At 39.7% G+C, this 121,896-nt stretch overlaps 2 protein-coding genes across 4 annotated transcripts; one reads left to right on the top strand and one right to left on the bottom strand.

Annotated features, from left to right (window-relative positions):
* Window positions 1-9,472: 9,472 nt before the first annotated feature.
* LOC124143886 (methyltransferase-like protein 27) lies at window positions 9,473-25,965 on the top strand. The gene is made up of 6 exons (XM_046513040.2): window positions 9,473-9,558; window positions 15,387-15,564; window positions 20,330-20,458; window positions 22,560-22,698; window positions 23,220-23,312; window positions 24,322-25,965. The coding sequence occupies exons 1-6, from the start codon at window positions 9,488-9,490 to the stop codon at window positions 24,504-24,506; spliced, it is 795 nt and encodes a 264-aa protein (XP_046368996.2). The 5' UTR covers window positions 9,473-9,487; the 3' UTR covers window positions 24,507-25,965.
* Window positions 25,966-28,385: 2,420 nt separating this feature from the next.
* LOC124143887 (inositol hexakisphosphate and diphosphoinositol-pentakisphosphate kinase 2-like) lies at window positions 28,386-115,366 on the bottom strand. 3 transcript variants are annotated; one of them, XM_048393344.1, is made up of 34 exons: window positions 115,233-115,366; window positions 108,596-108,838; window positions 107,697-107,992; window positions 106,821-106,906; window positions 105,735-105,886; window positions 101,106-101,207; window positions 98,859-99,020; window positions 95,723-95,844; window positions 95,198-95,299; window positions 90,373-90,459; window positions 89,553-89,738; window positions 88,200-88,285; window positions 87,430-87,510; window positions 80,670-80,795; window positions 79,127-79,245; window positions 77,844-77,956; window positions 75,762-75,782; window positions 71,608-71,674; window positions 71,305-71,446; window positions 70,848-71,074; window positions 69,505-69,650; window positions 69,087-69,201; window positions 67,940-68,047; window positions 67,296-67,421; window positions 66,636-66,770; window positions 60,285-60,374; window positions 59,130-59,280; window positions 58,310-58,390; window positions 57,367-57,429; window positions 52,807-52,908; window positions 52,179-52,184; window positions 38,065-38,142; window positions 33,599-33,808; window positions 28,386-32,149 (listed from the first exon to the last, which is right to left on the bottom strand). In XM_048393344.1, the coding sequence occupies exons 2-34, from the start codon at window positions 108,746-108,748 to the stop codon at window positions 31,938-31,940; spliced, it is 4,053 nt and encodes a 1,350-aa protein (XP_048249301.1). In that variant the 5' UTR covers window positions 108,749-108,838; window positions 115,233-115,366; the 3' UTR covers window positions 28,386-31,937. The 3 variants fall into 3 exon arrangements, with proteins under 3 accessions (XP_048249301.1, XP_048249302.1, XP_048249303.1); XM_048393345.1 differs by lacking the exons at window positions 75,762-75,782; window positions 87,430-87,510; window positions 115,233-115,366 and adding an exon at window positions 110,178-110,197; XM_048393346.1 differs by lacking the exons at window positions 75,762-75,782; window positions 87,430-87,510; window positions 88,200-88,285; window positions 115,233-115,366 and adding exons at window positions 86,566-86,645; window positions 110,178-110,197.
* Between the last annotated feature and the right edge of the window lie 6,530 nt (window positions 115,367-121,896).

Below are 121,896 nucleotides of genomic sequence, written 5' to 3'. Positions count from 1 at the left end.
ACACCGGATGTAACCTACTGGCTGGCTGTATGAATAGAAGGGACACTCGATGTAACCTACTGGCTGGCTGTATGAATAGAAGGGACACCCGATGTAACCTGGTGGCTAGTTGTATGAATAGAAGGGACACCCGATGTAACCTACTGGCTGTCTGTATGAATAGAAGGGACACCCGATGTAACCTACTGGCTGGCTGTATGAATAGAAGGGACACCCGATGTAACCTACTGGCTGGCTGTATGAATAGAAGGGACACCGGATGTAACCTACTGGCTGGCTGTGTGAATAGAAGGGACACCCGATGTAACCAACTGGCTGGCTGTATGAATAGAAGGGACACCCGATGTAACCTACTCGCTGGCTGTATGAAAAGAAAGGACACTCGATGTAACCTAGTAACTGGCTGTGTGAATAGAAGGGACACTCGATATAACCTACTGGCTGGCTGTATGAATAGAAGGGACTCCCGATGTAACCTACTGGCTGGCTGTATGAATAGAAGGGACACCCGATGTAACCTACTGGCTGGCTGTATGAATAGAAAGGACACCCGTTGTAACCTACTGGCTGGCTGTATGAATAGAATGGACACCCGATGTAACCAACTGGCTGGCTGTATGAATAGAAGGGACACCCGATGTAACCTAGTAGCTGTTTGTATGAATACAAGGGACACTCAATGTAACATACTGGCTGGCTGTATGAATAGAAGGGACACCCGATGTAACCTAGTGGCTGGCTGTATGAATAGAAGGGACACCCGATGTAACCTACTGGCTGGCTGTATGAATAGAAGGGACACCCGATGTAACCTAGTGGCTAGTTGTATGAATAGAAGGGACACCCGATGTAACCTACTGGCTGGCTGTATGAATAGAAGGGACACTCGATGTAACCTACTGGTTGGCTGTATGAATAGAAGGGACACCCGATGTAACCTACTGGCTGGCTGTATGAATAGAAGGGACACCCGATGTAACCTAGTAGCTGTTTGTATGAATAGAAGGGACACTCGATGTAACCTAGTAACTGGCTGTGTGAATAGAAGGGACACTCGATGTAACCTACTGGCTGGCTGTATGAATAGAAGGGACACCCGATGTAACCTAGTAGCTGTTTGTATGAATACAAGGGACACCCGATGTAACCTAGTGGCTTGTTCTATGAATATAAGGGACACCCGATGTAACCTATTGGCTGGCTGTATGAATAGAAGGGACACTCGATGTAACCTACTGGCTGGCTGTATGAATAGAAGGGACACCCGATGTAACCTGGTGGCTAGTTGTATGAATAGAAGGGACACCCGATGTAACCTACTGGCTGTCTGTATGAATAGAAGGGACACCCGATGTAACCTACTGGCTGGCTGTATGAATAGAAGGGACACCCGATGTAACCTACTGGCTGGCTGTATGAATAGAAGGGACACCGGATGTAACCTACTGGCTGGCTGTGTGAATAGAAGGGACACCCGATGTAACCAACTGGCTGGCTGTATGAATAGAAGGGACACCCGATGTAACCTACTCGCTGGCTGTATGAAAAGAAAGGACACTCGATGTAACCTAGTAACTGGCTGTGTGAATAGAAGGGACACTCGATATAACCTACTGGCTGGCTGTATGAATAGAAGGGACTCCCGATGTAACCTACTGGCTGGCTGTATGAATAGAAGGGACACCCGATGTAACCTACTGGCTGGCTGTATGAATAGAAAGGACACCCGTTGTAACCTACTGGCTGGCTGTATGAATAGAATGGACACCCGATGTAACCAACTGGCTGGCTGTATGAATAGAAGGGACACCCGATGTAACCTAGTAGCTGTTTGTATGAATACAAGGGACACTCAATGTAACATACTGGCTGGCTGTATGAATAGAAGGGACACCCGATGTAACCTAGTGGCTGGCTGTATGAATAGAAGGGACACCCGATGTAACCTACTGGCTGGCTGTATGAATAGAAGGGACACCCGATGTAACCTAGTGGCTAGTTGTATGAATAGAAGGGACACCCGATGTAACCTACTGGCTGGCTGTATGAATAGAAGGGACACTCGATGTAACCTACTGGTTGGCTGTATGAATAGAAGGGACACCCGATGTAACCTACTGGCTGGCTGTATGAATAGAAGGGACACCCGATGTAACCTAGTAGCTGTTTGTATGAATAGAAGGGACACTCGATGTAACCTAGTAACTGGCTGTGTGAATAGAAGGGACACTCGATGTAACCTACTGGCTGGCTGTATGAATAGAAGGGACACCCGATGTAACCTAGTAGCTGTTTGTATGAATACAAGGGACACCCGATGTAACCTAGTGGCTTGTTCTATGAATATAAGGGACACCCGATGTAACCTATTGGCTGGCTGTATGAATAGAAGGGACACCCGATGTAACCTAGTAACTGGCTTTGTGAATAGAAGGGACACTCGATGTAACCTACTGGCTGTCTGTATGAATAGAAGGGACACTCGATGTAACCTACTGGCTGTCTGTATGAATAGAAGGGACACCCGATGTAACCTACTGGCTTGTTCCATGAATAGAAGGGACACCCGATGTAACCTACTGGCTGGCTGTATGAATAGAAGGGACACCCGATGTAACCTAGTGGCTTGTTCTATGAATAGAAGGGACACCCGATGTAACCTAGTGGCTGGCTGTATGAATAGAAGGGACACCCGATGTAACCTAGTGGCTAGTTGTATGAATACAAGGGACACCCGATGTAACCTAGTGGCTAGTTGTATGTATAGAAGGGACACCCAATGTAACCTACTGGCTGGCTGTATGAATAGAAGGGACACCCGATGTAACCTAGTGGCTGGCTGTATGAATAGAAGGGACACCCGATGTAACCTACTGGCTGGCTGTATGCATCGTTGTTATATATTCTCTTTCTAAATTTGACTTCGCAAACACCATTTCAGTTCAAACCATTTCGTTCTTAGACTAGAGTGTCTGCCCGAAAACGAAAGGTCGTTACCTCGATTTCCGGCCGCGTCATTGCAAAGGACGGTAAAAGATGCTATTGCCGTTACACTGCCTATCTCGCTCGGCATTTAGAGTATAAAACAAGGACTAGTGGGCTTGGAGTCACTGAACATTCATGGGTATCCATGAGACAACTGCGACATGGTACGTCAGTTGGCTATATAAGTGCAATTTTCTTGACGTCAAACATTGACCTCTTCTTATGACTGAGGAAAGGGTTTAATGACTTATATTTAAATTACTTTTAGGAAAATAATATTTCCTTTATGTTAAAATTCCATGTAAAAAGTTTCAACCTGGAACCATATTAAAACTGACTTTACAGTCCATATGAACTCACTTAAGTCTTGTATACGGGCCTGCAACCTAAAGATGTATGACCTGAAAGTATTGCTGTAGGTGGCAAAGGGTATCGCCAGCTGAAACTATATCACATGCGTTCTCACCTTCTCGTACTTCAGACTATCATCCACCCAGTTGGAATAAAACTCAGTAGCTTCAGATGGTGTTATTCCCTTTCTGAAGGAATTATCTACTTCTCTGTTTGCCTCCACATCATCTTCATCCCAGACATGGGGACCATCAGTGTGGATGGGGGTTTCACACATCGCATCAGGTGCCAGACGCAGGTGCTCTCTCTCCATTTCAACTGCTCGCATTCACTTATGGGGTTTTATAGAAAGACGAAAAACACTCGACTCAGCGTAATCCCCATTTTTCCAATTACGTGACAAGGTGTGTTTCCATGCACCAGTGCCACTGACGTTTGATATGAGCAATGTGTATCACATTTCCTTTAAGCACTGAATCCCGAAAACAATTGCGTAAATACATCGGTGCTCATCAGGTACATTCACAGTGTGAGTGAGTGAGTGAGTGAGTGAGTGAGTATGGTTTTTCGCCGCTTTTAGCAATATTCAAGCAATATCCCGGCTCGGGAGACCAAATATAGGCTTCACACGTTGTATTCATGTCGGGAATCGAACCCGGGTCTTCGATGTGACGAGCGAATCACAGTGATAGAAACGTTACATGTGGCCCCCAAGATATGACTGTTAATTGGCGTTATAATTTTTGATATACTCTTCAAAAAATGAAACGCAATGTCAGATTTGTGTGAGGTAGGAAAATACATTTATACGAGGAACCGTACAAGGTATTGAGCCAAAATGTTGTGGAGAGAATACTTGGTGATTGTAGTCATCTCAGTTGTCGGTACATAGGAAAGGTCCATCAATAACGCGTATGACCCCCTTTGAAATCGATAGCAGCCTTGCATCTCCTGCCCATGGATTAGACGAGTATGCGAATCACATCCTGGGGAGTGGTAGCCCACTCGGCCTTCAACGCGAAAAGCCAACTGCTGCACCGTTTGGGACTTCGGCGTAGCCGTCTATCCAATTAATCCCCACAGGTGCTCTATCGGGTTCAAATCTGGAGGGCCATGGGAGAACATGGACGTTGTTGTTGTGTAGACAGGCTCTTGTGATCCGTGCTGTATGAACATCAATCTACGCAATTGGGTTCCGATGTGATGCATCAACCATGTCGGCGAGCCTGACCACCAGATCCCGTTCGTCACATCTTACTATATGCATGGGTTACGATACGCAGAAGACCAGTTCCAACTCAGACCTTCACGGGAATGTTTGCAATTTAGCATTCTCGGAAGTTTTATGAATACTACCTCCACAAGTTGTACGCATGGAGTGACGTTGCCGACTTGTTAATTAAAGATTTTTAAAACATTTTACATGTACAGAGAGAGAGAGAGAGAGAGAGAGAGAGAGAGAGAGAGAGAGAGAGAGAGAGAGAGGGAGGATTCAATACGCTAGGCAAAAGTGACGGTAGGTTGATATGGCTTGAGTAACATTAACGTCAGTAAACACTCACTCGCTATAATGTATATATTTAGTTAGTAAGCAGTTACGTTCTCAAGAGATACAGTTATGGTAAACTTAAATACAATAACAGTACAGTCATGACATCGGAACAGTAGAGTATTGACTTCGGGCCACGTGCTACAGTTTACAAGGTCATGCAGCAACCTGGGGTCACATGTTATCTACAGCATGCTACTGCATCGTTTGTAAACATCGTCATGCTCAGAGACCATTGCTCCTGTCATTGTTCAAGAGGTGTTTAGCCAAATTGCATAGGTGTAGTAAATAGTTGGACTCAACACATGTTCTTGGGTTGTTTTTGTTTTTTGTTCACTTTTACGTTTTCACCATATATTTTAGTGTCTCTCAAAATACATAAGCATCTGTAAGCATCTTCCTCTCCGAAACCGCTTGACAAATCAAGCTCGAACTTTACATGCCTGTTACCACCAATGGTGTCACCTGAATTTAATGAAGAGTTTCGAGTCCGTATTTCAATATGGCCACCTAGACAGCCATATTGAAGAAAAATGACAATTATGGCCGTTATTCAGCAATTGTTTTCAGAACGTACGTAACTTCATTTGGTAGACAGGTATTTAGTAGGATTGAACACATATGTTAAATATTTGGCAATATCATCATAAAGTTGTACCTTGTTTCGACCTCTACGGTTTTAACATGTACTTGAAGTCTCAGAAACCACAGGACGAATAAAGCTGAAACGTCACATGCTTGTTGCCATCAGTGATGTCACCAGGGCCCACTTGCACAAAGCGATCTTAGCGCTAAGACTATTGTAAGCCTTTGTTAAACTATGGGAGTTACGGTCATCTTAGCGCTAAGATCGCTTTGTGCAAGTGGGCCCAATTACCTCGGCAGCCATATTGATAACCTTTCTTGTGACCATCACTCAACCATGTTAGTTGAATTTGTAATGACTGATTGGTAAGCAGTTATTCCATTGTATATAAAGTATACATTGTACCTTGTTTGGGGGCTTTTGTGTTTGGACCATGTTTTTAAATTCTTTCAAATGCATATTTGGCTTTGTAAAATATTTTCCTGAAGCAATTGCCAGACTTAGCAAGCTGATATGTCATCTTTGGATGACATAAAATCTGTAGAATTTAATAAAGTACTTAGTACCAATTTTTTATGCAGAAAATATTGGTTTGGTTTTGTTAAGCGTTAATTTTCATGTGAGCTACAGAACCGCGACACTTCTTTTTCAGTTATCCAACAGTTGCTGCTATAAAAGTACGAGTCATTTAAACATTTACAACTCATACGACAAAACAACACACACACATTATCATATTAATTCATTATTTAATTACATATTTGTGTGGACATTCAATGCGAATCTTAAATGTATTCTCAAACAAGATGGGGATATCCAAAAATAACAGATGACCACTGAAATACTAAGAGGTATCGAGTAACGGTAATGGATAAATGAGACAAAGAAAGGAGTAGGTGTAGCATGACAATCAACAGAACATAATGGAGGCGTATTATAAGAGTGGAAAAGGGATTAAAATATTACTCTTTCTTTCAACAAAGGAAATGGGACAAAGCCCATATACATGTATATCACAAACTGAGGTTAATGTACGGTGAGAAAACGATGTGCGAAACACGCTATTTCTTCAATTGCGTGTATTTATTGTGTATCTGTACTCGTCTCACTTAGTTTGTTGAAAGAATATTCTTTGTTTAAAATATTGGCTGATCTTTGTTTTATTATTATACTACCGTCGGATCACACATTTTCGGGCGTCATACGTTTTCGAACGGCCATGTTTATCGCGATTACTCGAGCTATAACGGGGGGAGACAGACATTGTAAATACTCAGATGATGACTTCTTTTTAAGAGAAAATTGTCTTTTAAAAGGGGATGAGATGTTTTACATGTAAGCGTCCGAAAACCCATAACACGGGGGTATGTTATCAGTAAGTAAGTGGGTGAGTGAATTTGGTTTTACGCCGCTTTTAGCAATATTCCAGTACTATTACAGCGGGGGATACCAGAAATAGGCTTCTTACATTCTTTAACCACTAGGCTACCCAACTGAGGGCCAAAAGAAACGTTACCAACATTAACTGATTTGCCACTTTGAAACAAAGATGCCAGCCTGTTAAAATACATTAAAGAACACATCTCACGAATACAGCCTTTATGTTCTCTGTCGTTCTTTGCACGTGCTTTGCGGATTTTTGGAGATATTGGTGTTTTTCAGCAATTTTTTAAAACATTCTTTCCCAAATTATCGTGCAATCTCCGGGTATAAATTACGCACGGATCTTTTCCCTATCATTGGTTGCGATGATTAACACCAACGAACATGCCAAGACTGACCGCTGTCCAGAGGGAGAAAGCCATAGGTATGCTGCAGATGGGAGCGACACAGAGAGAGGTTGCCATTCACATGAACTGCTCCAAGATGACCATTACCAGACTGGTCGCACGTCTCCGACAGACTGGCAGAACCGAAGACAGACCACGGAGTGGCAGACCAAAGGACACGACCCCGCATGATGACAGCTTTTTACGGGTACTTCATCTGAGGAACAGATTTCTTACTGTGACGTCATCAGCTGCCAACAGCTTAGGACATCCGGTCAGTAGACAAACAGTGACAAGACGACTACAACATTATGGTCTCCGGGCTTATTGCCCTTTCAAGGGCATGACCTTGACCCGTCAACATCGACGTGCCAGATTGACGTGGTGCAGGCAAACTCAGCGATGGCAACAAAGGGAATTGCGGCGAGTGCTGTTTAGTGACGAGAGCAGGTTCCAACTCTTAAAACCTGATGGGAGGACGCGAGTTTATCGACGACATGGTGAACGTACGGCTCCTTGTTGTGTCCAGGAGGTGGAACCTTACGAGGGCGGAACTGTGACGTTCTGGGTCGGCATTTGCGGGGAAGAGAAGACGGAACTTGTCAGCATCGAAGACAATCTGACAGCACAACGCTACATTGACAATATCTTACGGCAAGTGGTTCTTCCTTTCATCCAGCGTCAACAACGGACGGTGTTCCAAGAAGATAACGCCACACCCCATAAAGCTCGTATTACTAGAGACTTCCTCAACGCCAACAACGTGACTGTCCTGTCGTGGCCAGCGCGATCACCAGATCTGTCACCGCAAAAACATCTCTGGGACCAGCTGGGGCGTCGTCTTCGGAAACGTCAACATCCTCCCTTCACGAGACAAGCGTTGATCGTTGCCCTCCGTGAGGAATGGAATCGGATACCTGCAGTCGATGTGAGGACGCTTGTCTACTCAGTTCGACGCCGCATTCGAAGATGTATTGCCGCTCATGGAGGCCATATCCCGTATTGAACGGTCTGGGCCGTCGTCACCTTAAAGTTGTAACCAATGTTGTTGATCGAATACTGGACGAATGACCCCTTGTCAAGAAATGTCCCTCTTGGAGGTCAAGGACTTTGTTGTTGAATTAGAAAATTCGCATTTTACTGTTCTGAATGATGAATTTCTACAATACAATTGTTATTGCTGCATCAAATGTGTTGGTCATATTTTATCCTAGAAAAATACAGGTGTTTTAAATTCCATGTATTGGCTGCATGAAATAATCACATTAAAATTAGAACTTATGGGATGGGATGTCTCAGATGTTTGTTTAGCGGAGCGATACTAAAATATGAATTTAATGAGAATGGAGCATGACACTCCAGTTTCGAGAGGAGATTTGTTATTAAAAAAATATATGTCAATTGCGTCATTCACAGTTTCTGGAAAAAGGACTTGCTGCACATATTGTTTTTCATTTGACACGTGAATTCCCGAGCGTTTGACTACTAGGCCTTACTATATTAAACTTACCGTCATGTTATACATTTGATTGGGGTTTTAGACCCTTTAGACTTTTAATAACGTTATACAACAATAAACACCAAGTTGAAATGGTAGCCTATATTTCGGTCTGGTTGTAAAAACCCACCAGGATCCAATGTGAACGGAATACATATATATATATATTATAATTGTATATATTAATTGTAAAAGAATTTAACTAAAGTAACTCAACACGAGAACGGGTATCTACATGTGTGATATCAATTATTAATATATTTCAAATGATGGCATATTATACTCAGGTGCAAAATTAACGAATACCAAGATACACACAAATACATGTTATTTCGTTTGTTTTGTTTGTTTGTTTGTTTGTTTGTTTGTCTGCAATATTCCATCTATATGACGGCGTGAACACACTATGACATTTAAAATAGTCAAATGTAATAAATGTTATATTTGGGATAACACTTTCTTTGCAAAGTACAGATTCTCGTACCTTTTGGGTACACTGCCAGAGTGAGGCACCTAATCGCCAGCTGGTTTTGTGTACGCTGGCAATCACGCTGGCATCACGCACATCACGCACATCGCGCATATCACAAATGCCAAACAGTCTGTCAAACTACCTGACAAGCCTAATAAATAAGTATGCTTATAAACAGCATACTGTCCCGGTCTTGTCTTCTGAACCTCAGATGCAGTTGACACCAAGCTAGGCGTGCCTGACGGTGATGTTGAAGCAACATTGGGCTTATCGCTCGATGTCGGGGCCGGATGCTGTGCTGCCTCAGCCGATTGCATACGGTTCTGGCACTAATTGGTCTCAACCCAGGTATTTCCCTTTTTTATGATTTTATACCAATTTCAAAATCAAAAGTTTTCCACAACTTTTCAAACAGAAATTGTTTATGTTCTGCGGCTTGTTTGTTAATGTCCGCCACAGTCAGCAATAGTCCACCTCTGCCGCGTTGGCATGTAAATAATGGAATCTGGGACAGACAAACCAGTGGTTGATATGAAGAGCATTGCCCAACGCGGCCGGGTTTCGATGACATGTTATAAACCAAGTCACCGAGCCTGACACTCAGATCAATGTAATTGGACGAATGCAATGCACGCATATCACGCATGTTACAACTGCCAAATAGTCTGTCACACTGACAAGCCTCAAAAACTAGTTCTGCAAGAAATATCATATTGCCCATATATTAACGGTACAAACCTTCCCCGCCCATTCTTCAATGTCTCAATTATAATTATATATACTATATTAACGGTACAAACCTTCCTCGTCCATCCTCCAATGTCTCAATTATAATTATATATAATATATTCGGTTCAAACCTTCCTCGCCCATCCTTCAATGTCTCAATTATAATTATATATAATATATTCGGTTCAAACCTTCCTCGCCCATCCTCCAATGTCTCAATTATAATAATATATAATATATTCGGTACAAACCTTCCCCGCCCATCCTTCAATGTCTCAATTATAATGATATATAATATATTCGGTACAAACCTTCCCCGCCCATCCTTCTATGTCTCAATTAGAAATATATATAATATATTTGGTACAAACCTTCCCCGCCCATCCTTCTATGTCTCAATTAGAATTATATATAATATATTCGGTACAAACCTTCCTCGCCCATCCTCCAATTCAATGTCTCAATTATAATTATATATAATATATTCGGTACAAACCTTCCCCGCCCATCCTTCAATGTCTCAATTATAATAATATATAATATATTCGGTACAAACCTTCCCCGCCCATCCTTCAATGTCTCAATTATAATGATATATAATATATTCGGTACAAACCTTTCCCGCCCATCCTTCTATGTCTCAATTAGAAATATATATAATATATTCGGTACAAACCTTCCCCGCCCATCCTTCTATGTCTCAATTATAATTATATATAATATATTCGGTACAAACCTTCCTCGCCCATCCTCCAATGTCTCAATTATAATTATATATAATATATTCGGTACAAACCTTCCCCGCCCATCCTTCAATGTCTCAATTAGAAATATATATAATATATTCGGTACAAACCTTCCCCGCCCATCCTTCTATGTCTCAATTATAATTATATATAATATATTCGGTACAAACCTTCCCCGCCCATCCTTCAATGTCTCAATTATAATTATATATAATATATTCGGTACAAACCTTCCCCGCCCATCCTTCAATGTCTCAATTATAATTATATATAATATATTCGGTACAAACCTTCCTCGCCCATCCTTCAATGTCTCAATTTTAATTATATATAATATATTCGGTACAAACCTTCCCCGCCCATCCTTCAATGTCTCAATTATAATAATATATAATATAATCGGTACAAACCTTCCCCGCCCATCTTTAAATGTCTCAATTATAATTATATGTAATATATTTGGTACAAACCTTCCCCGCCCATCCTTCAATGTCTCAATTATCATCATATATAATATATTCGGTACGATACGATTATCAAGCGTAGTATATATCCGTTCTATCCTTTATCATACATGTAGACTGGGTAAAAGACCCATGTTTGTCCGACATGGATATTGTAAACCACGCAAGTACATGTGGGTAATCTTAATATGAACGTGGGAGTCCCAGGTGAGAATAGATACCCAGTATGTCAGGTTTGTTGTGTGGGAGATTAAGAGTAGAAATCGTATGAGCAAGCTCTGCTCATGAGGCTTCCGGTCATACGTCATAGTCATGTGCTTTAGTGTGAAATGGTTACGAGTAAATCGGTCAGGTTTGAAGGAGGAACCAGTTTGAACCGAATTAGTTGCATAAGAATTTGAGCTCAATTATCTCAACACGTGCCTGGGAATCTAAATCGGCCATCGATATAATCTAGGGGTCAGAATAATCTCCATTTGTTTTGTAAACACAGTATACTCTGGGACAGAAATAAGGAACACACAGGTATTTCCTGAAACGTTGGGACTCGGGTTACAAAAGGTCCCCAGGACTTATCATAACAGGCCACAGAGGTGAAGTGGGGAGTGAAATGGTGTGTGTGTGTGTGTGGCTGCTTGTACTAGTCCTGCCTGATGCCTACTTAATAGTGCTAGCACAATGAGATAACATGCTGCAGTTTAACATAAATACCCCACTCAGACACAGTATACTGACTCCGAGCCGACAAGTTCATGCTTTAGCCCCTTAATGCCGAGCGCCAGGCAGGGTAACAACAAGAACAATCTTTTAACGTGTTATGTTATGACGCGGTCGGGGATCGAACACTGGACCTTCGTCACAGTGGCCACTCGGCTCATTTTGATTCGGATAAACCCGTAGGGGCCATGGGGTAGTCTACTGGTTAAAGCGTTCACTAGTCACGCCAAAGACCCGGGTTCGATTCCCTACATGGGTACAATGTGTAAAGCCCATTTCTGGTGTCCCCCCCCCCCCCCCCCCCTTCGTTGTTTTAGCCCCTTAATGCCGAGCGCCAGACAGGGTAACAACAAGTACCATCTTTTAACACCCTTTGGTATGACGCGGCCGGTGATCAAACCCCGAACCTTCCACTCCCCGCGCGGACGCTCTACCACTAGACCAAGGAGGCGGTCAGAGCTCTATATAAACTCCTTCGCATTCACATACAGGTTACGTGATAAAGATCCACTTTTTGTGGTACAATTTTTTGGCATTGCATACATTGATAATATTAGCCCTAAAATAGGTCGTGTTTTAAGCTTGATACCGTTCAAATATTTTTCATCGCTTCGCCAAAATTATCTGTTTCGAGACTACGGTGGCTAATGAGCAAGGTTACACACCATAACACTTTATTCGAAATTTAATATAGTGAGTGAGTGAGTGAGTTGGGTTTAACGCCGCTTTTAACAGTATTCCAGCGTGTCAGCTTAATGTGGGAGGAAAGCCCGAAGTGATGTAGGTCTCAGACGTTTACCACTTCGGTGAAACCCACGAGCACGGGTATGGTGATGACAAACCTAGAAACGTAACCGGGGGGAACCGGGATTCGAACCCACAATCATAGGTTTCTGGTATGCCCAAGGGACGCAACTCTGCACAGCGAATCGCGGCGCCTTAGGCGAATGGGCCATCCGTGCCCCCAGATTTAATATAGATAACAAGAGCGGAAGGTCGATGGGTCAATCATTCCCCGGCTGCGTCATACCAAAAAAAGGTAAAAGATGGTACTTGTTGTTACCCTGGCGCTCGTCATTAAGGGGATAAAACAAGGACTGGTTGTATTGAAGTAAAAATAATTCGTCTGAGTGTGGTATCCATGTTAAACTGCTGATGCATGGTATATCAGTGCACTATAACACCGGTATATTATAAAGTACAGATAAATACAATAAGCGACACACACACATATGCATGCACATCGATGCTTGAGTGAAATAATCTTTGACACGCTATAAAACCACGTTTCACCTCAGCTTACCTAATATAGATAACGGTAACTATTCCGGCATAAACTGGCGGAACTGCGCCTGACGACAAGCAGGCTTACTGATTGACACTGGGCGACCCTCTCTACGGGCCCTGACTAGCGCCAGTCATAACTGGAATACTCCGGATCTATATCAGACATACGGGAGTACAGCGGAGTGTATTATCATTGTTTACTCCATAATAATCAAAGTTCGGTTGTTTTTTCAACCCAGTCACCCCAACCCGCATGTACAAATCATGCAACAGGCGACATCACGATCTGACTTAGTGATTTTCAAAGTAATTCGGTTATGAATAGAATCATCAGAAGTGCTTTATTTACAGCTCTCTGTATAAGTATATTTCTTCCCCCTTTTTGGTACCCTGGATACCGAGCCCTTTTGTTTGTTTGTTTGTTTGTTGTTTAACGCCACGCTCAACAATATTCCAGCTATATGACGGCGGTCTGGAAATGATCGAGTCTGGACCAGACAATTTAGTGATTTACTTCATAAGCATCGATCTACGCAATTGGGATACAATGACAAGCATCAACCAAGTCAGCGAGGCTGACCACCCGATCCCGTTAGTCGCCTCTTACGACAAGCATTGTCGCCTTTTACAGCAAGCATGGGTTGTTGAAGACCTATTCTACCCCGGATTTTCACGGGTCTTTTGACCAGTAATCCGGATGCCACAGTGAAGTACGCTGGATGCCATGAAATGTTAATCTGGTTAAATACATTAGGTGGAAATATATTTTTCGTTTTTTCTTGTCTTCATACAAACAGTGAGAAATCAATCAAATATTTAGCTCCAACCTTATAATGAAAATATATTTTACTTTTACCAGCTATGTACACTGGAATGACTCAAGAAAAATTAAGTGATATAATGTCAGTCAGTTTTGAAGAAGTTTGTTTCACTTGCCTGATCATAACTTGACGTATATAACCGATCTTTCTCGACCCTTCGACTGTGAAAATTGTACTAGTCACGATGACAAACAATGAGGGTATAATTGGTTAAAAAATCACGGAAAACGTCCAGTGTACACCAGCATTATTCTTGCATCAGCCAATTCTTGAGCTAATAATATAAATCCTCCAGAGTAGATTTCAAATGAAAGTGTCAATGTGTTTTCTAAAGAGGTAAACAGAGACGTGGTAAATGTGACTTGTCACCGTGCAGTTGAATGATGCAACACCACCAACAAAGGAGCGGTGTATTGCAGAACCAAATTCAGTAACGATATGCACGCCACATGACGTAATCCACTGGTGCGGATTATTGGCGATTTATACTTAGCTGACACTTTGTTCAACAATGATTATTTCATACCCATTGAATTCCCCCTTTATACCACGAAATTGTTTGGACACAAGGTGTTTTCTTAATGGTATATTGGCGGCCATCTTGGATTAATATGGCCGTCATTTTCTTAGGATTTTGCGCCTAAAATGAAACAAAATTATTTCTTTGTAAATATAGAACGGAAATAAGTAACATTATAATTGCAAAATCAACACGTTCTCATTCCCCAGTGAGATATTATATTACCACTATGTGTAAGAACCCATGTGGGGAAACGAACCCGGGTCTTCGGCGTGACGACCGAACGTTTTAACCACTAGGCTACGCCACCGCGTCACATGACTGTGTACACAATCTATACATGATATGGTCATGCAACATGACTGTGATGACGATATGAACATGATATTCGTGATACAGTTATACAATATTTCTGGTGTCCCCCGCCATGATATTGCTGGAATGTTGCTAAAGGCGGCGTTAAACCATACTCACTCACTCACTGTATGACGGCGGTCTGCGAATAATCGAGTCTTGACCAGAAAATCAAACAACAACAACAACAACAACAAAAACAACTTGTACTGACACATTGAATGCAAACTGGCGTGTTTCTGTCAGCAACATACATGTGGAAAGTTACCTCCCTTGTATGACATAAACACCCGGGATGAAATATGACGGGAAATGATGCGGATGGCAAGTGCTTTAGTCGACCTCAGAAGGAAACGCCCCCTAGACGTAAAGAAACTTACCTGTTTATGAAACGCCCAATTGATCGACGTAAACAAACGAAACTGTTTATGAAATGCCCCCTTTATTTGTGTGAACAAATTATACAGTTTTTCGTGGTCCTCAACTATGTGGATTCTGCAGTAAGGAATACCCATTATAAACAACCGTTCTCGTCCAGCACAGGCACAACGGAAATGATGTCAAACAACGCAAACATCTGTGGTCAACTGGGCAGCTGGCGGGAAGACGATGCGCTCGCCTATACACAGAATTCCCGAGCATTTCGAAAGGGAATTTCAACTTTTGAAGCTGTCGACTACTACTCCCAGTGGGCCGAATGTCACCAATATGATGAGGTAAGACGGGCATAGAGGTTCTGTAAAGTATTTTTCTTGAGATAATTAAATTGCTAACGTTTTTCATTGGTCCCTCGAAAATTATTCATATTCATAAATTATAGTATTCAAAATTAACAAATATGAGCATGTTTTTATTGTTTTGTTATTTCTATTCTTTAGTTTTTCCTTGTTTTAAGTTGTTTAATTAGAATATGTGAGAGAAATAAAGATGTTTGGATATACATTTAATTTCAGTAGATCTAAATGATATTCATAAATATAATATTTGAAAGTTTGTATCAGTTCTGAATATAATCGAGTGTAATGAATGAAACTATGAAATCATTTTATTGCCCCAAAAGTAATTACGGGAGCTCGGAATTTATTTGTTCCAGTTTCTATTGAAAATAAGTAAGTGAGTAGGGTTTTCCGCCGCTTTTAGCAATATTCCAGCAATATCACGGCAGGGGACACCAGAAATGGGCTTCACACAACGTGACCGTGTAGGGAAGCGGACCCAGGTCTTCGGCGTGACGAGCGAACGCTTTAACCCCACCGACCCTATTGAAAATAAAGCAGATGGGGGTGGGGAATACCTTGACGGATCAGGAAACCAAGAGGGTTATATCACGATACGTTGTATATACTGAACCGCAAAAGAAATGCACTATGGACGGATATATGAGAAACCTTATTTCTCCAAACACTATAAACATACTTTGAGATATATTAAAGAGATCAAACTTGGCAAAACCGATCATCAAGGTTGAAATTAAAGTGTCAAATGTTCTTAAAGTGAAACACAACAGTAGTCTCTGAGAAAATGGCATCACAAGTCAGTATCTCGTGTGTCCGCCATGTGCATTGATGGCTGCCGTGCAACGTCGATACATGGAATGGATGAGGCGGTTGATGAAGGCCATAGGCACTTGAGCCCACACTCTGAGGAACACTTGACGCAGTTCAGCTGTCGCACAATCTGACGATTCTGACGTCGGGTGGTGACCCTTGGTCTTCCACTACGTGGTCGGTCATCTGTAGTGTTGGTGGTCTGGTACCGTTGCTGGAACCTGTATATGGTCCTTACGTGGACTTGAAATGCATTGGCTACATGCCGGGCGGTTTGTCCAGCTTGCAATCGTTCAAGGGCTTGGTGTCTCTGATTTCTTATCAATCTTGGCATGTGGTAGCAATTCAATAACGGATGAATGTTATCCGATCTGGGTGGATTTTTATAGGGCAAGAAATGGGGGAACGCATGTGCATTTCAATTTGCACGGTACTCACGTGCAACGGGTTACCATGGCCGTTGACGTGATGTGTTTGGGCGATTGGTTTTTTTTGTCATCTGCTTTGCTTTCTTTATCATCAAATTTCATTTTTCCAGTCAAGGTTATGTTTAATTTTAGAAACTTTGGCAAAAATTACCCAGATGTACAAATGACAACTTTTCGTGCAATGTTACGTTGGGTGACGTTTCTTTTGCGGTTCAGTATATATTACATGTACACCGAGCGAACATCCAAGATAAACCGAGCGAATACCAAGATACACACTCATACATTTTGCTTCTTTTTTTTTCTTTGTTTGTTGTTCAACGCCGCACATAGCAATATCCCAGTTATATGACGTCGGTCTGTAAATAATCGAGTCTGGACCAGACAATCCAGTGATTAATATCATGAGCATCGATCCACGCAATTGGGACCGATGACATGCATCAACCAATTCAGCAAGTGTGACCACCCGATCCCGTTAGTCGCCTCTTATGACAAGCGTAGTCGCCTTTTACGGCAAGCATGGGTTGCTGAAGACCTATTCTACCCCGGATTTTAACGGGACACATTTTGTTTCGACTCAATACACCTGTTTATGTTTGACGAATTCAATGCATGCACATCAAGCATATTACGACTGCCAAATAGTCTGCCATTATTCCAACATTTCTAACCACGGAGTGCAGCTACGCCTAATGTCAATATGACCGTGAAGACCTGCAGTGTGATTGTGTACTACCATGTGAAATCACTTCCAAGACGTGGTGAGCTGATAAGAATAAAGTTATGCAAAACGCGTGTACTGAAAACAAAGATACGGTAATTATATGAAACGTGACTCCCTACCCTCTCAGTTCGTAAACAGACCCTGCTGGACAGATAAAAGACAAGGTTGGTAGGTTAGCAAAGGAATTCCGGATTGGAACCAGATATTTCTAGTTTAGTTCTCGATTACGCAGCATTGAAGGTGCAGTGCATTGGTGTGATTGTCTGTTATCTGAAAATGTGTCGGGCATGTCGTCACGGACAGATGATGACGGTGGCTCCGTAGGCGTTGGATGGACCATTGTTAGGTGGTATATTTGCGGTGAATGTAGAACTTATTTCTTTGTTTCTTAGAGACGCAGCAGTGCCGTAGCCAGCCGGTAGCAGTTGCCCCCCTGGATTTTTCATAGAAAACAGTTTTATTTAAATCAGGTTGGGTACAAGTGATACTTGTACAAATATCGTATCTCAATTGTGTGGATCGATGCCCACGATGTAAATCACTGGATTGGCATGTCCAGACTCGATTATTTACAGACCGCCGCCATATAGCTGACATATTGCTGTGTGCGGCGTTAAACAACAAACACGCAAGCAGGGGTTCATCATCGGAACAGTTTCATCTTTCTCTGACCGGACTATTACATCATTTCGAATAAGCGTATGATTTAACATTAGACCATTGAAAATATATTATAAGATTTTCACCCGCAATTCTCAAAATGTGAGGAGGTAGGCATTTTATTTTTAAATGTTATTTTGAGATTAGATTTATTTTTGAAACTACAGCTACAAAACCAGATATTTTAAAACTATGGCCTGAATGTTTGTTTCAGAAACGCGCGTTGCACCGATGTAATTTTGTGGCGGCAATTTCTATTTTTTTCGACAATCACACAATAATTTCTTTTTCGAATATTTTCGAGTATAGACTATTTTTTTAGATAAAATCCCAGCTGTAAATTGAGAAACAACGTATATTCCGAGGACATTCAGAAACAATCCATCCCAACATTTCAAAGAAATGGCAAACTACTCCAAAATAGTACCCTCTTTGTGCACCATGCTCTGTCAAAGTGACCGCCTCCGTGATCTAGTGGTGGATCGTCCGCCCAGAGAGCAGAAGGCCGGGGCTCGATCCTCGGACGCGTCATGCCAAAAGACGTTTAAAGATGGTACTTGTTGTTACCAACAAGCTCGGCCTTAAGGGGCTAAAACAAGGACTTGTCGGCTCGCAGTCCGTATACTGTGTCTGTGTGGGGTATTCATATTAACCTGCAGTATGGTATCTCAGTGTGCTATAGCTAGCACTATAAATCGGCACCAGTCCGGACTAGTACAAGCAGTAACACACGTGAATGCACGTCGCTATATAAGTGGGGTCACTTTCACCTGCGGTCACGGTTGGCCCATTCGTCTAAGGCGCCGTGATTCGCTGTGCGCCGTGATTCGTGAGAAACCTATGATTGTGGGTTCGAATCCGGTTCGCCCCGATTATGTTTCTAGGTTTATCAGCACCATACCCGTGCTCGTGGGTTTCACCGAAGTTGTAAACGTCAGAGACCTACATCACTTCGGGCTTTCCTCCCACATTAAGCTCACACGCCGCGATATAACTGGAATACTGTTAAAAGCGCCGTTAAACCCAACTCACTCACCTAAAGAGAAAGTACACATATACCTGTGGCCCGTCGGGTCCGTCATTTAAACATGTCATACAGGGAGAAAGTTAACTATAGCACAATATTCACTTAATTTAGGTGTATTCAGATTATCACATACTTTGGATAGTCGGGATCAGGACCGAGATTCTTATTTACATACCCTGTCCTGCTTGGTTACTTGTACCGTTATCTCAAATATATTTCAATATCTTGAATGGTAAACACGGGATCATACAGATTCGCGATAAAGATGTTTATTTTTATAATCAGTATACGATATACATGTAGTACTTAATGTCTACTTTAGATCTGCACTTAACATGATAACTTCACACGCTGTCCCGATAACGTTGCGGCCGCGTAGCGGATATGTACCGGCCTGGACTGGTCAGTTAGTTGTGGAAGCATTGCTTCCATCTTGTCTAATCTAGTCTAATCAAATCTAGCCTCTGCGACGCTGTGACGCAGGTATATGAATAATGAATTACGAATGCTTTGTATATGTAATGAATTTTAATTTTAGATGACTAAAATAATAAACAACGTTTTTGTTTCTTTGTTGTTTAACGCCTCAATCAGCAATATTCCTGCTACATGACGGCGGTTTCTAAAACAGCGTACTTGTATAAACGCAATATAGTTTCTTTCCTTCCATTAATGAGTTAAATACTAACTTGTTTACGATTACACAAACAGTTAAATCTTTTCAACTTATTTCAATCACTTCACAGATTTACTTCAGCCCACCTGGTGTAATTATAACTTTTCATTTCTCTTTTTTAGTCGCGGTGTGAGACAGAAGTTTACAAGTTTGGAGAAGTGGTTGAGTTTGTTTTCACTAATATCAGGTCGGAGGACACAGAAATCGGCACTGTATCCTTGTGAGGAGTCAAACCCGGGTCTTCAGCGCGACCAGTAAACACCTTAACCACAAGGCTACCCTATCTCCACTTTTGACATAAGAGCCCCTCGAGCATTTATTTCAGGAACATACAGAGTAGCAGACTGAAACTGATCTGACGATGGTTTTTCGAACCAAATTAAGCCAGAATTTGATGTTTTGTTTTCTACCTTCAGGACCTGCGACCTGGGCGGTACAACGGCCCCCTCATTACCGCCACCGCTGTTGCGGATTTCTTCCCCCGGGATAGGGAGGAGAAGAAGATCATGGATATTGCTGCAGGAACTGGATTTGTAGCAGAACATGTAGGTTTCTTTAAATAATACATCCTTTGCTAGTCTATAGCCAAGAAAACTCCAAAATTGGAGTTTGTGTGTGTGCTGCCCGGTCTTGTACCCTTTACAATTGTCCATATATATATTAGTTTCATTCATTTGGTAATTAGGGTATTATTAGGTCCCGTGTTACTTTCTTGCCCCCATTTCACTACGACCACGAATATCCCGAATCACCCCGAATAGGAAATGTTCATGTTCGTAGATAAATCTAAATCACTTCTTGAAGTTCTTAATTGAATCTTATTTGATTCCCAAACATTGGTACAGTTCGCGGGAGTTTTGTCAAAAACTTTCGTGGAAGGGTCCCCGAATTGCAATTTCGTGGATGTATCGTAATCCATTCGTTATTCGTTCTGATGTTCCGTAACAGTTTCGTAATCGATTCTTTTGCATTCTTGGCTATTCTTAGCGATTCGTGGCTCTCAAAATGTCTTGTTCTCAACACGAAAACATCCCGAGGCAGCCACGAATGTCCCGAGGCAACTACGAATCATGTAAGAATAACATGGGTTATTTGCCGTATCATCACGAATTTCGAAAGTTTCCGATACGGGGTGATTCGGGATATTCGTGGTCGTAGTGAAAGGGGGACATTAGTCTTCCAACCTTTGTGTATCGATCGATGACTTTCTTTACGTTTACACGAAACCTGACTACGGCAGTATGTATATCCTCTTTGCCTAGAAGCAGGAAATGACGTGGCAAGATATACGTACATGTGCATCCTGGTGTGTCAGCATGACGGTGCATTTTGCTGGAATCTCTACGCTCGTTATATCCAGCCAAGTAAACAGTGGCTTTGCAGAGTTACGTACAGGTTTACTGTTGATCGACAAATTAAAGGCATGTCAGCACAGCGTTACTCATGTATTTAATCAGTGTGCTCAAGTGTCCCAATCTCATTAAAAGCAGATTTTAGTTCTCGCTATCGCTAAAAATAGCGGTAGCGAAAACTAAGATCTGATTTTAATGAGATTGCAAGCGTGCTCAAGTGTGCTCATAGTCGCGTATGTGGTCCTGATAGGTTAGTTGTTGATAAGTGAAGACTGTATGGCTTACGTTTGCTCCTAACATATGAACTATACTAAGTGATACCACAATTTACTCTTAAATCTAAGGACCCGTGAAGATTCGGGGTAGAATAGGTCTTCAGCAACCCATGTTTGCCGTAAAAGGCGACTATGGTTGTCGTAAAAGGCGACCAACGGGATCGGGTGGTCAGGCTCGCTGACTTGGTTGATGCATGTCGTCGTATCCGAATTGCGTGGATCAATACTCATGATATTAATCACTTCACTGGATTGTCTGGTCAAGACTCGATTATTTACAGACCGCCGTCATATAGCTGGAATATCGCTGAATGCGGCGTAAAACAACAATCCAACCAACCAATCTTAAATCTAAGAATGCCCCTATATCATATTCATTACAGCGTTCATGTCAAAGGTTACGTTTTACTTGTCTAAGTATTAAGAAGACTTTTATGATCTCTAGAATTTTCCTAACGTTTTAAAATGTCCGCTTACACAGAAACGGGTGTGTCAGCTGTAAAAATTAGAAGTTAAAGTAACTGCTATGTTAACTAACAATTTCCATGCAATCTGTGATGATAAATTTAAAATCACACATTATACACGGTAATGCTATCTCACCATATAACTTCTAGAGTTAAGTAAGAGTTTCTCTCAGGATTTTGATATCCGCCTGTCTCCACCATGCAACGTCATCCCAACTTTAACTTATTTGATATTCAACAACTTGGAAACTCACGATCATGGGCCTATGTAAGATTCGAACCCTCGGCCAGCGGATACCAGCATGGTACAAGATGTTGTGTACACTCCTGATGTTACCGCCTCTTTCGTTCCAGGGGCGGTCGGGTAGCCTAGTGGTTAAAGCGTTCGCTCGTCACGCCGAAGACCCGGGTTCGATTCTCGACATGGGTACAATGTGTGAAGCCCATTTCTTGTGTCCCCCGCCGTGATATTGCTGGAATATTGCTAAAAGCGGCGTAAAACCATACTCACTCAGTCACTCACTCACTCACTCACTCACTCTTTCGTTCCAGCTGAGGGAAAAGGGGTTCCTCCATATCGACGCCCTGGAGCCGTCAACTCAGATGATCCTCAGGGCGAAGGAGAAGGGCCTGTATGAGAACTACTACAGCGATTTCCTGACCGAGGACCCGCTACCGACAATCATGGAAGGTGAGCTACAGTCTGATATTACCAACAATCACGAAAAGCGGGCTTAAGTGTCATATTGCCAACAATTATTTAAGGTGAGCCTTAACAGCCTTCAGACGTACGTGTAGTAGACTGATTTTGAGTGGTAAGCTATAGCCCAGCGGGTAGGGTGTTGGCGTGTCAAGCTCAAGTTCGATTCCCTACATTAGTCAATTTCTGACCCTACGTGCTTGTTATTCAAGGTCACATGTAGCTTCACAAAATGGCATTACTCAATGTTGTTATATCTGACGTTAAGCTTAATAATGTTTTAGAAAGAAGGCGTGGCTAAGTATATATATAGACAGAGTAAACTACGTTCATAACGAACACGCTTATAGCGAACTGACGGATATAACGAACTTATTTTTTGGTCCCTGCCATTTGCTGTATATATGCTGAAAACGAACTTCTAGTGGCTCCTTTGTGTTCGTTATAACCGTAGTTTTCTGTATATATACATGTGCCGATAACCGACACTGTATTTGTTCTTTGTGTTTCAGACACGTACGACTGTGTTGTTATATGCGGCGGAATGGGTGAAGGTCATATACCGTGTTCCGGAATTAAAGAACTGATCCGGATCACCAAACCAGGTAAGAATCGGACTACAATTACGTTTTAAAAGCGAGTGAGTTATATGCTGATTTGAACAGCATTAATGTTGAATCGTATTGACAGTATTAAAGTCCAAAATACGCAGTGAAGGTCTTTGGCGAAACCCATTAGCACGGATTTCATACTGACAAACCAAGGCTTACTAATGGGGTCTATTAACTGCCTCCGTGGTGTAGTGGATAGAACGTCAGCCCGGAGCGCGGAAGGTCGGTACTTCGATCCCCTGGCCGCATCATACTAAGAGGCGTTAAAAGATTGTACTTGTTATCCTGAATTATTATGATAAAACAAGGACTGGCTTTCACGGAGTCAATGTACAATGTCTGAGTGCATCTTCCCGAGGCAAGGGAGTTTACTGAGCCTTGGGAAGATGGTCTGAATTGTGTGTGAGTGAGTGAGTGAGTCGGGTCAGTATTCCAGTTATATCGCGGCGTGTCAGCTTAATGTGGGAGGAAAGCCCGAAGTGATGCAGGTCTCAGACGTTTACCACTTCGGTGAAACCCACGAGCACGGGCATGGGCTGACAAACCTAGAAACATAATCGGGGCGAACCGGGATTCGAACCCACAATAATAGATTTCTGGCTTGCCCAAGGGACGCAACTCTGCATAGCGAATAGACGACTGGGCCACCCGTGCCCCCCTGAATTGTGTATCAATGTTAAACTGCGGCATGTTATCTCAGGGGCCTAGCACTATAGAACCAGCACAAGTCCAAACTAGTACCATCCCAGCGTAAGAAATTGGTACTAGTCCCATAGCCCTTGCCAAGCTGCCCAATGGTTAAGGTACCATAAGGACTAGTTAAATGTGCCCCTTTTCAAGGGTTTTGCTATATGTTGTCATTAAAAGGACTAGTTGACTACAACTGGTAGTTTCTATTGCTGCAAACCACATACATGCAGGTACCGCTATGTAAGTGCAATACTCGTGAACGCGGCTTTAAACCCTATTGTAACTCAACTAACCCTATGCACTCTATTTTCAGGCGGGCTGATATGTATCGTGATGCGTGAACAATATCTGGTAGAGGTGGACGAATACAAAGATCGTCTGGAACCATTGATGGACTTTCTAGAAATGGCGGGGAAATGGGTCCAGGTAGCACGTGACACGGTCCAAGACTACTTCATCAATATCCCGGGCGTTGTGTACATGTACACCAAGATATGAACTCTGGCAACCAGTTTCTCAAATGAAACCCAGATGACGTCCACTCGCCCCTCGAGTTTAGCGTAGATTTGTGCTTGTCGCTGTGCATATGGGTTACGTCTGCTCTTGCTCCTTCTAATATATCAGAGGCTGGTCCATAGTTAATACTTGAATGAACCCATATTACTTTCGTTTCATTTGGCCAACAGAAGCAAGACTATTTGTTCCATGTAATATTAAGTTTTTAATGGAGCCCTATAACACTACCGTTGCAGTAAACAGAGACAAAGGTTCCTTTCAGACTGTTTCCACTGCATACGACAATCAGACTATATTATTATCGGATCTCCAAAGATATGTACAAGTCCTTAAATAGAATTAAAAACCAAGAGACACCCTTCAAAGTACCCAGACAACATGCCGAGTATATATGATGGTATCCATATTTGTGTTGGCGCAGTGTTGTATCATAATTCTATCCCAATAAAGTTGAACATGTGTAAATGAGCGCTGGTGTAACCCTCTCGGCCCAGTGAAGAACCTCTGTACACAACGTTTCCTCCAGAGAACTGAACCCAGGAAATGTCCTGACCCGTTGACTTGAACGGTAATATTGAATTATCATCCAAAACTAGATGAATTATCATCAACACTGTAGATATCGCTGCAATGAAATTACATCACAATGCTTTGCAGACCATTGTGACGTCACGGGTTACCATGACGTCACAAAATCAAATGGCATCACTAATGGCTCTGCTACTGAAGTTGTTAGCAGTACTTTTTACACTGAAGACACTGCTAATTACTGTCTACAAAAAAGTTGGAAGAATGATGTTGGATGATAAATAAAATCTCACCCTCGTGTCTTTTGATATAAAATGTATCAACACTCTTTGATAAAAGTGGCAAAAATCCTCGGCAAGCCTCGGAATGTTTCCACTTTTTTCAACTCGTGTTGATATATTTCATATCAAAAGACACTCGGGTGAGATTCTCTATATATCTATGCCCATTGAATTCACAACGAAAACACACAAATTGTTCACATTACTAAATCACGGAGTGATCTACAACCGATGGTGAAGGTACTAGCACAGGCTGAAACGTACGGTGGCTGATAAAGGTGGCTCTACCACTATACCCCTCCAGATCAGCCCGTTACCAACGATCCACGTCATCAGGGCACGGTGACACATTTTAATTTCCCGGTCCTCACTGGTTCTGCACAAACTTCAAGTACTCGGTCCCTTTCCGGAAATCCCCAGGATCCACCGTTCCTGTCATTACATAGCAAATTGTTGTATTTTTAACATGGTGAAGCTTGCTATTTGCTGCGAACGTTTTTCTTTCCACCACGTTTTTTCCATGTGGGCGTAGGGACTTGCTGTGTTTTAACAGCAGTCAATGAGAATCTATGACTGATCATGTTACCATCTCATGTATGTATTCATAGAGGAAGTAAACCTGGTTTAGCACATGCGGTTGTGTTGTTACTTTCATTGCTTTGACGTTTTTTTGACCAGACAAACCAGTGATTGACATCATGAGCTTCGATGCACGCAACTGGGATACGATGACATGCATCAACCAAGTCAGCGAGCCTAACCACCCGATCCCGTTAGTGGCCTTTTACAGCAAGCATGAGCTGCTGAAGACCTAGTGCATCACCAACATTTTAATTTCGTGGAGTTTTCAAATAAAGATTGAGTGAGCTTGAATAAGGCCACTTTGAACAGTGGTTCAGTTATATCAAGGCGTGTAGGGGGAACACAAAAAGCATTGCATGTTTTAGACCTGTACAACTTCGGTGAAACCCACCAACAGGAGTATGGTGCTGACAAACCTGAAACATAACCATGTCGGACCGGGACTTAAACCCATGATATGAGGGTTATAGGATTAGGCCATTCCTGCTCCCTTCAAATAAATGCTAGGCATGGTTCTAAATGAGCTTGGAGTGAACTCTTGGTCCAGATTGTATGGTTACATGCACTGAAAACTCTGTGTTTGCATATATGCGTGTGTGTGTGTGTGTGTGTCTGTGTGTATTTTGATGTTCATAATTTAACCGTTGACACTCATATTTGGCACCTGAAGGGGGGGGGGGGGGGGGGGGGTGATGTCAGCTATATCACAGCATCCAGTCTGGGCCAGGCAAATCAGTGACAGCAAATAATGAGAAATATGACCAAATCACTGAGTGGGCCATCCAACCTCATTAACCAAACAACTGGTTGATAACACAAGCACATAGTATCCACTCGATTCCAATTCTGTCGGCTCTTACAGCTCATCTGGGGAACTAGGAACCCTTTGAGAGTCCCTTTTCTTGAGATGATGGCAAAGATACTGCAGATGTAAGATCCAACACATTCGATCACTTGGGACCTGAGCTTTTATTAGTGTAATGTAAATGGCCAACATTTCCAATTATGTTATGTCACATTGGTCAAAATCAAGGATCCGGCTCTGGCAATTGTCTGGTAAAATAAGCCTGAAATAGCAATAAGGTGTACACACATTTCTTCCAGACCTACAGGTGAATCAGTTAAAAAATAACCAATATTATAACTGAAAAGAAATTTAATGCAATGATCGGAAGAAATTATTATTGTACCAGAAATAACATTCTAATATTTTGTTTTTCTTGTTGCTACTTTTTCTATATATTCATTTAAAATATCAATACCCTTAATTGCATCACTTTGTATATTACAGGAACATATTTACATAAGGAACAATTTGATGCGTCTCCATTTGAGGTTTCCCTCAGTCTTTTTACCGTATAACTGAGTGAGTGAGTGAGTATGGATTTATGCCCCTTTTAGCAATATTCCAGCAATATCACGGCGGGGGACACCAGAAATGGGCTTCACACATTGTGCCCATGTCGGTAATCTAACCTGGGTCTTCGACAAGACGAACGAACGCTTTAACTAATTGGCTACCCGACCACCCCTTTTACAGTATAAAATAATGAGTGAGTGAGTGAGCGAGTTTGGTTTTATGCCGCTTTTAGCAATATTCCAGCAATATCATGGAGGGGGACACCAGAAATGGGCTTCACACATTGTACCCATGTAGGGAATCGAACCCGGGTCTTCGGCGTGACGACCAAACATTTTAACCTTTAACCACTAGGCTACCCGACTGCCCCTATAAAATAATGCAGGGGCACTGAAGCTGACCTGGATACATAGTCTACAGTTTAGAATTCCAACAGAGACAGACACTTAAGAAAATTTGCTGTCAGGACTGATATTCAAATATTTCCTGCATAAATACTGAGGACTAAAAAATAATATAAAAATCTAAAGTATTGAACATATCGTCCCGTTTCAATATTTTCAGAATGCATGCTGCAATTGCATTGCATTTCAAATGGAAAAATTGGCTGAGCATCTAAGCAAGAGCTACAATATGGCTGAAACACAGCTGAAGCGCTGTTAATTATAACATGTCTTTTGGAACTAATGAAAGTACCATCTTACAAAACAATTTCCTATTTGCCATTACTGAACAACACTTACATAGTGTCTGTGATCCTTACTTTCAAAGATGAAACTTTCTGTAACTATTATGTTTTTATTAAAGTGGGCACTCCTTGACAATGCTTCCCCCATAAATTGTCATCAGAACCAACAAAATGGTTCCCAGCATGTGCAAAATGTGACTTAGCTTATGAGGAATGATATTCATGCAATCAGCTAAAAGAGTTTTGGAGACAGGATTTTATCATGTACAGGCCAATTTCTCAAGTACTGCTGACTGATGAGTAAAACAACATTCATCTGTTATTCATAACTTACTGAACCTGGAGCTGCTATGTAATGACCAGATATGCATCATAACACTGTTCCCCGAAGTAAGCGTTCAAATAACAACAACCATAAACTATCCACATCAAACAATTTATTCCAAACATAACAAAACTGTTTTCACAAAACAGTCTGCACATTTTCACTAACTGAACAGGGATACACAACTGTGCTCATATTATCATAATAAAGTCACCCATATATGCTGTCAAATCATGTCCTGTACATGTACCAACATGAATACTTCCAAGTGACTCTTTGCTTCATGTGTGATAACACTGTGCCATCACTAAAGGTGATAATGTAGTGACCAGAATCTCCTTATGTTGTTCCTGACTCTAGTTTACTTGTTATGCAGCCAAAGATGATTTCTTGGTTATACAGTCTGTGACTTTAGCCACTAGTCCAAGGCCTGGTCTCGTAAACGTTTCTACGATCTAGTAAGCTCTGCAATAGTAGTCAAGATAATAACACTAAAATATACTGAAAATGATACTAAGAGCCTTGTTCAGGATAGTAGACTCAAAAGTGCTTAGCACAGACTGGTTATATCTATCTTTTAAGTGGCACAGAAGCTGTAATAACAGTGAAGATAGACTTGTGGATTTGAACTTCTTTATCATTTCAATGCGAATCAATGAATCACTTATGGGTACTAGCAGTCAAACACAAACTTTGCATTAAAATATTTAAGAAGATGTAATCTGTAAATCAACAGTTCCCCGATTTCAATGTTGTATGCTTAAAAGTGGTATTGATCTGTTGAAGACAATCCTTCCAAACAGCCTGAAAACTGAAAAGCTGTTCAAAAATCAATAAAATACAAACCTGGCCAATGATACGGATATAACAAAGTAAAAAAAGATAAAAGAGCTGAACACAATATCAAAAAGGAAACAATATATTAATGTACCAAACATGGGAGGGATTATACTGGAACAAGGGAATGAAAAATAACTAAATAACACATCACTGGAAAGTATATTTTTTTTAAATATGAGAATACTGGACTTTCCATGTTTAGATTTTCATTTTCTTCCAGAATTGAGCTTGATGAATACACATGTGGTACAATTGTGGTAAACATTTCAGGCAGAACATCACAAAGAAAATATTTCACATCACCAGGTTCATAATTTTCAATAAATGAAGAACTATATATTTTGAAGGGTGTGTACGGGTGTGGAGCAGACAATTCAGTGATTGACCACATGATCATCAGTCTCAACAATTGGGTTACGATGACATGCATCAACCAAGACAGTGAGTCTGACCACCCTATCCCATTAGTCGCCTCTTACGACAAGCATGGGTTGCTGAAGATCAATAATGAAGTTGGTAAATCATAAATCAATCAGTAAACAGTTCATTATTGCAGACATGAAGATTCCAAGTCTACTCATACGGTCAAATACATCTCACAATAAACAGGTATTCTGAATAATATCTAAGATGTAAAGTCTTGTAATATATTTCTGAATAAGTAAACGTCAGCATAAATCGTTGGATTCAAACTTCTTGCACAATAGTAGTGTAAAGTCTCTCAAATTACACGATTCAACTGATTCAATTCAACGCAGACATATGGGTAAGAATTTAATACACATTTGGTGGTCTGAATCAACATTAGACAGGATGTAGCGCATCCATGAAATCATGAACAATATGCACTCTCATAACCATTATATACAAACAAACAAAAACAACCTTCATACACTTTGTACATCTTGTGCTTTTCACTCTCACAAAAATATCCTGTGCAAAAATAAGTCATATGTACACATTACCGGTACTTCTTATCATGGCAATCACAAAGAGCAATTCATTTACAATATCAGTATAAATGTAATTCTTCATGCAAACAAAGTGTCATACTGTTGGTACCGGGGTTGTTGCATAATCGCAATGCGAATGAAATGAGATCAAACAAAAGACCTCACCATAGTAATTGGTAAAGTATGTCATTCAGTGGCTGCTGTCAACACCACAACTGGTTAAAGATATGTCTGAATAAGCTTGAGACATTTACTGAGAAATGACATAATGGCTGACGATATATGGAGACATGTTTGTAAAACATGTTGTCATGCTAGGTTGATCACAAAGCTGACGACACAACACTGAGACATACCGGTAGCTCTTTGCACTGCAAATTTCATGGACTCTTTGCACAAAGTCATGGCATATATTTGTATTCTGTACACTAAAAAATGTACAATCAGGAATTGTTTGATTGCTATTGATCTAAGTTTTTAAGGGGACCTCTATATAGCATAATCCAATTTGAAAAGGTATTTGTAAAATTCGGTCCACTGACCATTGCTGACTTGCAATCCTTCAGGCAAAGAATTTCATAATAGACAAGCCCTTGACATACTTGATACAAAGTGCACTTGTATTATCAAGTAACAGATATTAGGATAACATTGTATCAGGGGTGCGAACTTGACACGAGCCAGCTTGCCTAAGTCTGCAAAATGTCTAAAGTATCCCGAGGGATAGAAGAACTGCAGGCTTTCTACTGGGTGTCAGAATATGTTATCACCACTTAGTAGCTAGTAGATGTCTTAAATTAAGTTGCGTCCCTGTGTACACAAGAAAAGAGGCTTTAAATATATTAGAGGTCACCCTGACTGCTGCCCTATTGCAGGATATCCCTCATAAGCCCCCTTGAACAATAAAACCGATTTATTCCAGAATGAATGTACACTGACTCTTATACCTTCACATAAGTATTTTCCCCTCGATTTAAACACATTCCATTTTGCATGTGCACTCTATATCACACACACAAATAATCATCACAATAATCATACATCTCATTACTACTATATACAAAGTTCATTCTACATGGATTTCATCAATATGATGAAATCCACAGTGTGGATAACAATATATACATGTGTTGGCCCTGAGTACTGTAGTAAGCATGGTGAACTATTATGCAACTTAATATAGTATGGTGAGGTTGGGGATAGAGATCACTCTGCAAACTGACACTTGTGACAGTCATCTTTCACACTAGAATCTAACCTACTACGCCATATATAGTAGTAGTGACCACAAATTGATGTTTATTTGTCTCAAGGATGATTTGATGGATGCAATGGATGTAACTGTTGATTAACTTCTTCAAGTAAGAATATTTCTCAATTGGTACAATAAATCATATAGTCATTATGACATAGATATCAAACCATGTCCTTAAATTCTGGTAAACAAAGTTTCTTCTCCAGTATAACCAGCATCTTCAAGATGTTTTCTTGGATACAAATAGTCAATAATACCCAACCATTTATTCCATAAAGAACTACAGCTATGTGGTTTTGCTATAGGGAAAACATTATCAGTGTCAGCATTGAGATCAATATTCCTTGAGGTATGTGTACTAGTAGATAAAGGGAAAGTATATTCTGCACCGATTCACCAACAATAAGTCTGTAGGCAGGTGACAGAGTTCTTGCTTCATGCAAACAGTAACACTTCTCATTTTTTCATGCGAAACAGGAAATGCTTCCTGTTTTGATGAATAACTTACGATCTTACTTGGATTCAACATGTTCCAAAGCATTGCACAGTTCTTTGTCACAAATAATGTGCTGTCATGGAGACATTATTGTCATTTCAATTTCTACATATTCTCAGGGTCATCTTTGACATCTTCTTTCTTATTTTGTGATGCGGCAGCAGCAGCCTTGGCAGCTTCGGCTTCAATTCTCAAGCTCTCTGTCTGACTGTCAATGTACATCTTCAGCTTCTGCATAATGTCAACTGGTGTTGACATTGTTGTCGGGGATGACGGACCACCGGAGGAGTTGCTGGAAGAAGGGAGACTGTGTCCCACTGAAATAACATTGGCAATTTGGGCAATGTCAGTAAGCTGTTAGTAACATAGTTAAATATAATAACAATCTAAGAATACTTTAACAGGATAAACTGATTTTGATTCCCTAAATTCAGATGGAAACATAATGTCAAATGTCAGGAACAAGCATGTAACCACACAGAGGTCCATAATAGGATTCTTGAGTAATGATACAATGCATTGATCTCAATTTATTTGGTGCACTGTCTTTGCTTGTCTAATGTGTGTACGATACTCATCTTGTGAACACATTTTAGATATCATATCAAATTTAACACCCAAGTCATGATTATATCATATCCATGATGGTTCCAGGGTAAAACTGTTCACTGATAATACTGCATATGAAATAGTTCACATCACTCATCGCACTGACCAAACATTTACACAGAGAAAACACTGCAGATGTTGGGTTTATTTTATTACTTCCACAAACATGTGAAGAAACATAGCCAGCCATGCCTCAATTTTCTAACTACTGATAAAAACTCTCACTTTTCAACAAGAAACAAAGTGATCAACTGAAATGAAATGAAGAAATGTAGATGAAGATATCTGTGGTTTTTTATAACAGTCTGGGAGGGGGTAACTTCAGGTTAATTGTCACTTTTTATTAATTATAAGATATATTATTGGAGTTAGTGTTTTATCTGGATCTCACTCGTGATGTTAACTCATGATATTACATAATTGTACAGGGTGAAATTTGCATAATGCAAATGACTTGACACCAACATACACAATTAGTCGTGATCTCAATCAAATGGTACATGTCTGGCACAGACACATTTTTTAAGAGATGTGAGTAGTTTTTTTCCATTGCTTAAGCCTCCCAGATCATGCCACTGATATGATCGCAAAATGAACTTCATTTCTGTGAAAACCTTACTAAACAACTGTGGAAATCTTGCTACATCTTTAAATATTTGGTCAAAAGTTAACTGACATAAGAAAAACTTAAACAGCAAAATCATTGTCTTTGCTCTCGGGTACCACATGCATCAATCAAACATCACACACTACACCCGTCACATCAATCATACCAACTTGCCCGAGAACAACCTGAAATTTGCCTACAACTGAGTGAGTATTGTTTCACACAACCTTTAGCAACATTTCAGCACTAGCACAGCAGGGGTACACCAAGAATGTCATTCACACATTTTACCTGATGTGGAGAATCAAATCTGGCCTTTGGCTTGATGAGCGAACGCTTTAAACACTAGGCTACCCCACCTCCCTTTTACCGTCAAGCAATGCATATTGAGCTTAAGCAGAATAAGATCCATCCTCAGTTCCTTGACAATGAAAGCCATTGAATGTTACCAAAGAAAAAGGTCTGAGAGTAAGTCTTGAGGTGCTAGTTTATTGGAGAAACCAGGCTGACTATTAGTGCCACTGGTAATATTAATGGTGCATGCACGAACCTCTAGAGACATTGAGGGGCAAGCCAGAGGCGGTGACAGCGGGGTGGGTGGATTGGGGGCCGACCATGCTGTATGGCGGTGATGCAATCGGGGTCACAAACTTGGTGTTGGTTGCGATACCCAGAAAGTCATCCATGTCCTTGAAAGTTAGGTTGTTGTGTAGAGTCTCCAGTGGCCGTAGAGATGGAACCATTCCAAATCCACCAAAAGCTACAAAGAAACAATGTGTGTTGATTATTTATAAAGAATGGATAGTTTAGGCCTCAGTACTTTGACCTAGAATTTTGAAAAATCAACTCAGTTTTGAAAAAAGTGCATACTGATAGATGCTCTGCTAAATTTGCATCTAGGTCCATGACTAGTAGTATTGAAAAAGGCCTGGTTCAGTTTTGCAAATCTCTGTTCAATAGTCAAAGTACTAGGACCATCTATGTTGTAATTGTTTCTGTAACAGAATAATAATTACCAAAGAATGAAAGGTTCTTCCCATTTCCCAATATCATTAAAATAGCCACAAAGAAATAAATGTTCAGATGTTTATAACAAACTCAAAGGTGAAATAGATTATCTTGGATATAAATTAGAGACAAGCATCTAGAGACAACTAGAGGAGACAATTGATGCAATTTTAGAACATTTAAACAAAATAATTGAGACAAAAAACAAATCAATTAAAAATGCGAACTTGAAATTAACGATGAATAGTTTCTATAGGTTAACATCTAACCATGCATGCATTATACAAGAGGACAACAGAGGATATTTGTGGATAGGGGAGGATTGAACTTTTTGTGAGGAGTGGAACATAATTATCTAGGTGTGGTATAAATACACAAAACACCGTTGAAGGGTGCAGTCCCTAATATATGGATTTATCAGGCAATTTTCAGATACAATGAATTTAAGATAACATTTGAAATTCTTAGTTTCCATAATAGAATAATTATCAAATGAAATATGACTGTAACTTATCTGAAGAAATTGTATAATGTCTATTATGTTATCTTCACAGAAACACCAAAAGCATTTTACATGTTCATACAGATCCGAAATCCAGCCATAATGGAACTCAAGCAAGAAAGCATCTCAGCTTGAAACACTGTCAAATATAATGAAACACCAACATAAGAACAGAAACAGAAACAGTTTGTATGTATAGTACATACTTTAAACATAAGCAAAGCATGTGGATGAAACTTTTTGAGTCCTTTGCTCTACCCAACCACATATACAGTCAAACACTGATGTCTCTAAATTAGACTTGCGTAAACAATTTGAATTATCCAAAGTTTGACACAACCGAAAAATGAGAGAATGATACAAAATGAAGGAATACGCATGGACTAAGCTTTCCCTATGAGACAACTTAAAGTGTGACACATCGGTGTTTGACTGTATATAATCAGATCACTCCTCGTGAAATACTAGTACCCGGGGTAACTGACTTCACCTTATTTTACACCATTAGCTTTTCCTAAATCTTCTTCGTTTACTTAAACCTTACATGGTTCTAATACATGTAATTACAAAATGAACTGCACATTAAACTATGAAACTATGATTCATCTACAACTTTGTTAATTATTAACTGGTTTAAATCATGCTTTCCTAAGACATTCTACTTCTTGATGATTATTTTTTTTAAAATCAATTTGTCCCATCCCCTAAAAAGGATTATACAAGAGAAACTATTGACAACAATAAAACCATCTTCTAAACAATATCAAATAATCATGCACATACAAAAAATACACAATACAAAACAACATAGAATACTACACATCTTTTCTCATCGTGTTATTGATGTCATGCTTCATGTAAAACTCCCCAATACAAGTCATTCTAATATAGTTATTTGATTTGATGTAATCTGCATTACTCATTGACAAATCATAAAGACACACATGTATTATTTACCATACTTGGTCATATCTTATATGGTGTATGTTCTACAACAAGGATAGCTGTCCCATGATACCAAGTAGCTGTACTAGCATATTTGGTATTTGGTAGCAGTATTATCATAGAGAGTGGCATGGCCTCATCTTTATCAATAATGATGCAAGAATTATCACCCACAGTTGGGTATCTCATATACCTCAACATGCATTATTTCATGACAAAAACATTTGTCAATGTAGCACAGCATTGACTGGGATAGATCATACATTAAATAATAATAATAACATAAGATGCTTCCTTAGACCAGATAATTTATCAAACGTGTACAAATTTCTTAACATAAAGCCTATAATATACAATGTTTGTTATTTGCTGAATTCAACATCTAGCAAAACCAAATTATGTTATCTAGATCTGATGCCAGTGATCGATGAGTTCAAATTCCTTTTGGTCTGATAAGACAATTTACACAAAGTAGAGAATGTCTTCATTTCTTAACTTTTGTATGGTGGTATCAATTTCAAGGTTGACACTAATACCTAAACAAAAACCAAAATCTTTATGTTTTTCATTAAGATCTTGATAAATCCATATATTTGGGGCCAAAAACACTTCAGAATGGGAAGGACGTAAGAAATTCATAAAAACAAATGTTAACACATGTAACACAATAAAGTAAGCAAAATGCCAGATCAAATTTTAACACCGATTTCAATGATTTATTTAACACTCGTTTATCAAACCACAGCGTTACTATGTTTTCATTTTTTTTTACTTTTTGTCATCTCCATGCTGCAATTAAACATGTCCCTCTGCAATATGATGCATGACACAACAGGACACTAACAGCCAGTATAACCAACCACCTTAACCGCATATCTACTTGGACATTGCAGTGACATACAGACCTGTAACCAATGTGCTCCTTTTGGATGCTTTATGAGGGGAAAGAAATGATAACTATGCAAAATAAACCAATATGAAGATGAACAAAGGGGAGAGGTGAGTGATAATTAAACATGTTAATAGAGAAACATGATAGTCCTACTGCAATCTTGACATCAATGGGCAGACTATACACTCTGTTCTTGCACGGTATTTCAAACTGAACTCTTTGCATCATTTTGACGTCACAAAGTTTTATCGAAATGAAGTTTGACAAATTTTGGGAAACCATTCCAAATCATTTGTCATCTTTGGAAGCTTGAAAAAAATAAAATTTCAAGGAAACATGTCTCCTCTTTTGTATATAAAGCAGTGTCGAAAGACTGGTTCAAAACTAGTGCACGGCACTGTGGCTCACCTGGACAAACTGTCAACAGCATAAAATATCAACCAAAACAGAATAACAAGGACGTGGCTGTCAGTATTGCTACTCAAATATTTTCTGCATAAAAATTGTGGACAAAAGTATCGACAAATATGAGTGAGTGAGTTGGGTTTAACGCAGCTTTCAACAGTATTTCAGTTATATCACGCCTTGTCAGCTTGATGTGGGTGGAAAACCCAAAGTGATACAGGTCTCTGATGTTTACCACTTTGGTGAAGCCCATGAGCACAGGAAAAACAAAAATGAAATAAATTCAAAATGTTTCTAAATGAGCAAAAATGAATATACAAATCACTTTTGTGAAACATTTTTGTTATACACAATGGTTAAAGTTATTTAACTGAGTTGCCATGTCAACCATATATAAAATTGGATTCGAACCCCTTTCACAAATTCAGGTGTTATCATTCATGGGAACAAGAATATGAATTTTAAGTTGCATCAGCTTCTGAAGAAATCATGTTTACAATGAAAAAAAAATGCATTTGGGGAGAACTTAAGAGCATGGTCAGTGCAAAGGTCAAATAAAGGTCAAAATATAGAAAAATGAAAAACAAAATGTGTTCAACCCCACTACCAACTACTAAGGGGCGGTCGGGTAGCCTAGTGGTTAAAGCGTTCGCTCGTCATGCAGAAGACCCGGGTTCGATTCCCAACATGGGTACAATGTGTGAAGCCCATTTCTGGTGTCTCCCGCCGTGATATTGCTGGAATATTGCTAAAAGCGGCGTAAAACCATACTCACTCACTCACTCACTCACTCACTACCAACTACACATATACCAAATTTCATGACATTTAGAAACATAAATGGTTTTCCATATTGCTGCTGTGTTGGCGATATTGAAAATCTGATTCAAACATCTTGAACAAATTGGGGTGTCAAGTTTCAGTGTCATTGGTCCTGTGGTTTCTGTGGAGAAGATGTTTACGACAGATGATGAATGAAGCATGACGGATGACGGACAGACTACGACATGAGCTCACTTGACTCTCTGACATGTGAGCTAAAAACTCAAATGGCTCAGTTGTCATGATTCTTATGTTGCACCTCACATTTACTGCTATCATGAGTCTAAAAAATGGAACTTAGTTTTTAGATTGAATAGATTAATATTTCATTATTTCAAAATTAAACAAGAGAGCAGTAGGACTGTGAAAGTCAGTAAGTTGTGAAAACTAAGGCAAGAAAAGCTAAGCCAAACTATAACAAACAGCACCATGTGAGACATACCACCATCATTGTTGAGTTGATAGGTCATGAGATCGGGCGTGCTTGCTGAGCCCAACAGTAAACTAGTACTTAATAAGCCTGTGGAAAATAGGATGTGAGTACTTTCATAGCAGACACTATAGTTAAGAAATCAGGCTAACTTCCCTGTTCATGCTTTTGAGTTGCTATTCTCTCTCTGAAAAGCAGGCTGATCTTTACTTGATCTGATCTGCATACAATTTTAATACTGTAAATCTTGAAATTAATGCGTCTCCAAATAAATGCGACTACTGGGCCCTACCCCAAAATGCGGGATGTGACTTCCCCCAGCCCCAAAATCCAACCTTACCTTAATCCAATTAAACAGCAATTAGATCTGCTTATTTAGTGCTGAGTATAAAACAATAGTGTCTTCTTAAAAACAACACTTAAAATTAATTAAGTTATTTAAATGTTTATTCTGGACGTGGAGAAGGTGTCAACAAACTTGAAAGCAGATGGCAAGAGGGTACAGATCTGAGGATAAGTGTGATGAAGCCTATCTATACGCACTGGGTCGTATTGACCTTTGATGCTGTCCTAGAGAACAAAAATACTGTGTTGCATGGTTTGCGTCTGTCTGGACTTGCTGGAGTACTCAATGATGCCTAGTTTGAAATGAGTGAGTAGAACTCTTGACCCCAGTAGTGATAACTCACTCACTCACTCCATTATGTAATTTTTAGTGTTTGAAATAATACATTGTTCTATACTAGTCACAACTTTTGCTCAATAAACTGTGATGTGGAAATAGATAGTTGTAAGTGTTTGTATTCAAATTGGTGTTTCCACTATTCAAAGTGTGCAGTGAGGCCGTCTTATCAACAGTCATTTCTGGGACATAAATGCAAAGCCCAATTAATGTGAGCAAAGACGTTTCGCACTTTTTTTTAACTTTATTCAGTCTTGCATTAATTTCAAGATTTCCAGTATGTCTGTAACTATTACTCATTGAGTGGAGGCTGTGACCATATTGGTGAGTTCATGTCAAATCACTTGGAATATTCTGTTTTATTTAAGGTTGCGAATACTTCCAGTAAGGTAACTTAGATTTATGCAGTTTTTTCATAACAGCGAACACTGTGTTAATCCATTCTGCGAGTTTGGTTAAGTAAGCCTGCTCTTGACCCCTTTAAACTCACCTCTCCATAACATATATGCCTCTTTTCTCTACATCTACATGAAAACAACTATTGTCTCATTTCTACAAATTTGCTCTACATGTTAAGATACTAGAACAATTTAGGGACCCCCAAAAATGTATTTTTTAGAGTAAAATTTCATTTATACTTATCCTGACTCATACTTATTGCTTATCTTTCTCTCTTCCGAATAGGTAGTGGAAACTTCCTGTGCTGTTCCCAAAGAACAGAGAAAACAGCTCACCCAAACGCACCCTTATTCCACGCATGCGCGCCGGAACCATGTGACCAAGCCCAGTAACTCATCACTCTCTCTTATTTCCTACTTAATGGTCGGAACACATCAGTGGAAAGAGGGGGGGGGGGGTACTTATTTGTATGAGTCAGGATAAGTATAAATGATATTTTTACTCTAAAAAATACATATTTTATCTTATCCTGACTCATACTTATTGCTTGAATCTCACAGTAGGTTGTGGGTTCCACCTGTATGTGTGATTAACGTCGATCTGTTCTATAAACCCCATAGGAACGTTGTTAATCTTCTGTGTAAATTCTTTATTGGGGACCACCTTCCTTTTTTGTGAGCAGCAAAATGGAAGTAAATCATATAGATTTGTGGATTTATAAGGTTTCTAAGATTAAAATCTTGTTCACCTTAAATGATTAAAGTGTTAAGAGAAGAGCAATAATCTTAACACAATCATTTCTCACTCATGTGCTGAATTGCATAGTAAAACAGGGGGCATGGACTCTCAGTCGTTGGTTATGGAACAGTAACCTGACGTCATCAAGTCTACGTGATATTGGGTGAGTGTGATCTTCTAATGTCGTCTGGTAGGATTCGTGAGTTGTTGTGCCACAACTAATGGTCCGAATTGCTGAATACCAGCTAAGTCTTCTGTAGCAAGGTCTCTGAGGTAGTGGTTGGCGAAAACTGTATCTGATTTCCAGAAACAGCCTTCCATAATAGTTGTTATGGAGCAGTTGCCGTGAAGTGCCAAAGTTGAGGCTAAGGCTCTTACTTCGTGAGGGTTGGAGGCTGAATGGGGGTCCAATCCCACTGCTCTGTATGCTCTGAGAATAACAGCTCTCATCCAAAATGAGATAGTTGTTCTGGATACCTCTGTGTGTGTATTCCTTAATAAAGGAATAAATAGTCTCTTAAAACCTTGTCTTCTAGGTTTAGACTTTTGTAGGTATAATCTTAAGGCTCTGACTGGGCATAGTGATAAATCCTCTGTATCCTCTGCACCAAGGACGGAGGAAAGAGCCAGAACATGGAATTGTCTGTCTGGTTGGCCTGGTAACTGGTTCTTTGCAATAAAGTCCCATCTTAAGCCAAGATGCGCTGATGAGTTGTTACCACTGTCAAATGTGATGCGATTGAAGTCTATCGCTTGGATTTCAGACATTCTGGCTGCCGTAGCTAATGCCAGAAGAAATAGGGTTTTCTGCGTCAGGTGTTCAAAGTCGGCCTGTTGGAGCGGTTCGTATGCATCACTGGTTAGGTGTTGTAGCACTATATTTAGGTCCCATGCTGGGGCTCTAAATCTTTTCTGTTGGTCCTCAAGTCTGAAGGATCTGAGTAGGGCTATCAGCTCAGGAACTTTAGTAAGTTTTATCCCGTTAGCCATTGTCAGTACAGAACTGATAGCGGCCAAATAAGTGCCCAGTGTCGAACCTTTAAGATTCCTTGTACTTCGTAAGTGACATAGGTAATCTGCTACTTGTAGTATAGTAGCTTTGGCTGCAGAAAAACCCTTGGATGTTGCAAACTGGTCCAAACTTTTCCATTTATCGTCATAGAGATTCCTCGTTGATCTACGAAGTGCCAAGGAGACTGCCTTAGCTGCTCTCATGGAATATCCTCTTTTAATGAGACTGCTCTTGATATGCTCCATACATGAAGTTCGTATGGATCTAGTCTTGGATGGACCTGATTGGAGTGAGGATGTAGCAGTAGATTTGGCCAGTTTGGAAGTTTTAATAGTGGATTTCCTGCTAGTTCGACGAGATCTGGAAACCATGTTCTCGCCGGCCAGTAATGCGCTACCAAAAGCAGTTGTAGGCTGCTCGTGTGTAGGATCTTTTGTAATATCTGTGGTATCACGGCTGGTGGAGGAAACGCATACGCGTTTAGTCCCTCTCATGATATCGACAGAGCATCAACTGACCAAGCTAGTGGGTCTGGCACTGGTGATACAAATGTTGTTATCTGATTGTTGAATCTGGTTGCAAATCGGTCTATCTAATGGGCAACCTTTTTCTTTTATTGCCAGTTGGAATGCTTCTGGGTGTAGCTTCCATTCTGTCTGTGATGGTTTGGCTGGTCTGGTGAAGGCGTCTGCTAAGACATTTGCCACTGCTGGTATATGTCTTGTCTTTATTGTTAAGTTCAGATTGTCTCCTAGCTTGTAAAGTTGAAATGTCAACTTCAGGAGGGTCAAGGTTTATATTGTATGCCACAGTTGAATTGTCTGTTCTGTTCATCAGACGTTGGTTTCTTAACTGCGGGGCCCAGTGAAATAATGCACGGATTACTGCCTCACATTCCAGATAATTGATGTGGTAGAGCTTTTCTGCTTCTAACCATAGGCCTGCTGTTACTTCTCTGTTGAAGTGAGCTCCCCAGCCTTGAAGTGAGGCGTCCACGAATAGGTGGTTGTTGTAATCCGGCTTGTTTAAACAAGTTCCTGCGCAAACGTTCGATTTCACTGTCCACCATAAGAGGTGTTTCCTCAATGTTTGTGGTAGTTGCAGTTTTAAATCCTGGTACTCTGGGTATGGATTACTTTGGAGTCTTGAAGCACTTCTTTGTTGATTTTGCGTATGTTACCATTAAAAAGGGCTTGGGCCTCCCAGGGTTGTCTTAATAATTCTTTGGTATAGGTATCTGACAAATTAGAATTATTTATAAGACCTTGTCACCGTAGTACTGTTAAACCTCTTGATTTTTCTTTTGATTGACGAGAGCTGAAAGTAGCATTCTTTCGCGGTCGTTCTGAGGCTCTTTTAATTCATAGAACATAGCTTCGTTCATAGCGCGTGACATCGCTTGTCCAAAGAATGCATGTCTTGTAGACGTATCAAGTTGGGCAATTTTCTTATCCTCAATGCGATAAGATTTTACTTTTGGAGTCTGACATGAGTGAGTAATCTTCATCAATCTCCGGTGAGCGAAGAAATTGCAACATGGCGTGCATGAGGAATTTCTTAGAATTAAAGCTCGGTGTTGAAGTCCTTGTGATTTGTGGCTTTTGCAAAAGAAACATTAAGATTCTCTGCAATGTTGGAGATTGGTTTTATCGGTGGGATGGTTAGTGTGTCTATATCGTCCCCTTTGATACAGTATGTATCAGTGGGAGAAGAATTTCTTGACGGTGATGATATTGGCAGTCTATCTGTAATCCACGCCATTAATTCATGATCCTCATAAATTGAAGGGTAATTTTCCCCCGATGTGTCCTCATTTTGAGGGGGCTCGAACACATCCTCCTCTCGCAGAAGATAGGAGGCGTTAGGATTCGGAGCCGTAAATGAAGGCTGCGACATCTGCGAGCTATTGTGTGAAGAGGTAGTCGACTGCGTGGCAGGTTGTTTACACATTTATTGTTGCATAGCCATTACGACTTGTGTGATATTTGCTACCACATCTGTATTAATAGCAGGCGTTAACAAAGTACCTTGTGTAAAAAAGGTAGGCTGCAGTGTAAGTGGCAGTAAGGCGGGAGCCTGCGTGAACACTTGCCTCTGTGTATACTCTTGTTGATTAATAGGCTGCGCGCAGGCCGACGCCAGCGCGAAGGTAGAGGATTGCGTAATTGTTGTGTTGGGCTGCACGAAGGCCAGTATCTGCGCGAAGGTCTGAGGCTGATTTAGGTTTGTATCGAATGTATTTGTAGCCGGATTGGATGACACTGCGGGCTGCGTGGACGTAATTGTCTGAGCCGCAGGTTTTCTTCTGGCTAGAAGAAACAGCTGATTTTCTTGAAACCCCCTTCGTGACTACGGATGAAGTCCGTGGTTTTGTAGAGGTAATAACCTCTGCAAAAACATGCTCTCTCCTAGGGGAAGACGGCTTCAAAGTAGATGATGCAGCACTCTTTCCCTTAGCTAGTTGTTGTAGATTGATAGCCTGACTGAAGCGTTCAGTAGGTTTATTCTTAGACCCTCTAGACTTCTTACTGGTAGACGAGGAAGTAATTACGGGGGGTACTGCATCATATTCAGCGGGAGTAATTTGAATAATATCAAATCGAATTCCTCTGACGAAGGGCAGGGCGTAGATTCTCGCCTCTTCTTACTCTTAGCCGTCTCCGTGGATGATAACGAGCGTGATGACTCACGTCGTTTCCGTTCCATCTTTTTCCTCTGCACTGCAAAAAGATTATTACTAAATTCTTCCTTCCCCAAAGGGCGCAGAATTTGCATCTATTCTCTGCAGTGCAGTTCTGTACTGTGCAGCTGGTACAGGTTGGATGAGGGTCCGAATCTGAAACACGTAATTTACATCGGTTACATGTTTTCATAATCGCCGATAGGGGCTGCATTTAAGTCCAAATTACAACAAAATTCTAAAGCCAAATATATAAAATAATCGTTAGATATGATGTATATACCACAGAAGATAATCCAAGCAAAAGATTTTGTTAAAAAGGGTGAATTTTTATGGAAAGCTTGGATTACCATGCACAGAAAAAAAATTCCAGCTGCCAAGATGGAGCGAAAAAGTGAGAGTGATGAGTTACTGGGCTTGGTCACATGGTTCCGGTGCGCATGCACGGAATAAGGGTGCGTTTAGGTGGGCTGTTTTCTCTGTTCTTTGGGAACAGCACAGGAAGTTTCCACTACCTATTCGGAAGAGAGAGAGAGAGATAAGCAATAAGTATGAGTCAGGATAAGATAAAATCAATTTATTTAGCAAATTTATCTCTCCAAACACCTAATTTTCCACATTGACCATCGTCAAAAAATATGCTGTTAATGCTGTTGGGAGTCTGACCTTATTTGTGACAAATAAATGGATTTGGAGGACAGATTTGAGAGAAATGTTCTTTCATTAGGCCAGAACAATACGTTTTACTAATTATGGACAAGAAGCACAATCAGCATGTAGAAATTTAGTTTTACACATATAATGGATCACCCAAGATTACATTTAGCAATCAAGTTGATTAATTGCAGGTCTAAATAGGTACATTTTATGTACCGATATACATAAACAGAATAGTTTTATAATTAGTTTTATTATCAATCAATATAATGATATATCGTGATACTTTTGAGTCGATATGTGGATACAAAAATGTCCAATCAATGACGCACCTAAATATTAAACACTAAATATCCTAGTATTTAAATAATAATTTCATATCAGTGTCTAATGTGAACAGTTTGTGTGCTGATAACATGACATAGTATTATGGTGCTATTTCATAGATAGTTATTGTCAGTTTTCCAGTTTAGAAGCATATTTAGTTCCCAATGCATATTTTTTTTATATAACCTGGAAATATAAAGCCTGTTAAATGTTAGGTAATCCCACATTAGGCACTATTGATGCATATAGCCAAGTAGGGCTGGATAAAAGTTAAATAAAAGATACCGGACAAAACACTGCACAGTAGCAAAGAGCCTCCTGACAGAAAGATAACCAAATTATTAACAAAAAACATAAAGAGTAGACAAGAAAATCATTAGCATACTTGCAGTAATGAAATTATTGTATCAGTTTAGAAACATCACATATGCTTTTCAATGTAGTGAGTACATTTACAATGGATGTAATCATAAATACAGATGGGAGACAGTTTAATATGAAGATGAGGATGAGGATGAGGATGTTGACACTATGATAATGTTGACATATATCAGAATATTATTGATGCCCAAAGCTATTCAGATATACTCAATTGTATGTGTTAGCATATGGCTTTCACAGATGAATGTTCAGTGTCTTTAGGGGTATTAGCAATGTGTGGGATATACATATTGTTAATCAGCATATAACTATAGCTAGGGAATTAAATTCACTGCTATTTATGTCATCATAACATCTGTAGCATAAATGATAATTAATCATGTTGACACTTCCTTTGTAAGGAAATGTCTGGTGTTACCCCAAATCATAAGAATACATTCTAAGTAGCTCTTTCCATTATTAGACAAATTAGTTAGCATCAGTTTGTCATGTTAGCAGTTGGTTATCACCTGTGATTCAAGTACTGTTCATAATATATTCCTGAAGCAATTGTAGACAGATCATACCCATTTCCATGCCCATTTAACAGAAGGGATAATGTGGGTTCATTCTACCCTAGAACTGGGGGTGTCACGATACATCTACCTCACATTAGAAAAACATATGATGATACTTGAGTCATGGTAAGTTTCACAACACTTATTTGTGACTGCTAACAAGAGGCTGTTTCTAGCAACCAGCTTGAGATTTACAAGCTTGACCGATAAACTTGCCATCAATTCAACAAATAGTTTTATGACAGAAGGTATGGTAACACAAGCCTGAGTAGCTATCAGGCTGGTTATTGCACAATAAATTCAGGTATAAATTTGTGATCAATACACCGATAAATCGTGACATCCCTTCTCAAGTCTCTAGGGGTAACCTATTTATGAGAAAATGATTATGAAAACAAATGACATGAAAACACAGAAGGCCTTCTTGAACTACACACTTAAGAAAAAAAATAATGACTGGGTCTAAATGAAAATACAATAGGCCTAGTTGAAGAAAAGAACGAGTTTGTCAAAAACTACAAGGGTAGTTTGGGGACTTCTGACTGTTGAACTGGGAATGGGTTGAGGAGTGGGTGAGGAGTGTTCCAGGTGTAAGGTATCGGTGGGAAACAACAACATTACACACTCACAAAACAATACCAACCGACAGTCTCAAACCAAAGCATATCTTGAATGGGTCCAGGTTTACCAAAGCACACATTATTGAAAATGTCCATGCATATCATAAGCGAAAAGAAAATATAAGTTAATACACTCTTGTGTGCATAGTTTAGAATTTTGTTACTGAGGGACAGAGGCGAAACTATCTAAAAATGTATCATTAACATAAACAAACGGTACCAATTTCATTGATTTGTAAAGCAAGCCAGAATTGCATCATATCTGGGTCATCTGCAAAATGATTAAACTGATATGAAAAAATAAATTTAACACAATAATAATAATAAATATTGACTACACACTGAAACAATACAACTTTCAGGGGAAGAGTTTGTGTTGGGCAGTTTCCCATACTGTTCATGTCTAATGGATATTGGAAGTGTGCAGTTGACAACCTCATTAAAATCAGATCTTAGTTCTCGCTAGGAAGTACTACCATATAACACGGTCATCAATTAGACATTCCAGAATTTTCTTTGTTAAGTTTTGAAATTCGGAAAAGAGAGTTTTAAGAAAATAGTTTTCCAAGCTAAGTCTAGAATGGAAGTCACCAGTTAGATACAAGTGCCAGAAAGCTAGAGAAAGCTGCTTTTTGAATGGCTAATGTCAACTTCTTGTTTATAATTTCACTGGTCTGTCAAAGTTTGCGAAAGGTCGTTTTGAAGTGAGCTGTAATGGTGATGTCCTCAGATCTATGAGTAGTGGTAGCAAACACTAAGGTCTGATTTTAATGAGACTGGCAGTGTGATAGCCATGTTTATTAAAAGATCTGTTGTGGATACTGATATTTTTTGCATGACAATTGTTAGCCTACATGTATATTGTCTTCGATGGTCATGGGTGAAATGCATTGACCATCATGTTGGTCTGCTTTTCCAAGACTTGAACTAGTACTAGAGCCTGACTTCGCAAAATATTTATTAACAAGGTTTTGTTTATGCTACTTCAACTTGTTAACCCAGTTGTGATAACAAATATCTCTGCTTCCATGCTGTAAGTTACAAACAAACATAAACTAACATGTTTCTACATCTAAAAACAAATCAACATCAAGCATGGTTACAATAAGTACATGTAAGTGAAAACCAATTCTTTGGAATTGACCGTAACTCAATGACTAGCTGATTCCTATCCTGGACAAATCTCCATGATTGTCAATCCTCTTTGAGCAGTTCTTGTTGTAGAAATATAAATATTATTTCTTTCTTAAATGGCTATTTATTTCATAAAATAATCATTTTAGGTCTAGTGGCTTGAAAAATAAAAACATATATATTATGTTTATTAAGCAGCTTGAGCAAGCAGTTGAAGGAGTGTGAATGGGAACATAATTAATTGTGACATTAGTAACATTTGACACACATTTTGAAGCAGACAAACTGTAAATGAAATGTCATATCTAGTTTATGCATCCTTAGATTTCCAGTATTATGTATTTCTTAGAAGTGTTGCAACCATTACCCTGAATCAGCAGGACATAGCATCGTCAAACAATGATCAAGGAATTCATCAAGGGTGTCAAATGGCTTAAAACTACGTTCTAAAATATTCCCAGAAACCCAAATCTTTATAATATGATTGATCTGTGGAAGATTGTCATCACTGTATAATCTAGGATATGCATATTCAGTCTATCTGAACAGTCAAATCAAGATTGAGATAATGGATACGTCACTGAATTTCAGTTGTGCATTAAAGAACTTGTCAGGATACGCGTTTTGTGGAGCAATCATAGTCAACATTCGCAGCTGTCAGCTGATGATTAAGAGTGAAATATGTCTATCCTGAAATTCAGTACTAAATCCAGGTTAGATGAGTGAAGCCAGGTCCTCTTAAAGCCCCACCCTGACTATAAATAGCCCGCAAGGTGGCGGTGTTTCAGTTTCGAACAATGACTGACAATGTAAACACAACCGAGTGTCGGGAGACGTTTTTTGAAAACCATAAGGGAACCAGATCACCATTGACCGTCAAACTTCGTGTCAACTTGAATGACAAACCATGGATACAACAAATGGCTCCATATCAAGATATAAGTCAATAGATTTTCTGTAGTTTTATCATAAAAAATCGTATCGATCGTGTTTGGCGTCTGCATCAATCACAGTGGGCGGAGCTTATTTACGGTTGCGCTATAAATAGCAAAGCACATGGTCATGTGTACATGTGACACATTCAATGCATTTGTGGTCAAAGTGAATTGTGTTGCATATTTTTACGGCAGAACAGCAGCAGAACATCAGTTTCGGTTAATGTAACAGTAACGATATTTAAATACGAAATTGACGACGCGATTCTTTGAGTTCAATCCGAAAAATACAGATATTTGTTTAGTTTTGGTCATTTGCATTCAACAATTAGATTTGTGCCACACAATAATCAGTTTATATTTATAAAACCTAAATTATTACACAGATTTTTAAACTAGTGTTTAGGAAGGGGCCTAATTTGAAGCACCAGAAGTTGCGCCAATATTTCTCAGCTTGACTACAATAGATGAATATGTCACTTGTATCAACGTTAACATAACAATGCACATAAGCAACTGGTAAATAAGTAACGAAATATACTTGATGTTTTGACCTACTGAAGGCGTATCCAGATAATATTGTACTTACGATAAACGAAAACTCCAATACACATATTCCAAGACAACTTTAATTATGAATTTCCTTTTCTTTCACAGAATTTTCACACACAAAACTGAGTTTGATCATTAGATCCACACTTGTCCCATGTATTTTTTGTTCGGGGTATTTGGATACACTTCGCGCACAAGTTTTAAAATATAATCTGGGATCCCTTTCCCGTTTTGTCCACACCGATCCTTCATCTTCTGCAACGTTTATTTCCGTTTCTTCAAGTCCAAGTATCTACGATCTCTCCAAACATTTCGTTTATTTACCTCAGTCCAGAAGCAATGTGTTCGAATCGACGAATTTCTGCAACATGGTGGCCGCACCATTCCCTAACTGCGATTGCCTGTGCCGTGTCACGCATGGTTGACAAAAGAAATGTGAACATACATATTCGGCTTCATCTGGTTCCACAATGAAATCTAGCTGTGACACTGATTCACTAATCCCAATAATCGGCACTGAATTTATCAAAGTTTCTGTTGCACTTGCAAGGGCGGGAAGAGAGGCGCCATCTTGTCGATTCGAGTTGTGAATCGGAATGATGTCATCTTGAATTGGAACTTTCTCCACGATAAAGTCACCAATGTCATAATCGAAATTACCTAAGGCTCCCTGATTATCTCGAACAATTCTTCGTCAAATTAGGCTTCACATGAAAATGTTTTGTTGCTCATATTGAAGACAAGCGAAATTGCAAAGTTCTTGACAGTTGTAAGCAGCAACTCGATGCGCTCATGGGGCGTGGTTGCTAGGAGATCGCGTGGTCGGAAAGGCGAAAATAAAAAGTTTTAGAAATTAATAAAAGAAATGCCCAGTGCAATCCAAAAGTACCATGTACAGGATATTTAAAAAAAAAAAATATTCACGAAAACAAATCTTTTCTAAAAATGCAAAATAATTTATTAATTTATCCCAAGGTCGTAACCCTGATCACGTGGTGGGTATTTGGAAGGAATCTTTGCGATGACGCCGTTAATGAGTGTGTATTACATTGTTGAAATCAGCTGCCCAGGAATGTTTAGGCATTGACATTATGACAGATGTTCGTCATGGATGGAGAGAAAAATGTATCTGAGAGAAACATTGTTTCTTTGAGCTTCGAGACAAAACATGTGTTAATGCCGAAGTAGCCAGCGACCTGAATGTAAGCTTGATGAAAGTAATGTTGAAACCCATTTTCACGCACATGACAGAATTAATGTGAACAAATATTTATCTGAACATCGTTTCGAAGCCTGTGAGGCTGTCCGTATTTGAATATTTTTATCTCCATTCCGACGTGAAATAATGTAATGTCTTCGTGTCTCAATTTTGCTGCCGCTGTGGAAAATTGCGCACCGATCTAATAAAAGAAATACTACTAGATCTACAATTGCACCGTCATAAAAGAACCAGGTCAACTTTATCTTTGTTCCGTTGTTTATTAAAAATTCGTTTCCGAAGCAAAGCGAATCGATCTACATCATAAATTAATTCATAGACTAGATTCTAGTACCAAGTGTTGAACCTTTTTTTAAAATGTCATCAAATAACTTACACAATTATTGAAAGACATGTTTTGATAAGTCATATATTTTATTTCGTCCGCCCGGTCTCTGATTAGTTGAGGCTTGAGGGGAGAAACACATACAAAAAATATGGATGGCCTTATGCAAATGACACTTGGCATGCCAATCAACAGGGATCTGGGTCACTGGGACCCACCAAGTTTCACGGATCGAGTTACTTCGGCATGAGGAGCTTCATCGGACAAGTGAGACTTTGCCAAAATACATTGCTACTGGGCAATGAAAAAACGACAAGAAACTACTTTGATCACTTGAAAATATTTTTGACCATTACCAGGGTTTTTTACACGATCGTTGTCATCCAGATTCCAGATGAGGCAAGACGAACACAACGAAGAAAAACATTGTTGAAATCACCGATTACTGTATATATTGTGAGAAATGCTATTTATAAACTGCAGATATACCGTACACCACAGGATTGCGATTGGTGCCCCAACACATATTATGTTTCTTCATTTACACTGCTCATATGCATCACGACAAATGTATTTCGTTCTAGTCCAAAGATCTAGAACTATAATTTGTGTGTTGGATAAATCGTGGACATTCCACGGTATCATTTTATGAAGATGTGAAGACTACATGGCAGGTAGGTTTTGAAACCAAAGACGTACGCGTTTGTTGAAAAGTCTTGGAATCGTTTGGTAGATATTTATATTACCATTAAAACTTACGTCCTTGTTGTCAAACGACCCACGTGGGTGGGTGTTTACATGACGTCACCCGTTTACGCATTAGCCAATGAAATGTATGTGTTATCATGACGTCATATTGACCTGTCAAATCACTTGTATAAGCTCCGCCCACTAGAGTGCGGTAGTTACTACCGCAGATGGGGCTTTAAATCTAGCCTAGAAGATTGGATAGCTGTAATGATGGTCATAAAATCATATTGTCTCAGAATGCTTGGTTATAACAAAGGTTTTTGGTCGAAATCCTACAAGGTTTTTGACAGCTTTACGTGGATGTGCAAAACTCTAAATAAAGATACAGTGATGGCAATGGTTGGAAACTACTTCTGCTGGACAGTTGTCTTAAAGACCAGGGCCCCGTTCCACAAAGTGATCTTAGCGCTAAGTCATTCGTAACTCCCATTCTTTAACACTGACTTACGACAATCGTAGCGCTAAGATCGCTTTGTGGAACGGGGCCCTGAGCACCGTTCCACAAAAGCGATCTTAGCGCTACAACTATCGTAAGCCAGTGCTAAAGTATGGGAGTTACGATCATCTTAGCGCTAAGATGGCTTTGTGGAACGGGGCCCTGGGCAGATCTTAACTTAGAATAACTCCATAACACCTGAGAAAATTACCATGACAAATAGTACATTTCATCAAAAATTGACATCACTGATGGTAACATGTCCATTGAATTCAAGAAGAAAGTGCATAATCATTAGCATTAAAAGTACTGGAAACTTAAGGATGCTCTTTTCTAAGACTGATCCAGGTATTCAGCTCTTGAGACTGACATTACTTTCCAATAGTGTGAACATAAAATGCTCAAAAAGAATAACTGACATGACTTAGGTTTCAGAGGTTTTCCCAAAACATGATTAAATGATTAGTGATTTAAAAAAATTAGTTTCTCACACTGGTTACTGTTATTAAATGATGAATCTTAACATACTGAATGTAAATATGCTCTTAGAAGAATTATCTACCTCTTTCAAACCAGAAACACACATTAACCAGTTTAAGTTTTATAATAATAAACATATGAATTGTTATTACATGTTATTGATTATCTGGCAGAAAATCAAAAATGGGTTTGTATTAAGAGGAATATGAGGGAGTAGGAATGAAAGTGTTGTTAATGCATACCAATATCTGGAACACACAAACAAAAAGGATTATTTATTATTACATGAATTCTGCTCATATACATCAATAACAATTTACATAAAATAGGAAAGAAGAGTATGATGCTATACCCCTCACCTAATTCTGATTGTATTAAAAAATAACATATCTCCTCTACATGACCTACACATCTTCTTTACAAAAGAGCTGGTAGCCCTGACCTCAGATTTGGAAACTAAACACCTACTGATGCATAAGCTGAATCATGAGATGTAAAACATGAAAAAAATACATGCAAAAAGCATAACTATCCACAACTTAAATATTCTAAATGATATGGTTCATGTGAGAGTCATAAAACAGTGAAAAATAAACACTACAGAATCAAAAACAAAAAGAAACCCCATGTTTTAGATGGTTTGTCAAAGCATTCGCCTCTGTGACAGTTCTGTGCTTTGTTAATGTAAAAGTGATACATGTATGCAAAGTACAAAAAGCAATGGCATTCACTGAGTAGGATGAAAAATGATACAATGAAACAGCATTCAAATTATGTCTGATTAAAGGAGTAGATATATGGCAAGCTGAAGTAAATGCATGATACCGTGCCTCTGGTTACTGTTAGAACATAGCAAACATATCTGCTTACCTTTAAACACATCAGTGCTGAGGTAGAAAAGGCTGGAAAAGGAATGATGTTGCCGAGACGACAGGGGTAAGTTGACAGTTTTGTAGTGACGTTGTACATATGCTGCAAGAAATAAACATGTGTTAAAAATAGCCTATGGCTTTCACTTCATGATCTGTAATATTGCAACCAACCAAATCATACCTAAAGTATGTTCTATAGTAGAAGCTAGGGAGACTTACAGATGGGACACAGGGATAGATTATTTGAATCAGGAATCTTACATGTGTAAATGCTGCTGGTTCTTTGTACCTGTTCAGGTTCTCACCAAAAGTGAACCCAACAAAATAACTTAAATACGTGGTTTCTGTATTTGGCAATGTCAATGTATACACAGGCATAAAAAGAAATGTCAATTAGGCTTGAAAAAAATAAAAAAATTGGTTCTCAGGCCATGTTTTTTAAAATATAGTGCAGTCTGGCAGTGTCTTTTTTTTTTCTACACTAGTATGGAACCAAGTTAACAGTTGTGTAACCAAATAGACAATTGTGTACAATCAACCTGGGAAAAGGGCCTCCCTTCTTTGAACTTAAATACACTCCAATGGAATGCGTTCAATGGCTATTACATATTCAAATGGATCAGTGTGAATGTCAAATCTTTTTGTGAAATTGTCACATGTCTACCTGTTTTCTATTATCATCATGACTACTGAGCTGATAATCATAAGAAAACAGCATGAAGTAACTAGTGAGATTATGTTTTTGCAGATATTTATTTAGTATCACCAGATCAATCGGGGTCTCAACATGGTTGAACTTAGCTACAGTATTCTATCAATATCGTATCAGGGAAGAAATAACTTCATTTTCATCACATCAAGACTGTCATCATAATATTCCAATAGGTGTTTGAGCAATAGCAAATTAATCAGAAATCTATGACATGTTTCCCCATCATTTTGAGCATATGTTTCTTTTAAAGTATTTCTAACTGCATAAAAAAAGGCATAAAACTGACAGCTGAAATTATCATGACATAGATTGATACTGCCAAAAATATTTCATCACAACATCAGGGGAATCAAAGTGGGTTATAAGATAATTCTACCAATTAAGGTAGCTAAACTATTTCCACCATGGCAAGCAACAAACAGTCTGACACCAGGGGATTAGGAATTCTTAAAATATAGTGAAGGACTGAGGTGGTAATAAAAGAATACAGCTGACAACCTGAAAGTCATTATCATGCAATGAAACGAATAAAGTCCAACATGAGATAACTAGTTTGATTAAGAGAAAAAGAATACAAGTCTACCCACAATAAATGCGATGAAATATGATGCACTTTGTCAGAACATTAAGTGTGAAAAGTAACTGACTGGGAGTTTACTAACATTATATCTCAATATAGGATTATCATCATAACAACAGTGAATACAAACTATCACCTTCTTCCAGAAGAAAATATTTTAATTATTCAACAGTGCATGGAAATACTTATTCCATTCCCAAAGGTAATGAACAGAGGTTCTACAGCTAACATTATACACATTTTAACATTAGCATGTTTATGGACCCAGAAAGTGGGACATTTATCATCCAAGATTTTAACAGGGACAGCTTGTATTTTTTATTTTGTTCAAATTTGGACATTACTGACTTCTTTTCCTGGCTTCTTGAAACATTTCTAAATATTATGTTCTCTAGTACTGAAAATCATGTGTCCTAGACACTAGTTGACTAGTACTGGATATTTATATCAGGCCAATGTCAGGCATGGTAATTTAACCTACTTATTATTAATCAACTTGACTGTTTATATACTAGACTTGTATAAGAGAATTTCTAAAATCCAAGTTGGTATATATGCCATCAATATTTGTTAAAATTATCACATAGAAACCAAAAATGTTTAGATATCAGTGAATGGATGACTGATGCCAAGCAATTGTGTTACTGATCGACAAGGTGTGACAAGTTACCTGTTATTGTTGACCATTCAAGACACACGAGTTCACAACAATAACATACATCCAATGTAACATTACATAAGACACACCAAACAAAATATTATTAGAATTAGGAATAGTCCTGTGACTAACGATTCTAGCTTCTTAAAATCATCCATGCAAGGTATCTTCAGAAGTTAAGCAAACGGATACCAATGAACTACAACATGCCATGGCTTCAGCAAAGTTTGACCTTGTGTTCTTGAGAAGTCTCAAGATGAAAATTGCTATTCATGACATTCCTTTCGGTACTGAAGTTTAAGCTGGTTCAAGTGAGTGACCAAATGAGGATTTACAAGGTCAACCAGTGGTTGATAGCATGAGCATAAATCCACACCATGAGAGCCAAGACAAAATCTTCCTTGAGTCTCCACCAAATCCCTATTAGATTCAGATCAAGACCAAAATGACTTCATTTATTTATGAATGTGGGAACTTTAATCTTAATTCCTAATTAAGTTACTAAAAGGATGCCATTAACAGTCAACTCACAACTGTACCATGGCTCTCCGCTATGTTTAATCAGACATAGGCTGTAACTGAGTGAGCATAAATGAACACTATTGCAGCATGATACACTGAAGGACTGAATCTGAACAGGATTCATACAGAATAAAAGTCAAATTTCAAGCACTTTTCAAGGACAGAAACCTGTTTTCAAGGACTGCTTTATCCATCCCCCCTAAAACAGGCCAAATATTCATCTGAATAGTCGAAATAGTCAGCTAAAACACTTTCAACTTCCACATAATCATTTATCAAGTCTTCTATACAGTCAGGCAGACTAGATACCTGATACTCATGACACTTTCACTCATCGTACCGATGCCAATTTCTTCATACTGCAGAAATACAGTTCCTTATTTCTGTCCATCATGTACACCCTTTGGTAACATGCACACCACTCACTGTGAACAAGCATGGTCCTATTAGCCTATTCAAAATGTCCTCAAAATGCACATACTGGGTCAGGACAGCCACACAACCTACTTTTGTTCACTGGTCAAAATGATGCTGTAATGCTGCATATGATATCAAACTCATGATAGTTCATGCATTAACATTAATGTCAATCAGAGTTCGAAGTAGACATCGGCCCGTAGGATGGAGGCCGACAGATTTGATTTAGAACTGATAGTTTCAAATTTCAGCATGCCTTTACGACCTGCAGTTTATTTAAGTAATTATATATTAAGAATTATTTAAGTAATGTAATAAAAATAACTTTAATATTTATAAACAGTAGGATTAGCCCTTTCAAGTGGTGTATAACACGTAGTCACAAAGATGTTTTACAAGCTGATAGCAGCAAAAGCTTCTGGTTGACTGTTTGTGTTTTGTAATTTATATTGTAAGAGTATGTCTCCCTGTTTCAGCTAAAATGTTTGGGCCTACAATTTTTCCACTGGGCCTACAATTTTTCCACTGGGCCTACAGTTTATTATATGTGCTGGCCCTTAAGGCTCTGTCTACACTGCTGAGTTTCAGACACTGATGCCAATTAAATTAGCAAAAGAGGAACACAGTGGTCCTGTTGATTAAACCTGCAAGTGAAATTAAAGCAATAATTACTTTATTAGAACTTTCAAGGAGAGGTTAATACCTGTTAGGGTGAGTTAAATGAACAAGGTGTGACAACGGTTACCTGTTATTGTTGACCATACAAGACACAAGTGTCAGTGAGTGAACAGTTTTTATGGTTATGCTGAAGGAGTAAAATCACAGCAATATCATAGTAGTCAGAACCAGGCAAATCAGCAGTCGATAATGTTCTACACACACCACAGACAACACGATACACAATACAACAGGTCTCAGCTGAAAGTGAGTCTCCTTGTCAATGCCATTGCATGAAGCATTCATTCTCAGCAGGTACTGTCACCACCTGATTGCATTTCTTTCAAGAATAGAATTGTCAATTGTAACAGTATCAACAATTTGTTTATATGTAATGATTCAAACAACCATACTTTTTGCATCCCCAAGGACTAGCAATGTAAAATGCATCCACTGTCAATTTGTATGAGCATACGACACAATATTTTGCATCTGGTAGAACCTGGTATAACACCATATAACACACAATGTGTCAAGACTGTTTGACACATTGCTTTCCCAGTAAATGTGTTTGCGCATCAGTGTATAGTAAACATCAGAAGATTATTGTTCTCATATTTTTTTCACATAAAGACTACTGTTTCCTCAACGGTTTTCTTTTTACATTCATCATTAACCAAACCAATGATAAACACTACTGCCGAGCACTGGGGAAGGAGTGAATCTCACTGTGTTAAAAGTAACTTCTGAAATACAACCAAACACCCATCAGATGATATAAGTGAAAACGTAACACAGATGTTCAAACAAAATAAATTAGTTTGCTAGATCCATCTAGTGTGCCAACTACTAGGTATACAACAGTCTGATAGGTACAAGCACAGAGTCTGAAATGAAAAGAGATACACAAATAGCAAGGCAAAGTTGCATGTTGGGGTGTGAATGTGAATGTGGGTAACGAGCAAGTATGATACAAGCAGGCAACATGAGCAGTCCACAGCTCAAATCTCACCTGGTTCAGATGTGTTATCACCATTAGAGTTTTTGTCCTCTAGACTTCGGCTGCGCTTTTTTTCTGCATACCATAAGTTTAAAATAAATGTATTTACCCCTTCAATACCAAGATAAAGGTTACCATATTTGACGTAATAAGCGCTCAGGGCGCTCTCAAAATTAGAAATAGGGGGCTCTTATTTGGGTGGAAAAAAAACAGAGTTGAAAGATAAATTTTGTGGTTTATGCTGACAGCCTGAAATGTTTATAGACAACAAATATATTTTTCCAGAATTTAATTGCCCATAATTAAGGGTGTATATAACACACAAGTGCGTATTGTACACGAATAAATAAGTCTTTTGTACATTGATCAATCGGAAGGGGTGCTAATTGGGATTGTTCACTAGCCAATATATTATCAAATATTGCCGTGGGCGTTTATTAGAGCAGCGTGCTTATTACGTCGAATACGGTATTAGAGATTTCATAATCTGTGACTTTCTGGTAGCTATTGTTTGAGTAGGACACTGTTTTATAAAACACATTACTATGTTTAAGGGAATGTGCCTAAACTATCACATAATCACACATCTAATTAATGTCACACTGGAAACCATACCCATTATGCAATAAGCAAACAAACACTCTCAAGAAAAGCATACAAATCTATTTTGAAAAAACATCTTTTGTTTGATTATCTTGAACGCTACAGGAAACAAACACACTTCAACATTCCTTGAACCATTTTTTTTTCAGAGTGAAGTAAAGATTTTCCATTAATTACACTAAGCAAATGTTTGAAAATATTCAATGCATATGGGGTTATTCGAAAATTACAGAACTTGGCCTTCACTGAAGAGTAGGAAACACGCATTTTCAGAGCATAATCAAGCATGATATCAAATCATGCAAGGACCTAATTCCATATCCATAGTGTAGCATGCAGTGTGACAACGTACCTGGGTCTCTAACAGTGTCAATAGACTTATCATCAAGGCTACGACTCTTCTTGTCATCCAAACTCTGGCCACCATTTGTTCCTGTCAAGTGAACAATATATATGTCTCACAATGATGAGCGTGCCTCAGTGGTCCAGTGATGTTATAGGCAAAAGAAGCAACAGAAGCATAAAAATATACCATTCCCTTTCGTAAGCTATACAGTGTTCGATATTAAGCAGGGAAGCCAAGTGTCCTAATCAAAACCCTAATGTCAAAAGGTAAAGATTTGGAGGGTCCCTAGATTCAAATATGATAGTACTAATCTCAATGACCCCAGGAACCCCCCTTAATATCGAACACTGCTATAACAGAGAGCCGGAAGGAGGGATAGATGGTCTAAAGAGACATTAGGGCTTGCTTACTGATACATCCTAAATCCAAACAGGTTATAACTGGACTTAAAATTCCTTCATGTGCCATGATGCAGTCTGTTTGCACCACAGGAATGTAAATGTGGCCCTTTGCTTAGCATACTTTGAAATTATTTCAGTCACAGCAACATTCCAAATATTAAAAAGTTACCTTGTTAGCTCATTAATCTTGTTACAGATTCAATTCTTATGGAACCAAAAAAATTTCAAGAGGCCAATTTTACAATTATTTCAAAACAGGTTTTATCAGATTTTTAAAAATGAAAATAATATGTTCTTAGGATACAGCTCATGGCATTATGTACAATAATGACATGTTCAACAACTGATCAGCCCTTTAATGTTTACAGCCAGGCAGAAGGCAGAATCCTGTAGAGTTTAGACAGCATTAATGTTTGCCAGATTACCTGATGGGCAACTACCACTCAGCTTGTTGCTGGAGGAATTCCTTGAAATGGCGATGGGTTTGGAGACACTGTTTGTAGAGAGGGTCTCATCAGACGCCTTTGTTTCAGACACTTGCTTTTCTTCATCTGTGTCAGGACTCGATCCCTTTGTCTGTCAACACAACAACACATACTTATCTACCAACAGTCTATCCAGAGTAGCAAAAAATAGCTTGTCCCACCGTCCGTGACTCGTTAATTTCACGAAGGGCGGGTGAAGTACAAAGTCTACCTGTCCTATGGATGATCGTATTGTTTCTGTCCATTAGTAATACATATCTCCATGATGTCTACAGAGTACAAAAACTAAACCCTAATTCAAGTTCGAAGTAAAAGACAACAGAAAAAGATATGCATACAATTTACGACTGGCAACTTTTGACAAGGACTGGTAAGATATTTCAAGTTGCCAGTCCTGTGGTCTGGGGAAATGTATTTGAAGTCTGCAACACTGGAGTCTTATCTATTTTCAAGTCCAGGGGGCTCACAATAACTAATTTTGTGAAGCATGAACATGGGTTGTTCCCAGGCTGAATACATGGAGCAACTTACATTCCCGGTACATTAGTGTATTGTTCATACTAGTATACAATAAACTATGGTAATAACTAACTCAAAGGGACCACTTTTTAAAAAAAATAATTTTTCTGTAGTTTGTTATAAGCATATATATACAGCAAATGGACAAGACCACAAAACAGTTTGTTATAATCGTCAGTTTGTTATAAGCGTGTCTCTAATAAACATAGTTTACTGTACCTCTCCTGTTACAACTTATTGCAAATTCCCAAAACCCAAAATGTGCCTCTACACTAGTTGATAGGTCAGTTACCTCCCCCTTAACCCCAACTTTCCTCTCATCTGAGAACTACTGAAAACCTTCAGATGGGGAATGCAGGGAAGGCTATTGTATTAGGATAAGTAGAATAATAATAAAAACACTCTTATTATTTCTTATCCTAATAAATCATACTGCAAACTTTTCCACAGTTGGCCTCATTGTCTGTAGTTTGCGATGCTGATCTGTTGGTAGCCTGGACAGGATACATCATGGACTGGACTAATGACTCCACAAGAGCTCTCTTCAATAATCCCATATCACCTGTCATATCTTACCTCAGTAGAATCATCAGTCCCCCAGTCCCATTCTGGCATGTTTGACTCTATTATCTCATCCGGCTTCGATTCCTGTTGGAGGTACATGTTCTGTGGAAATACAACATGATAATAACCCGTTGATAACATGGGAACTCAACGAGACTGTATATATATATTTGTAGAATTTTCCTATTCGGAATATTCTATAAGTAATACGTTACCACTGTTATACCGAGGCTGTTGTCTCCCACAACTGCTGCTATAGCGAAATCTACCACAGAGATCTCAATTACCTCATGCAGCACGTGCGTAGCCACCCAGCTGCCATGTGACACCCTTCACTCTTGTCTCCTGCGAGAGCAAGTGCTCGGGGGACGGACGGGCGGGCAGCAGCCCAGTGGTAACGTATTACTTATAGAATATTCCGAATAGGAAAATTCTACAAATTACATTAAGTAATACGTTACCACTGTTATACCGAGGCTGACTACCACAGTAGGCGGTGGGGAGCACCTACAACCCGAATCCTGACTGCTAGCGTTCCTTCCGACCAGCGGAAGTAAACACCAAGGCGGAAGCACTCGATGCGCATGCACCTAGCTAGGCGTTACCCTATAGGAATACCAAAGCACTGTCAAGCGCATACCGTAAGGCTCAATCGTCATTGCCAAAACGATTGGTGACTCCAAACGGCCCCACTGGATAGGTATTTCATCGCCGCAGCGGATGAGAACACTGTATCCGCGTGAGCTTAATCTTAGATCAGGTTAAACAGTCGAAAAGAGGGAAATTAATTTCATTCAGACCGTATATCCCAGAGCAAGCCTACTTAAAGTATGCATTAGGCGCGTGACCTAATTCCAGTATTTGTAAGCATGCATCACAAGGTTGGGATACACGACAGACAATTAAATACATAATTGTCAAAATACAAATAAGGACAAAGCACACAAAAAGCCGCCCTCACCTGTGGTGTGAGTGCGCTGGTTTGGGGGACCCCAACTCCTGTACCCACGGCAGTGGGAACATTGGAGTCGACCCAGATTGACCACCGTGCAAGGTCAGACGCCTGAGGAGTTCGGAATTGCGCTGGGCACACCCCTTAGGTGCCCGCTTGCGCCGCGATCCGCGGGCCAAGACGGTGCACACTCTCCACGACGGCATCAGCGACCTGTTTGAGGTAATGATTGGCAAAAACCGAGTCAGATCGCCAGTAACAACCTCGTAATAATCTGCGAACAGATATATTCGAGTGTAGGGCAAATGTTGCCGCTAGCGCCCTGATCTCGTGCGGGTTTGACCCCGCTACCGGTAACCCCCGAAACCGGTACGCCAGATTGATGACAGAACGAAGCCACAACGCAATCGAGTTGCGAGTTATGTCAACCGTGCGATTAGGGTTACACGATATGAACAGACGGTCACGCCCTTGTCTACGTTCATTCGAAGCCTTAAGATAATACTTAAGGGCCCTAACTGGACACAGCGCTCTGTCCTCAGTATCAGCAGGATGTAAGATTTCTTTGAGTGATCTTACAGTGAATTCTCTCTCCGTTTGCCCGACTCTCTGATTCTTGGCGACGAAGCCCATGAGCAGGCCCAGGCGGACCGCTCCTTCGTCACCCCTATCGAATCGTACCTTGGCGACATCGAGTGCATGAATTTCGGATACACGTGCCGCCGTGGCAAAGGAGAGGAGAAATGCTGTTTTCCAAGTCACATGCCGGAACGAAGCACTATGCAAGGGTTCATACGGAGCTTCCGTAAGTGATTGCAACACTAGGGAAAGATCCCAGGCCGGTGCCCGAAGGCGGCCCTTCTTAAGATCGTGCTGTTTGAAACCCTTGATAATACCCCGTATCACCGGCTCTTTGGAGAAACTGGTACCCATAGCAACGCCCCGTACTGTAGCAACGGACGAGACATAGTTGGCAAGGGAACCCCCGGAGAGTTTCCGGGTCTCTCGCAAGTGAGACATGAAACGAGCAATATCCTGCACAGATACCTTATCTGGCGAATGAATGTGATGTTTACAACACCACTTCGTGAAAATAACCCAACGTGTATTATACACCTTCTGGGTAGAATCACGATGCATACTAACGTATGCCCGAGACGCCCGGCGAGAAAAAACTTTACTCCTCAGACGCTCGCCGACAACATCCACGCGTGCAGATTGAACTGCCCTGCGTTTGGATGAAGCTGACGGGTGTGAGGGTGGATCAAGAGATCCGGTCTCACAGGCAGTGGAAGTGGCGACTGCGTGACCTGGGTCAGCAAGTCGGGGTACCACGATCAGTTCGGCCACATGGGCGCGATCAGTAACATTCGACAGCGAACTCCTCGGAGCCGGCTTAAAATGTGTGGTATCAACGCTGTCGGCGGGTAAGCATAAGCGTCCAAGCCCGCCCAGTCTAACGCGAGAGCATCGTGATCGATGGCCCTCGGGTCCGGGACTGGTGATACAAACAACGGGAGTTGATTGTTGAACCGCGTTGCAAACAGGTCGACCATCGGACGACCCAAACGTTCGCACAGCCACTGAAACACTACTGGGTTCAGCATCCACTCTGTGGGGCTCGGATCCTGAGGCCTCGATAGAGCATCGGCCAGTACGTTCCGCACACCTGGGATGTGACGGGCGCGTATCTGGCACGGGACACTGTCCACCAGAGTGTAAAACTTGAACGTGAGATCGAGTAGTGAGTGACAGTGGGTTCCCCCCAGTTTGTTCACATAGGACACTACCGTCGTGTTGTCGGTCGCCAGCATGAGCCGGGCGTCGACGAGACGATGCTTCCAGTGATTGACTGCGTTGATCACTGCCTTGAACTCGAGACAAGTGATGTGAAGACCTAGTTCGTCTACACACCACAGCCCCGAGCTCACCTCCCCCTTTAGATGGGCGCCCCAGCCCACTAGAGAGGCGTCTGTATACAGGGTCAACGTGGCCCGGTAGGGCCGCATAGAGACTCCTGATAAGACAATGTAAGGGACCGTCCACCACTCCAGATGCGGTCGGAGCCGATCCGGGAGGGCGACGGTCGCACTGTTCACCTCCGTTGCTAACAACTGGATTCAAAACCGTTGCAGCGGGCGGAGTTGGAGACGACCCCGTGCGGTGCAGTCTTGGGCTGATACAAGTAGCCCTAACAGCTGTTCCCAAAAGTGAACAGTCTGTTGCACCGCTAAGACTTTGGCAATCATCGCCTGAATTTTGTGCCACCGGTCTGGGGGGACAAAGAGGCGATGGGACACCGTGTTGAACCGACCTCCGATGAACAGCAAGTTCTGAGAAGGGGTTAACTCGCTCTTGGGGAGATTGATAATCCACCCAAATTGCTCCAAGAGCCGACGTGCGAAAACGAGATGGCGTGACAGGGTGTCCGTCATTCGATTTGCTACTAGCGAGTCGTCCAGGTACGCGAAGTACCGGACACCCCTCCTGTGGAGGAACCCCACTATGGGGGTGGTTAACCGGGTGAACAGCCTGGGAGCGGACGTGTGAATCATTCTGAGTTCGGCACTGTCCTACTTGGGAACGAGAAATATCCTGGAGTAAAACCCCGGTGTTATTTCTGGTAGAGCTAACTCCCGTACTGCCCCTTCTCCACCAACCTGCCGATGGCATCGGCGAGGATGGGAAGATCGGTTTCCGAATCGAAACCTGCCAACGGGGCAACGGTGAGCGGCGGATTCGCTTTGAGATCAAGCCGATAGCCGTACCGAATCGTGTTGACCACCCACGGGTCGTCGAACACTTGTTCCCAATTCTCCCAGTAAGTCTGGAGTCTGGCTCCCACTGGGGAAGGAGAGGGGGCCCTGACAGGTTGCGGCAGGCGCAACTGTCGAGGGCCAAGTGACTCGGGTTCGCCTAAGGGCCAACCGAAGTTGGCGCTGTCGGCATACGAACCCCTCCAATGAGAGTCACCTGGAGGGGCCCTTGCCGTCCGTCGACGACTTGGGCTTCCCCCAGTTCCCCGTCTTCCCGCGAAAGGGCAGCTGATTGCCCATACCGGAGCCCTCAGGGCGGGGCTACTTCCCAGAGGAAGAAGAACCCGACCCCTTAGACCTACCGGCCGCAGCAGCCTGGGGCGCGCTCCGGTTAGGAGCGGCACCCAGGCGCCTATGCAGGGACCCAACAAGAGCAAGTGTGTGCCGAGAGTCCTCGGCAACGTACTCCAGGGAAGCATTTAAACTGAGCAGGCAGTTGTAAATGCGCTGGTCACGGTCCGTGGGAGAACCTTCGACCAGACGGGCCGCTGCAGCCAAGTAAGTGTCTCCGTGAGACATGGAGTGCCGAGCGAGGGCGTCCAGCTGGTGCAAGGTAGCTTGCGTTACCGTAGCAGCCGGTGGGGCACGGACACCCAACCGCTCAACATGGGCCTCCGCGGTAGGACCAGCCTCGGGAAAGGCAAGGTCATGTACCGGGAAGAAACCCTTTCTCCACGACGTCGGAGGCAACGGGAGCCCCCCGACCGGAGGCCGCCGCGAAGGCGTTCTCCAAGGAAGGCTTGAAACCGCGCAGCAAGGTTGATGCGGGGAAAGCCGTGTCGGAAGACTCATCGTATACCTCGGAGGAACCCACAGTCGTGGATTCCCCGCGGTACCGGCCGGGGCATGTCCTCAAAGAGGTCATAAACCATGGCCACGCGGTCCTAAACCGATAGCGGGAGCAGCGGTTTTGGGGGAAGGACCGGTGACCACGGGAGCCGCCGCCGTACCGGTGGACCCCGCGTCCGACCCCGCGGCCACCGAAGAGGCCGGGGACGGAACAGCCAGCGGCCTATCCTGAGATAAGGCCGCCAGCTTGGAGTCCACAAGTTATGCAAGTAATGCAGCGACGGAATCCCCGGACAGCACACGGGCCGCCAAGAGATCCGCCGCTTTACCGGTGGACCCCGCGGCCGACCCCGCGGCCGAAGAGGCCGGGGACGGAACAGCCAGCGGCCTATCTTGCGATAAGGCCGCCAGCTTGGAGACCACAAGTGTCGACAACAATGCGGCGACGGAATCCCCAGACAGCCCGAGGGCCGCAAGGGGATCCGCCACAGCCGAGGAGGTGGTACCCGCACGGGGACCCCGACCGGACGAACCAGCCACCACAGGGGTGGAGACGGACTGTACGTACAGCCGGTACCGCTCAAACTCCGCAGGCCCCAGACCTTCGCACAGGATGCACCGGGTGTCCCCGCAAGGAACCCTGCACCGCGGGCAACGATCGTGGGGATCCCGGGACGACAAAAACTTTCTGCACACCCCACAACTCCGAGGAGCAGGGGTAGAGGGGGTGGATACTGGGGATATATCCATGTCAGACATTGATTGTTTGCTATAAACAAAGAACAAAACATGGTTACAACGCACGCATCACAATGATTCACAAACGAACATTTTCACAAGAAAATAAACGAGCAATGTGAACATATAACATACACATATAACTTTTATTAAAGAAATAAGTGATGTGAACCCCAAAAACATACAAGAACAGGGGAAACGTAAAACACAACGTGCATACGCGAACCCCGCAAGTATATAGAAAAAAGGGCGGGAAAATTATAACCAAGCGTAGCTACCGCAACGCCCCATAAAAGCACAGTTTATTAGAGAATAAACTATAATAAATATCACCAAATCTTCAAGGAACGCTTCAGCAGGAGAAAACACGTCTTGCTAAGCAGACGAAGGAGACAAGAGTGAAGGGTGTCACATGGCAGCTGGGTGGCTACGCACGTGCTGCATGAGGTAATTGAGATCTCTGTGGTAGATTTCGCTATAGCAGCAGTTGTGGGAGACAACAGCCTCGGTATAACAGTGGTAACGTATTACTTAATGTAATATATATAAGATATTTTGTTGGTTCCTAGTAATGAATTTACCTGAGCCCATGATAAGCTGTGTATTTGCATCAAATACACAAATAAAATCACCATTACCCAATTAATTTTAGGTTGCTTGTGCACAAATATGCCTGAAATTCAAAAAGAGAATACCCCGGTAGTATGACAACGTTCTGTGTAAATACTCATTTAACTTTTCAGCATTTCATTACTGATCCTTATTTATTGATCCAATGAAGACATCACACATACATGAACTCTGTTGCAGTGAATAAGGAATAAAATAAGGAGCTACGTCTCAAATTATTGTTGTTTATCGCTACTGGTGTAGAAATACCCAATCAACTGGACCCCAAGTATAAAAATGTATTGATTACCAGAACATATCTTCCTATACCCAATGTGAATGATAACTTGTGAGTAAATACACAATAGCTGGAATTAGCTAGAGGTCTGAATTTACCTAATAAAAACATTTTAATTTCCAGAAATCTATAATGATTAGTGAATCAATGAAGACCCTTACCTCCAGAGACTCCAAAATGGTGGCTTGATGTTCCGAGTGTGAGAGTCGTGGCTTCAAGAAGGGGTCAGGAGGTAAAGTGTAACTCTGCCAGGATGCCGAGCCCTTGATAGAACCTTCTACAAAGCCCTTCTCCTTCTGTTATCAAAATAGAATCAGGAACAAGGTTGTTGAAATGTCGAATAACGTTATCTAGTACAGAGTTTTTACAAGATGCAAAAATGTGAATACAGTCCACACAAATGTAAAGAAGGGAAAACGAATATTGCATTGTGAGAGACACCCAATAACATCTTTTGTACTGAATTCTTAACAAGAAAAAGGTCCTGTTGTAAACATAATTCTCAAATCTTACACTACACCATTTCATTACTTTACAGAACCCTCATTCTTTCTGTAAGTTCCCTTAGTTACTGAGGTCGCCTGGACCTCAAGTTTTGAAAGTCAAGGTAAAACCTTGCTAGTGTATTTTTTCTATCACTTCATTTATTTGTTACATGTGAAAGATTGTAAGCTTGCTTTGTAAAGAGAATTTCATTTTCTGTAAATGGTAAACTATGGGTGATAACATTGTAGTGAAAGACAAAACAGACCTATCAGAAAAAGTCAGCTCAAAGTCATCAGTTTGCTACATCTAGGGAATCATCCTAACAGTGATGTTACCTTGTCAGATTTTGGATTAGGTCTATATCCCATACTACAGGAAGGAGCCAGACTGGTATCACAGCAAGTGTAGGCACCGGGACTGAAGTGGAGCTCCATGTGGAAGCGCTCATCAGAGTTGGGGTCCTGTTTCAAATAATCATCAATTTTTCTTGCAATTCAATCTTAAAAGAGCATGATAAAGTTAAGAAGTCCTTTCCTTGATACTAATGTTAAAAAGGTTTGGATTTCCTTAGGTTAATCAATTCCAGCAACACACTTCAAGAACTCCAGGATTCACCTCAACTGCACAGTGAATAGCTTCCATCGATGATTATGAAAATTGCATCTTCATTTTCATGTCATTTAATACACAGACATTATTTCCGGATTCCAAAATCTAAACTCTGATGGTTAGTTGGGTTAGAAAGGGTTTCAGAGCTATACATATTTTCGACATTGACTGATTGTCATCCAAAATGTCCAAAGGGTATTTTCAAATTTGGATAAAGGCATAGAAATTGTCCTAATGATTTTTGTCTTTAAAAATCACTTCCATAGAATATGAATACAAAACAGTTGTGTAGTAATTTATTAAACAAAGGATGGAAAAAAAAAAAAACCAAATCAAAGACATTGTATTTTCTATATTAAATGAAGCATACCTTGCTAGGGTCCTCAAACATCATTAAGACAATCTGAGTCATGTAGTTGAGCTCTGCTGTTGCACTGAGGAAGTCCATAGCCCTCTTCCACTGCTCATCTTTCTTTGGCTACACAGACAGAAGGTCACCATGATCATGTTATCAAGTTTTCACACATAGGTAAAAGGAGAAAAGGTACATATACACCACGTGAAAATTGTGAGAATATCAAGGAAATACCAAACTTACCCCCTTTTCATAAATTCAACTTGTCCAACATTGCCAAGGTTGGGTTGTATTCAGGGAGTCATCATTATTTAAATACAGGTAATTATTTCTAAAGCTTGTACTTTATATTAACATCCTTAATGTTAAGGGCTCTAAATATTCACTCGTACACTCGTATTGACGAGTGGCAGCATGTGCAGGGTGAGAAAGAGGTTAACAAACACTTGTCCTTCTGAGCAAGCACATATTTCAATGATATTAATTCATCTCGACATGTTTTCATCAAAATATGCAAGATAATTTTGAATGTTGTATGTTGTCAGTAATGATAACGAAATACATGTCGCTCATATCATGAATGGACGGTATACTTGGCAATTGCTCAATTGGAGAATAAACAGAAAGTGTGTTTGTGTAGTGAGCCTCGAAACAAATGTTAAAGGGAGGAAATAAAACACTGCAGGGAGAAAAAAACACTCAGGGCTGCTCCCCTCATGGTATATTCTCCCTGCAGTGTATTATTGTACGATAAACAATGACCATGAGTCGTTTACTTCTTAATAAGCTTTCACACATAGGCTAGAATTCATTGTACTAGAATTCAGTTGGCAAAATAATGTGAATGAATTCTTACATTGATTGCCCCTCTTACATCTGATACAGCTAAATTTGTTTGGACAATCTAACTGAGAAATGAATACAGAACAAAATCTGACAACCAATTATTGCTGCAGATTGACAGTAAAATATGTCTTGAAGATTACTCATACATAATCTCAATGATAAGATATCGAAAATGTTATTCAGATTAGCATGCAGTCTAAATTGTACTTGACACAAACAATATGAGTCCACACTTAAGTGATGACGTCATAAATGACATATTTACAATAAAGCAACGTCATATTAATGATCTAAATGAATAATAACATGTACATACATCACAAAGTCCTCCATATCTGAGCATAGTGAGCAGTGAGTGTATGTGGCTCTCACTGGTGAAGTACAAGCGTGTCCGCACAAATCTCTCTGGAGATGCAACACCTTTAGAATACCTACAAAAAAAATAGTTGGAAGTATCAGTGATGATACTGATCCCTGAAATAACAGTCATTAACTTCTTTGTATCTGAAAACCCTATCTGTGTATTAGACAACCCTGAATCAATAGGCAACATACAAAGTACTTAATTAGTTCAACAATTTGTTCTTCACAACTTGGTAAAGAAAACATCTTCACAAAATATCTCTGCATCTAAAGATGTTCACACTTACACTCATATATTTAATATCAAAATAATGGCAAGGATTTTTAGGATTTCATTTGCAATTTCTATCAGTAGAACGGTGAAACATTACCTTGAGTCAAGTCTTGTGGCATTATCATCCATCGTGGAGTCACTGGAGTGGAGACACTGAAGCAAGTCACTACGTATTTTCCGCATCAATGGCGTGCAGTAGTTTTGGGCGATATGCAGTTTCTCCTCCACAGTGATACCATATTCCTGTAGTAACAAATCTCAACATGAATTAATGTTGTTCAATGCCGCAGTTGGCAACATTTCCTTTGTTCCACAATGTCCTGTGAATACTCGAGTTTTGGCCAGGCATACCAGTGACATAAAACCTGAACACTGATCCTCACCATCTTGATACAATGACATGCAATCACCCAAGTGATAGAGCTTTACTACACAATTCCAATTTTAGAAAGCCCTCACGACAAGTATGAAGTACCGAGGACCAAGTCAGAATCCTCATTCTCAAAGGTGTCTATGTACTCTACATGGCTCTACACATCTATGATCTAAATCCCTATATCTTGAAATAGACCTGCAATGGTTACGTGTAAAGAGCCCATTTTCACAATACAATCTAATTTTTTTGTTTGTTGTTTAGCACCACACTGGGCAATATTCCAACTATAATTTATGATGGCAGTCTGTAAATAATCAAGTCTGGACCAGACAATCCAGTGATTGACATCATGAGCAGCAATCAATGTCATTGGGTATACGATGACATGCATCAACCAAGTCAGCAAGCCAAACCACCCGATCCCATTAATTGCCTCGCACAACAAGCCTGGTTTGCTGAAGACCAATTCTAACATAAACCTTCACGGGTAACAATAAAATCTAAGGTTTTGAGTACATGAAGTCAATTTCTACCAAACTTATGTCATAACAAACTTATTCAAAAGGTAAAGTTTTAATTGTTTTTTGTTGGTTATTTCTTGCTTAAAGCCGCACCCAGCAATATTCCAGCTCTATGACGGCGGTCTGTAAATAATCGAGTCTGGACCAGACAATCCAGTGATTGACATCATGAGCATCGATCCAAGCAATTGGGATCAATGACATGTATCAACCAAGTCAGCGAGGTAAAGTTTTAACGGTTGGGATGCAAACTCGCATTTCTCGATGCTGCATTTTCCCCTTCAAGTGAATCTAACTGCCTTGCAAATTCTGATTGTTGTCCTTTACTTATGATGTAACATCTGGCATGTGATACAATTCACATTTGTATGACTACAAACTAACCATTGCATTCATACTTGTCTCATTTTGATATCATAGGTACAGGTATTACAGATTACAAGATATTGAAAAATAACTCAAATATAACTGAGGTAAAAACAATTGGAAAAATATTAAAGTAGGTAGACCCATGATCCCTGTGATGAAAAAGGTTGGCCTTGCCTGGGGAATAATGATGTCAGCAAGAGCTTTGGAGCACATGAACAGCTCCTCTGCTCTCTCAAACTGCAATGTCTTCTGGTTGTGCTGTAGATCATACTTAATGCAGTCATATATGTCAGGGATCTTGCTGATGTCAAACCTCCCTATCTTTGTTTTGTAATCCTTTTCCAACTTGGCCCATCTTCGGATTAGCAACTCCCATGATTCTCCATGATACAGCTTTAGGTCTGCAAGGATACAAAGTGAGTGAGTGAGTTGGGTTTAATGCTTCTTTAGACAGTGGAAGTCAATGGGTGTGTATTCCAGTCTCAGCAACAGAATTCTTCAATGTTTTGATTTTTACATTGCAGTCAGGTCACCAATAGAGGACTATACACATTGTACTAATGTTGGGCATTGAACCTGGGTTGTCAGTGTGACGCAGAGTAAAAGAAAAGAAACAATAACAGACACTCACCCCTGGACTTGAGTTCCACCTTGAGAGCTCTGATTTTGGACGTTATTTCATGGATCATTTCATGAACTCGTTCACACATCTGTCTAGGGTTCTTGACGAACTTCATGGCATTGATTAGTGATATACTGGTTGTTGGAGCCAGCTGAAGGAACAAGTGCCATCATTAAAAGCAAGTCAGCTTTTCAAAAAGGAATGAGGTTGTGTCTTTCTTTGACAAGTTCTTACTTTAAAATATTGTTTAACTGTAACAAACATCTCCAATATCATTTATTGACCATATCTTTAGGACAGGAAAGCTCTCACCTTCTCATAATCTTCTTCAGTGAAATCTTTGTCTTCATTAAAAATATCTTTCAATTTTTCCTTGACACTGGAAACAGAAATAATTGCAAGGATAATGCAAAAACACACATAAGTCTCATGTAAATTTGAGAAAAGCATTCATCAAATTGTACTCAGGTGGAAATGATGAATCAAAATGTAAGAAAAAAGATAAAGCAAACTTAAGACTAGCGTAGAATATAATTTAGGGAAATTATTAAATGAACATCAAGAATACAAACAGAAGTATGAAAGAAAGAAACTATCAACCAAAATATGTATAGAGGAAAGAAAAAGAAATAAAACAGAAGGGAGAAACACAATGAGTCTAACAGATGATTAACTCCAAAGAATTGCATGACCGAGAAATGGAATATTGTCAAATTCTATTTATTGTATCTGCTTCAAGTATCTTGTATCTAGTACTATCACTAACTGCAAGTAAACAACTTTGAGACAGATTAACCTAACTAGAAGGTGCATTGTGGGTAAAGCACAGCAAGTGTGGTCAAAAACAGCAACAATGGTGAATTATGGTAACAGTAAAACTACTTCTTACTCTGTGTAATTTCAAGGCATGTTTGTAAGTTTCAAACAGCAATAGCAACCACACAATTTTCCCCAAAGGTATAGGTTATACAAGCTTTCCATCAAAACCAAAACATTTAGTCTGGGAAATGCAACTAGCATAAGCAAATCCATGCAGGCTTTAGCATGAGGTCATTGAGAGAAACTAGTTTAAAATACTAGAGAAAGAAAGTTACTTTCTATTTCACACAGCAAATGTTTTACTATAAAAATTTAGTACCAAACAGACACTTAGTTCAAAGGTAGCAATATAAATTCACTCTTCCTGATTATAGATGTGACAAATATGTAATCATATCAGGGAAATGTAACATTGATATGCTGTGAAAAGCACATTTGAAGTTGGTGGTTTTGTTTAGCTATACCGGCCAGGCTGACAACTTTTGATTAAACTTGGCAAGCAAACACAAATGAATGAATAATATAACAGAAATAGATACATAGATGGACCAAAAAATGATATATATAACGTCAGAGGTGTAGTTAACTTTTGAAAATCTCAGCATTTTCAGTGGAAAAGAAATGATATGGGAATAATTCTAGATTCGTACAAAACATATGACTGCCTATGGCTCTCATTATGATGTTGATACCTTCGTCACTCAAGTGGGAACAAATCAATATCCTCTGTATGCCTTTTTACTGCACTTATTCACCCAAGTAAAGCACATACTGCTACAATAAAAGTACCATATGTTGTCATAAGTTGATACAAAACTAACACAAAAAAGGGAATCATTTTCTATGGCTAGAAATTAGGGCTGGGACGAGTCCAAATTTTCTACCCAGGTACCCACCCCTCTATTACCTGACATTACCCGACCCTACCCGGGTACCCGCTATAGGTCTCAGGAGTTGGGTACAAAATATCCAATTGGGAATAGTTTGACCGTAGCCCTGGACAAAATCTATTTAGATATACATATAAAACGATCTGGTCATGCATACACTGAAGTTGACTGAAATTTTATCTTTATTCAAACATATAAAAGTCAGAAGGAATGGGTTCATAGTCAGAAAGAAATGCAAACATTAATGACTTGTAGTTCCAGATAATTTTTGTCATTCAACAATATATTACATGACTAACCACGGGTCCGGGTAGTCCTTTGGGTACCCGGGTCCTTCTCAGTACCCACCTGACTCGAGTACCCGAGTTACCCGTCTCAGCCCTAGTAGAAATAGTTTGGAATTCATTTTTTTTAGGATATAGCCAGGAGTTTATCAGTTAAGTAGACTACAACTTTGATTGACTTGCTAAATAAAGCATTTCGGGTTAGGTATCTTGCCATATCATTTGATGTATTGTTCAGAGCATCATGATACATACTGTATCAATTAACTTGTCACTGGTACTTAGTCTTTAGGTACGAAAATGTATCTATTATTAAAAGATTTCATTATAGGAAAAATACATTTAGTAATAGATCTGGAATAATTATATGTCTGGAACTAATTAATCAGGTCTTTTTTAACTAACATCTATTTAATCAAACACACAGTTGTACACAGAAATTGTAATAATAAACTTGAAGATATTTGTTTGTGTTCATGAATCATTACTGTTATGGACTCCTACTTCAAGGATGATAAACTGAAGTGTAGCTCCAGGGTTAGAAACTAACAGCTTTCGTCCACTAGTCCTTATAATGATAACATATGGCAAAACCCTTAAAAAAAAGCAAATTTCTACAAGTCCTTATGATACCTTTACCATTGGGCAGTTTGGCAAGGACTATAGGACTAGTGCCAATTTCTAACGCTGAGCTCCTTACTGGCTCTGTCCACTGTTGTGTGATGTACATGTATTTGCAGATCTAGGCTTAAAAATTTGCACACAAACTGTTACAGTTATATAGGTTTTCAAATGTTGTTGAATGTGAAAGGAGTTGTCAGGTTCCATAGGGCAACAGCATTTAGACTTTCATAATCAAGGCTCACTGTGATAACAAACTCGGACACTGTAGATCTGGAAAGTTTTGCCCCTTTACATTATTGCGAGTGGCCAACATGACTGTAAATGTGCCTGGAAAGTTTTGTGACATCCTGTTGTAAGATTACCAAAGATTAAAGCTACTTTGCACATGCTATCTTTATAAGTAGGATGCAGTGAGATGAAATGGTAACTCAGTGTCAGTTAGTGACCATAGATAACCATAGATACATGTCTTGTTGTAATGGACAAGGAGGATTGTAGTAGTGTGTTTATCATACAGTATAGACTGGCTTGCGTCATGTAAGCAGCTTGACAATATGTGGCAGATTTGTTAACTTTCCTGATAAGGTTATTGACACTGAGTGATCATGTGTACTTAAGGTAACAGGGTGTGAGAGATTATTCAAATAATCATGTACTGGCTGGTTTGACAATGTGTGGAACTGAATAAAAGAAATATGCCTCCTTAATTATATTTTTTGGGCATTGGTCTGCCAAAATAACTGCATCATGAAACCAATGTGAATGTGTGTCACTTGCAGTTTTCGCAGGACTTGCCTGCTCGCAAACATTTCCAGATTTACAGTATTTAAGGACATATGTACCTATCTGAGCTGCTTGTTCTGTGTCAAATACAAAGACTGATTGAGCAAGTTGGGTTTAAGTTTAACTCTGCTTTGAACAGTATTTTTAGTTATTTCAGTGTGTCAGCTTAATGTCAGGATAGCCTGAAGTGATGCACGTGTTACAAGTTTACTACATTCCTGAAATCCAGGTACAGGTATGAGCTGACAAAACTAACATAATAATCAGGCCGAATATGGTATTTGAACCTGTGATTGAGTGAGTGAGTGAGTGAGTGAGTGAGTGAGTTAATGCTTTACGTCACATCGGCAATATTTCAGCCATATCCTGACGGACCTGTGATTGAAGGATTCTGATATGCCTAAGCAAAGCAGATACAAGGGCAAAATAGACATCATTTCTGCATTGTTCAGTCAGTGCCTTTAACAAATAGCCTGATCTCCTCATCCAGTACTTTTCTTGTCAAGATATATTACACAAAATATTTTACACAAATGTGTCTCTGTTATATTTCAAACAATTTACAATGTGAACCTGCAAATGTTATGAACTAAGTGAACAACCCTACAGAGAAAAAGACTAAAACTGACTGGTCAGAGTAAATTTAGCTTACAAAAGCCAATATGAAGACATTATATCTGTCAGAATCAAGTTCTATGAAGTAAAGTTTGTAAGACTTTTGTTAAAAATTGTTATTCCTAACATTGCACCAAATATGGATTCTTGCATCTTTGGAAACCCCAACTGTGCATGGATATTACTGACAAGTACAAAGTTTACATCTGAAAGTAAAAGGGCACATGACATCATATTTTTATGAAAGAGTTTTTATACTTTATAATGATGAAACAGGGTCTATAGTTGAATGCAGATATCTGGATATTGAGGGGGGTGGGAATATTACTGAGTTAGCCACACTTCAGACCAAACTGTTGAGTGGCATTAGAGGGTTGAGAGCTGATTGTTGTCAGTTAGTGTAGCAGTTTAACAGGGTCAGAACCATACAGTCATGGAGTGCAGTGCTTACAAAGCCTGGTGATTGTTCCATCTGGAAGAAATAAGCCTACTAAAAGTCTAGTATATCAGGAGGATTTCAAACACATGGAAAGTCTGAAAACAGTGCCACAGTGCCGTAAGCTCACCTTTTTGTAAGATATATTCACTTAAACGATTCAATAAAAAGAAAAGTCACCAAATGTCAAGGTTTGTATTAGCAAATAGATGAAAATCACTATACAGTTATTATATATTATACATGTTCCAGGGTCCAATATTTATGATTCCCACCCCCCAAAAACTGAATTCATGAGTCAGCACTTGAAACAATCCAGCTTAGGCAAAGACTATAAGCACAATAACAGCTTTAGTCAAGTTTTCCCTGGAAATGCCACTATTTTCCAATTTTTGGCAAATTTTCATCTGCAATGGCCAAATATGCTGGATCAAGATGTTTTGAGGTAAACAGAAACGTTGAAAATACTAAGTTTCCTTTCTAGGCCTTCTTTTACTGAGCAAATTCAATTTTATTATGCTTAAAGTAACTAACATCCATCAACTACTGCAATGTCATCTACAATGGCTGCTGATCATGATGCCTTTAAAAAACCTTCAACACTATATTGCACATGTTCACACACTGTATTTGCTGTCTGTAAAAAAATTCAAAATGATCAAGTTGTGTGGTTTTTCAATTTGTTTAAGAATAATGAACATTTGTCCAGTATTTTCAGTTTAATTACTTTTAATTTTGATAAAAATATTAATGAATGGAACAACTGAGCAAACTTTGGTGCCATCATTTGTGTGAACATTTATGAAAGGTTTTGGCTTATTGAAGGAACAGTTTATCATTTCTAGAGAAGATGTTCCTGAGCAGCAATATCAGACAAACAAGCCATGACACATGCCTACTCAGACCTTTGGTCCAGGTGAGCTAAAAATGATATGTGAACCATCAAAAAAAATAATTTGAAATAATCGATCAACACAGTGATAAGCAAGTTGAATTGCCCTTAAAGGGCTTACAGGTGAAACTGCCAACTCTTTTTATAGCAGCTGCATACCAAAGTACTTCCACAGAATGTAATGGTTTTGAAAACTTGGAAATTCAAGAATATAGACAACAAATATTATTTGTATCAGAATAAGACTTGCTTTACCCATTATGCAACAACTAACATCAACTATGTCAAGGGCAGAATCATGGCATAACATAATTCTTATACAATGAATTACTATACTTGTAAGATTAGTGCCACAACTCTATCAAGTATTATCACGGTCACGGTGAAACTACTGGGTACCTACCTACACCATCAAATTTAAAGGAAATCAGCTGAAAGTGATAAACACAGGGTAGTACGTCTAGCAAAAAGGTAGGAAGATCTAGAGAGATGGGACAGAAGCACAACACAAGTATTTTTCTCAATGGAAATAAGGGATGTATATGAGTAAGCTAATTTTGTAATGGAGAATGCAAACCTTCAAAATGTGTTCTGAACAAATCTCAAGAACATCCTATAAGAAAGACGGGATCTATATTATCCTAACGGTAGGTGGTACAACTCTTTGTAAATGTATCCAGTAACTTAAAGATCTTCAGGATTCTGATATGAATATAACTGTAATGTAAGTGATGACATGCTATATCTTGCTGCTAGTACTATCCTACATTCTACTGTTATTAGTTATGTCTCATACATGATGCATCAAAAACAGATTGATTACGAAAAAAAGCATTCCCTAAAGTCTAAACTATCATATTAAACCAATGCCAACCCTCATCCATATAAAAATGACAAATAATTTCAATACCCAAATCATTCAAAATTGAAACCATAAACAGTTAAAACATCACTGCCATAATACTGTCCTAAGCGCAGTTATAAAGCAAATTGGCTCAGTCACAGAAAAGTGGTGTTATTCGGTGCTGCATGTTTGCAAATTTTACTACCAGCAAACATAACCTCAGTAATTGCTAAATATTAATTCTGTTATGAAGGTAACTACCAGATTATTTGAAGCTGTTCTAATCAGATGAAGGAACTTGCAGTTTTCCTCGTCATGCTGAGTATTCTTAAAGATTGTAAGCACAAAAAAGGGCACATACACAAGCTGGTACTTGGATTCCTTCCCCTCGCTGTCCAGAAGTCCATTATTGTTGGCACTCTTCACCATCTGGATCAAGATTGGAGTTAACTCCCCTTCAAGAGCCAGCAAACCCTGCAAAGTATTGTTTCTTCTGTGAGGATACACAGGTTACTCCCCTTTCTCTGCACAAAAGGGTGTTTGTTTAACACAAGAACCCCTATGTTGGAACAAAATGTATTTTTTAGAGTAAAAATATCATTTATACTTATCCTGACTCATACTTATTACTTATTTGTATGAGTCAGGATAAGATAAAATTATACAGTAAGCATGTCCATTACATGTTCCATAAATGCTGAAGCGACAAAGTACAAAATAATAACTGCATGATTGATAAGTTCTAAGTCTCATATAGAAAGACTTGACCTAAAGACATTAAAATGATATGTTTTTCAACATAATCTCCTTCCACAGTGATACACATTTGCCAAGATGTTGGAGAGATTATGTCTCGGTTTTGTAGAAGTCCTTCTCTTGGCTGTTCAAAACGTTCTCCACAGCTATAAATGCTATGACATCATCTTCTAAGTCAAAATGGATTATGGCTTGAGTTTCTTCATGTTAGGGAACAAATGGAAGTCTGAAGGAACCTGCTAAACTTTTCACTTTTGACAATAGGGTAATGACACTATGGACACTGATCCCATTACTTTCAGGCTTAATTTCAAACACTGCATTAATATGGTGTGGAAGACCAAGGATCATGAGGACAATTCTAGGAATCAAACCCATCATTAGTTGATACAGGCACACAAAGGGATGCAACTGCAAGATGTGTACCCATAAGCCACATGGCCCCTTTGTGTGCTTAATGTGTGGGTGATGATAGGTTGTCTGCCAACACATTTCCATTGATAGATCCAGAGGAGGGTGCAGGGGCGGCACCCCACTTTTACTCAGACACCTAATACGCCAACCTATAATGTTATTGTTCACTTCCTGACACAATCCTGGATCCACATCTGCATTCCTTTCCTCTGTGTTGTGTATGGATTGTACTGAGAAAAAGCACTATTAATTATGCTTCATGTGCACATTCCTATATCAAACATCAAAGTTTTGGGGAGCTTGTTATCTTGCTTGTTGATATAGAACTGCACGTCGAAACAAAGCTGATATGTTCCAGACTTGGAACTACATAAAGACTTAATATGCACGCCAATGAAAAACTACTCTATACAGACGCTACAAGAAATTGCATTTCCCTGCAGTTACATCCATGAGATCCAGTGCTGTATTTACCTTGGCAAAAGCTGCTGCAGTCATCTGGACTCGACCTTCATCCGATGCATATATCTTGAGGTCATGCCTGAAGGTGCTGTGTAGTCGCAAGAAGCCCAACCCGGGAGATTCAAACTGACCTATCATACCAAAAATAAAGAGCAAAGCACATACAGTTTAACTGCTCACACATCTGGTCATGGTGGCAACTTTCCAAACTTGTGTAAGATCTTGAAATGTTCATGCAGGATAATGTTTACAAAGGTTACTCATCTATAGTATAAGGCTGTTTGCATCCCAATAACGATATCAAACAGCAAGACAACTATAACAGTTGGAGGGTGAGAATTCCTGACCATGTCTCACTAATTTGCCACCTAACCAACTATTCAAACTGATCAAACTTGAGAGAGTCAAGATTCGACATATTTTAAGATAAGATTGGTCTCTGTAACCTGTGAATAGAAAATCTACCTACTACCATGATGAAAGTTACCTTGTTCTTTCCACCATTTCAACTGCAAACATGTTCACTCTTCCAATGAAAACAACTACATCTCTACACTAATGTATATGAATACAAGCAAAAAAGTCATGCATTTCAGTTAAAAAGTGTAATGTTAGTAAATGCAACGATTGGAATAACATCACGTCACGTGTCATAATCAATCTTGTCAAAAGCAAAACACATCTGAGTTTCCCTTGACCACATGTGGAATGATCTGCATTACCGCATAAGAAGGCTCTTAATAAGTTATATTCACAAAATGACTGGCTCTCATTCTATGAAGCTTTCTACTCAAATGAACTCAAAGAAAGTGAATGTCAATTCTAACAATCTTCTTATATCACTATTTTATACCTCAAAGGATGTATACACATCTTCATTTAGTAAGTGTTACTTTATGTTCACAATGACAGCAATATGACTGTATCGCGGAATAAAATAGTTACTTAAAAGTAGAGGTCACATGAGTGTATGTATGCTCAAATTGCCCCACAGTAACATCATTTCTAGTTGGTTAGAACAAATAGATTCAAATAATATCATCATTAGATGAGAAAGGTCTGACAAGAACTACCTCACTATGTCTGTCACAGTATCAGTGCATCATAATAAATTTACATCGAATACAGGATGTCAAAATGGCTGACATGATAAAAGTGATGGATGAGATTTCAGAATATGTTAATGAACCACAGTGATTAAAAGTTTTAGGTATCACTGATTGATTCCGAGGAATGTGGAAGAAGTCCAACAGTGTTTAGTCAATTCAAGGATAGTCTCGTGAAAAACGTATGAACATCAAAATGTGTCATTTGTAAGCAGCAACAAGCTTATGGACATCAGGGACTACATCATGAGACCAACCTCTCATCCAATGGAAAAGCTGTTTATTGTGTCAACTTCCCATTAGATAATATCACAACTTGACAGATGGGTGTTGGGTGAGAATGTTAATGAGAATAGAATCAGTAACTATGCTATCTCTATGCAAGTAACAAAGTAAGCCTTGCCTATACCTTCCTGCTAAGAACATGGCTAAACTAAACATGCACTGACCCTGACCTCCGGGGTATAAAGTACGGAAAGCCTTTCCAAGATCTTCTGCTTGAATCTTCCCTGCAGGAGTTAGCTCCCCTCCCCACTTTACAATCAGCAGAAGGGAAGGATCTCGTGGCACATCATCTAATGGAAAAGAAATAATAGCATTGATCTCATTTGTTGTATGTGTATACCACTGACTTAGTCTTGGAAAGGTGATAGGACAAGTACAGTGTCCAACCCAGAATTGAAAATCAAGGGGGGACTTGTCCCCCCATCATGTAGAAAATAGGAGGGAATTTGATAAAGTAGGGGGGATAATTGCTTTCTTCAAAAATGTCTTATTTTGTATTATGTACTGGAACATCATCATATAAAAGTGTAACAGATCAGAATAAAGAACTGAAACTCGTTTTGATACGTTTTCTACTAAAGTAAATCAAATTTCGTTTCCTATGCCAATCCTATCGATAATTTATTCAGCAGCCTAAGGGACGTCACTCGTGTTTGAACTTCCGGTTGTTATCGATCGGTCTTCGACAGTTGTTTACAATGTTTGCTGTGAACTGTCTTTCTTCGTTAATTGATTAAAGATTTAGTGAGTATTGAATCTAAAGGTATGGATAAACAGCTGATAAAGTTAGTGACTGTACAAGAAATTACTGTGCGCGACAGATCGTGCTTTGATTTTTTTATGAGGGGCGATTTGATTTTTTTTAGTGTGAATCGTGCAATCGCGCGGCCTGGGTTGGACACTGCATGTAGACGCTAAGTCACGTTTTTTATACAAAAGTAAAATGTTGAGTTGAATGGAAAAAGCACTCTTTTGAATTTTATGTTTTATAAATATCTATCTCTGAAACTAAAAGTGCAGGCCAGAAGAAAGCCAATGGGATATTGAAAGTAAGGCAAGACCAAAATGTCAAATAACTGTTTTGCTTAAAGTAAACAATGATACCTTTATCTAATATATTTGAAAAATTTGAGTTGCTTGCTCTCATCAATTTGAACACAAGAACAAAATAAAAGGAACAGAAAATTCATAAGACTGAAAAATTAAATTCAGTCAGGACAATGACTACTGTATGTTGGAAGTGTGGGTATTGTTTTATTGCCAAAGTCGTACCCGAAAATTAAGAACATAAATTCCTTATAATGTATACTAAGTCTTGACATAGTTATAACTATGGATGACAATGTCCTCCTGTCACTATATTTGGCTGATTGTGCTCTTCAGATTGCTAACAAAAAGAAAATCAACACATTTCCTTCACAAGTCCCTGCTGGAGAATGCTTAATTATTCAATAAATTAGAGGAAATGATTACAATACAGGGATCATTCTGCAAATTTTCTAATGAACGCCCATTTAGCACTGTTCAGTGAAATATTGAACAGTTTCTGTGTGATGCCTATATAATACAATGTTATCAAGCCCCACTGCTTTTGAAAAGGTGGGCCTTCTGTTAGCTTGATGGGCCAAAAGCAAAGGGCCCTTTCCAGAATTATCCCTGCAAGTCTACAATGTTTAATCTTATTTAGTTTCCTTGTAGCATGTTAGCTTGGATACCTTGAAATAAAAATAAAAATAAACACATGTAGCTCAATTTCTTACTTTCATTTGGCATTAAGTTGAGTAGGTTGCTTCTTAGGGAAGCAAATCATTTCTAATTCTTTTGAAAGTGAAGAATGCTAAATATTTTTGCAGCAACATCTACATGTATTACTTATGACAGAGCAGGTTTTGTTTTGTTTTCTTAGGAGTTAAAATTGGCTAGAGAACATATTTAAAGTGCATATGATTAATTATCATTTGAAAGTTATTATTTTTTGTTAGATCTTGCAGACATTTTAGTTTGTTTTCTAACCCACCAAAGATGATGTGGTAAGGCAAATATAAGTAATTTTAAACTATTGTTATTCCATTTTCTTATTATCATGATTATGATTAGTTTCTTCAGATTGATGAATCTATAAACAGTAAAATTAGGTAAGAATAATAATACAAGAAACAAATGGCTGCAGGTATTTAGTTGTCAGGCCGGTGGGACAGAGAGAGGTTGTTAATAAATTTCCAATTGCCAATTTCGGCTATAGTGAAATCAAAACAAAATGGTCAAATAGTTTTTATTACTGTAACAAAACTCTTTGTTGGTTACTTGACCAAAGGTAACAAAGTCCTTTTAATGAGTATCATCAACATTAGTTAGCCCTTTTTGAGCAGTAAAATAGCAACAGTTCTTGAAGCATCTTAAAATGTTTACAGAACTGAAACTACTATTAAGCCATACATTCATGTCACAACAAATTACCAAAGTGATCTCATCTGTTATCATTTTCCATTAATTTATTAGGAACTCATGAAAGGAACGAGAGACGTTCGCTGTGCAATATTTATCCTCATATATTAGGAAACCGAATAAGAAACAATCAATGGTATATAAATTGAAGACGGAATAATCCTGATAAATAATTTGTTGTGACTACATGTACAATGACACAAATAAAAACATCACGCAAAATACATATAAAATCATGAGGTCTTTGTGGAAACCTGCAAATCAAATAAAGTATGAAAATGAATGCATTAAAGGTGCTGATGACAAGGATACATGATGATGTCAGCCCACTGCAAACAAGTCCTCACTACACAGCAAACACTACTGTCAAACCATGCATTGTTAAGGGTAAGTTGACTATCTACTTCAATACAAACACTAAGTTACAAGCTAACTAATCATAGGGTGAAGAGCTGTAGACATATATATCAAGCCCATGAGAGGAAACCTGGATCACCTATGATCATGAGTCTTTCACAACATGAAATAATTATTTTTTTTCAAAGCTACAGTCCGTAGACATAAGTATTCATCACTTTACAAAACGCTCCAGCAAAACATGTGACTAAACACTCCATTTCTGTTGCATATCGAAGTGTGACATTGGAGCACATCCCACCCAAAACTTGTGCTATATTTAGAACAATCAAGTCATGTGACAAGTAGCTTAATTCGTCTGCTGGCCCTCAAGATGGGTAAAAAATCAGCAATACAAGGAAATATTGACCACAAAACACAAAGGAGTGAGTGAATAAAATTTAACGTCGCATCAGCATTATTTCAGCCATGTATCGACAAACACAAAGGATATCACTCTGAGCTGGTCTACCTAGGACAACTACTGGGTATCAACAGTATCAATCATTGGTATATAGGTGTGAGTGGGTTCGGTAGAAAATCTGACATGTAGTGGGTAGAAAAAATCTCTTTGTACCAGAGATGACACAGAACTTTCACAGGTCATAAAAGGAAACAGAAAGGCAACTTTACAAGACATTATCAACACCTTTAAGGAGGTAACTTTCTCTACAAACACTATCCAGAGAAAACAGAAAAGAATGGCAGACGACTGTAAAGAAGAAGATGGAAGTGTGATGAAAACAAAACAAAATCATAGCAAATTGTGTGGAGAAAGAAAGTTATGGACTGTCAATGACCACTGGAGAAATTTCATATTCTTTGATGAATGTCAAGTTGTGGTAGATTGCAACAACCATGTTTACATTTGGAGGAAGGACACTGTAATCAACAGTCCTCATCTAGTGTGCCCACATTGGAAATGGAAGGTTTTCGTTATTGTGTGAGGGTGCATGTTATGACGGTGTCGAAATACAGCTGGCAAAGGCAACATAAATGCTCTGAAATATATTGACATTCTTGAAAGTAATTTCTGGTTTGTTCTTGCATGGCATTTCATAAACAAACATTACCCCTCAATGATGACAATGCTCCCATTCATAGGGAACATGCTGTGAAAACATACCGGGTACACGGAAAAGAATGATGTTGATGTGACTTAAAGATTGGCACAGTCTCCGGATCTCAACATTATAGAGCACATTTGGCTTAAAATCAAAAGAGGTCTTCAAACAAAATCCAAAACAATCAGTAACCCGATGAAAATTTCACATCCATCAGGAACATTTGGATTAATATTTGTTTGGGGTATATTTGGGAATTGTATTCCACAATTCAAGCTATGGACCCTTGAAGCCATTCATATGAAGAGTAATGTGACCAAATTTGGGGTTGTGTATTAAAAATGTCTTTCAAAATACAATTTTTGCAAAGAATCAAACTTTTGAAACATAATGGCAATCATATTGAAAGCGATGAATACTTATGTCCAACGACTGTATAAAAGAAAACTTGTGTTCCAAATAATCCAAATATTTTTACATCAGAAACAGAAATGAAAACAATATGATAAACTTTAAAAACTTAAGAGCGGAACCTCAACATCTCCAAAATATCTACATTGACTGCAACTGATGTTCTCACCATTATATTGGAAGCTACTAAGCAAAGGGTCTGAGAGGGGAATTCCATCAAACATAGAGAAACGAACTACCTTTGAAATTGGAAGTTTGGAACGCCATATGACCTTTCAAACAGTGATTTGTTGACCAGACCCACAAGATTCACACCAACAGTGATTTTAACAGTCATGACACTGCTGCTGATATGGTTTCGAAATGCACATTAAGGAAACTATTGTTCGCATATTATGATAATTAATGGCTCCTATAAAGCTGAAACCAATTAAATCACAGATAAACTTCAGGTGTAGTAACTGACCCATTTTTTAAATTCACATAATAAAGCTGAGTAATGTTAATAAATATCAATAAAACATCCTGCTTTAGCAATGACCCAAAACAAAATTTCCAATACAGCTGGTTAATAGGACCAACAGTGTTGCCTGGCATCCTTTCACCTTCGTCCTATTGAGGAGCAAAGTATTCACATCCAGATAACTCACAACAGCAATGACAAACAGCCCATGACATTAGCTCACTTGGACCAACACCCTATGTGGACTAAAAACACGTACATGGTAACCAAGAAATGTAACCATTAAAACAAATAATTATCCTTTAAACTTCAAATGTTCAATTTTCATGTCTTATTCCTAACCATAGGCATTAATGATAATCAATTAGGTACTTTTTGTCACCAAGATGTCAACTGTCAATGTTTTGAAGAATGCATATATCAACAGGGTTCAAAATGAAGACATTTCTATGGTATGCAAAGCAACATCTTAACAAATGGCCAGTGACCATGATGACCTCCTGACAAATCATTCACCATATAGATATTGCTTCTGACCATTCTTGGGCAAGATTATTGTCATAATTTTGAACCTTGGTTTAGTACAGAAATGTATAAGAAAGATCATTCACCCAATAAGGTTAAGCATAAGAAAGGTCACAGACAGGACATGCATTTTCAACCCTCCATAAGTGAATAATAATTTGTTAACAATGTTAAACAGGAGAATACTGATAATTTCCTTTCATGCTTTTTCTCTCCAAATGTTATGGTATCACAATTATAAAGCTTCAAATGATAGAACATGTTGCAATGTCATCTATCAACTAAAACGTTTGTCAATATGCTCTACCGATATACTTAAGTAGGAATCATACAGCCATTACAGCTATTGTTTTGTTACCACTCACCGCACCTACATTATACACATGACTTGTTCATGCAATCAAGCAGTAAACGAAAAACTTGTAGAGAACACAACTAAAAAAACCTAATGCCACAATTCATTTGTCTTTTGAAAATCTTTTAATCCACAGTATACATGAAACAAGGTTAGATAAAACCAACAAAAATCCCAGGTTACAACAGATAAACCTTGCTGTTACTTGCTGATTGACGTGAGTTACTGCAGACCTCCTACCCTTACACAGACAATCCATATCCGAACATAACACTGCCAAGCTATCGGTGTTCTCAGGTCAAACTCTTGGTTCAGATCAAACAGAGCAATACAAATAATGAAACAATCCAACAACAAGCAGCGAACAAGAAGCCAACTTGGATCACATCTAGGTTACAAACCCTCACTGGACGAGCTGTGTAGATGGCCTAATGGCTGATTCTTGAGTTGAACTTTACGATGAATGCCCGTGAACTCGTACCTATATGTGTCCAACAGAAAAATTTACATCAACACGCAGAGCAAAGAAAGAAGCCGTGCAAGATGGCAAACTTGAATCTATAGTGTATCATGATGACATCAGGACCTAGTTTTCTCTTAACCGTTCATTTTTCACAACTGCCGGATCAGAAAAAGAAAATGATTCTCTCTTTTTTTCCCAAATTGGTAAGAAACTATTAAAAAAATTAAATTTTTCCTCTCCCAAAAGATGTCATATTCTCCCTGACAGGTCAAGACCTTAGCATATTCCTGTCATCATTCTAAAAGTCCAGTCATTATTAAATGATCAAAAGAAAGTATTTATTTCAACTTATCAGGTTCAACAGAGTCACTCTGAAAAAATTATGTGCCAAAAAAAATGAAAATAGAAAAATACATGAAAACAGTCTAAAATCAATGAGCCCTCAGGCTAAAGTTCCATCTGTAAATCAACTTAACACCATCCTGACTGACAATGGAGCTAAAAATGAAATCAATCAATCAATCTAGTTTCTATTTCATTTTTTTTTCACCTCAAATCAATGTCTTTCAACATCCAATCCATGATATCTTCCCCAAACTTATTAATCTTTTGACAACATTTCCTTGTTTGCAGTCCATCTCATTACTGTCAAGAGATAATTAAGTTCTGAGGTTAAAATTGTTTTTTGATCACCCCAACTGATCATGCTGAAGCTGTTAACATTCAGATGACACAACCAATATGTCAAGTTTACCACCTTGCAATGGACAGAACGGAACACTGAACAGTGAACAACAAGTACCGGGATTCCATGACTGTCCAGTCACAACCTGCAATGATGCTGGATCACCAGACGACTTCTCAAAACTCTCTAAAGGATAGTCTAGGGAAAAGAAATATTAGTTAAAAATCTTGAACCTAGAAGAAATCAGAAACTTGGATTAGATACACTGCCTTACAAGAGTTATGTGGGCAATTGTTATCATGAGGGCGCTAGTTAGTTATGAAGTTCTTAAGCAAGCTATGGCAATGGAAAAGGGATTTGGGAGATATTTTGATTTTAAGGAATTGACTAAGTAAGACTGCTATAGTTATCATATACTATGAAATGGAATGGTCTTACAAGGGTGCTTGATGGTAACACAAGGATCTTAGTTTAACTACCACTACCAGCATAGGAGTAGGAATACAAAGTTATTTGAGGCAACATAACATATTTATCCTGCAGATTTTCGAGAGCATTAATAATGGGCAATGGAACTAAAAGGGTAAGCTTTTTCAGAATTTACATTGTCACCAAACCATACATTTTTTGGAAGGGCTTTCACTATACACATTAGTTAACCAGAGTAGCTTAGCTAAGTCAATTATATCATTCCTGTTTGACTGATTAAACAAACCCACTGCATGACAGAAGCCTTGTTCCCTTGGTTTGGAAGACTACACATGCTTCACAAAAGGCGTACTATTGACCATGCACTGCTAGCAAGTCAGCCAAAGTCCCCACACAAAACAACACAGAGCCTCAACATCATGGTGTCTGGATTACAAATCTGAAGACCATTTACACACCCTCTTCACTGGAGGACTTCTTAGGGCAACCCTGAGGCTGGTATTTGATCTGCACTTTGCGATTTATTCCAGAAAAGTGTCCATACCTGAAACATTATGTCACCAACACACATTAGTGGGCATATGAACATCAATATGATGATGAAATTACATTCTCCATCATGACGTCACTGGAACAATAGGATGGCCTGTTCATCCCCTTAAGGGAGTAAAGCCACAATTACATACCGCCGTGTGGACCAAAAATAGAACAATACCGGTAATTAATTGTATAACCACATTAAATATGGCAATTGAGTGTGTACCAAAACTAGAACAATAACTAGTTGTATTACCATAATTACACATGGAAAATCAAGTGTGGTCAAAACACAGAACAATAACTAATTGTAACTTGGGAGCAATTTTGAGTGGCAGTTTTACAGGGAACTAGAAAATAATTGACAAGAGTTGTTTAAATAAGTCAAGAATTGACTATTATTCAAGTCAGGCAATCCGGTACTTGTCTGCATGGATAAAGATTCACACCATCTGGGCACCCGTGAAAATCCAGGATAGAAATGGTCTCAAGCAACCCATGCTTGTTGTAAGAGGAGACCAACGGGATCAGGTGGTCAGGAACGCTGACCTGGTTGAGGCAAGTCATTATATCCCAATTGCATAGATTGATGCTCATGATGTAAATCACTGGATTGTCTGGTTCAGACTTGACTATTTACATTCTGCCATCATATAGCTGGAATATTGCTGAGTGTGGTGTTAAACAACAAACAGCAACACCGTCTGTGCATCTATGATAATCAGCCAGGTCACACGTTGTAACTGCCTCTTTATTCAGCTCGTACAACAAGCACGAGCTACTGGTGACCTAATCTGCCCTGGAATCCCAGATATAATTTTACTCATAACTGAAACATAAAGAACGTATCAGTAATTTGGCAGGCGACAAATGTCATCAGGACATTTTCATCATTTAAGCAAATATTGATAAGACATTGTGCTATACCATCACCAAGATGGAAAAATATCTTTAGGACATTTTTTATGTCAGTTTTTTTAAGTTTTTCAAGTCACTTGGATGGGTGGTAGAGAGAATATTCAATCACAGGCATGAAGTCAAACCAGTTTCACGGTCATATGACTGTGCCTCTCGTCCAGTGGAAAAGCTGAATATCGTGTAAAATTCACATTAAAAAATTAGTAAGAAATATATCATCCAGAAAGAGACTATTTTACAAACTAACATTTCTTTACTGTCAATACCATCTGATCATGTTAATCACATTTACAAGAAAAACAATATGACCTGGACCTATCAAAAGCATATCCTGGACACTGACAGATAACACTTACATTTCTAAGACAAGTTTAAGCTGTTGTAGCTTGGCCTTCTTCTCCTCCACTTCCGGATCCACTTTGTACTGGCTCTCACTCAGGAGGTGGCGGACAATGTCAAGCACTTCCTGAAGCTGCTTTGGTTTCTTGAGCTTTAGGTGAGCCTTCTTCAGCCCTCCATACTTTTCAAACAGTTCAAAGAACCTGGAAGAATCAGACAAATGATCAATAACCGACAGAATCTTTGTACAGTGTTCAAAATCAAAAATGTTAGTCAAGGTGTCCATGTCATAACTCTCATCATGCTAATGTCAAGTATTAGGGAAGCCTTCAGATACAAGAGAATAAATAAACTGAAAAATTACATTGTCTTCAAATTCAAATGTTCATCAGTTAAAATGCAAATATTAACTGGTCTTGAGTTCTTTTCACAAAAAAATACATTACTTGTTATAACAGAGCTGTCAATAAAAAGCCTCTTTCAGTCTTGTTCTGAATGGTTGGTTGGTTGGTTTGTTGTTTAACGCTGCACTCAGCAATATTCCAGCTATATGACGGCGGTCTGTAAATAATCAACTCTGGACCAGACAATCCAGTGATTAATATCATGAGTATCGATCCAAGCAATTGGGATACGATGACATGCATCAACCAAGTCAGCGAGCCTGACTACCTGATCCAGTTAGTTTTGAACACTGATCCTTTTAGGACAAGCATAGCCGCCTTTTACGGCAAGCATGGGTTGATGAAGACCTATTCTACCCCGGATCTTCATGGGTCAGTCTGTTCACGAGTTAGCAATTTATAAATATCCAAAATTTATGAAACAAAAACTCACTTTTTATGTTTGACCTCCATCTTCATTTTCTGTTTGGGTGTCCGATCGCCATGACGAATAATTGCACTTACACATCGTAGCTCCATCCTGATTTCAAAACAAATCTTGAAGATGAAATTAATGCTCCAACCAGAAGTAAAAAGTTCACTACCTAATGAAAGACTTGAATCTATCATGGCTATGAGCTCTGATTCACATAATCATGATAATAAGAAAGCATTCCATTAGTGTTGTTCTGATAATAAACAGAACTTTAAAATTTTATTCAATGTTAACTTCAAATGTTTAACCAGTCATTAAATGTATCAATACATAATTACCCACACTCATCATTAACATGCGATCAATGACAATTGCATCATCATAATCATTTAGGAATAACATTTCATAATTGTTAACAATGGTAAATTTAAGATAAATTATGCAAAATATTAAAACTGATGAAAATCAATGATTGAAGATGAAATAATGAGGAATCAGAAGCACACCATGCATTATTCCTTCTTCTTTCCATCCTTACATGGAAACGTGCTTGAATAAAGTTTCCAGCTTCAAAAAAACAATTGACCCTAACATATCCGAGCATCACCATGGTCACCATCCATACAAATGGGTCACCTACTGTAATCCCTTGCATCGCGACCTACACGACCAGTTCATGTCAATACCCCAATATGAGCATTCTCTTTCGCATGAGTGGATTGTCGGGAGGGCATATAGCACGTGAGATAGGATAAGTATATAAATTTACAAATTTTTAATCTTATCCTATCCCACACAATGCATTTATGCAACAGTTGGACGGTGGGGCGCAGATAGGCCACCACCATGAGACATACACAAGGAACCGGGTGCTAAACAGTGAAGTAAAGATTCTATAACACTGCCTAGACAACAACTCATGAGCAGAAAAACACACCATAACAGACGATATACGTTAGTCAGACAGCATGAAATCAGGTATAACATGCTTTACATGTTTTCATGTATGACATCTTTACATGAACAATTGTGTGGCTTTACAGAACAATCGATACAGCATACAACAACTTATGATCAATCTGGCAGGGGTCTCCAGCCAATCGATTCTACAAGACAGGTCAGAGCACTATCTCCCACAGCCAATAGGGTGCGCCTGCTCAGCATCTCCTTTAATGCATCATCAAAGCTATCAAACCATCCGAGACATAGAAGCATGCTAAGACGAGAAGAGGAACAATCGACAGTATCCACAAGAGGGTATTCGAACCAATACCAGGATGCACATGCCTAAAGAAGGGGTGAGCGGTTAAGGGTTCAGGACACTGTCTTAACAGCTGCGCCTTGTGATGACTTCAATGTGAACAAACGAGATAATCCACCCTCCAATCGGGTACTCAGTTTGGGAACACGACCAATAAAATACAATAAACACAGGAGCCTAAGTTCCAGGATTTATTCTGTAAATACATGAGACGTAGTACGAAATAAAACAGGAGCAGGTACACACATCTTCTATCTGCTCTGGTGTGCAGCTGCTGTGCCTGGACCAAGGGACTGAACTGGTGTAGACCCAGAGGAGTTAAAAAGAACCATTGCCCGACACCAAGTAAGGTTGCCAAGTAAGGTTTGAAACTCGGGCAAGTAATATACGTTTTCTATCATGCCCGTGGAGAATGCAGACCACGTCCATCTGTGTAACTGGAAGACAGGGAGTGACACAACGTTGATGAATAATCAGCCGAGTCAGCATAATAGTTACGGTATCCCCTGAATCATGCCAAACAGGAGTGGTATGTGATGAATCAGTAGCGTCCTTGCAGTGAGCATCGTTCATGAGAAGGTCTATAATCAAGTTGTTGAACCCCCAAACGTCAATCCCGAGTGTCGAATCCAAGGGTGACCTGGCAAATCAGAATGACGATCATCAGATTGTTGATCCCTAGGTGAGCGATCCTTAGAGCACCGATCGACTATTCTTGGAACAGTGATCCGAAGTAGAATTGCAGGATCTATCTGTGATCAATCGATCCTTTGTAGAGGGTTAACCCGTTCAACCAGTGTCAAGGGAAGCCTTATTCGTCACCGTTGATGGAAGAGCGCCAGTAACGTTGGACAGAGAGGAGCGATCACCATCAACCTGAACATCATGCGAAGGAAAGGGAGACGAAAGACATCTGGTAGCAGACCATCTACAAGCACTAGGAGGGTCGACCAAAGGCGTATCCGAGGTAGCTTTGGACGATTCACGGAAGAGAGAACCTTGCGAACGCTCAATGTAGCTGGTGGTTCCGTCGTAGACGTGGACCCAGACACATTAGGAACGGACTGTTTAGCCGGGACAATAGGGACGTCGTCGGAAAAGCCCCCTTTACACAGGGCTGTGACCTTTGTGCCACCTTTGAGCGATCAAAAACTGGCCAGGACGCTCAATGGTCGCCTGAACCCAGAAAATCATGTTTCTGTGTAACTGCTCCAGCAATTGTTCAGCAATAACTGCTCGAGTTGTTCAGCGTCTGCAACCACAATGAAACACTGCAGGTACAAGCCCTCCATGTATAGGCAGGCTGAGGAGGCACTACTGGTAGCTCAAAGGAGGCAGAAAAGAGGCAGAAGCCTTGCCATGGTGTCTCAAGGGTTGCCGTGGTCGCCGAATGGAGGCACGGCGGTCGGCACAGTCATCGTTCAATGCGCGCTGTTGGTCGCCCAAAGGAGGCACAAGGGAGGCAGAAGCATCGCCCAGATTAATGGAATACATTTGCGGCAGAACGCATCTTCTACCTGGTGACCATTGGGTGACCACTGTGCCTTCATTCTGCAACAACGGCAATGCTTGTGCCTCCCTTCTGCCTCCTTTGAGCCACCAACCTCCTCGGCGACCTTTGTGCGACTGTTTTGAACATGTTCAAAAATTTACGGCGACCATGGCGTCCATCACGATGTCTGAACCTCCTGTGTACCACCTTGGAACAACCTAGGCAACCATTCTGCCTACGTTGAGCCTCCAACGACGACCTGGCAAATTTCATGGTCGCTCACGGGAGGCACAAAGGTCGCCATTATGTGTAAAGGCCCCATAAAAAAACTGAGACACGGACATCTACAATCTGGTACAGTAGCCAAGATGGTTTCACTGCAACGGAGGAAGGGGGGATAAATAACCCACAAATGATGGCCAGAGATTGCTGGGAGGGTTGACAGTCTATACTGTCAAGGATGGAGTAGACAAACTCTCTTTGACATAGCAGTGACTCCCTCCATGGGAGCAGGTTGGCGTGGTAACATCTGAACTAGTATCAGACAGCTGGTTCATTTTGGAGGGAACGTCGTCAGTGAGGAAGGTATCTGATACAATGATAAACAACAAACAAATAAAAGACAAGGATGGTACGGTAGACGTAGGAGTCGGTTTCACGGCTGTTATGGTGGAGGAAACAGCCAACTTGGTAACACATTGGGCTGTTTAGCAGAGAAAGGCACATTTCCTAAGTCCTGACATTTAGACAGCCGATCAAACCTATGCTATGGCATATGCATAGGTCATACGAAAGGCTTCCTCCGAGGGGGTCTGATAGTACCAAGGAACATCTATGGTTCTGAGAGAGACAGTCACAGCAAATGTCCTGGGGGCTCGCCAAGAAAAAAATACATCTGCCAGTTATACAGGCTGGGCCTAAATCTTGGCTGTTCCAATCTTCTTCAATATGTATTTGTAGGTGTTATTAACAACCAGGAGGTAGCCCACACACAAAAAGAAAAATGTTCTCTAGTTTTCTATTTTTTTTTAACATGTCTCCACAGGGTGGTGATGAGAATGAGAATGATGTGGCAGGGTAGTGATTGGTATTGGCCTGATATTCAAATTGAAATATATCGCACTACTTATGTATTGCGATTCAAACCACGATATATTGCATGCGTTCTTTCATCTGTCATTTGTTATGAACCTGATTAAAAATTCCCCGAATGACTTGAAGTTTTTCTTTGATTCTGTACTGAAAGTTCCTTGACAGAATCAAACACAAGAGTCAACACTTTCAACAGCCAACAATAGGCCAACAATAAAATGCAAGAGATAAAACAATGATCATTTTCTATATTTCTTTAGAAAGATTAACATGTTCACATGTATATATTTCAGATTTGCCCTTTGGTGGGAGACTCCGCATGTTGCCAAAGTTGCCAACAAGATGAAAATTATCAGAAAATATGCATTATTTCATAAAATGCAATATACCAGTATTTTTCAGTAATATCGTGCACTACTATGGCAGGGGTATTGACATGATCAGGTTGTGAAGGTTGCTATGCACAGGATTACAGTGGGAGACCCATATGTTTGGGTGGTGACCATGGTGATGCTGAGATGTGTTCGGGTGAAGCTGGAAACTTTATTCAAGCACATTTCCACATAAGGATCAAAAGAAGAAGGAAGAAATGCATGGTGTGAGATAGGATAAGTTTAAAAATTGTGGAATTTGACAACAAACAGAAAACTTTGGACATGTTTCAAACTTTTAAATGATAATTTACTCCCAAATAAACATGGGGACCCCACTTCTTAATTTCACTCTCAGAATCGCCTTACTTGAAAATACTTGTGAACAAAAGACTAGAGAATTCTAATTATTTTCATATCTGTAAAGTGTCTGTCCCTAACATGAGCATTAGATGTAGTTGGGACATTTTTAGATTGGGAAGTGGCAAATGTCAATAATATGGCATTCAATTCAATCAAGTGCAAATACAAGTACTGTTCTATATACCTGATATATGAAACATTATTAAAAGGGACAATTTCAGTTAGTCTGTGATTGACACCTCTGCTACTAGACAAGCTACTTACATGGGTCCCTGTGTTGTAGGCACCACTGGGATGTCTTCCGGCCCTGCCCCTAACACCCATGGAAGCTGAAGCTGAGGGGCTAAGGCTCTCATGATCATTGTCCTGTGAGAAAAAGTACAGGGTATGTTGGTTAGCATAGCAACCAATCACTCATTTGAAACTCAACATACTCAGGTGAAAATGTCATCTGACAAAACCATGAACAGGCAAAACTACTGATCAAAACAGGACACTCAAGACAAATCTCAGTGCTCCAGATAGCCTCAGGAGTAACATATCTAAATCAGAGGAATGTCCAAATGGTTGGATACATCCTCACTCAGTATTCACTGCATGAGGTGATTCAGAATGATAATTATTTCAAACTGTTAGACGAGTGCTGCAAAAATCTTTACGGGAAACATTTCTGCCTATTTATCTCTGTATTGTATACATATATAAAAGAATAAACACTTGGGATTTATGAAGCAAAAACCAGAAAAGAGTAAACTACCAAACATACTAAAATGTCCGTAAAATACTTACCCAAGTATTTTGGCACAGTCATCATAGTATTTGCTGGAAGTCTTCACAAAACTAAAACCGTTTACATCGCACACGTAGGACTGGCCACTAGCTCTCAGCAAGTCAAACCCACATACATTTTGCTGAAAGGTGAAAATAAAGATCAAACATCATGAAGTATTTGGCAAATGGTGTTTTATGAAGGATGTAATACATTATTAAAAATTTATTTTATACATATACAGGCAAGAGACAACATGCAACATTAAAATTAAACCGTCTTATCCTGTAACCATGGGTAAACACAATCCTGATTCAAAATCATGAATGAAGTCCAAGAGTAAACGAAAGAATTTAGGGGGTGTCTATATTTATCTTAATGACATTGAAGTCAGAAAATACATGTTCAAAAAATTGATGTTTTGAAAAGATACTCCAGGTTGCCTCTCTTCTTAACATATTTAAAATAAAATAGACCTAGACATCAAGACAGAAATAAACTTCATGGTGTTTGAGATATGTGGGCCAATTCAAGAACAAAATAATTAATCGACATGAATTTGGATATTCATGATATTATTAGTAAACTTATCCTGACACAACGAATTCCCTAAATTTCCTTCTGCACTTCGATCCTATAACCCAAAACCAAAAACATGCCTCTTCCTCCTCTGGGGCACTACACCCCCAGCCCTTGGTGACCAACAGGAGTTATCTGTTCTTGATCCCTTTACTGTGTTCTCATCAGTGCTTCGCTTGAACGAGAGATGGCCTGAGTGTTGTTGTGTCAGGATAGGTATACTAATGTCATGTATATCCATATTCATGTAGATTATTTCATATTCTGACACAACACATTGCAATGCTTATCCCACAGATGGCTGCAGAGTCTGCAACTTCCGGTATTGGTAACTATCCGGATTACGTCTGGATTAGGCTCTGCTCAGCGGGTGCCCTCTTCTCTGATACCTAACACCAAGAGGACTGGAACTACAGGATGTAGTGCATAACAACCCAAGGCAAACAATCCCTCAGGATATTTATTGAGCTACGTGTGACACAATGAAAATATCTGGCAACGCACTGAACAGTGCTTGAGCGTGTGGCACGGGAGACCTGTCACATCCTTACTCTAACATGAAAGACTATGCTCCATGTCTGGGTATCTGTGCAGCTTCCAGTACATGACGCCCAGAGGATCGGAACTAAAGGATGTAGTTAGTGCCAAATATTTATTGAGCCATATGTGACACAAGTGAAATATCTGGCAATGCACAGTGATGATTTTGTCTACAACAAACAGCAGGATCCGACCTCTACCGTGAGGTGAAAAGACACTTAGGAACACCATTAGATATTGTCAAACAAATATATATTCATGAATGGTATTCTGGATATAGATAGCATCAAAATCAATGACGCAAATGTGGGACAGAGAGGTCCCTCGGATAGGTGAGATGAAATTTGGTTTAACGTCTCGTCCAAGATTACTGCACTTATATAGCTAGCTAGCTAGCGTGCGTGCGTGCGTTTGCCTGGACTAATGCCAATTTATAGTGCTAGCTAACATGTCCGATTGGGAATCTCAAATGTCCGTTTTAAAATATTGCTTACCGGACATTATTATGTCCTGAACGCTTGCACAGGACACAATAACAGATCCTCAGTGTAGACCCAAAGGCATCTGACTGTAATACCTTGATTTTGAAAGGGAGGAGGTTGCTGTTGTAATCTGTATGTCATGGCTCCCATCCAATGGTGTAGCTGATTCGGATAACTAACCATGGTGTGCAAAAGGGTTAAATCGTGCATCAGTCGGCGGGTAAGCGCCTGGCACCGTTACCAAAGTCCATCCCAAATTCTAGCAGGTGCCCATGTTCCATGCCGTGCTCTGATTGACACAAGTCTAGTGTGTGAACTATAATGGCGCCCTGGCTGACGCCCAGCCAGTGCCTCTATTGCCGTTGTTAGCTCCCCTGCAGATGCTGGGGCTCATGCTGGCATTGATGCCTCAACCGACGCCGATGCTCAAGCTCCAACCAGTGCCTCGTCCTCCTCCAGCACTTGCCTCACAGTCAATGCCGCTCAAGTTCCAGTCAGCTCTTCTACCGGCACCAGCACTCGTAGAAGAACCAGTGGGTGACCCCAAAGAGCTTGTCTTCCTAGAACGTGGGGATGTCTGGACCAGAGAGGCCAAAGTTGTTAGAGTCGTAATTGTCCCAGCGAAAACATATACCGTGGCAGCCATCGTGACCAGGCCAGTAGTCATTGTCGCCACCTCCCACATTACCAATTCTCTGCAGGCCTCCTGAGATTTTTTCTTCATGATGCATTTGAGAAAAACCTCAACCTGATCTGTGGAAAACGTGCTACATTCAGCACAGCGAGGAACTAAGTCACACACAGATTTCCGACAGTCTGAACAATCTACATGTGGATCACTGTGAGATTTTCCCGTGACACATGAAGCACACCACCACGTACACACATTTTCATCTATGCTTGCACCATCCACCAGAATAGTCAAAGACATTTCTGCTATGCTTCGCAATATAAAAAACATATACAAGCATGTACAAACCTCCCATAGAGCATAGAAACCAAATGCAAATGACACCAGCAACATACAATAGGGAATGGAAACACGTAAATACTTTAACGTTTGAAAATATTTCCAACACACCATGTGACCTTTATATTTTTCAAAATTTGCATGCTTAATGAAAAATTCTCACACAGAGTGAAGAAGTATCCTCCTAAACAGGCACTGACGTAGAAACAGTTGGAAAGAACGACGACAACTTTTAAAGCACAAGGATATAGAAGTCAATCGCAAGTGCACGTCTATCACCACAAGCGATGTGAAGCAAGTGAAGGGATCAGGGACAGATAACTCCTGTTGGTAACCAAGTGCTGGGGGCACCCAAGAGGAGGAAGGGGCACCCCAGAGGAGGAAGAAGCAAGTTTTGAGTTTTGGGTTATAGGATCAAAGTCCAGAAGGAAACTACAATGTGTTGTGTCAGGATAAAAAATAATTACATAATTTACCACCTTGTTGTCCTATTATCAATTACCGTATGCTTATACATGTACAATGTGATTTTAAAGCATTTGTTTTATTAGAAGTCAAAAGAAATATTTTTAAAAGTATCCTTACCTTGAAAGCTAGACAAACTTTCTTGGCAATCATCTTCTCTTTGGCACTAAGTATAACAGGGTATCTGATCTCCTTCCCGTCCACGTCCCGCTCCACCTTCCCATCCAGTGCTGGGGATTTCCTGGCCTCGGCATGGGCATAGTCAGGACCCACTGTGTATACCTGGATGATAACACCTCAATATATTATTTCAGACAACATAATTCTCCGCCCACATAACCTTCATTGTAGCAGCAGTAGATAAAACTTCTAGTCTTACCAGTTCAAAATTAAACCATTTTCCCAAATAAAGTGTTCCTATTTTACAAAAGAGACTGGTCAAAAACTAACCGTGGAGTGAGTGAGTCGGGTTTAATGCCGCTTTTAACAGTATTCCAGTTATATCACAGTGTGTCAGCTTAATGTGGGAGGAAATCCCGAAGTGATGCAGGTCTCTCACGTTTTACCACTTCAGTGAAACCCACGAGCAAGGGAATGGTGTTCACAAACCTTGCAACATAATCGTCGCGAACCAGGATTCGACCCACAATCATAGGTTTCTGGCGTGCCCAAGGGACGCAACTCTGCACAGCGAATCGCAGCACCTTAGACACCTTGGCTACCTATGCTCCAACTAACCGTGGACTAAATGCAATAAAATACTTAATCAGGAAAGCACCATTCCCAGTAAAATTGTCTGGATTTATCCAACTCAGTATTGTCCCTCTGTATACATTCGTAGGGTTTCAAGAATAACAGAGTGTGTTTCCCTAAATTTCCCAAGATTTTTAGTGTCATGTTGTCTATTATAAACAGAGTTTGACAATTATGATTATCTACTAGACAAGTCCCACTTATTAAACAAGAACAGTAACCTCTAACCTTGAGGTGGTGGTGGCAAGCGGAAAACTATGAAATGCGAAATCTCATCTTTTTGTTAAATATATTAGTACTTAAATATTTTAGTATAGTTTATGGCATCCTCTGGTCGGACAAGGTCCCTTCATGTACATAGCACACCATTTATATCTCATGCGCGTATCTCTAACCTGGGTTTAATAACCTTACATCGCATCACAATGGTACGATCACTTTCCGTTTCATATATTCCTACTTTTGTTAAAACCATGGGAATACACAGCGGCCTTGCAATCACTGTTTATAAAATATTATTCTATTTATATGACAGAACTTAATTATCCTAATGCCCTATTATAATCAACGTCCGCGTATCAGTCCGTATTTGGGAGTTTTTAACTATGTAAATATGCATATGCAGTTCAACCACTGTTCGTTTATCAATCCATATTTTGGTATAGCCAGGTAAACATAGGTTGTGCGCATGCGCAACTTTTCCCTTTGTTCTAAGCAGTCAGCCATTAATCGTGTCTCGTGTAATTTTAAGTGCAAACGTTATCCCACCTCCACCTTTATTTGCAGGTCATCGATCGCTCCCAGCATTTTGATCTTCTTCTCATCCGTTTAGGTGATGTCCTCCGACACTTATTAACACATTTATTTTAACTTGCTCAAATATGTATATATCATGTTCTGGTCTAGCTCATGCTTTTGCAGGTCTTGTGTTTTGTACCACCATGCCATGTACATCATGGGATTCTAGTTGAGCCAGCGGCATCATAACCCCTAAGGCATAAGGCATCACCCCAAGATTATCTTCAACAATTCACAGTTGCTTTGGTAGGGCATACACCTTCAGTCGGCTACACCCGTCGGGGTATTGTCTGTTGGCTACACGGTTATATGTAGCTAGTTTATACCCGTCGGGGTATCGTTGGCCAGCTACAATGTCATCTGTAGCTAGTTATACCCGTCGGGGTATCGGTTGTCTGGCGTCAGACTACAGCAGACTGAAAGCGTATCTCAATTCTGTCACGTAACACACCCTTAGTTAGCTTACCCATCGGGGTAAAGCAGTAGCGTTCTATTTTGTCAATAAACAGTGTGCTACCGACTCAACGAGAATCCCCAATTAACCCCAAAACAATAAATATTTTATTTAATCATTTGCCTTATGTTGTCTTGTCCGAATCGGAGGAAATAAGGTGGAATAAAAGGATAAAAATTGGATGAATATTTATGATAGAAAGGTGTGATACTTATTGACTGTCCAGCCAACATTCTGAGGGATAATATTTTTTTTCTGTAGCTACATGATTGAATAATGTTCATAACTGGGCCTTAAAAAATTACTTCTGTCCCTGTTTCTCTCACAAGGACATCAATAAATTAAAGTGTTCAAGTACATACCTTCACATCAGTGCCATCTGTCGGCATGAAGTCTTCATAAATATATGAACCAGCAGACCTGACACGACTCATAACAGAGTACACACTACTGCGGTCATGAACCTGCAATGCAAGGTCAAGGCCAATATTGAAGTCAGTTATGAACTACAAATAACAGCTATGAACATGATGAAAGGCTCTTGTAATAACTATACTTAAATTTCAGTAAAATCTTAATATTTTTTACTTTTGTATACTTACCCTGTATTACTCCTTAATGCATTTACTGCCTTATTTTTGACATAATGAAGCTGTTCAGGGTCCAGCTGAAGAGAAAAAGTTCTAGCCAACCTGATGCAGGACCCAAGCACAATACCCACGTGACCTCGGAGTGATGACATCACGCAACTTCACTTTACTGCTTGTCATGGACATCTGAATAGATTGTGGGGATGCAGGTGTGCAACGATTGGGCCTTTAGATCTAGTAATGCAGGATAAGTATACAAATTTAAAAAAATATTTAGACTTTACTAAAAAAATTTAACTTATCCTGCATTACTCCTTAATGCGTCTGTATCAGACTGTATGGCTGTATGACTGTGTCATAAACTCTCCAGTAGTTCATGGCAGTTATTAAGCACATCACTTGCGCAGATCTGCAACTACTTCTACAAATCCTGTCCGCAGACGGTGTGAGTGTATGAGTACGCCCCGGTAATAATTAGCAACAGAAATTACTGTGCGCTAAAGTCTAGGTACTGATTTACAAAGCCAACTGCTGGGCAGCAGGATGAGCCTCTTGTTGAGTGTTCGAACACTGCTTGAGTCGGGTAAGGCTGGCTCTGGACAGGAGCTTTTCAATGGCAACGAGGATTTTGTGACCTGCTGGGCTACGACAAAAACAATGAACGCCTTCTACATCTTCCAAGGCCACGTTCCTCAGGTAGTGGCTTGCAAAGACTGTGTCGGACCACCAAAAACATGCTTCCATGATAGCTCTAATACAGCAGATACTGTGTAGAGCCATCGTAGAAGCAACTACCTGGATCTCATGAGGATTGTTAGCCCTCGGTGGCGATACCAAGGTTGGCAATCTCATAAGCCTGAACGAGGATGGCACCCAACCATGATATGGTGTTGCTGTTGCGGCTGACTTCAGTTGAGGTAGTCTGGGAGACGGGAATAAACAGACATTTCCGAGCCTTGGAGCAACAGATGTAAACTCGCAGTGCGTACACGGGGCACAATAACAGTTCCTCCTCATAATTGGCTCCCACAATGAATGATAACAGTGATATGGAGAATGACCTGTTTGGCTGTCCCGGTAATTGATTCTTGGCAATGAAAACCCAGCAAATCGGAGCGCACCATGCTCAAAGCATACACTGGTAATGTCGAGAGCATGAAGCTCTTTGAACCCTTTCCGCCATAGCCATCGCCATTAAGAAGATCGTCTTCTTTGTGAGGTTATAAAAAATGCAGCGTGGAGAAGTACCACATTAAGATCCAACGCAGGAGGGCGAAACTTGGCCTTTTGATCGTCAAGGTTAAAGGAGCTTAAAACAGCCTGCAGTTCCAGGATCTTGGTCATCTTCTGATCTTCCGGAAATGCCGACACCGAGTTGAGAGTCACCAAATACGTAGTAATGAAGCTGCCTTTTAGGGGGTTGCTTGGTACGCAGATAAAGGAGGTATTCAGCCAAGAATTGAGGAGAAGCTGAAGTGGGGTCCCAATCCTTTCCTTTACCAAAGGTTTTGAAGGATCACCACTTATCATCGTAAAGGTCTCGGGTCGAAGTTCTGTGTACCATAGCAAAGACCTTAGCTGCCTGCGCCAAATAACCCTTAATGCCTTGCACTCTCTTAAGCTGGGCAATTCGTGCAGGTGGTAACCTGCTGTGTGGATGGATGAGTATAGGTTTGGCCATCCTGGTGGATCACTTCCTGCAAGACTTCTGAGATCTACAACCACCCACTCGCCGGCCACCAAGGCACAATCGAAATCAGAGCGAGGCTCTTGGTTGCCTTGATCTTCTGCATCATATGGGATACAAGATAATATGATTGCAAGAAGAAAGTGTAAAACAGTTTAAAAAGTTTTTAGATGCTAAATATAATTAGCATGTACCAATACCAAGCTACACTGTTAGACATAAAGTATGCCACAAAAACACAAGACACGTTGGCAATTCAAAATGGCAGATTGGAACAACATATACACAGATGAAGAACGTTGACAAAAGTCACATTTCACGTCCAAATCTGGAATTAAAAGCACAACTACATGTAAAAAAAGCCTCCAACCATCACAGGAGGGAGTAAAATGTACACAGCAAGGCTATAAACAAGACCAGAGGTTAGACCAAAGACTGGACAAGTTATTGAAGCAACATGTCTGTCAGGTGACAAGCAGTAATAATCGAGTCTGGACCAGACAATCCAGTGATTAATGTCATGACCATCGTCGATACGATGACATGCATCAACAAAGTCAGTGAGCCTGACCACCTGTGCCTTTAGTTGCCTCTTACAACAAGCATAGTCGCCTTTTACGGCAAGCATGGGTTGCTGAAGACCTATTCTTCCCCATATCAGTGGGTACTGCACTTGGGCCCTGCATCAGGTTAGTTGGAACAACGTTTTCTTCAGCTGGACCCCACACAGCTTCATTTCTGTCGAAAATAAGCAGTAAATGCATTGAGGAGTAACGCAGGATAAGTAAAACAATGCAATGAATAGCAATTTCATAACTTTAATATTTTGAATTCAACTTTTAGTTAACAAGTGATGTTGATGTAAATGACAGCAACAACAACGGTTTCTGATCACTATAATCATATTAGCCAATTTTATACAATATACCAATAGTTTTCTTAATAATATTATATGCAACATATAGCAATTACTAGTGGAAATGTACATGAAGATATGATTAAACAGAACATGATGAATGGTATCTCTATACTACTGACAAAAACATGATAATACCAGACAACATGGTCAAATAAAACTAGAAATCTACAGTTTTGCTTGAAAAAAATTATGTTCTACAAATTATTTGCATTCTCTTAATAATCCACTATCTTCCTAAGAAACTAAATGTCATCTTACATTTGTACAAAACATAACCTCGAGGAACAAGCTAGGATATACCACTGATACCAACTTACTCTAACAGAATGCTTTCATAAAACCTGCAATGAGGTAATTATCAAATTGGAGTTTTCAGATTTTTCCAATAAACATTTTACTGTTTAAAAAAAGTATTAATAAATTATCAACAAAAAAAAACCTTGTCAAAAAATGTAAATAGTTCAGTACCCATGACAATTGTCTGAAAAACATAATGGGGAGCTGAGAATGTTGTTTCACCTCATCATCGGCACTACTCCATCCCTATCACTGGCCTGTAAATATTCAGGTCTGGACCAGGCAAACATTATTTTGATAGCATGAACAGCTATCCAAAAATCACCCGTGCCATCAAGGCACAATGACAAACAATCAGCCAGATATTCAATTTTAACCACAAAAGTATCTGGTATTTGAGAACTATTGGGTATATAATCTCCAAAGGGGTTTAAACTGAAATGTGAAGCGAATTAACCAAAAGCATGATACATGCACCTGCGATCTCTGCCGCTACCATGGCTACTGTTTTGCTTACCCATCACCACTGAGCTATGAATACATGTAAAGGATGCTTATACAGCTGGCCTGTCAACTCAAGTAATTTTAAGAGTTAAAACAGGAAATTATCATGAAGTATATTTCATTTAAACTGATTACTGGTGTTATACATTTGCATTAGCTTTAGGGGTGAAACAATACAGCTAGGTCACATTACGCTATGTATCATGGTACATAAATCACGATATAAGTATTGAGATACACATATTTACGTCAATTTGTGAGGCAACTTCTTGACTTTTATATTTCTGAGCAGGTTCAGAAGAAAAAGCCAGCTGTAGACACATGTTCAAAGTGGCTATTTTTAAAAGTGAACTTGAAACACTAAAATTTACAACACATTTTGCAATATATGACTGACAAAAATGTTGAGGTTCATTAAATGAGTAGAAAGTAATATTTTAACAGGTGTATCTTCTTGTATCGATACAGAAAAAAGGTTATCTTGTTTCGTATCATCACATGAAAACTCATGATGCACCCCCGCATCAATGTATCATTTCACCCTTAACCTCCATATGCTTCATGAGCCATATAGAGGTTGACCTAGGCATGACCTAGTCTAATGAATCTATGTTTAGCTGACAAGTTTGTGAAATTTAATAAATGTTAAAATCAGCGGTAATACCACTTTTTCAGCTATGCCAAGGCTACACGTGAAAATAATCGAGAAAAAATCAGACAAACCAGTGACTGCACGACCAAAGATTCATGTGACTGGGACACAATAAGACATAATCAGCGAGATCACAACAAGTTACCACCTGATCCTCATTAGTCTGTGATGAGCATGAGGTACGGTACCTCTTTTTTCCTTGCATCAAAATTTTTAAAGATGTGATCAAAGCGTTGACAGGCCAGTTTCAAACAATACAGAGCTAGGAACTGATTGTAGTGACTGCTAACACAAAGCAAACTGGGAGCAACCAGAAACATGGAAACCCCATACCTGTCGTACCTTACGAAATAAACGTGTGCTACCTCCACCTGCTGACATAGGGAAATAGATGTGAATGTTGTGGTCTTCTGCATCCACAGGCTTCTCTACAAAGGGTTTGGGAAACAAGACACCGTCTATCTCTATTGAGTCTTCAGTCTGTACATATTGACCTGAAAAAGAGTTGCTAATGTTACAGGAGATTCAGCGATAGAAAATGGCACTAGTCCCATAGTCCTTGCCAAACTGCCCAGTAGTTAAGGTATCAAAAGGACTAGTAGAAATTTGCCCTTTTTATCGGCTTTGCTTTATGTTATCATTATAAAGACTAGTTGACTAAAACTGTTAGTTTCTATTGCTGAGGTTCCAGCAAAACTTGAGAAATTGAACTTAATGTGATATGTAAAGCACTGTATGTGTCCGTATGGTTACTTCCAGATCTTTAAGGTTATCCTTATAATACATGTACATGATATATAACATTATTAATAATGATATACTCGATGGGCTAAAAGGCTCTTCCAGTTTTTTATCACTGCCACTGTAGTGCATACATTTGTCTTGCTTCAAAACATTTAACAACTTTCCATAGATAAATGTACAGTGTTCGAAATTAAGGGGAGTCTTGAGGTCCTTGAGGTTTGCTCCTATAGTAATTAGATCTAGAGTTCCCCTTAATCATTACCTTTTAACATTAAGACTATGACAAGGAGCTCTTGACTTTCATGCTTCATTAATAAAACTGTATATACTATGTATACAAATTACAATGACATCAGATAATTTGTGTCCACTCAGGCAACGGAAAATCAATCATTTACCTTTTAATCTAACTGTCCACAATTATTACTAGAAACTGTTAAAAAAAATTAGCAGTACTTCTATTGTGGCATTACTTTTTGCCCTTAATAGAAAAAGATGTGTGGGTTAGTAAGAATTTAAACTATTTGTGATATATAAGGACTGCTGCGAACTTGGTAAACTCCAGTCCAAACTCAGACTTGACTCCAAAATAAAAACAGAAGATTATATCTCTAAAGATCTGGATAAGAATCATTGACCCAGAGCAGTTAGAGCAGTATTCTTCTACATGTCATAAGTACTAACTGATAGCTTTTTCTTCATTTCTGTTGAGGACAGCATATCTTGGGTGAGCAATTCCTTCATGGACTAGAATTTGGTAAACTTGTCGCCTAAAATAAAATGTAAATATTCCATTAATTAACATTATTAAAGAAGTAATGAGATGACATGTAACATTTTCTGATTCTTACTTTCTAAGAATTTCCCACATGACTTCAAAAACTTCCAACATGTTGGAAACATGATGATAGTTTAAGATTATAAGCTATCTACTATGAATCTAAATGTACATGAAATTAACATTTGATCATAAACATGATAAAACTTATCTTGACAAAGTGAAACAAAATTCTATGTACATTCTAGTAAAATGCTTCGCAGACAAAGGTGGTGAGGTAAGCAGTTTAGTGGTCACATCAATGTTCGAAATTAAAAGCAGTCTGTTAGACTTAGACTAGTTACATTTCCTTGTGGACTACAACTTTTACTTTTTGTGTTTGCAACAGTAGCACATCATTTGCCAACTGGCGAAAATCATAATAAATTTTAATCCACATTTTGGTAAATTGAAAACATTCACTAAGTCATCACTTGCACTGACTCTTTAACATCATGAAGTGTTAATGAATACTTGAAACACACAAAAATATGTCAACAATACTAGTTTGATCTTTTGCTACTGGGATTTGCCTTTCTTCACGTTCAAGTGATTTGGCTAGAGACAAAAGACTGAACCTTTTTGTGACTTTATCAACTTTTGATAGGACCAACAGACATGGTTTTATGACAAAAAAGTAGAAAGAGTACTAAAGTCTCTGCCTGCAAATGAACAGCCAAGAGTTCCTCAGCAAGTAAGGTTATACCCCTTTGATTGCTTCATCAGTATGATCAAAAACTTACCTATCCCTCAGACAATACTGTTTTTCTAAGTCATTGATGACAAAAGGTTTTCTAAGCTTCTCATAGGCAATGGCCTTGTTAAGTGGGAAGCCATGTGAGTAGAAAGATATAAGAGCATCACAGATAGGCCAGTCTTCAATGGCATCATTCAAGATTACAGATTCCTCGAACACCAGAACCTGTATTCTCTCAAAATGTTCAAGTCTTTGAAGAATTTCCCTCATTGGCTTAGACATTGCCTTCTTCGACATTGCACATACCCCAACCACAATCCTTCTGTCACCAGAATCAGATCGCTGAAATAGAAATGTTTTAAATATCATACATGCTTACGAAGGAAATTTTCTTTTAAGCCTCTTATCATGCTTATGATGAATGATGATAATGTAGTGTTTGAAATTAAGCATGAAAGTGAAGGGGTCCTTGTCATAACCCTAATGTTGAATGATAGAGATGAGGGGGTCCTAAGATTCAAGTTCAATATAGGAGCAAACCTCAAAGACCTGAGGATCCCCCGTAACTTAGAACACTGATTATGCAGAATTGGGCTCAAAACAGACATGAAAGAAGTAGACGTCATCTTTAGGTCATTGAGTTTCATACTGGGGCACAGGAGAAAGTTCTTATATTCTAACATCTGGAACTTGTTTCAAATCCTTTAACGGGACAGATACGACAGATCTGAAAGATTAATACAGAAATACCTTCCACTTATTCAGGAAGCTCTATGCAACTGATAGGTAAAATATCAGCCCAAAAGGATGGTGATAATTAAGTTAGTAAAACAAGAGAATTAGAAAGGTGAAGTCACGACAAATACAACTAATTTTGTACATGGAGTAATTTAAAACTACAGAAATAGACATTCAAATTTTTAAGTTTTATATTTAAATAATTACCTCATAGCAACCTGGACTGCGAGGTCTATCTTCAAAGTCATCACCGATCATGAACTTCACCCTTGGGGAATGTGGTCCCCCTGCTGCCTCCTGTTCTGCAGGGGTGACGTTCACCCAGATGCCTGGAAGTGGTAGCTCCTCCTTACCCTCCATGTTTCAATATGTGGTCAACGCCTAAGTCTCAGAAGGTCTTGTAACATCTTTATCCATAACTCATGGTGCATATCTACATCGGTCTGTCACCTTTAAAAAAATAAGATGGTGTAATTATATGACTAAACAGTACTGTATTGTAATACAAAGCTGCAACACAAATATAAACAATACCTTTTCTTTAATTTAATTTTCAACCCGAACATGCTCGAAGAGAAAAACAACAACCTTAATTGTTTATGTAAGTTCAATGATTAAATCTGAACCTCATTTTAGTTCAACATATCTTACCAAATATATCAGCTTTGTGCATGTTTTGGTTTACTTGGTTTCAGAGGAGATGACTCTTAAATATCTAACCTCACAATTTACTATTTTTACACAATGGATTATCAATGTTCCATGCCTTTAAGAAATCCAAGTCACATTATGGTCCTTTTCATAATCTCCATAGTTCACCAGCCGAAAGTATCATGTTAATAGATGGCTGGACAGCTGATCAGCTGATGGTGATACTGATAGACTACTCCTTATACTCAGTGGTGAACTAAATAATAGGTGGAAATTGGTAAAATAGTTACAAAAATCAAAGAATAACACTATTGTTGACAAATAAAAGGGATACAGATGAAATAAACCTTTATCTAAGCCAAGAATCTGAATATGATGCCTGCATACAAATGATATCTTGTCATGTGGACAGTTATCATCATTTGGACTTTGAACCTTCCAGGGACTGTATTTATGTCTGTTGTTCTTATGACTATATGTCAGTCACCATTGCAGTAAATGACACATTATCAATGTTTAGTATGAAAAGCGAATGTTTGTCCCAGCTGCTACAGATATCATTTATTTTAATGTTATTCTAACTATGCAGGCAATAATAGTAAAGACCAATCAAACACTATTATCTGGTGTTAGATTTTGCTGCTGCACTGGGTCCAACTCAAAATGAAGGTGGTACATGTATTTCAATTTACGGGAGGGGGTAAAATGTTTTTAAAAATTAATGGAACACTGAACATGCAGAAAGATTGTAAGAAACACATTCTAACCAACCTTTCAAATGCATACAGAGAGTAATTAATAACACTTATTAAGCATGTTAAGTGGACATTCTGAAAGAAGCATTTTCTAAATCAATGAATAGGAAAATGTTTTGATCCATCCCATTTTGCAACAAAGTTTCAGTTAGGTCAGGCAAATGGATCACCATTCTGTACCAGTGATGGATTAACTTGTCCAATTCGTAAAGAGCACTGTACTCAAGCATGTCCCGTTAAAACATGACCACCAGTCAACTTGTGCATGCACACACATGATGACCAGTGAAAATCAGAAGGACAACTAGCTTTTTTAAAAGATCTAGTAATTCCACAACAACCACAAGTCCTTATGAGATTTGGACAAGTAAAATAATACTCACTGTATCTACCTCAGTGCAACACATACTGACCCAGTACTCGGAACTTAGAAAGAGTAGCATGCACAGTAAGATGCTGGGCAACCCTTCAATGTGAGATTAGTAATAAAGTTTTTATCTATAGTGCTGTTTTAAATGGCCTACATTGATTCATAACATAACATATGTCACAGTGTCATAATAGCTAGGAGGATGTTCAAGATTTTACAATGTCACATTAAAATAAACAAGTATTTGTCACAGAGTGACGAAATATCCCCCGCCTGTACACCATAGTACCAGATATGAAGACAATCCAGCGATTAGTTCTTGAGATATTGTGGCAACACCGTTTTCCAACTCCAAAAACAGATTTGCCTGCTGTGACCTTGAAAATGGGGTCAAGGTCACCAAATCTGACAGGTGTATGCGGTGTCTGTATATACACTATAGTTCCAAATATGAAGACAATCCAGCGATTAGTTCTTGAGATATCGCGGCAACACCGTTTTCTAACTCCAAAAGCAGATTTGCCTGCTGTGACCTTGACAATGGGGTCAAGGTCACCAAAACCGACTGGTGTCTGCGGTGTCTGTATATACACCATAGTTCCAAATATGAAGACAATCCAGTGTTTAGTTCTTGAGATATCGCGGCAACACCGTTTTCCAACTCCAAAAGCAGATTTGCCTGCTGTGACCTTGAAAATGGGGTCAAGGTCACCAAAACCGACTGGTGTCTGCATATACACCATAGTTCCAAATATGAAGACAATCCAGTGTTTAGTTCTTGAGATATCGCGGCAACACCGTTTTCCAACTCCAAAAGCAGATTTGCCTGCTGTGACCTTGACAATGGGATCAAGGTCACCAAAACCGACTGGTGTCTGCGGAGTCTGTATATACACCATAGTTCCAAATATGAAGACAATCCAGTGTTTAGTTCTTGAGATATCGCGGCAACACCGTTTTCCAACTCCAAAAGCAGATTTGCCTGCTGTGACCTTGACAATGGGATCAAGGTCACCAAAACCGACTGGTGTCTGCGGAGTCTGTATATACACCATAGTTCCAAATATGAAGACAATCCAGTGTTTAGTTCTTGAGATATCGCGGCAACACCGTTTTCCAACTCTAAAAGCAGATTTGTCTGCTGTGACCTTGAAAATGGGATCAAGGTCACCAAAACCGACTGGTGTCTGCGGAGTCTGTATATACACCATAGTTCCAAATATGAAGACAATCCCGTGTTTAGTTCTTGAGATATCGCGGCAACACCGTTTTCCAACTCTAAAAGCAGATTTGTCTGCTGTGACCTTGAAAATGGGATCAAGGTCACCAAAACCGACTGGTGTCTGCGGAGTCTGTATATACACCATAGTTCCAAATATGAAGACAATCCAGTGTTTAGTTCTTGAGATATCGCGGCAACAAACAGGTGGGACGTACGGACGGACGTACGGACGTACGTATGGACGGTCGTGAATACTATATCCCCCGCTTCGCGCTTTCGCGCGGCGGGGGATAATAATCTTGTACATCAAATTGAACATACCAGCTACATTTGTACATCATATTTCATATATGCTCATACATGGATAATTCTAGGGTGGGGCCTTGTGCTTTTAGCCCCTTAATTGGAAAAAATGCCCACATTTTCAAAGACAATGGGGCATTTTAACATTGTGCTGTATAGGCAACTTCTGGAATATTTGAAATTTTCAGAAAAAGGACCCATGTCAGAAAATTTCTAGAGTGAACCTTGCTCATATCATATATATATATTATAATAAACTTGGGCTATAAAATATATAACTAGACCTGCTCAGAAGCCAGTATTTGGTTTCAAGAGTGCAGCAAATGTTAGCATGGTTAGTATAAATTAACAAATGGGAATTACAAATTTCCCTGTGATGGCTTAAGTCAAGGTGACAACTATGATATACTGATTACCGGACCACCAAAGAGAAACATGGAATGCTAAACTGTACAGTATTTCATTTAATGTAAAGTCATAATATAATAAAGAACTTTTAAAAAATCCCAATTTTGAAAAAAATAATATTTTCCCAAAATGCAAGGGCACTTAGTTTAGAATCCTAGATACATTCATGATAACAGGGTTCCCCCTAGACTCCAATATCTGAGAGTCACCTTGACTCAGCCTATGAATTTTTGGGAGTCAAAAATATTTTTTGAGAGTTTTTTGTGTTACACTTAAAGTTAAGTATCTTTTAAATATTATATGTCTTTTGTTTAAGTTAACAAGTGCTAATTAATGTTCTCAGCTGATTGTACTACAGAGAAATAAAGGATATATGAATGAAAAACAAAGTTTGTTGGTTTTATTTTTTTCTTTAATTACTTCACCGCTCATGAAACAATTTACAATGACACTTATACAGGATGAATAAATAACATCAGTCTCAACTGTGAGACATAATTTTTAATCATGGATGGATATTAAAATACATTTCATGTCAGATTATAATTTAATACCACTAACTCATTTACATCTTTTATCCAGTTATCTTGTATTATCTATCAACAGTGAAGTTGAACTGAAGAATTGTGAACACTCGTAATATTTTCCGGTTGAATACAGTTTATTAGCAACAACAAACACGCCCAAAGCTTTACATTTCGTATATACCATATTTGTTCGTGTATAATACACACTCGTGTATAATACGCACCCCTAATTATGGGCAATTAAATCCTGAAAAAAATATCTCTCGTGTATAATACGCACAGACTTTTCTTCAGTCTCATTTCAGGCTGTCATGATCTGTCATCGGAAATAGCATAACAAATCCGAATTGAATTACCCAAGTTAATCCTGTTGTTACACTATCTGTTAATAAAAATGTGTTCTCGGTATATCTGACCTTATGTTTGTCATCTATTTTATTAATTTTATTTAAAATTTCATTCAATAATGTTTACCTTAATTTCGGCAAAAACATGTGTCCCTCCGATACTTACAACTTCCGTTTACCCCGTTCCATAGGTTCTGCTTAACCACAAACTGTTGCCGCGCCAAATCACATTATTCACCGCAACAATGATAATATTTTCTTTTGTTTCATTTTTTACGAGTCTACACATCTAGATAAACATATGTCATGGTTAACTTTTAGTGAGAAAATATGCCGAACATGAAAAACCTTGTCCATTTGCGTAGTTTTCCTTTGTTTACATCATATGCTGTCATCGAAGCCACACGGAGTGTGAGAGTTACGTTCACTTTGATGAATAAATATATTTTGTCGTGTACCTCATAGTCGCACAGTTTTAGTAGCATATCTATATAATTATGCAAAACAATATGGTAAAGCCCCTGGCTGTTCTGATTTTAGCGTTTGTTTTAAAACGAGAGAAAAGTCTGGTGATGTGACAGGCTATGCAAATAAGCCCGTGGCAGTGGTGTTATGTGAAGTTATGTTACTTCTAAAAACGACGATTAATTAAAAACAAGACGTAAATTTTAAGACGTTTGCATATATTGTCTTCGGAAAATGTTTATAAATTAAGTTCAGGTGAGTAGTTGTAATATTTTAATTCCAAAGCTGGTAAACAACAACATCATGAACATAGATATTTTGAAATTGCGTCAGTCATGACGCAGTCATTTATTTCTGGATGTATTTTTCCTTAATTGAGAGTCATAAACGCAAGAATTCTGCGTCTGGGGAAACCCTGTGATAACAACCAATATGATGTGAGGGTAGCCAGAATGATCATTGAACTAGAATACAAGACCTATCAAGGCTAGACCATTGGAATAACTAGGAGTTCACACAGCTATTGGATGTTGTTCTTGGCACAGGTATAGTATGACTCTATAGTAACATGGGCTCTATATTATCGCGGTATTGGTTGGGGCTTGGATGGTACACCAACTGTGCGATTTGATATGTATCACGATACCTTGCTCACGATCCGATATGTATCACAATACGTGCATGTGCTTCTATCTGTGGTGCGTAAGCCATCTTTCTGATAAAGGATGGCCAAATATCTGGCACACTAATGATTTACTTTTACTTTTTCACGACTCATTTTCACTTATAATTGGTGTTTGGTGAAACATTAATAAAAGAATACATATACGGTAAGAATAGATACCTTTTACTTAGTGTAAGATTGTGATTGATACTTACATCAAGAAGTAAAAAATTACGATCCACCAATGCATCGGTGTATCGTCCCACTACTCCTATCGGTAAATCTCGTAACCCATACCCTCTGCCGACTGTTTACTTATGCAAATATAAGCACGATATTTTATCACTTGATCGAAAACAGGTCTAGTTGCAGTATGTCACGACTACTCATAACTATACACTTTAATTCTTTACATGTTTATGATACTTTCTGGAAGATTTTTGAAGTGATATTACCCCTACCTCCATTTGGGTAAGAAAAGAACCCATTTGTTTGAACAATGTCCACTGACCCAACCTAGGTTATATGCATACTAATTATGCATAATCCAAAACTGGAAATGATGTAAACCACATATTCCACACCATAAGATAGTGATAACACGAAAATATAGAGTTACCTAACCTTGAGTCGCTCGAACTCGGTAAAGAAAATCAGCCTCAATCAATCCTTATTTCATGTCATAAATGTTGAACAAAGGACAAGAAACATTTTGCGTATGACATATTTAAAAGGTTAGTATGGTTGCGCCATTACGATCCATTATTAAATAACTGCCGCGACAAGATAGCGTACCATGCTACCTTTCAGTACATGCTGCCATTTTAGTACATATTTTGAGTCGACAAAAGATTGAGGTAATAAGTAACATTAACCAAAAACTGGCATCATAAGATTCAAATCCGCCTTTGAACACCAGTTTGGAAGGTGGTTATGTATGGAATACAGGACCCAGGAATCTCACTCAGATATCTTACACGAACAGAATAAATTCACGTCTGCTCGACCTCTGAGACTGAGGTGCAGCAGCCTAACTGTTGAGCGTTACGAATAGACCGCCTTTGACTAGATATTTAGTAAGTTATCATGGAAGCAATCAATATGTTAGAAAGAATGGAGTTATTTTACCTACCGTGTTATGTTTTTTTCTCGTTAACCAATGGAAAAAACATCATTTATGCAGTTATACAGGTCTGCATTCTTTCGTAGATGCCATTGTCAAAACGGAAGTGAATACAATCAAGAGAAGACAACTCTTGCAATGCCCTTCTTCATTGACCTCTGCTTACTAGGCAACTTCTGGGAATCTGTACCACAGATTGTTTTGTGTGAAACATTAGATAGAAAAAGTTAACATGTCAATATGAAGTTCTGGTATACTTGTAATTACGTCCTTGGTGAAATTAACTACCGCGATAATATAGCTACCATCCAATGACACTTGATGATGCCTCAAGATGAGATTGACCAATCAGTGAGCAGAACTACAAACCCCGTATGAGTGAGTATACCGTCAGTAAAGATCCAAGATGATTGTTTATTTGTTTGTTGTTTAACGTCGCACTCAGTAATATTCCAGCTAATTGACGGCGGTCAGTAAATAATCGAGTCTGGACCAAACAATCCAGTGATTGACATCATGGGCACCGATCTAGACTACGCAATTGGGATACGATGGCGTGCATGAACCAAGTCAGCGAGTCACCCGATCCCGTTAGTCGCCTCTTTCGACAAGCATGGATTGCTGACGACCAATTTTAACCCGGAATCTTCACGGGACCCAAGATGATTGTATCTGGCCTAACATGAAATCTACCGTCAGTTACTGCCATTTTGGATTTTTCAACATCCACCTCACATATTTCACATGTACATTCTGGTAGATCTCTACAGAAATTTGTTATTCGGCACAGTTTTGTTTTTTAATATCATTAATTGTGATGTGCAAAGACATTATATTTTTAAGAAACCATGTTCGTGACTTTATTAATATACTGAACACCAAAAGAAACGCGAATCAAGAAGGTATAGGAAACATGATGTATTTTGTTTCAGCTGGTATAAACATAATAATGATGGATACAACACAATTCATTAGCAATAGGAAAGAGTCAGTTCTCTGTACATCAGACATCTTCTGTATCCATCAACACAACACCACGTGACCATGCTGAAGTCAACTGAAGTATGGGTACGCCTCACTACCTGGTATGGCCCCCATTTGCATTCACAAGCGCGACACACCGTCTGTGCATGGAGTGAATAAGACGTTTGATACTGTTCATGGGGATGTGACGCCACACCTGCAGGATGGTAACCTCTAGCTGTGCAGCTGTCCTTGGCCTCGGACGCGCCATGTTCAAACGTCTCTGCACTTCATCCCACAAGTGTTCAATAGGGTTGAGATCAGGACTAAGAGCCGGCCAGGGCATGGTGTTGATATTGTGCTGTTGCAAGAAGGCTTGATTAATCCTGGCGGTGTGGGGACGAGCGTTATCCTGTTGAAATTGGAAGTTGCCATGTCTTGCAAGAAACGGTACAACCTGCATGGGGCCTCAACACCTGATCGATGTAACGCTGAGCAGTGACACCATTGCCCCTACCAGCTCCAACGTTCTGAAAGATTACAAGGTCAGTTCTCTGATTTAACCCTATTCCACCCCAAACCATGACACTAGGACCACCCAACGAGTTCCGTTCAAGGACACACTGGTCATGATAGCGCTCACCGCGACGTCGCCATACTCTAACACGTCCAATTGGCACGATCAACACAATACCGACTTTCATCCGAGAACAGAACTCTTCTTCACTGCTGATGACGCCAATTCAAGCGTGCTTGGGCCCACTGTAGTCTCAGGAGACGGTGACGTTGAGTGAGAACAGGACCTTGTGATGTTCGCCTACACTGAAGCCCTCTGTCACGAAGTCACCGTCTTACTGTGTTGGAACCTACAGCCCTCCCGTGGTTTCCAACGACGTTCCTAGCAGTTGCACTGGCCGACAGGAAACGTCCTTGCAGATGTGACCTGTGAATGTGACGGTCCTGACGTTGTGTTGTCACACGTGGTCTGCCGGTACGATGCCTGTCTCTGGTGCTGTTGGTTGTCTGGAATCTTTCCTGCAGACGGTAGATGGTGGAAACGTGGACGTTAAAGGTGTTTGCAACTCTCTGAACACTCTCACCAGCTTGAAGTTGCCCAATAGCTCTCTCTCGATCCATCTGTGACAGTCGTGGCATTGTCACTGACGTTGATGAGTGAATGATTCACAGTGACACTTTCGTGGCTTTTAAAGACAACATCTTCACGGACAGTTTTCGCGGCATAAGCAGCACGTGCATTTCGTGCGTATCCATCCCACACTGACTTCAACGTCGGTGCGTTTGAGCGCTGTGGATTAAGAGTTCACTGCCCTTAACTCTGGTTAGGGTCATTTTGAAACAATTAAAGCACATTACAATGGAACCATAGCAGCCAACCGTTTTCACAACCATTTTCCCATATTAAATAGGAACTTGAAGATTTCGCGTTTCTTTTGGTGTTCAGTATATATTACTATAGAGAAAAAGACTCACAACGGAGGTCATTGAATTATATATATATATAATCAAGACGCAAATTTCATTTTGACATGACATGTGCGACATGTGTAATTATGAAGTGCTGATATACTATGTTTTAGCAGGATCACGAGGGGTACATGGGGTTTTATGCGTCCCGCGTTCGGTTTTATAAGAGCGAGCCCGAGGTGAGTGGTACAAAACCTAACGAGATACGCAGAAAACCCCATGTACCCCTCGTGTTCCTGCTGCAACGAATTTATCTTACCGACATGTTTTAATATGATATTGTAAAAATAATTCAAACATTGATAGAATACAGCTATCACGTGACTTCCATTGACTCGGAAAAAGCGTGCGGCTTCTTGCTTTGATGTGGTGTGTAAAGGATTTATTCTGTCTCTCAGAAATCGACGTTAAACCTGATTTGCTCGTGGCGGGGTATAAGAGATATACAGTATTTTATCAAGATTTACGTGGACCAATCAGATCTCATCATTCTGCCATGGAGGTATGATAATTGTAATTGCGTCCTTGAGGGAAAATACATACGCACCATGGTAACGGGACGCTTCTGAGACTTTTGATGATTCCATGAAAGAGAGAATGTGCCTATGCTTAATGTTTCATATCACCAAGGAGTCAAAATACGAGCTCTTTATATATACATTGGTTTACTTTTCTTTTCTTTTCTATAAAACTATATTTGGTAGGACCAAAATAAAATGAAGGCCCTTCATTATAATATTATTTTGTTTTTTGTTTCAACAAAACCAGGGTCGGTATGGGCTATGCGACTCAACTGGATTTGTAGTTACCGGTTTAAAAAACCAAACACAGCCACTGAACAACAGTTCAGCAGTGATATTCAGATATGTTCTGCATAAATACTACAAATAGTAACGCTAAAATCTAATTTGAACGAAATACTGGTATGATCATGTCTTATAAGGAGACATATGCATGTCGAGGTTCAGCTAAGATCTCAAATCTCAGAGCACAAGAAGGTTAAATTTTGAGAGAATTTAAAAGCATTGTCAAAAGGTAAAAAAAATTGAATAATGAAAACAACCCAGAACATATATATATGTTGAATTCCATTACTTAATACACATGTACCAAATTACATTACTACTTGGCTTCATGAACAAATTCAGGTGCCATTACTTTTCTTCTTCTTTTTTTCTTTCTTTTTTTTTTGGGGGGGGGGGGGGGGGGGGGGGGACAAACACTCCTTTGCTTAAGTATTTTCCGATTTGAGAGAAAATGCATTGGATATTGGAATTGAATGATAATAAGTAACATTATCAATATTATAATACCTAGCGGAATACTGATGTGTGTTTCATTTACCCCAACAGTTGTTTTTGTACAAGAAGGCATATGATTGGTTGCGTCGCTTCCTAAATGAAAGACACATTTCCACTGGTTGCAAGTTTCGCTTTTGGGGACCTTTTGTTTTGCTGGTTCTTTTGTGAATAAAGTGTGAAATAATAAAGTCTTCAAAAAAAGAAACGCAAAGTCAGATATGTGTGAGGTAGGAAAATACATTTATACGAGGAACCGTACAAGGTATTGAGCCAAAATGTTGTGGAGAGAATACTTGGTGATTGAAGTCATCTCAGTTATCGGTACATAGGAAGGTGAAGGTCAGGTACCGTCAATAACGCATATGTCCCCCGATGGAATCGATAGCGGCCTGACATCTCCTGCCAATGGAAGAGACGAGTATGCAAATCCCATCCTGGGGAATGGTAGTCCACTCGGCCTGCAACGCAAAAGCCAACTGCTGCAACGTCTGGGGTTGTGGTTGACGTCGGCGTAGACATTCATCCCACAGGTGCTCTATCGGGTTCAAACCCGGGGATCTGGAGGGCCAGGGGAGAACATCAACGTTGTTGTTGTGTAGACAGGCTCTTGTGATCCGTGCAGTATGCGGTCGAGCGTTGTGCTGGAATACACCGTTGCGGTTGGCTGCAATTGGGAGGACGTGTGGTAGGAGAATGCCGTTGAGCCGTTAGATTGCCCTGGATATGGACCAAACCTGTCCTGCCATGATGAGAGATACCCGCCCAAATCATAACGCTACCCCCACCAACCTGTCCACTTCCTGTACGCAGTTTCCGGCGTAACGTTTTACCCGACGTCTGTAGACCCGTACTCTTCCATCCCCTCGACGGTGGAAAAATCTTGATTCGTCGCTGAACCAGACATCTCTCCATCGCAGTTGAGGCCATACCCTGTGTTGACGACACCAATGCAGTCGATGTTGACGATGTATTCGACTCAATATGACGCGTCGAACAGGACGTCTTGTTTGTAGACCTGCTGCTCTTAAACGGTTTCGTACGGTCTGGTCGGAGATTCTGCGCAGTGCGGGTATTTGGGATGCGTATGAGGTGGCTGTGGTCGTCCTTTCACGTAGGTGGCGCAGTCTGATGTAGCGATCTTGGGCGGGGGCGGTTACTCTTGGTCGTTCCCACCTTAGCCGATCATGTGTTGACCCATGCTGTTGAAAACGATCTCATAGCCTTTTGATGGTGCTGGGCGCTACATTGAAACCCTGGCTACACCTGATTGGGATTACCCTGCCTGCAATCGACCAATGACGTTGTTTCTTTGCACTTCTGTAAATCTTGGCATGTTGTTGAACTGTCACTGTTCGATTGACGCAGATGCCAGGCAATCAAAAACCCTGCACTTTAATACCGTTCATAGTGCTGCTGCACGTGCAGTACGTGCAGCTCCATGCCTGCCCCTTTTGTTAATGTACTGGGTGCGTTTTTCCGAATCATACGTGTTTCCCGACTAATGGTTTGCATGTCCTTGTTTGCATGTGATCATTTTGATCCGGGAAATTTGTCACTGACACTATAAAACATTAAATCTCTTCGTTTTGTATCTCTTGGTGTGCTAATTTTGCTTTTTTGGCTAAAAAGATCCGCATTGCCTTTGGATGTTTGAAGAGTATAAAATACGGTAAGTATTAGTATTTGTTTTGCAGGATCCTTTGTAAGTATACTGAACCGCAAAAGAAACGTTATCCCAAGTAACATTGCATTAAAAGTTGTCATATAAATATCTGGGTAATTTTTGTTTCTAAAATTCAACATTACCTTGTTCATGAAATTTGATGATAAAAAACAAAGCAGATGACAATAAAACCGATCGCCCAAACGCATCACGGCAACGGCCATGGTAACCCGATGCACGTGAGTTCCGTACAAATTGAAATGCAACTGCGTTGCCCCATTTCTTGCCCTATAAAAATCCACCCAGATCGGATAACATTCATTCGTTATTGATTAGCTAACACATGTCAAGATTGACAAGAAATCAGAGACACCAAGCCCTTGAACGATTGCAAGCTGGACAAACCGCCCGGCAAGTAGCCAATGCATTTCAAGTCAAGGACCATATACAGGTTCCAGAAACGGTACCAGACCACCAACACTACAGATGACCGACCACGTAGTGGAAGACCAAGGGTCACCACCCGATGTTCGGATCGTCAGATTGTGCGACAGCATCTTCAAGATCACTTTGTTACTGCTGCGGAAACTGCTGACCATTGGGACACACCAGCGACACATTAGTGCGGACACCGTGCGTCGACGATTGACGAGCAGACACCTTCACTGTCACAGGCCACACCGAGGACCCAATCGGTCGCCGGGACCGTCTTCAGTGGGCAACACAGAACTAGCATTTGCGCCACCAGCAGTGGAGAAGAGTCCTCTTCTCAGCCGAGAGCCGTTACTGTATCTTCAACAGCAAATGGCAGAGAGAGAGAGTCTTGCGACGCCGTTGAGAACGTTATTCGGATGCTTGTGTTGTTGAGAGAGACTCGTGGGGTGGTCCGAGCATCATGGTGTGGGGTGGAATTGGTCTTGCACAGAGGGTCGGCCCTGTGGTCTTCCAGAACATCGGTCCAGGGAGAGCCAATGGTGTCACAGCAGCTCGGTACATTGATCAAGAGGCCACACGCCATACCTCATTTGGCACGTCGCCGCAAACCACGAGTTTCAGCATAATAACGCCCGTGCCCACACTGCGAAAGCAACAAATGACTTCCTCCAGCAGAATGGCATCAGAGCCATGCAGTGGCCTGCCCTCAGTCCCGATTTAAATCCCATTGAGCACATGAGGGACGAGTTTCAAAGACGGCTGAATGACGCCCGACCAAGGCCGACAACTGCAGCTGAACTGCGTCAGGCGTTCCTCAGAGTGTGGA

The sequence above is a fragment of the Haliotis rufescens genome, unplaced genomic scaffold (assembly GCF_023055435.1).
Source record: "Haliotis rufescens isolate VD_foot unplaced genomic scaffold, xgHalRufe1.0.p SCAF_12, whole genome shotgun sequence".
Taxonomy (NCBI): Eukaryota; Metazoa; Mollusca; class Gastropoda; order Lepetellida; family Haliotidae; genus Haliotis; species Haliotis rufescens.
Note: the sequence above shows the minus strand (reverse complement) of the source record. Positions and strands in the feature narration are given on the sequence as shown.

Bases quoted from the DNA above. Each gene is read 5' to 3' on its own strand.
- LOC124143887 (XM_048393344.1), bottom strand. From the start codon at position 108,748: ATGGAGGGTAAGGAGGAGCTACCACTTCCAGGCATCTGGGTGAACGTC. The intron at 88,286-89,552 runs GTAAGTGTTATC...ATAATGTTTCAG, and splicing joins CTTAAACTTGTCTTAGAAAT to GTATGGACACTTTTCTGGAA. The intron at 77,957-79,126 runs GTAAATACAGCA...AATACTTTGCAG, and splicing joins CTGCAGCAGCTTTTGCCAAG to GGTTTGCTGGCTCTTGAAGG.
- LOC124143886 (XM_046513040.2), top strand. From the start codon at position 9,488: ATGTCGGGGCCGGATGCTGTGCTGCCTCAGCCGATTGCATACGGTTCT. The intron at 15,565-20,329 runs GTAAGACGGGCA...TTCTACCTTCAG, and splicing joins AATGTCACCAATATGATGAG to GACCTGCGACCTGGGCGGTA. The intron at 20,459-22,559 runs GTAGGTTTCTTT...CTTTCGTTCCAG, and splicing joins CTGGATTTGTAGCAGAACAT to CTGAGGGAAAAGGGGTTCCT.